This window comes from Primulina tabacum, chromosome 12, assembly GCF_025594145.1.
Source record: "Primulina tabacum isolate GXHZ01 chromosome 12, ASM2559414v2, whole genome shotgun sequence".
Lineage (NCBI taxonomy): Eukaryota > Viridiplantae > Streptophyta > Magnoliopsida > Lamiales > Gesneriaceae > Primulina > Primulina tabacum.
Window position 1 is genome coordinate 1,347,120 of NC_134561.1, and position 144,179 is coordinate 1,491,298.

The 144,179-nt window shown below is 35.3% G+C and overlaps 12 protein-coding genes, 1 long non-coding RNA gene and 1 pseudogene across 15 annotated transcripts; 7 read left to right on the forward strand and 7 right to left on the reverse strand.

Moving 5' to 3' along the window:
• Positions 1-15,822: 15,822 nt before the first annotated feature.
• On the forward strand, positions 15,823-23,669 carry LOC142521179 (putative receptor-like protein kinase At5g39000; annotated as a pseudogene).
• A 1,762-nt stretch (positions 23,670-25,431) lies between these two features.
• Positions 25,432-26,630, forward strand: LOC142521287 (putative receptor-like protein kinase At5g39000). The gene is made up of 2 exons (XM_075624512.1): positions 25,432-25,517; positions 26,081-26,630. The coding sequence occupies exons 1-2, from the start codon at positions 25,432-25,434 to the stop codon at positions 26,628-26,630; spliced, it is 636 nt and encodes a 211-aa protein (XP_075480627.1).
• Positions 26,631-29,101: 2,471 nt separating this feature from the next.
• LOC142521439 (protein disulfide-isomerase-like) lies at positions 29,102-33,652 on the reverse strand. The gene is made up of 11 exons (XM_075624644.1): positions 33,350-33,652; positions 32,561-32,591; positions 32,171-32,458; positions 31,915-32,103; positions 31,671-31,796; positions 31,270-31,407; positions 31,071-31,190; positions 30,700-30,817; positions 30,218-30,330; positions 29,760-29,953; positions 29,102-29,469 (listed from the first exon to the last, which is right to left on the reverse strand). Exons 1-10 carry the CDS (start codon positions 33,550-33,552, stop codon positions 29,765-29,767), a joined length of 1,515 nt encoding a protein of 504 aa, XP_075480759.1. The 5' UTR covers positions 33,553-33,652; the 3' UTR covers positions 29,102-29,469; positions 29,760-29,764.
• On the forward strand, positions 32,325-33,266 carry LOC142521441 (uncharacterized). Its single transcript, XR_012814191.1, has 2 exons — positions 32,325-32,455; positions 32,558-33,266. It is a non-coding gene; the product is annotated as an uncharacterized LOC142521441 (long non-coding RNA).
• Positions 33,653-34,399: 747 nt separating the features above from the next.
• Positions 34,400-40,440, reverse strand: LOC142521438 (uncharacterized). 3 transcript variants are annotated; one of them, XR_012814190.1, is made up of 5 exons: positions 38,167-40,440; positions 37,650-37,864; positions 36,894-37,117; positions 34,980-35,899; positions 34,400-34,716 (listed from the first exon to the last, which is right to left on the reverse strand). XR_012814190.1 is itself a non-coding variant. In XM_075624643.1 (4 exons), exons 1-4 carry the CDS (start codon positions 39,821-39,823, stop codon positions 35,098-35,100), a joined length of 2,898 nt encoding a protein of 965 aa, XP_075480758.1. In that variant the 5' UTR covers positions 39,824-40,440; the 3' UTR covers positions 34,400-35,097. The 3 variants fall into 3 exon arrangements, 1 of the variants encoding a protein (XP_075480758.1); XR_012814189.1 differs by having other exon boundaries at positions 34,400-34,736; XM_075624643.1 differs by having other exon boundaries at positions 34,400-35,899.
• An 11,899-nt stretch (positions 40,441-52,339) lies between these two features.
• LOC142520944 (aldehyde dehydrogenase-like) lies at positions 52,340-56,683 on the forward strand. Its single transcript, XM_075624104.1, has 11 exons — positions 52,340-52,479; positions 52,574-52,819; positions 53,487-53,555; positions 53,642-53,738; positions 53,919-54,125; positions 54,323-54,438; positions 54,534-54,644; positions 54,727-54,893; positions 54,994-55,084; positions 55,414-55,563; positions 56,277-56,683. Exons 2-11 carry the CDS (start codon positions 52,634-52,636, stop codon positions 56,505-56,507), a joined length of 1,425 nt encoding a protein of 474 aa, XP_075480219.1. The 5' UTR covers positions 52,340-52,479; positions 52,574-52,633; the 3' UTR covers positions 56,508-56,683.
• LOC142520943 (uncharacterized) lies at positions 56,397-58,417 on the reverse strand. Its single transcript, XM_075624103.1, has 3 exons — positions 58,230-58,417; positions 57,389-57,855; positions 56,397-57,280 (listed from the first exon to the last, which is right to left on the reverse strand). The coding sequence occupies exons 1-3, from the start codon at positions 58,401-58,403 to the stop codon at positions 56,836-56,838; spliced, it is 1,086 nt and encodes a 361-aa protein (XP_075480218.1). The 5' UTR covers positions 58,404-58,417; the 3' UTR covers positions 56,397-56,835.
• Positions 58,418-67,076: 8,659 nt separating this feature from the next.
• LOC142521061 (NAC domain-containing protein 2-like) lies at positions 67,077-68,447 on the reverse strand. Its single transcript, XM_075624246.1, has 3 exons — positions 68,189-68,447; positions 67,828-68,105; positions 67,077-67,702 (listed from the first exon to the last, which is right to left on the reverse strand). The coding sequence occupies exons 1-3, from the start codon at positions 68,355-68,357 to the stop codon at positions 67,268-67,270; spliced, it is 882 nt and encodes a 293-aa protein (XP_075480361.1). The 5' UTR covers positions 68,358-68,447; the 3' UTR covers positions 67,077-67,267.
• Positions 68,448-101,017: 32,570 nt separating this feature from the next.
• Positions 101,018-102,250, reverse strand: LOC142520806 (lignin-forming anionic peroxidase-like). The gene is made up of 3 exons (XM_075623947.1): positions 101,794-102,250; positions 101,542-101,707; positions 101,018-101,434 (listed from the first exon to the last, which is right to left on the reverse strand). Exons 1-3 carry the CDS (start codon positions 102,205-102,207, stop codon positions 101,046-101,048), a joined length of 969 nt encoding a protein of 322 aa, XP_075480062.1. The 5' UTR covers positions 102,208-102,250; the 3' UTR covers positions 101,018-101,045.
• Positions 102,251-111,166: 8,916 nt separating this feature from the next.
• On the forward strand, positions 111,167-112,437 carry LOC142520814 (lignin-forming anionic peroxidase-like). Its single transcript, XM_075623961.1, has 3 exons — positions 111,167-111,623; positions 111,710-111,875; positions 111,983-112,437. The coding sequence occupies exons 1-3, from the start codon at positions 111,210-111,212 to the stop codon at positions 112,369-112,371; spliced, it is 969 nt and encodes a 322-aa protein (XP_075480076.1). The 5' UTR covers positions 111,167-111,209; the 3' UTR covers positions 112,372-112,437.
• A 3,730-nt stretch (positions 112,438-116,167) lies between these two features.
• LOC142521167 (proteasome subunit beta type-3-A-like) lies at positions 116,168-119,905 on the reverse strand. Its single transcript, XM_075624392.1, has 7 exons — positions 119,714-119,905; positions 119,441-119,622; positions 118,616-118,723; positions 118,207-118,296; positions 117,552-117,636; positions 116,582-116,676; positions 116,168-116,486 (listed from the first exon to the last, which is right to left on the reverse strand). The coding sequence occupies exons 1-7, from the start codon at positions 119,717-119,719 to the stop codon at positions 116,438-116,440; spliced, it is 615 nt and encodes a 204-aa protein (XP_075480507.1). The 5' UTR covers positions 119,720-119,905; the 3' UTR covers positions 116,168-116,437.
• Positions 119,906-121,318: 1,413 nt separating this feature from the next.
• LOC142521104 (N-glycosylase/DNA lyase OGG1-like) lies at positions 121,319-123,916 on the reverse strand. The gene is made up of 3 exons (XM_075624298.1): positions 123,159-123,916; positions 121,897-122,107; positions 121,319-121,534 (listed from the first exon to the last, which is right to left on the reverse strand). The coding sequence occupies exons 1-3, from the start codon at positions 123,881-123,883 to the stop codon at positions 121,331-121,333; spliced, it is 1,140 nt and encodes a 379-aa protein (XP_075480413.1). The 5' UTR covers positions 123,884-123,916; the 3' UTR covers positions 121,319-121,330.
• A 1,420-nt stretch (positions 123,917-125,336) lies between these two features.
• Positions 125,337-131,131, forward strand: LOC142520531 (SWI/SNF complex subunit SWI3C-like). The gene is made up of 8 exons (XM_075623542.1): positions 125,337-125,569; positions 126,069-126,647; positions 127,209-127,744; positions 128,024-128,375; positions 128,465-128,538; positions 129,188-129,320; positions 129,409-129,572; positions 130,333-131,131. The coding sequence occupies exons 1-8, from the start codon at positions 125,551-125,553 to the stop codon at positions 130,780-130,782; spliced, it is 2,307 nt and encodes a 768-aa protein (XP_075479657.1). The 5' UTR covers positions 125,337-125,550; the 3' UTR covers positions 130,783-131,131.
• A 6,870-nt stretch (positions 131,132-138,001) lies between these two features.
• On the forward strand, positions 138,002-141,835 carry LOC142521327 (cyclin-A1-4-like). Its single transcript, XM_075624542.1, is given in 12 exon segments — positions 138,002-138,452; positions 139,034-139,166; positions 139,169-139,411; positions 139,546-139,682; positions 139,784-139,876; positions 139,980-140,113; positions 140,205-140,280; positions 140,360-140,436; positions 140,522-140,555; positions 140,777-140,926; positions 141,048-141,182; positions 141,441-141,835. Coding segments are annotated over 12 exon segments (1,503 nt in total). The 5' UTR covers positions 138,002-138,233; the 3' UTR covers positions 141,513-141,835.
• Positions 141,836-144,179: the final 2,344 nt, after the last annotated feature.

Sequence of the window (144,179 nt, forward strand, 5' to 3'; positions counted from 1 at the left end):
TTAGAAGTTGAAAGATTTGGTTTAAATTTTATAAGTTTCGTGTGTTATTTATTGATTAATATAATAAAAATTATAGTAATTACCAAAGTCTATTTTTACGTTTAATAATTAATTTCATGTTAAAGTTTGAAATTGTTTGATGATTTTTTAATTATTATTTTATGTGCACTATGATTAATAAATAATAATTAATTTTTGAATTTACAAACACAAATAATAGAGAAAAATTATTAATTTCTAAATTTCTTTGGGTTATTTATGTTTATATGATGTCTAAGGGTAGCTTAGTAAAATTTTAAAACTCCAAATTCGAATCTATTTTTCTCCAAACAAGAAATGGATTTGTAAATATTATTTTTAAATTTTAAAACAAACACCAAATGAAATTTCAAATACTTGAATTTTCAAATCCAATTCCAAATCCAATTCCAAATCCCATAAAATCCTCCCAAATCCTGGTTGCCAAACACACTGTTAGGGAAAATGGATTCGACGGTGACTTATTTTAAAAAAAGATCCACAAATCAATTTACATAAATGTCTCTCTGTTTAAGTGTAAATATACTATTAACTTAAACTTTTAATATTAATTTCATCCATCTCATTCAGTCGACTCCAAACTAGATTTCTCTTCCGTCGACCTCCTTCCATTTCTTTTCCGATCGTATTTCCCTTTCCGGCAATTCTCGACGCAGATCCATCCAATCTAAGCAAACTCAATCGGACAAATGGTTGACAAAAATCTGATAATATAAACATTTATTTCGATTTATTGCTTCTGTTTCTTCGACTCACTTGAAGAAGAAAAGGTCGACCAAATTTCCAAATTTTGGGTAGACCTGGGTCTTGGTCGACCCAAGCAAAATTTTGCTTAGGCAGACCAAATTTTGGTCTTTTGCTTGGGTAGACCAAAGCTTGGTCGATCCAAACAAAAGACCAAACTTTGGGTCTACCCAACATTTGGTCGACCAAAATTTTGGTCTACCCATTTTGATCGACCTAAGCAAAATTTTGCTACCCACTTTGGTCGACCAAACTTTGGTCGTTTTATCGACCAAGCAAAATGTTGGGTAGACTCTACCCAAAATTTTGATCTACCCAACATCGATCAAGTTTGGGTTGACTCAGTGCTTGTTTTTGTATTTGATTGGATATTGTATTGATCTTTAATTATTGGACATTGTATTGATCTTTTTAATTTCGATTTAAGTATTTATGGTGGAATTTTGTTGCTTGTCAGTTTTTTGGTCGACCAGGGTGATTTCTGAGTTAATTTTGGGTCGACCATAATGATTTCTGGGTCGACCATGTTGCTTCTGGGTCAACCAAGGTTGCTTTTGGGTCGACCATTTTTCTAACACATGAATACATAGATTTGACAAATATGACCGATAATTATTTAATTTTGATGGATAATTACACAATTTTGATTAATGTTGCATGTTTTTAACATATGAATCATATAATTTCACAAGTATGTTCTATAATGTTATATGATTATGTTACATGTTATGGCATATGCGTCACAATTTCACAATTATGTTATATGTTAACATATGAATCAAAATTTCACAAATATGCTTTAATATATGAATCACAATTTCACAACTATGTTACATGTTTTAACATATGAATCATAATTTCACAAATTTCACAATTATGTTATATGTTTTAACATATGAATAATAATTTCACAAATATGTTACATGTTTTAACATATGAATCACAATTTCACAACCAACTATGTTACTTTTAACATATGAATCACAATTTCACAACTATGTTACATGTTTTAATATATGAATTACAATTTCACAATTATGTTACATGTTTTTAACATACGAATCACAATTTCACAAGTATGTTATATAATATTACATGTTTTAACATATGAATCACATATTTAGCTGGGTCGACACAAAGTAGACCTTGTTGTTTTTGGGTCGACCCTTGTTGCTTTGCTTTTGGGTCGACCCAAAGGTATATCCTACAAAATTCAACAAAAATTAAGAAAATAAAATAATTAGAATAGACAAAAATTAATAACAATAATAATAATAAAATCAAACAAACAAACTTGGCATAACTATGGGTTCTTTTTTGTCAACAAAAATAATGTTGGTTGACCAAGAAGAATTTCTTCTTGGTTTGGTCGACCAAGAATTCTTCTTGGTCGACCAACAAAATGCTAATTAAGTCAGGATGTGTTACATGATTAGAGAACTTAGATTTAAATGCATGTTGGTTACGTTAGAATTTGGAAAACATTCAGATAAAATGCCTCCTAGACGCGTATCCGTTATCGAGAATCAGGCAGAGAACAGTGTTAATCGCCGAGGGAATAGTCAAAGAAATGCACCACCACCACCACCACCTCCTCCAGGGGATCCTGCTACTCGTGCATTAGAGGGTATGGCTCGCCTCTTTGAGCAACAGTTACAGCAGCAGCAGATACAGCAGCAACAGCTACAGCTGCAGTTACAGCAGATGCAGCAGCAGCAGCCACGATAGCCACCTAGGCCACAGCCTGATATTTATGAGCAGTTCCGGAGGCTAGGGCCGAATGAATTTTCTGGCACCACCGATCCATTTGCTGCAGAGAGTTGGATCCGATCACTCGAGGTACATTTTCGCTATCTGGACATGGGAGACGCCGACCGTGTGAGGTGCACTACTTATCTGCTTAGGGACGACGCTTCTTTATGGTGGGAAGGAGCCGAGCATGGTGTTGACCTTGCTACACTCACTTGGGCACAGTTCAAGACGAAATTCTATGAGAAATACTTTACTGCTGATGTCAGAAGCCGGATAAAGAGGGAATTTATGACTCTCCACCAGGGAGACATACCTGTTGCTGATTTTGTGAAGAAGTTTGATAGGGGTTGCCACTTTGTGCCCCTTATTGCTGGAGACGCGGAAGAAAAACTTAGGCATTTTAAGGATGGCCTACGACCTACCATTCGGGATAAAGTTATGATGATGCGTCCGGAGAATTATGCTATGGCAGTTACTTATGCATATCAGGCTGAGCAGTCCTTAAAGGACATTGACTTTGAGATTCAGCGCAAGAGGCAACAACATCAGAATAATAATCAGCCTGCCAAGAAGCCATATACGGGACCTCCTAGACCTCAAGGGCCTCAAAAGCCCCAAGGTCAAGGCAAGAAACCAGTGCCACCAAAGCCACAAAATTCGGGAGCACCTAAGCCTGCTGAGAGGCAACCTTGCAAACAGTGCAACCTTTTTCATCTTGGCAAATGCGAATGGGGATCTCGTAAATGTTTCTACTGCAAGGAGGAGGGACACATAGCCAATGACTGCCCAAAGAGGAAAGCAGCTACTACGGCCCGAGCTTATGTTATGAACGCCGAGGAAGCTGAAGGAGAGACAGACACTACACTCATCACGGGTAACCTAGTCGTTTAACATTTTTATATTGCTTATTTCTGCATGAAATGTTAAATTGGTTATTAGAATTGAATTGTGATTAAGTTTCAACCTAGAATAAATTAGGTTGCATGTTCTACCTAGTTGGACTTAAGCGATGATTTTAGAAACCATAGAAAAATGATTCGAATTTCTGTGCCTTATTTTATGTGTGAAGGATGTTATGATTCAGAATAAAAAGTCTAAGGGCCAAAATTAAAGAAAACCATAAAAAAGGGGTGTCGAAATTATTGGGGGCCAATATGCAATTTTCGAAAATTTAAGGGACTTGAATGCAAATATTCGAAATTAAGGGACCTTTGTGCAAATTCTGAAATCTTAAGGATCAAAATGCAAACTCTCGAAAATCAAGGATTAAATCAGAACTTCGAATAATATATGGACTTAAGTACAATAATTCGAAAATTATGGGTCAATTTCGCAAATTCCAAAAGTTGAGGAACTAAAGTGCAATTCTTCCTAGAAATGTTTAAGTTCAACACGAAATCTTCATTCAACTTTGGGAATTAATGATAGTAAATCCTTAAGTATCAGCACCAAAAGAATTAAAAGACATTTTCACCGCAGGGAGGATCATCATTCTAGGCGTAGCTACCTATGCTTTGCTAGATTCAGGAGCTACACATTCCTTCATATCAGAAACCTTCATCAAAAGACTGAATATTACTCCTCAAGATATGGGTTTGGGTTTCAAAGTTTCGATTCCTTCCGGTGATCAGATGCTCACATCTAAGATTGTTAAGAATCTGGAGCTTCGTTTATTCAGAGATGTTGTTCGGGCAGACCTTATTGTGCTTCCTATGCCCGAATTCGATATTATACTTGGGATGGATTGGCTATGAGCGAATGGAGCTTCGATTGATTTCCGTCAGCGATCAGTATCTATCAGGCCACCCTAGTGGTAAATCTTTTGTTTTCGAAGGCGGCGAGAAACAAGCAAATGCCGCACATTATCTCTTGTCTATGTGCGAGGAAGCTTATTAAGCATGGATGCCAGACGTATCTAGCATGTGTCACTACTACACATGAATCCATCAGCCAGAAGTTAGAGGATGTTGATGTTGTGAGAGATTTTCCTAGCGTCTTTCCCGAAGAAGTTTCTGGCATTCCGCCCGATCGTGAAGTGGAATTCTCTATTGATCTTATGCCGGGCACTGTTCCTATATCTAAAGCATCTTATCGTCTAGCACCTGCTGAAATGAAAGAACTAAAAGATCAAATCCAAGAATTGCTAGACAAGGGTTTTATTCGCCCTAGTTACTCTCCGTGGGGCGCACCGGTTTTGTTTGTGAAAAAGAAAGATGGTAGCATGCGTCTTTGTATTGATTATCGAGAGCTCAATAGGGTCACTATCAAAAATAAGTATCCATTGCCAAGAATTGAGGATTTATTTGACCAGTTGCAATGAGCTTCGATGTTTTCTAAAATTGATCTGCGATCTGGATACCACCAGTTGAAAGTCAAAGAGTCTGACGTTCACAAGACAGCGTTTCGCACGAGATATGGGCACTATGAGTTTATGGTCATGCCATTCGGGTTGACCAATGCGCCAGCGATCTTCATGGATCTCATGAATCGCGTATTTCAGCCGTATCTGGATCAGTTTATTATTGTCTTCATTGATGACATATTGATCTATTCAAGAGCAGAGAGGAGCATAGTCGCCATTTGAGGACAGCACTGCAAGTTTTACAAGACAGAAAGCTTTATGCAAAATTCAGCAAGTGCGAGTTTTGGCTTGATAGAGTGGCATTCTTAGGCCACATTATTTCTAGTGATGGCATATAAGTTGATCCGAGTAAAGTTGAGGCAGTAAAAGAGTGGCCAGTACCGAAGAGTGTCACCGAGATTCGCAGTTTCTTGGGATTAGCCGGCTATTATCGCAAATTCATCAAGGGGTTCTCATCTATTGCAGTGCCTTTGACATCTTTGACGAAGAAAAATGCTAAGTTTATTTGGGGATCCGAGTGTCAAGATAGTTTTGACAAGTTGAAGCAAGCCTTGATTTCCGCACCAGTGTTATCTATGCCATCGGGTCAAGGGGAGTATGTTCTTTATACTGACGCTTCTAAGCTAGGTTTAGGTGCAGTTCTGATGCAAAACGACCGAGTCATCGCATATGCGTCAAGACAGTTGAAAATTCATGAAAAGAACTACCCTACTCATGATCTTGAGCTTGCAGCAGTGGTCTTTGCACTAAAGATTTGGAGACACTACCTTTATGGGGAGAAGTGCAAAATATTCACTCATCATAAAAGCTTGAAATACTTCTTCACCCAAAAGGAGTTGGATATGAGACAGCGCAGATGACTTGAATTGGTAAAGGACTATGATTGTGACATTAGCTACCATCCGGGGAAAGCTAATGTAGTGGCAGACGCATTGAGTAGAAAAGCAGCAATTATCACTCATTTATCACTCCAAAGACCGTTGCAGTCCGAGATACAGCGGTTTGAACTTACAGTGTATGCTAGGGGCAAGGCCCCTAATCTTGCCACATTATCAGTACAGTCGACGTTGAGAGATAGAATTCGTGATGGGCAGTCTACTGATGAGCAGATGCAAAAGTGGAGAGCAAGAGATGAAGCCAAGGGCCGGAATTTATATGCAGTGGTGGATGGTTTAGTCCGTTATCGAGACCGTCTATGGGTTCCTAGTGACGATTCTTTGAGAGATCTTATTATGAAGGAAGCCCACGACACACCATATTCCATTCATCCGGGCAGTACAAAGATGTATAGAGATTTGCAGTCGTTATATTGGTGGCCAGGCATGAAGAGAGACATCTTGAGATATGTATCCGATTGTTTGACTTGTCAGCAAGTCAAAGCAGAGCATCAGAGACCAGCGGGAAAATTGAAGCCACTCCCTATTCCCGAGTGGAAATGGGAAAATATCACCATGAACTTTGTTGTGGGATTGCCTAAGACTGTTAAGGGATTGAATGCCATTTAGGTGATAGTTGATCGTCTTACGAAATCAGCGCATTTTCTACCTATTAAGACGACATTCATCATGGTTCAGTATGCAGAGTTATATATTCGGGAGATAGTTCGTCTGCATGGGATACCAGTATCTATTGTTTCTGACAGAGACCCGCGATTCACTTCATCTTTTTGGAAGAGTCTGCATGCAGCGATGGGGACCAAGTTATTGTTCAGTACAGCGTTCCACCCTCAAACCGATGGTCAGTCAGAAAGAGTTATACAGATTTTGGAAGATCTACTGCGAGCATGTGTTATTGATTTTCAAGGTAGTTGGGAACCAAAATTACCTCTAGTGGAGTTCACTTACAATAACAGCTATCAATCATCAATAGGAATGACTCCTTTTGAGGCACTCTATGGAAGAAAATGTAGATCTCCTATTCATTGGGACGAGGTTGGGGAAAGAAGAGACATTGGTCCAGATGTGATTGAAGAGACAGCTGAGCTTGTGGTCAAAATTCGTGATAGGATGAAGACTGCACAAAGCCGACAAAAGAGTTATGCGGATAAAAGACGAAGGGACTTGGAGTTTGCAGTAGGCGACCACGTGTTTGTGAAGATAGCACCCATGAAGGGTGTTATGCGTTTTGGCAAGAAGGGCAAGCTTAGTCCTAGATTTATTGGCCCATTCGAGATTTTGGAGAGGATTGGGACACTAGCTTATAGAGTGGCATTGCCACTCGCACTTTCTGGAGTTCACAATGTGTTCCACATTTCGATGCTGCGGAAGTACATGTCTAACCCATCACATGTGCTTAATTATGAACCTCTTCAACTAACTCCAAATATGTCGTATGAAGAAAGACCTGTCCAGATTCTGGCGAGACAAGAAAGACGATTGCGTAACAAAGTCATTCCAATGGTCAAGGTCAAGTGGCTGAATCACTCGGAAGAGGAAGCTACTTGGGAAACCGAGAGGGACTTGAGGAGTCGCTATCCGGATCTATTCGGTAAGTTCTAATTTCGAGGACGAAATTTTATTTAAGGGGGGGAGGAATTGTAAGGTCCAAAATTAAGACGACGTAATCCAACTGCATGCGAATCTAGGAAATTATGAAAAATTGAGTAATTAATTGATTTTAGTTGCTAATTAATTATGTGACGTACTTGTTTATATGCTAAATGAGATTTATTTGTCATCATGCATAAAAAAATATATTTTTAGGAATATTCAAGTGACGATCGAGGAACGGGGACCGAGGGCTGAAGAAAACGTAAAATATTTTTATTAAATAATTATTTTTAATTATTTAAAAGATGGTCGATGCTTTTTAGTATTTTGTGAAATTAAGGGTTTTGAGGTGATTTTATACGCCGGGGCGTAAATTTTATCGGTGTTGGTTTTTCAACTAAAATACGAGCTTTGTGGCAACCCGGCTAATAAATTCACATATTTAATTAAACAAAAAGCTTGTTGATATTTTATTTAAATCCTAACTATTTTAATGGGCTTAATTTAGAGGCTTAATAGGCCTAAAAGCCTTGAGGTTGATTAATTAATATTTAAAGGGGTAAATTTATCAAAACCCTACACTTTGCACCAAGGAAAAATCGGCCACTCACTTTCAAATTCTGAAAACTCAACCCCACCACTCTCAAACTTCATGGCACACACAACACACTTTGGAGAAGGATTTTCGAAGGGTGCAAGCAAGAACAAAGCCAAGGTTGAGTCCCGTTCTTCGTCGTCAACGATTATTCGAGCGTATAATACGCAAAGGCACGTCATACAGTCTCCTTTTCTCATCCATCATATCATAGTATTGTTTGAATTATTGTATGCATGAAGTTCATGGAATTATTTCTGAAAATTTCGGTTTATTGCTTGTACACATGAGGAAAATTGATTCTTTGAATCCAATAACTTGTTCATTGTTTAGTTAAGGGGACTGCCATGATTAGGGTAAGATCAAGTAAGGTTTATACATGTTTTAGAGTTCCACACACCACCCAACACTCGGCTGGAACAAAGGAAATAAAAGGAAAACAAGAACAAGCAACTATCGTGACCTTGCTGTCAAGGGTATAGGGGATAGGGTTCCTTGTTCCAGGGGTTGGCTTGGTCTTGGCTTGGGCCAGGGCTCGGCTAGAGTCTGTCACGGGTCAGGGGGAGAGTCCTAGCCTAAGATAGGACTCACGGTAAGGGCTGGGAAAGAGTCCTAGCCATGCTAGGACCCTACCCGAGAAGTTGCATGTGAGGCGCGCAGGGTTCAGCGTCGCGCAAGGGGCTTTGGGGCGTAGCCTGGGTTTGAGGGTTGGGTTTTAGGGAGTCCTTAGGGTCCTTAGAGGGTGTACAACAGGTGGGTTCAGCGGTTGGGTGCGTGGGGAAGAGTCCTAGAAGCAAAACAAGAGTCCTAGTCTAGGTGCAACTCTCGGCCAGATTGGGTGTCACTTGGGGCGGCTTGTTTTCGGGTTTTGGAGTGAAGTCTTGGTAAAATTAGAGTCCAGTAGGCTAAATTAACATGTTGGGCACCTTTTGGCTCGACATGGTTCGGGGGTAACTCGCAAAAATTAAGAGATGGCTCTGGGTCGAAATTTATGTGTCAAATAGGGTTTTAAAAAGAAGAAAAATTGGAAAACGGCTCACGGGGGGTCGAGTCGTGGTCCATAAGGGCTAAATTAATATAAAAAAGACTAAATTTAGAATTTAGGAATTTTATATTAAATTTTGGTATTTTTCGAGATTAAAACACCGTTAAAACAATTAAGAAAATATAATTGAAAAAGTCTAACATTTAAGCCAAATAAAATTATGGAAAAATTCACGTAAGCTTAAATAATTATTTGGGACATGTTAGAGTCATGAAATCAAGAAAAAAATTCGAAAACGGTAAAATGTTTAGTCCAGGGGTAAAACGGTCTTTTTACACCGAGAAATTAGTAAACGTCATGGCAGTACCCTAAATGCTGTTTTTATGATATTATGATTATTTTTAAATGTTTATGAAATGCTTATGATTAAATTATGATTTTTAAAAATGTCTATTTGATTTCTATGAGGTAAGGAAGACATTTAAAAGACATGTTGCATGCTTGGTTTCAAAAATAAAATGTTATGTTATGCATGATTTTTATAAAGTGGTGAGAATATAAATGTTGAAGGAAGTAAAGTGATTGTGACTAATTCTTTAATGATGGCGACGTCGTGAGGGTTATGGTCCCATTGGGAGCCCGACGATCGTGTTTTCATTATTACGAATATGAGGTTATGAAGTTTGAGGTAAGAATGGGAATATCGTGAGGGGAGAAGGCCCCAGAGGGAGCCCATTCATGGGAGAAGGCCCCAGAGGGAGCCCCGACGATCGTATTTCTATTCGATCATGTTAGGCCAGGGCCCAGTTGACCAGTGAGAGTGTTGCTGGTGTCTCCCGCCGCCCAGTACTGTGGTTTTATGTTGATGGATCCATCGTCATGTCATGTCATGTCAGGAAAGTCACAATTAACGATCTGAATTCAACAAAGGAAAAAAAAAAGAAAATGTTCATGATTATGTTTAAGGTTTTATGTCATGTCATGTTGAGGGAAAAAAAAAGGGGAAAAGTTAAGGTTTATGATTGCATGTCATGAAAAGGTATTTTATGAAAATGTTTATGTTTAAAGTTTTATGCATCATGAAAATATTTACGAAAATGTTTATGTTCAAGTTTATGCATCTTCATGAAAACGATATTTTAAGTACAAATATTTTTCACCGTTATATGTTGACTGTATTACGTATTACTCGTTATCAAGATTATGGTGTGTTGAGTCTTTAGACTCACTAGGTGTGATGGATGCAAGGTGGTATTGAGGGAGGACTTGATGAGTGATTTGACTGGGCTGAAGGCGCACACAACCCGAGGACCAGCGCTACATTTTCCGCATTATGCTTTATGATTTTATTTAAAGATTTTAAGACTATTTACTTATGCTTTTGAGAGATTTTGAGAGGTTTAGTATGGGCTTTACTTTTCAAATTTATTGCTTTTTAGGTTTGGTAATCTTGCGACGATTTTATTTTATGACCATTGCACTTGATTTTTAAAATGCTAGATGGTTGGTGTTTTATTTTAAGGGTTAAAATATTTTATAAAAATATTTTAGTGAAAGCCGAAAATTTTAGAGGAAGGAAAAAAAAAATTTCTAGTACTTTTAAAGCAATAAAAAGAGCAGGACGTTTCAAATCACGCCCGATCAAATGTCAAGCTTTTAATCGTTTTACACGTCAAAATCAATAAGTCAAAATTAGGTATCGATTCGATTCTTGTAACCATTTTAGATCTATTGTAGACGAATAATCCTAGCATCAATCGCTCAATTCCAAGAAGAATCCTATCATAGCATATAATATATGCAATATATAAAGATTATGTTTCTTAATAAACAATCTCAAAGAATGTATATTTACCAGACGTCTCATTTGATTTATATCTATAGTAAAAAATAATTCTTTTGATATAAAAAAATTATATATATTCATGAGTTCGGTCGGGTCGCAAAATCCAGGTCTATTTTCCCAATTATTCCTATATCGTTTTAAAAAGTTAGTTGTATATGCTACTCATGTGAAATCCCGATATCGCTAAAAAAATGTCAGACAAGAATAAGCAAGTTGCTAAGTCAAAATGGGAATTCATTGATTATTAGGTTGGTGGAAGTTGGATTGTCAAATTTTGCCACCTATTAATTGAAGAGAAACATGCAAAATTTTACTTCGTTCACACAGAGTCATGCACCTATAAATAGGTGCTTCATTTTGCACTTCAGATCATCTCATTCTCAAACAATTCATCATATTCTTGAGTTTTCTTGTTTATCTTATTATTTCTATAAAATTTGTGAGGTTGTTTTCTTCTGTATTATGAGAGTGTGTGTTCTCTTTAGAAATATAGTGAGCGGTTCTACACCATAAAATATTATAGTGAAATTATTTTCATCTTGCCCGTGATTTTACCCTAATAATTTTTAGGGGTTTTTCACATAAATCTCGGAGGTCGGTTTTATTATTTATTTTCATATTTATATCTCCAGATGTAGCACCTGGGGATCAACAAATGGTGTCAGGGCCTTGATATAAATTTTTTTTTTTTAAATTCTGAATATTCTCTATGAATGCAGCATTGTCTGATGTTCCACATCAGTAAATTTTTTGAGAATTTTTATTAAGACGAGATTATTTTGTCCAGTATACTAAATTGTTGTAGGCATAACGATGGGTAGGTAAAATATAACAAAATTGTTTGGCATCTATTGGAGATAAACCGGGAGAAATGACGACGATGGAAAGTGAAATGAGATGAACGATAATGTTGTTGCCAATTTAGACTTGGCCATAACTAGGGGTGCCAAAATGCGACACGACCCAACACGAAAAAAATCAGGTTCGGGTTGGGGTTTTTCGGGTTCGGGTTGGGTTGATTCGGGTTGGTGCCATGTTAGGCGGGTTTCGGTTTAGGGTCGCGGGTTGACCCGCGAATTTTTTTTTTTTGAAAATATTACCTATATTTTATATATTGTATGTTTGAACAAAATTTATTGTATATTTATATGATAAATTTTCATCATTTAATATTTATTTTGCATATTTTTATTTTTTTAACAATTTTTTATTTGATTTAGTAAATATACTTTTAATTTTCTACGATTAAACTTTCAAATTTAAATTGAAAATTTTGTTATTATGTGTTCAAATTAAAATATTATTTTTTTGAATTTTTTTCATTAATTTTTTTTAAAAAAATTAAAAAAAATAAATAAAATTCGGGTTAGGCGGGTTAGACGGGTTGAGTCGGGTTATACGGGTTCGTGTTCGGTTTGGGGATTTTCGGGTTGTTTCGGGTTCGGGTTGGGTTTGGGTTGAAAAAAAATAAAAAAAATTTCGCGGGTTGACCCGAAACCCGACCCAACCCACCCGATTGACACCCCTAGCCATAACAGACGAAGCACTGTCAATTATCTCTGAAATAAAAACAACAAAAATTGTCTGAGATACTCTGACGAAGATGTACGAAGTCAAGTCACTACACAATAAGATTTTCCAAAATAGAAAGCTATATACTCTTCGTATAACAGAATCCTCATCAATGACCGATCATATCAACACTCTAAATACTTTATTTTCCCAAATCATCTCCATGGGGCATAAAAAATAGAGGAAAAAGAACGTGTGGAGCTTCTACTTCAAAGTCTATCAGATTCATATGATCAACTTATCATCAATTTAACCAACAATATCCTCACAGACTTTTAAACTTCGACAATGTCTTAAGTGCGGTTTTCGAATAAGAAAGTCAAAGCAAGAATAAAGAAGATAAGTTAGTAATTTCGAAGCAGACAGATGTTTTACCGATGATAAGAAAAAGATTCATGGACCGTGGCTCCAGTGGGAACCAAAGACGAGGTAGATCAAAGTCAAAAAATAAGAAAAAAATATTTACTGCTTTAAATATAGCGATAAAAGACACTTCAAGATGGAAAATGTTACTGCAAATTTGTATGTACTTTTGGGAGAAACACAAAAGAGCCAGAACTAGCGGTTGCATCGATTGGCTCAGAGAGAAGAATTAACAGTGTTATGGTGTAGAAATCTCGGACATATGTCAGAACGATGGTTGAAAATTCTCTCAAAAGGGAAGTTGTTACCGGGGCTTACAAATGTGTGACTACCCTTTTGTGAGCATTGTGTTAGCAGTAAACAATACAGCTTAAAGTTTGACACTTCTACTGGCAAAAGAAAAAGCATATTGGAGCCGATTCATTCAGATGTTTGGCAAGCACTAATTGTATCCCTAGGATGAGCAAGATACTTTGTCTCGTCCATTGATGATTTCTCTAGGAGATATTGGATGTATCCATCAATCTTTGCTGTGATTGCTGTCAAAGCATCCATCTCAAGGAATCCGACTTTCTTCTCCCTTCGGTTGTCTTGCTAGCCTACATTGCTTTCTGCCATATTAGATATGATTTCAAGCGCTGCGTTTGGTGTTTTCATGTATAGGATACCGTTCGCTGTTGCATCAAGCATATATCTCACATAAGGATCCCACCCCGTAGTAGAACGTCTCAACCTGCTGATCTATCGAAAAACCATGTCTCGGGCACATTCTCAACATCTTCTTAAACCTTGCCCATGCTGAATTCAATGATTCCCCATCTCTCTATCTAAATGATGTGATTCATTCCGCAATTGTGTAATCTTAGTTGGGGGAAAATACCTGTGCATGAAGACCTCGACTAATCCATCCCATAAAGTAATAGAACCAGCTGGAAGGTCTCGAAGCCACTCCATAGCTCCTCCTTGCAGGGAGAATGAGAATAGTCTGAGACGAATGACATCAGTACTCACCCCATTGCACTTGATTGTATCACAGATCGACAGAAAATTCTCCAGATGTGTATTGGGATCTTCAGAAGGTGATCCTCCAAATTTGACTTGGAGTTGAATCATCTGGATGATGGCCGGCTTAAGTTCGAATGTATTCGCTTGAATTGTAGGGTGGACAATACTAGAACCATAACCTCCAAACACTTGTCTATGAAGCTCCATTAAAGTACGCTCATCCTCTTCTCCGGCCATGTCTTTAAATTCTGGTTTAAGGTCTATTTCAGATTCCTCTTCAGATTCATATTCAAAAGCCAAGTTGTTGTTCCTTCGAGCTCTACGGATGCGGCGGAGAGTGCTTTCAATCTCTAGATCAAGTGGCACTAGATTTTCGAAACCCTGAGCACGGCTCATATAACACGAGCTAGACTCCTGAAATCAAAATTCAAGTGCACAATTCAAGCTCCTAAAGAGTGTAAAAAGAAAATCTGAAACAAGATTAATTAAAAAAATAAAAGTTTAAAAATAAAAAAATAAGAGCTAAGAATAAACACCTAGTCTCAACTAAATAATTTATCATAATATTAAACAGATAGTCCCCGACAACGGCGCCAAAAACTTGACCGATTATTTCGGTTGGGAATAAATCTAGCAAGCGGACTAGGTCAAGTTATAGTAAATGGACGACAAGTCCAAATATCGATCCCACATAAACTATTATTTAAGTACTAAAATTTAAATTATTCGATTTAATCTAGGCAAACAATAACAAGTGATTTGATGATAATTTAAATTAGTTAAATTAAATTAAATTAATAACTAAAATCGAATTTGTAGAACAGGTTGAAACTTGGAAAATTTTCAAATTCAACAAAATGACCGGGAACACACAACGGTCCAAACTTTGATTATTGTCATGTATTGGAATTAATTAACCAAAGATTATTGATGTCACGATGAAATTCTCTAATTTAACTATAAATCTATTTCTAGAATTTATAATCCTATTTTCATTTAACAGTCCAATTAATTCTAATTGAATTTAATTAAACAAAAACGCATTATTCAACGATGGAATCACAACTATCGCCTAAAATCGCACATTGAAACCGAATACTATTTCTAGTCGGTTTAACCGTGTCTTGATTAATGTTTTTGAAGCTAAATTCAATCTATTTCCTTTCGAATCAAGATCGAACAACAAACATGCAAGTAATTGACCAAATTAAATGCAAGTAAATTACGCACACAATAATCAATAACATAAAATTAATTCATAAATCAAATAATCCAATGAATGAACAAGATCAATAGTTTGTCCCTATCGTGGTCCCGATCACAAGAAAAAGTACTCCATAAATTCAAAACTAGAAGAAAATCTAATATCTTCTTTCCAAAAATTGCGGTTTTCTCTCTTTTCTCCCAAGCCGTCGTCGTCTTCTCTGCAATTCTCTAAAATTCTCCAAAGCGTTCCAAACCCTCGTCCCAAAACTGAAAGTGTTCTCGATATCTTTTATTTTCTCTTTTATCATATCTTCTTTCCAAAAAATCTCCAAAAAATCTTCGCCAAATCTGATGTTGATATGAAGGGCACGGACCCCGTGTAGACATCCGTGTACGGGTCCGTGTATACTCTGTAAAATTCTGTCCGAGAAACACTGGACACGGACCCCGTGTAGAGGTTCGGAGGAGGGTCCGTGTAGACACTGTAATACTCACTCTCGAAGGATAATTGACACGGATCCCGGGTACAGGTCCGGAATGGGGTCCGTGTAGACACTGTAATTTTCTTCTTTGGAGGATGATGGACACGGACCCTTACACGGGGTCCGTGTAGGGATCTGTGCTAACACTTTCACTATTCTCTATTTTTCCGGGTGTTTCTGACACGGCATTGCGGAGTTTGACTTTCTTTTCCGTTTGTTGGCTTTTATCATCTTTTGGTCAAACTTGCAAATAGCAATAACAAAACGAATTAAGCGTGAAACTCGGAATAAAAGCCAGATAAGTACGAATACGACAAAATAAAGTCCCTAAAAACACGATATAATTCGTGATTTATCACTTACACACCAAGAAAGTTGAAGACTTCGAGCTGTTGCCTAAAATGGTTTACAAAGATTCAAACAAATAAAATTGTTAGTATTTTACATGCGTTGACTATCAAAGTCATCGATGATCATTCGTATCTCATTCCAATATTCTCATGATTTCCAAATCATTACCTTAACTCGAAATATGGACTGCTCTTTACCAGCTGCTTATTCAATTGCTCTGCTGCTGTTTATGCGCTTCTTCATCGCTTTAACAGATTGTATTGATGATCCCGCTGCTTACATCACTGGTGATGTTTCAATTAACTGTGGCTCAGCTGCGGTTTCTGCGGCTCATAGTGGCAGGAAATGGATTGGAGATAAGCACCCGAAGTTCAGCTCTTCGCTGCAGCTGAATGGCACTTCAACCATCTCGAGTGTCATTCGTGTTGACTCCAATTCTGATTACCATATCCCATATAAAACCGCCAGAATCTCTTGTTCAGCTTTCTCCTACACGTTTCTACTGAGCCCAGGTCAGAAATTTATCCGTCTTCACTTTAATCCCACTGCATATGAAGGGTTCAAAAGACGGAAGGATCTGTTCAATGTTGTAGCCGGACCTTATACCTTACTCGGTAACTTTAGTGCTTCGCTGACTGTTGATGCTCTTGGGTTGAGTTATTTTACTAAGGAGTACTGTTTAAACGTAGAAGAGAACCAACTTCTAAGCATTATTTTCTCCCCTGCAACTAGTCAATCAAGAGATGTTTATGCTTTCATTAATGGGATTGAGATAAACCCTGTGACATTGGGTCATTCTTGTTTTATTGATGGGGGTACTGGAGCACGAGTGATTGGACATAAGTCTCAGTTGTTCTACATTGATAATGACACTGCGATAGAAATGGTTCACCGAGAAAAAGTCAGACGGGATTCCGCCCCATCAGGTGATGATTTCATTGGCATATTTGGGAGTAGGGAAACAGTTCTAAAAGAAAAGGCGAGTGATATGACCTGGAAAATACCTGTAGATGTGGGATTCAGGTACTTGGTCAGGCTTCAATTCTCCAACCGAGGATACAAGATGGTGGAGAATGGACTACCGATTCTCAAAGTGCTCATCAATGAAGTAGTTGCTTTTACGAATATTGACATCTTCCAAGAAATGGATAGCATTGTCTTTCTCAAGCATGACCATATAGACTTTTTAGTTATAATGAGAGGACGGAAAGAAGAAGGTAAACGTCCACTCTCCCTTCGATCATGTGATGAATTCAACGATGGGCGTGTACCCTTTACGGAATTTGAAATATTCAAACTCAGCAACTTTGACAATAGTCTCGCCTTCCCTAATCCCTTGCCTTCTACACGGGACTCACCATCCTGGAATATCCAGTCTTTACTCTCAATTATCACTCGTAGAAATATTATCGCAACTGTCACGGTATTTATAGTTTCTGTGGTCAATATCCTTGTTCATAAGCTTAGAGGAATTCTGGATTCTAAGAATACAGGGGAGGAAAATAGGCCATCAGCAAGAGCAGAACGATTTTGCCGTCGCTTTTCATTAACTGATATACAATTAGGCACTGGAAATTTCAGTGATGCGCATTTAATTGGAAAAGGTGGATTTGGTAAAGTCTACAAGTGTCTAATCGATAATTGGAATGAGACTGTCGCCGTAAAGCGATTAAAATCAAATTCAAGGCAAGGGGCAGGTGAGTTTTTGGCGGAGATTGAATCGCTTTCCGATCTCCGACATATTAACCTAGTTGCATTGATTGGCTACTGCAACGAGCACAACGAAATGATTCTAGTTTATGAATATATGCCAAATGGAACTTTAGCGGACCACCTCTACAAACTTGAGAGAAATGGCGCCAGTTGTTCTCCTCTCACATGGAAGCAACGTCTTGATATCTGTATTGGAGCTGGTCGAGGACTAGATTATCTTCACACTGGGAATGCAGTCATACATCGGGATGTCAAGGTTTCAAACATCTTGCTGGATGAAAATTTCATAGCTAAGATTTCAGATTTTGGCTTGGTCAAACATGAAAGCCGAAGCAACCCACAAAGCCATGTCAGCACAAAAGTTAAGGGAACGTTTGGGTATTTTGACCCGAACTACTTCAACACTGGTAAACTGACCAGGAAAAGTGATGTATATGCCTTTGGTGTGGTGATGTTGGAAGTATTGTGTGGGAGACCGGCCTTAGATCAAAGTGTTTCGATGGATGAGCGGATCCTAACAAAGTGGGCTGGAGATAAAATTAGTAAAGGACAAGTTGATGTGATTGTAGCTTCAAGCCTGAGTGGGGAAATTTTACCTGATAGCTTGAAAACATTTGTACAGGTCATTGAAAGATGCTTGGATGATGAGCCAAAGAAGCGGCCAACAATGGCTCAAGTTGTGCTCCAACTTGAGTTTGCACTTGAGCAGCAGAAGACCGCAATATGTTCGGTAGCAAATGAGTTTACAAGTGTTTCTCCACGTGTTGATGACACTAACTTAATAGGTAGTGAGCAATTATCAATATCTCCTACATATGGCCAAACAGTTGCATCTCCTAAAGGACAATCTAAGGGTAACATGGATAATGCTTATCCTTCATCTGGAGGAAACCAGAGGAAAGCCTCAGCTATTAAGCCATCTTGGCGGCCATGGAATGCAAATTGGAACAGATTTAAGTTTGGGAAGAAAAATGAATTGACAATACCAGGTATACTTTGATGCGAGATAATAAATTCAAAATGGAAAAATGGTCATGTTTGATTTTCATGTTTTGCTAACATTCTGGTAATTGAAGAATTTTTTCCATAATCTCTAATATAAGAAAATCACTTTAAATGATCTCAAGGTTGAGCTCAGAAGTTAGTTCACTTTTGGGCAGAGCAGGTCCTGCAGCCAGGATGAGAATAAAAAGAAATCAAATCGCTGTTCTGGCTTTTGAAATAGCGAGCACCATAGACAAAGGTGCTAATTTAATGCACTCCATTTCAGAGGAGAATATCAAACATTTGAAAGAAGTGGTTCTCCAATCTGAAGGCGTGAATCAATTAATTGCAAAAGATATGGATGAGCTCCTGAGAATTGTGGCATATGACAAGAGGTATCATGTTAGAAACGGTTTTATTTGTTACAAATTCCCATTTAGCATCTGCGCAATTTGATTTGATACTTTTTTTGGTATTGTGGCTTGTTTGTGTGCATTAATGTCTCAGGGATGAATTGAAAGTCTTTTTTGATGGGGTTGCTCATTTCGGAAATCTCAGCTGGGATCCCCAGTGGCACAACTTGGACCGCCACTTTAAGATGTAATTTCAATATCATTTCCTCAGTTAGCACGTTACGTGCTTGTTCCTAATTTCCAGTATGATCCTTAGTTCGTCTATCTGATACTAGGATGGCGACAATCCCACCTCTAAAACGCTTGAAAGAAAAGGTGGAAACTAAGATTCAGCCATTGATGACTGCGGTTCAGTACACTGCTGTATGTTTTCAATTATTGCCAATTTGATTTTATTTTTCTGTTATTGTTTAAAATGTGTATTTTCTTTATAGAAGTTCTGAGTGTCAGTATTCTAATTGAACATTGTATGTGGAATAAAAGTTCTTACTTGCTACACATGGAGCATGGGACGGCTAGTTATTGAAAACTAACTGTTTGAAAGTCTTTCATGATGTCAATTAAAAATCCCTCAAGAATACCAATAAGACAGGAAGCAACTGCCTTATATTATGTTGGATTTGTACTTTTTGTTTTTGGTTTTCTGGATGCATATTTATTTCAAGTTTGGAAGCAATTTAACACTTGAATTTAAGCTCAGTTTGGTGTATTGATGAAAAGGGATAGCTTCAGTGCAACTATTTTGCTGTATTCTTTCAGTTTTGAAAGGATGCTTAATATTATTAGGTTGCAGGAATTATATCACGAACTCAATGTGCTGTGCCGATTAGAAGACCATGGGTTCAAGGATTTCTCCAATAGTGGACAGAGAGGTTATTATTGTCATATTGATTTGTCTTTTCAGTTAGTATAAGCTTAATTACATTGGAATCACCATATTTTAGCTTCAAAATGGTGGTTGAATGAGTTGAGTCAAGTGGAAATCTGAGGAGTGTGTGAGTATATTTGACACGCTTTCCTGGACCACCAATAGTTTTGGCTAGCTCACATAAGAGATCAGATTTTTCCTGTTTGCTAAAAGTTCTGAGAGTTTTAATTTGTTTATCGGGCTTATTTAGCATTCATATTGTCCAGCATGTGGAATCTAGACTTTTTCTTTACGTAGTTACTGATCTTCCGTAGCATTGTTGGATTCAGTATATATCTTTCCCCTGCATAATGGCCTATATGAGTATGATCAATTTAGATATTTGGATTTTGGGAAATGTTGTCTTGTGAATGTTTGATCCTAGCAGCTGCAAAGTTTTCAATGATATTTTCAGCGTAGAAGTCGATCCTTTCCATATTAGTCACCTACCTACTTCATGCGCTTATCTTGTTTCATTCTGTTAATAGGCTGCCAGAGAGGTATTACTCTGCTAAAATGAACCTTTCACATGCTTTATGTTTCATTGTTGAACATTTCTAATGGAGTCTGCTATAAATTGCTGTTTTATAATACATACATTTTGTGTACATTTTCGTTCATAGTCATGTCATTTTCTCATATACCATTTTTTTAGCACCTGATTTTGTTTTCTGAAGGAGAGACCCTTTCAGATTTACGACCGGAATTGAAAAGCCAATTGAAACATGTACAAGGTTTGAAAAAGAAGTCACTGTGGTGTAAAAGCTTGGAGGAGGTAGCATCTCAGTGATTTTGTTTTCATTGAATGTTTGCTGGGCTTTTCAGCCAGAAAATAACTATTAACTTGTGAGTGTAGTAAAAAAAACTCCCACACAATTTAATAACATGTATATTTTATATTAATTTTAAGGTAATGGAGAAGCTTGTTGACGTTGCTCATTTTCTCCATCTGGAGATCCATTCTGTATTTGGAAGACATGGTAATGTGCTCAGAAATTTCAACACCTTTGCAACTATTTCAATGTTTTGTCTTGTTAAATATAACTTTTGGAAGCTGATCATAATGATCTAAACTCTTATTTACCAGCACTTTTGGAAGATTCTACCTATTTTTATGTTACCGTAGAAAGGATTTTAACACTCGATCACGCATTAATTTGGTAGTAGCCTTATAAATTTGGATCATCACTTTTTGGCTGTTAAAACAATTACACCCGTTAATTTGTTTTTGTTTTCAACAAGCTCAAAACGGTCTATAGATCTGAGAGAGCTGAATAGATAAAGTTTGAGGACATGGAATGCTAATGATTCTGATGTGACCTTAGAATGGTTTGTTTGAAACAATGTACTTTTCCCTGGCGCTGAATGATGGAAAATCTCTCTTTTGATTTGAAGTGTTTTAAATCCATTAGAGAAGTAATGTCTATTTACGATATTGAATCGAAAATTCAATGTTCCATTAGTTATTTCATAGCATTTTCTAAACGCGAGTAGTTTAGTTTAGCACTGGCAGAATGGGGATGTTCCGCGGTACTTTTTGAATAGACTATCATGTTACAAGACGAGATTCTACTACTCGTGTTTTGTTGTTGGCAAAATGATTTTCTTGTCATGTGATCAATGATCTCTGTGTAATGATGCAGTTGGTGTACACTTCGGTCATATTTTTTCACTTGTGCATGTTCCTTAGAGATCCACAGTTTGTTATCTTAGTTCAAGTTAATATCTCTGTCATTTCTCAAATTATATATAACAGACCGTTTTATGATGGGATTATTAATGTAGATGGGGATGAGCCGTTAAAAGACAGCCACCAGAAGCTGGGATCCGCTGGACTTGCACTGCATTATGCTAATATCATTACACAGATAGATACTCTTGTGAGTGCTTCGCCTTTATTTTCTTTATGAAGTTCTCGCCTTGAGCCATAAAGATGTTTCTTGAACGTGTGCCATTCAATAGATTTTCTATATTTTTAAGTTGATTGCAACTGTCTACAACTAGAAGTGATGGGTGAACAAAATGGGTGAAGACCGAAATTGTGTGTAGGAAGTTCGTGTCAGTTTGCTATCACAATTATGAGTATGTGCACTGTTTTTGGTACCAAGGGTTGATTTGTTTGTGTTGCTATACTTGGCCTGAGATGTATTATACTGAACTACCATATTCTCAGTAGAAAAAGGCTCGTACCACAAACTACCGATGATTTAGCCTTTTGTTTGCTTTGAGTTCAAGGATGTAAAGGATGATAATAAAATTTCCAATTTCAATCAGGTGAGCAGACCACATTCGGTGCCACCAGGTATAAGAGATTCTCTATATCAGGGGCTCCCTCCCAATATAAAATCAGATCTGCGCTCCGGAATACAATGGTTTCATTTCGAGGAAGAGGTACTCTCATCATTCTAATGAACCTATTTTTTTCCCTATCACTTGCTTTTGTTTATTGCCTGTAAGCTGTTTAATTGATCTTTATCCATCTGCATGGTAATTACTAATTCTCCTTGATGATGTTTCTTCAGTTTACAGTACCACAGATGAAAGCAGAAATGGAGAAAACTTTGCAGTGGCTTGTCCCCATGGCCACCAACACAAAAAAGTAAACTGTTTTTCTTCTGTAAACAGTAGCTCTTTAACATATCTTCCCTTTTTCTCAGTCCCAGATTCCTTGGAGGCAACTCATTGCTATGTTAATATTCATGACACCATGCTCGAAGAGGAGCTAAATCTCTATTCATTTCTCTGAATTTAGAATACAATCATCCCTCCTTAACTAAAATCATAACAAACATACATTCTAATATTGACACTGATTTCAGAGTATATTCATGGATTTCCAACAATACCATAGCTTTGGTTGGGTTGAGAAAGACTGAAGTTAACGTTTTAAGTAAACAGCACATGAAAACTTTCAATGTTCTTGTTCCTTCTCTCCCCTTTGTGATTTCTTATATAAATGTCATTCATCACTTTTCTATTCTGGGGTTCTTAAACAGGGCACACCATCGCTTTGGTTGGATTGGAGAATGGGCGAATACTCGGTGAGTCTGATTTTCTTGTGTTTTTTACCCTCTCTTTTTGTTGCTTTTTACCAAACTATTTGGTCTCATTAGGTCTGAACTGAACCGGAATTCTACCGGTCAAACTGATCTACTTCGCATTGAAACACTTCATTACGCTGATAAGAAGAAAACCGAAGCTTACATTTTTGATCTGGTGGTATGGCTTCATCATCTAATCACCCAACCAAGGGCTGCAACTCGAGTCAGATCCTCAAACAATCAAAGATTCATCCAGTTAAGCCACAAGTTAAACTGGCCATTAAGAGCAGAAGATCAAGAACTGCTTTGCCATGTGAGTAAAACTAACAAGTCAAACTGGCCATTAACAGCAGAAGATCAAGAACTGCTTCAGAATGTGAGTAAAAGGAAACTGACGCCTGGAATTAGCAAGAGTCAGGAATTCGACATGACAACTAAGAGGTTGTACAAGCAACATAGGCTAACTAGGAGTAGAAGCCATTCACCAGCATTCGAAAATAAGGAGGATCCTTTCCCTGTTAAACGGCGGCCATCTTCCATCCCTATCCTAAACTTCGACATTGACCAATCAAAGCGTTGGATGTGATTGATAGAGTGAACAAAATGATATGATTAAGAGCATAGCATGGATCCTTCTATGGTAGTTTACAGCGCTCATTTTTCAGGTGTGATCTTCTGTTTAGTGTACGGAGTATGCCATATATTTTCTTTGTATTTGTTAAGGAAAATAAAAGTTTATGTAAGGCAAGATGTACGTGTAAATCTAGTATTTTTCTTACATATTATATCAGTTATAACTTTTAGATTGAAATATTATTTCTTTTTATCTGTAAAGATTTTAACAAATTAATTTTCATCTTTATTAACATAATTATTTTGGTTGAAGGTCATTTTTAAAAATAGAAACTATGCAAATTAAAATTTTAATTCATATTTTATATTGTTAGATAGATTATATAGATATGTGTTCATCTTTTTCATTTTTTATTATTTGTATTTAGACATGATAAAATGGATTTCTAATCTCTGATTTTAAATAATTTATTCGTGTATTTCGTTTGTGATGATTTATTATTTATTCATTGAATTTTTTTATTATTTTGAGACATAACTATCCAACACATTTGAATGAAAAACTTAAATTATCATTATTTGATTTAGAGTGATGCATCTCTAAAATGTAAGGCAACATAGACCTGTTTTGAGATTGTAATGTTTTTCATTTGTCTTGTTAAAGAAAATAATCTAAAAATAACATATTTTTTGGTTGAATACATAAATACGTTAGGACATGGAATAAATGAGAACAATGTGAGTGTAATATTGGACTGAAATTTTTTTATGATTGTAAATTATTTGTATGTGTCCAAATGAGAGAGATGAAAACTTATTTAAGTAGTATGAGTTTAGTTCATTGACATTGAAAATATATGTCTAAATATAAAAAGAATCTTAGATAACAAAACAAGAAACATCACAAGTTTCATTTCAAATTAGATCAATTAGTTATGAAGAACAATTATGTGTTGTCAATGGTGGTGAAAGATGTAGAGAAATCAAGTGAGACTTCAAAAAAACAAGAGAAAATAAAATGGAATAAGACCCGAAGTGTGAACGACTCAAATAAAAAATCAGAAGGCCCGTAAGAAAAAAAGGCAAGTAACAAAGAGTATCAATATCAAATTCGATGATGGGAAAAACATGGAAATAAGATATGATGGTGAGATTGCTGAATTTAATCGACCAAAGAAGTAGGAAAAATAGAAAGAATATGAAAAAGATATTGAATGATTCAAAAATCAAACAAAGAAAAGATTGAATAAATTAAACTATGGTTGTTTGAAATGATAGATAAGCTGTGAAATAATATATGTTATTGAATAATTTGTGAAAAATTATGTGTTCATTACTCAATGTTTAATTTAAAATTATTAGGTTTATAATAATTGTCCATGTTGCTAAAACAATCGAAGTGTGACTTGGATGGTTGGATTGTTGTATAGTTTTAGTTTTGAGTTACACCGTTTTCATGATTTTAGGTCTTGATAAAACAAGAATCACAATGGATATCAAGCCAAAATCACCTGCTTGGATCTCAATCCTAATCAATCACTAAAAAAAATTTTGAACAATTAATTCACCGTGTTCATGGCTAATCAAGAAATGACTTTTCATAAAAAAAAAAACGAGTCTTGTAACACTGTGAAGGGAATGTTGCATGTTATTCTATGTATACACATGCAATTGCTCGTAAAATTTTTAGGAATTTCGAGTTCGAAGTTAGAAAACTCTATCAGAAACGCTTAAGAAGTTTATCTGCTGACGCCGACTCAGAGGTTTCTCAAGTTGATGAAATTCATGAACAAATTGATTTGATACATGTTCATTTTTTTTTACAAGTACAAATTTCATTTGCAGCTCGGACTTTCTATTTTCGTAGGCGTATAGATTATTAGTCGTGCCGACTCTGTTTCTGATTACCAAGTTCCCTATAACATCGCCAGAATCTCTAGTTCAGTTTCTCTTACACGTTTCTACTGAATCCAGGTAAGAGATTTATCCGCACTACCCATGTAAGTAGCATGAACAAAACCCAGTTCGATGTTGTCGCAGGACCTTTCACCTTACTTGGTAACTTTAGTGCTTCGCTGACGGCTAATGCTCTTCGGTTGAGTTATTTACCAGGGAGTAATGTTTAAACGTTGAAGAAAATGAACTCATGAGCATTATTTTATCCCCTGCAACTGGTCAATCACGAGATGCTTAGGCTTTCATTAATGGGATTTAGATAGTCTCGGCGACTTTGGGTCATTCTTGCTATCATGGTGTGTGTATGGGAGCACGAGTGATTGTACTTGAGTCTTAGTTGTTCTACATTGATAATGGCACTGCATTAGTGACGGTTTACCAAGAAAAGGTCACAGATGAGATATTGCCCCTCCCATCGGTGGCGGACTAGAATTTTCTAAGTTAAGGTTGAGCTAATATTAGAAAATGGAGTTCTCGGGCTAAAATATAGGGAAAAAAACCGAGCACCTGGGCTATCGCCTGGGAGGAGCAACACATGGCTCAGCCCATGCCTCCCATCGAGTGACGATTTTAGCTGCATATTTGGGATGAGGGAAATAGTTTCGAAATAAAAGGAGACTGATGTGATCTGTAGTAGATGTGGGATTCAGGGACATATTTGTGGTCGCTTTTCATTATCTGAGGTACAACCCGAAATTTCAGTGATACACATTTAATTGGAAAAAGTGGATTTGGTGAAGTCTACAAATGTCTAATCGATAACGGGAGCGAGACATTTGCCATAAAGCGATTAAAATCAAACTCCAAGCAATGGGCATACAAGTTTTTGACAGAGATTGAAACATTTTCCGAGCTCCGACATGTTAACCTGGTTTCTTTGATTGAATACTGCAATGAGCACCAAGATATTGTTCTAGTTTATGAATGTATGCCCAATGGAACTTTCGCGGACCACCTCTACAATGGCACCAGTTGTTCTTCTTCTCTCGCATGGAAGCAACGTCTTGATACGTGCATTGGAGCTGGTCGAGGACTAGATTGTCTTCACACAGGGAATGCAATCATACACAGCCACGTCAAGGTTTCAAATATCCTGTCGGACGAAAACTTCATGGCTCGGGTTTCAGATTTTGGCTTGGTCAAACATGAAAATAGACAAAACCCACAAAGGTGGTGTTGGAAGTATGCGTGGGAGATCGGCATTAGATCAAAGTGTTTCAATGGATTAGCAGAAGCTAACAAAGTTGGCTAGAGACAAAATTAGTAAAGGAGCATTCGATCTAATTGTAGCTTCAAGCCTTAGAGATAGCTTGAAAACATTATTACAAGTCGTTGAAATATCTTAATATAGTGTACAAAGTGTTGTTCTAACGTACGACAATTTGATATAATAAATATGAACTGGACGCCGATATTTACGTGAAAAACCCCTAAAAATTATTCGGGTAAAAACCATGGGTAAGATGAAAAGGATTCCACTACAATATTTTATGGTGTATAACCACATACTGTGTTTCTAAAGAGAACACACACTTTCTTAATATAGGAGAACAATCACATCATAAATATTATAGAACTAAGCACTCAAATGCTATAAGATGATAGAGAATTCGATGAATGTATGATTTCGGAATGAGTGGAGGGAGCTCTATTTATAGAGATCATCGTCTATATGAAAACACCTATAAAAATGTTTATTACATCTGAATGTTTCCGTTGTCAAATTTGACAACTCAGAAAGCTCTCAATGATAACAACCAATCATTGCATTTAATGCATTTTCTGTGTCAATCTATTTCTTTGCCGACATTTCTTCCACTTGGAGATTCAATTGAGAATCAAACACATCTCCACACATTCTTTCAATCTTGTTATTCTCTGTTGCTTACATTTCCGCTAGACCACTTGAGGATCTACACCACTCAAACTTATCAATGTTCACTGGCTTGATCAAAAAATCAGATATCTTATCCTTCGTATGGATATTCTGCATATCCACACTTCCTTCCTCTACTACTTCTCGCACAAAGTAAAATTGGACTCCAGTATGTTTCGCCCTTGAATGAAAGGCTTGGATTCTTTGCGATGTGTAAGGCACTTTGACTGTCACAAAACAAAGAAACATTTTTTTGTTTGTGCTCGATCTCCTTCAATAACCTTTTAATTCATATTACATCCTTGCAAGCTTGAGTAGCTATCATGTATTCTGTCTCTCTTGTAAATAATGTCAGAACTGTTTTCAGTTTTGAAACACAGTTTTGAAACACAGCTTACTGCTCCCTTTGCAAGTATAAACACATATCAGTACTAGATTTTCTCTTATCAGGATCACCTGCATAATCTGAATCGACATAGCCCCTGAGTGTAAAATTTGATCACCCATAACATAATGTAGATTTTGAGGTACCCTTTATGTATCTAAAGATCCTCTTAACAGTGATTCAATGCTCTCATCCAGGATTCTCATATATAGACTAACTGTTCCCATTACTTGAGCAATGTCTGGTCTTGTACAAATCATGGCGAACATCAACTTCTCATCGCTGATGCATATGGTGCTCGAGACATCTTCATCCTCTGACACATCTCAGAGGATGACTTAAAGTTAACAGGAAGAATGGTCGATATTGGCTTACTATCTTGCATGTTGAAGCGTTGCAAGATTTTCTTCAAATAATTTTTTTGGAAAGACAATTACTTTTGTCTCCGTGAACTTGCATCCCAAAATCTTATTTACTGATCTCAGTCCTTCATATCGAATTTCCTAGCCAACTGTGCCTTCAATACTTGGACCTGATCTTTGTTGGAGCCTGCTACCAACATGTCGTCCACATAACAGCAAATGATATAATCATCACCAGACCTCTTGAAATATGTACAAGGGTCTGCACTCGGTCTATTGTATCCAAGGCTCATGATATAAGAATTAAATTTCTTGTACCAACACCTAGGCGCCTGTTTGAGACCGTACAAAAATTTGTTCAACCTGCAAACCAAGTTCTCTTTGCCTTTTTCAGCAAAACCTTCTGGCTGAACCATATAGATTTTTTTTTCAAGATTTCCATGAAGAAATGTCGTTTTCACATCTAGCTATTCTAGATGTAGGTCAAACGCTGCACATGACAATAATAATCTCACTGTTGTAAGCCGTGTAATATAATATAGCTGATGTTGCTGCAAATAATGTAATATATCTCAGAATATGTAGTTTTCACCAAAGAAGATAAACTTGAAACATTCAGAAGTACTGTAACAATAATTTATATAAGAATAAATTATATAAATGTTCTGAATAATTTATTTTCCAATCAAATATTAAATATAATATATTTGGTTGTTCACAAATAAAACTATAATTTGCGTACAAACTTGTAATTTTCTATTTCAACTATGTAATAATGTAATCATATGAATTAAATTATTTTTACTCTTCAATTAATTTGTATTTATGCAACTGAGTTATATATCCAATTTAAATTATGTTTGCTTTGAATATATTAGAAATAGAAATTGTGAGGATTGGGGGAAAACAAAAAAAAAATTCAAGATTTATGATAATATATACATATATTTCATTTGTTGGAGTACAAAGATGAGAGAAAAGTCTAACTATACTGTAAGATATGATATATTTTATAAATTATTTTGCAATTATCTAATATAATTTTATTTTTAGGTAGTATATAACAAAAAAAAATTAAATAAATAAATAACACATCGAAATGAAATCTGCAAAATGACATTATTCAACAAGAAACCATGATTTCTGAAATAAATACACTCTTGAGAGAGAGCAGTTAATAAGTTACTACATGAGCTATGCAGTCTCTAACAACAAAACAGTCCGGTATAAAAAGTTGACTTGCTAATCGAAAAGCTTACTCTAGATTGAAGATGGAAAGAACAGCAGATGCACTCGGAACACGAAAGAAGCGGAGTTCTAAGGAGCAGGATGATACTTGGACGCGATTGAAGGATTTTGTTTTACTTTGTACTTGAAAAGTTCACCAAATACCCGGAAAAATTTCAAGATCAAAGGCCACCGATCTAGTCAGAATATATGTTTTGAAGTGATAACGATGATGATCCACCTGCAAAACAGAAATGAGACTAGGGTAAATATTTAGCTTATGATATCATTGGTCATGGGTTCAAGACGCCTTGGAGGAGTATTGTAAATCCAACCAGCTCGATTCTCCATTTCTTCTTTTCTTGATAATTTCTTTCCATGGATGGTGAGTACGTCTGACGGCAGCATTGGGAATAGGGTGGGTGTCAAACTTCTTTTACAAGAGGACCAACCATTGCACTAGACGATAAATGACCACACACTAACCCGTAATGTGCAAGAAGGGGCGTAAATGCTAGGAACTTTCAATACCTTCTTTACAACTCCTCTTTTCTGCTTCCATGTTTTGCAACTGTATCTCGGTGCTTCTGAATGAAATCTATCATATCTTCTTTAGTTCTATCTCCATTGTACTGCACGACATTTCCACTAGATGATTTGAAATATAATGTTGGATAACCTTTCACGTCAAATGTCTCACGTGGAATATCATTTGCAGTAGCATCCTACAAAATATCAAATAAATACTTGTGTAAAAAAATGACATTCGAAACTTAAGGTGTCAGAAAAAGAAAAACTGAAGCAAAAACCATCAAATATTTGAAAATTAGCGCCATAGATCCTGCTATGTATGGCCCTTGCATCTCATCACACGGAACAATGCAATTTAAATGTCAAGTAAAAGGAGAGATTTGTAAAGCCATTTTCTTCCCTTGTGAAATTTTAAACCAAGAATGTGAAACCCAATGGTATAGGTGAGCAAAGCTTACGATTTTTGCAATGATAACATCTGGATCATTCTCAAATGACACAGCAACTTCACCCAAGATGGGAGCCAACTTTTTGCAGTGTCCACACCATGGTGCATAAAACTCTAACAAAGCTGCACAACGGTTTTTGCCCATATGTGAGGGTGTAATGCAGAGAATAAAACATAAATCCACTAAAAGGAAATAACTTAAATTAGAAATCTCTTTCTTGTCTATCAAATTACGTAAACTTGATCAGGGTGCATGCAACCAAACATGTGAAACCACAAAAAAAATTCAAGCAGAGGTCTATAAATGGTGCAACAAATTACAGAATCAAGTATAAGCTGGTAAAAAACAAAAACAAAAGTTTTATTAAATGGTGCAACAAGGTACAGAATCAGAAGTGAGTTCAACAAAAAAACAATTTTAAATTTCAGACCCATGCGAGTAGAAGTTTCAAGATGAAGAAAATTTAAAAAAGAACATGAATTATAACTGACCATTTTTTCCAGAACTTAAAACCATTTCCTGCAGACTGTCAGCCACCACCACCTTAACAGGTTCGTCGTTGGTATCAGGAACAGGCTCTGACTTTTTGTACGGTTGCACAATGCCGTCCTTCATGTGTTATTATAAAATGCTAGTTAGTTACTGAAAAGAAGCAGTTCGCAAACAGCACATGCTGAAGAAAAACATTTAAGATTCTTAATCAATTACAAGAATAAGATGCAAGTTTTGAGATGAACTATTCCCTAACTTGCCTATTGAGGAAATAATTGAAGTTTTCTCATCATAAAATGAAGAGACGTAGGTGAAACTTCAACAAGTGATAAATCTAAATAGAAGGTGATATAAATGAAGAAACCAGTACCTTAAAGTCCTTTACCCATGATTCAATCTGATCGGGCTCAATGTTTGGCTTGAGATATTTCTCTCCGTCAGTCTTCTGGATAATGATGAGTGGAACCTGGTCTTCCTTGATTCCAAAATACTGTTCATTTTAGGCAGTGATGGCAAGTCAGTAACGATGTTCAGTAATATGGCTCAACAACAAGGTGATGATATATTACCTGGAAGGCACCTTGGCTAGCTTCAACATCACCGATTAGAAAACTTAAACCCTGGCCCTTATACTGCAGAGCCACATTACGATATTTTGATTCAAATGCATCAAACTGCCCATTTGTGAAGTTTAGAAACAACATTGCCTGCCAACAAAAAGGCTTTTATCCAGTAACTAACCTTGGAAAAGAAATAAAAAAACTAAGACATATTCCATCCATAGATAACAAAAAGAAGGTGACGAAGTAGAAAACAACATTTGTTGTCAACCAAAAGTTTCTCATCAAGAAACTGGTCCAAGGTAATGCACTTTTAGAATCGATAAACGAATTCTTTTATTTACATTATAAATTTACAAGACTACCAGTAACTTACGCGCTTTTAGAAAGAAATAGTAAAAGCAGCTCACCTTGGCATTGGGGCTATTGAAGTATTTAATAACAAAAGGATGGTGCTTTGGATCTTTGTCGAATATAGTTAGAGTAGGAATACTTGTTTCTTCAACAAATTTCACTAAAGCATCCACATCAAATTCCTGCAAGCAGGAATATCAGTTACCAGGTTAGTTTTACAATAATTTTTTTCTGAAGAGAACAAAACAGATATAATTTTGAAAGAAGATATTGTAACATGCGACCTCATAACTTTTATACCTGGAAATTGACGACAAGTTCATCAAAAGGCTTAAACAACCTAACAAAAGGTCCTCCAGATGATATATCCCCATGTGGGAGAAGTTTGGCATCCACAGTATGACCGAATTCACAGTCATCACGCAATCTGTCAGCTAAAGTTGTAAAATTCTCAAAACTTTCTCCAGATAATTCTGGGAACACTCCAACCTATACATTTTAAAAGAGGGTGTCAAACCTAGTACACAGGTTTATGAAAAAGAAAGAGCGGACTTACAACAAGAATCTTATTGCTTTCAATTATAGAAGTAACTTCTTCAGGTGATTTAAGTTCAACCGAAGCAGGACCGCTTTGCTTTTTCAGATAACTAACTATACCATCAGCATCCCGGGGTCCTTTGTATTCTTGAACAGCACTACCACCATATCTTAGTATTTTGAGAGTGGGGAAACCTCGAATCTCGTACTCATTAGCTAGGGGTTTATTATTCTGATCATTAGCATCTACTTTTGCCAAGACAACTTGAGGATCAGTCTTACTCAAAATAGATGCAGCCTTTTCGTACTGAAAATTCATAGAAGATACTTAGAAGAGATCAAAAGAATTCTCTGGATATTTCCGGAAAGAATGTAATGCAAATTCCATTAAGAAAAACAATAACAGTACCTCCGGAGCAAGTTTCTTACAGTGGCCACACCTGTTATAACATATGAACATTAAAACAGGCTTGTACTATTGGATGAGAAAATCTTACATATTCAGCTGTTAAGGAAGTAAAAATGGAAACTTCATTGCGAATAAAATTCCATAATATGTTATAACAGTTCAGTTTTTTTCTCTGAAACGTAGTACAGTCATTGTATTTTATCACATAATAAATTGGTGTCAAAAAGAGAGAGATAATAATAATACTAACTCACACTGATAGCATGATTCAATTAAACTGATAGATAATAAATGTTCATCATTTCTGATGCATTTTCAATGAATAGATTTATATAGGAAATAGACTCTCAGATCACAATGTCAAAGACAGTTTGCTTAAAAAATATGCTCTCTTTTTCAGTTTTACGGATCTCTTCATATATGCCCTTTTTTCGTTTACAGATCTTCCATCATTTAAACTTTAAGTCTCTTAATTTCTCAGCAGAAGAAAAGATTCTCCACATTGACAAAGCAACAGAATATCCTAGTTTTTACATACAAAGATCGACACTTTGAACCAAAAAAAATCTAAATCCACAAACAAACAAAAAAGATGCAGCAGCTGGAAAAAACACACAAGCACGCATAAAAAAAAAGTACCCCAGAAAATCCAATTAACAAACCAAGAAGTGGACAACCAAATACCCACCTAAAACCTCGGTAAAAAGCATACAAAAACAAATCCCAGCAGATAAGCACGTAAATAATACTTCAAAACAGGAAAAACAATCACCAAAACCAAAGAGATACCAAGGGGCATAGAATTCAACGACGATGAACTTGTGCTTGGCGACGAAATCAGTGAAATTGGAGTGGTCCAACGTCACCACGAACTCACTAGATTCGGATTCTTCCGCGGAACTACTCTCCGTAGCTGAAATGTAATCGAAGCGGGATCCGGCTAGGATCACGAACGTTAAGCATAAGCGCATGGAAATCTTGGAGATCGCCATTTTTATCTGAGATTATCTCGTCGCGGGCCGCGGCTTATATAGGGTTTGGTTAGGGTACGAGGTTGCCGCAGCAACATTAATTTGCTATTAGCACGCTATTCACTCGACTCATTTTTGTGGTCACATCCCCTATCTTAATTTTCACCTCAAAATTCATCACATCGGATACATCAACGTCACGTCGTATAAATTAAAATATCAAAATAATACATAAAATCGTCTTACAATTTAGCCATCTTCTCGATTAATCTAACATTCATAAATATGTTCATTATATTAAATATTGACGAACAAATTAATGTCGAGACGTGATTGAAACAACTTAACGTACTTTGATGGACTTAAATTAGCAAACAAATTAAATGAAAGGGTTGAGGTTGAAATAATCGTTATTAGTCTGATTTTTCCTTATCATAAATTCATAATTGAGTTTCTAACTTATCATATACTTTATAAAATTTTATCTACATAGAAATATATCGAAATTCAAAACTCAATTATCAGAACGTTTAAACTACAACTAGTTTTCTTTTGATGGCGTTCATGTTTATATAGTTGAATTTATTATTTTTATTTTTTATCGAATTAATGATTTTTTCATGTGTTTTTTGATAAAAATTTATGTGAAACGATCTCACGGATCGTATTTTGTGATAAAGATATCTTATTTGGGTCATCCATGAAAAATATTATTTTTTATGCTAAAAATATTACTTTTTATTGTGAATAACGATAAGATTGACACGTCTCACAGATAAAAATTCGTGAGATCGTCTCACAAAAAACCTACTTTATTTTTTTATGACGAGTGATATAATCATTTAAAAAATTTAAATAAAGATAATGATTAATGAATACTTTCTTAAATTTTAAAAAAATTTGAAGTGGATACAAGTACAGATCAGACAGGTCCAAGAAAGCAAGATGGGCAGACTGGGATTCTTCATTCTTTGAACAAACCAATGATCATATTGGATACAAGTAAACCTTTAAATAAAATCATGCATTAATCCATCAACCTATCAAGAAATGAATGGAACTGTCTACAAAATGCCAACTCTTTGCTTCAATGTGGGCTTGCCGATTATTTTCGTTAGAAATCTTGCAACTCTCACCTTCTAGCATCATCTGCAGCGTCAAAATGCCGGTAGGCATCCCCTTGGGCTGTTGCAAACCAGAAAATTCTACAGAAATCTCATATGTATCATATTATCATGGTGACAAAATAGATACAAAATCTACCACTCTTTTTTTCGTTGCTACACAATTTTTGACGGCCCTTTTCGAGGAGAATCTCAGAAGATATGAACCTTCAAGTGGGGCTCGACTTCATTTCGATTGTCAAGGTCTTAGCTAACCTGAGATGCTCTGTTTGGCGGTATAATTCTTCTATCTTATGCAATGAAATGATTAGTTGATTTACATACCCTGTGGTTGCTTTGATTCCCCAGAGATCCTTTCCGGACAGATGGAATGGTCAACATCCAAGGAATGTTGCAACTAACAAAACCTATAAGTCAAGAAGAATGGTGCAGCTAACATAACCTATGAGTTAAGATCAGTACGTTGTAACCGAACATGTTCGTGTGCTTTCAGAGCTTCTGAAGTGAAGCTGTCCAACGACCTAAAAATTGGAACCAAGCCTCCTTGTAAACTACTTGAAGCAGCATCATGCAACAATTTCATGGCGCCTTTGTGCTTTATCCGTTCTTCGGCCAATTTCTGCCTCATGGATTCCAAGTCCACTTTTAGAACCTCCAACGGCAACACTCCACTATCTGATGGAACTACAGACAAACCTGTTTTATCGGAAATCACATCTGAGTTAGGGTTCAATTTTCCTTTATCCATATGCTGTGTTGTTTTAAGGTTTTCTTGATATTCCTTCATGAGTGATTCAGCTATGATCCTTTGCCGCATCTCCTCATCTTGCTTTTCCCATAGCTGGTGCAAGGTTGTGGCGAATGCATTCATAGCATTTGCCACCTTTGCCTCGGCGATGTTTTCCATTGCTTGATGCCAGTCATTACAAATTATGAAAATTGGTGGAGCTTGAAGTCTTCCTGGGGAGTAGGGCGTCGGTCCATCAGGGGTTTCTTCAGGTTCATATCGAAGACACTGGAGAAGCCACCCATTCAAGGACTCGACATAAGATTTTTGAAAGAAAATCCAATCTTTAAAATGCCTACACCAAGAATGAAGCTCCCTTTCAAGATCAGCTGTGGCCCTCGAGCTCGAATCTGTTTGGAAACCAGTGTTGGCTTTTAGTTTTCGCATTTTACTCTCCACGATGGCATGAAACTGCTTTCGGTGGCACTTGAGCATTGCTTTCCACATTCTGATCAGCCTAAATATTGTTCATAAGACCATCAATTCAATACTAAAAGCTGATTATTCCATATTTCAGAGACTTTTGAAGTGGTAGGACAAGAAGAAAGAAAGATAGCATGATTGATGGGTATAAGATCAATTATTTGTTGGGTTAATAAAATCAATTGGGTTTAGCACTATTGAGGTCCAAAATATTGATTATGCTTGCAGAAGCTCAAGCCCATTAAACTCTCTTAAAAATTTATAAATAGAGGAGTTTCCACCCAATTCAAGGTATGCTCTTCTTTTTATAAAAGTTCTCTTGTTCTCTGAGTTTTCTTTGAACTGCTGACTGACTTGAGCGTCGGAGTGTAAACTTTGTTTCACAAATAAACATCAAACATGTTTAGATACAAGCATATTCAACAACGGAGCTAAATAATAATATAGCAAATATTAATATCAAAAATAAGATTGAGCATTTGGTTCAAAGAAGAAACCCAAAAGTACAAAATTATGAGTACCTAACTCCATGTCGCTTGATTTAAACAAAATGATGCCAAGGGACACATGCCAGAAACTTGTGAACATTTGGGTTGTGAAGGGTGTAGACATCTTGAGAGACCACATATGCCAAAAGTTTGAATTCAAAATAGGTGGGTAAAACAACAGCTTTAATCCTTAATGCATGTCAATATAAGCCCGAACTAATATCCCAGAGATGCACTTTTATGTTGATCATACTGAAAACAAATTTAATAAAATTTAAACGTAATTGTGAACCAGGGATTTTTAAATTCTAATACTGTGCCTCTGATTCCAAGACTTATGCCACTTCTATCAAAACCTTTTGCTAATGGGTGGCATGCGATCAATAGAATAATATACTTTAATGTGGCATGCAAGAAAATTTCAGTATGATTTAACTAAAGCTGAATCAACTGAGATTTCAAACAAAATTCAAATACCATCTCCATGTGATCAATTACAGGGCATGCAAGAAATAGATGTGGCATCCAGTATGATCATACCCGAGAATCAATATGGCAATTTGGGGTTTCAATTCTTCATCCCTCAACTTCTGTATCCTCGTTGAAATAGCATCAATTGCTTTAATACTGACATCGAGTTTGGTCAGTAACCTTCTGATATGATCTTGAGCAGCATAGATCTTGGTAGACTCTGCCCCATTATCATCTAAGAGTTGTAGCCTCTTACGCTGCTTTTCATACATTAAACGAAGTCTTTCTTCTTCCTAATAAAAGTAACCACCTACCAAAATTGAGCAAGATTGAATGCAAGATGGTACTGACTAAGAATCTCAACGTATAGATGGCAATATTATTAAAGAAATTCATGACTCGAACACATGCACAAAAATCATTTTGCAGTCTAAGAATCAGTTCATAGAGTCATTCGAACCTTACAAACACATGCACAGTCAGAAGCCTAAAGATATAGATCCCAGGCACAATGGGCCTAAATAAAAGTTATTTGTCCCACAAATTTGTTTACAAAATAAATTATGTGGGTTTCTTCCCTCATACTTTTGAATCTAAGTTAGAGATTTACTGCTTCAAACATCAATTTACCTATAAAGATACAATGATGTATCAACCATCAACAAAATTCAGCTTGATAATTGGATAGCCAGAATCAATCAAAGAGCATCTCTTAACTTGAATTTCAAAATTCAAGGTCGGGTTTGAACATGCAATGGCGCAAAAGAACGAAGAACGCGGGAATTTGAATCAAACCTATCGCTATGTTTAAGTAAAATCAGTTACCTTCACTTCTTTGTATAACTTCTTTTCCCAGGCATAAAGCTTGTCCAAGGTGGACGAAAGGTTACAAGCCTTCACATTTACATCATTCCCAACATCTTCAAAGTACGATTTTGCCAGCTTCACTGTTCTAGAAGCTAATTTCACAGATTTCCTTGATAAAAGATCTTGAAATGACAATGATGGAGCTATCAAGTGCAGTATCCTAGAGATGATTACTGTAAAAACACATTTTAGTCCAAACAAATAAAACGGGGAAATCTAAAATATATTTATCACGGTGTTCCAGAAGATAATTAAAATTCACAAAGGGAAAATCACTTGATATCCAGTGCATTCTTTTATCAAACTAATTATAGTTCCTACTCCAGAAACACGGATTACTTAAATTCCAGACCGATAATAAAGAACTCAGCGACCCAAACAAACAACTTCAGATTCAGAACAAAAGTATGCAAACCATCTTCACTACAAACTATTAAGTATTCCAAACGTATAAAAGTGTGTGGAAAAAACAGACCTCTAAGAAGGCCAGGCTGAAAAGGCATTTTGCCAACCTCGAGTATCACAGCCACCTCTTTTCCACAACCAGAAGCATACTCAAATTCATCCCTGATTTCCCCGACAGCATCTCGTAGATCTCGAGTGGCATGAGGTGACAATGTAGTGAAGCTATTTGAAGAATCAGTCTGTTTTGATATCTCCTCCACATTGAACGTCACCCCTCTCCTCCTCCTCATTGAATCCTCATCCACACTCTTCGACACAGTAGTACTTGTGCTGCTTTTCTCATCAGTAAAATTTATTGAACCGGTCATTCCTCTACTAGGTGATCGATCAACCCACGATGCCCCTTTACTGTGGGGTGGTGATATTGATGGTTTTGCACTTCGGTCACTATACTGTGATGGCAATGATGTTTTTTCAGTTTCCTCACTATTAGAACTACTCTCGCTTTTGTGCAATGGTACCGATCCTGAACTATTCTCACTTTTATCCCAAGGCACAGACTTTGAGCTACTCTCACTATTTTTTCGACTTGGTATCATTCTAGAGGGAGGACTGCTTTCTCCAGATTTTTTTCTTGATTCAGCATTATTCATTCCCTTTGAACTAAAAGTTCTCTGGCCTGATCTCTTTTTTGCTTCAACATCTGTTTTCTTTTCCCTAAGAACCTCCTTATACACTTCACTCTCTGTTTCTTCCTCCAAATCAGGTATACCCTCCCTCTCCCTCACTTCATTTGAATCCGGGCTGCTAGAATTTGACAAATGCCCGTACGTCCCACTAGAATAATAACTTGGGTACCCATTATCAAACACATCAAATGGGTTGAAGAAATCCCATGCTGAGGCAACTGGTGGTGGTGGAGGCGGAGTCTCTTCAGGTCGACTGGCTTTGGCACTTTCATCGCTCACTCTCACAGGTGAGCTCGTAGGAAAATACCCATAATTCCTACCATAAGCCGCGGGGATGTTCCAAAATGAATCCGAATACCCACTGGACGGCTCGGCTGCTGGCTCCTGAACCACTGTTCTCATCTCTGAGACCTGTTTTTTCATGTAATTAACATTTGAGTAACTAGAATAGTTCCACGGATTTAGCCCATGGACCCCCCAATTGTACTGATCCGTGTAAGGTTCTGCATACGAACGAGGCGACTGCGGGTATGGATACTGCATCCCACCCCCGAATCCATCCCCACCAAAGTTCCAACGAGGATATTCAGAATTTATCCCTTCGTTTGAATGGCTTGATTCACCATCACCATTTTCCTTGTCCTTGTGCAGACTTCTACCCTGCTTGCGGCTTGAAGGCTCGAAATCATTATCGCCATCATCATCAGAGGAACTCGAAATTTGCAAATGTGAACCATCCTCGTCGTGCAAATGGGATTCGTCCGAATCATCGTCAATCTTTTTCTTTGAATTCGGGGGCAGAATCAAAGAAGGTGAGGAAACAGGAGAAGAGGAGGAAGAAGAACGAGTATAAGTAATAAGCTCCTCATCCACAAACTTACGGAGGGCATCGCCGACGTCTTTAAGCGACCGGAAATAGGAAACATGCGCGGCGGCGAGGGTGTAGCGGTGGTTAGCAGCGGCGCGTATAAGCTCCCGCCTCTCACGGCAACGCACCACCAGCGGCAAGTCCTCCGTCTTGGACCCACTACAACCCATGTCAAAACAGAGCCACAGAAACAGTTTTGACGATGATTTCAGTGAAATCCCATCGAAGAAGAAAACTACTGAACGTGGGTAAAAATCAAGAAATACTTCAACAAATCTTTCAAGGCAACCAAAATAAGGTAATTGGCAAACTTCCCAGGAGGATCACACACAATGGGAGGGAAAATACCCAGCTACAAGGAAGTCGTAAGTACTTCAAATCACGATGCATTTACTTCGGATGCATTTACTTCGGATCAGGTGTGAGAACAAAACCCAGTAAAAATAAATGAACAAATCTGGTAAAGAAACCATGAAAGCGATATGGGTTTGCGAAATTCGGATAAAAAAATCCAAATCCCACCATAGAAATTGCAGCCATTGGAAATGGTGCTTTGATTATTATCCTCCCTTCTTCAGACCAGCGTGGGTTTCACGGCGTTAAAAATTGTGCTTGAAAAATGGTGTGAATAATAAATAAAGGATGGAATGCGCTTCGAGATGTGTGCGAGTGCGCTGGATTTGTACGAACTAAGCAGCAGAAAGGCAAGGGACTTTTGTCAAAAACTCCATTTCTGTTGTGCTCTTTTGGGATTTGTGGGGTTCGTTTTCTTGCTTTGCATTTACTTCATATGTACATATTGTGTTTTGTAAATCACAGTCGAACGAAATTGATAATTAGTTTCTGAGTTGGTATGTTATGAGCAAGGTTCTAAAAAGCTTTAAATCCCAAAGTGCAGACGTCGAGCTCCAAGCTTTTCATCAAGCTTAAGAGAGATTAGGACCGATTTAAGCGTGAAAAACGTTTTTTATATTTAGTGTAATTGTAATTATCTCAAACCAATAAATAGATAAAATAATACATAATTATAATAAATCTAAGTGTGATGCATTAATTCTCATATTTATAAAAGCATAAAAATCTCAAAATTACAATCTTTATTTATTTTTACAACTAGAACGCATTAAAAAATGCTAAATATTTGTCAAATCATTGTCATACACACTTAATCATAATTAAAATTAAAAAATAAACATCTAAATTATAAACCTAATTTATTATTTTAAAATAAAATCATACCTTCAGAATAAAAAAAATAAAAAATAAACAGATGCGATTACTTGTATTTAAGCGCTTAATTAAAGCCTTAATTACGCTTAATTCGGTCAAACTACAGTTTGACCGCCAGTTTTTCCGCTTTTCTCCGAAGCGGGGCATTTTTATCGAGCTCCAAGCTTAAGCGCGCTTAAACGGAGCTTAAGCGGGCTTTTTAGAACATTGGTTACGAGAGACGGATCAATCGATATTCACAATAAAAAGCAATACTTTAGTGTACAAAATAATATTTTTCATGGATGACCCAAATAAGAGATTCATCTCACAAAATACGACCCGTGAAACCGTCTCACACAAGTTTTTGTTTTTGTTTCTTTGAAAATTCGGTTTTATCGCGGCTCAATTTTATTTGACATATATTTTATTTACATCAATCACGAAAAAATTTTATTTTTTATTAATTCATTTTTTATATTATAATTTTTAATTGATATTTGAATTTTTAATATTTTTTTCGAAAAAATTAGTTCGATTTTAACACATACTCCCTAGTCCAAGACTCCAAGTAAATATTTCTTGATTTTTTTTAATAAGATTAATGGGATGTTGTATACATAATTTGTCATAAAAAATAGTTTAAGGGAGAAAAATCATGTTGAAATTGAAACTTTGTGGAGTAACATCTTATATTAAAAAAATACTCAAGTTAAATTAAGTATAGAAACATTTATTTTAGATATTTATTAATAGTAGATAATTTGTGAGACGTATTGACTCGATTCACATATATATAATATTAAGTCGAAGATACGTATAACAAAATTGATATGTAAGATTTTCTCGTAAGAATTTTTGTACTATTCATAATGAAAATAATTAAAAGCTAAAATAAATTGTTAAGATCATGAAATAAATTGCCCTAATTAGATTCATAGAATACCATCCAAACAAATATATAAGCATATAATACATGTAAAAATGGTTTGTTATTTAAAAAAGTAAGATAATAACTTTAGGCAAAAACTTGTCTGAGACGGTCTCACGGGTCGTATTTTGTGAGATGTGGCTCTTATTTTGGTCATCCATGAAAAAATATTACTTTTTATGGTAAAAGTATTACCTTTTATTGTGACTATCGGTAGGGTTGACTCATCTCACAGATAAAGATTCGCGAGATCGTCTCACAAGATATCTACTCATAACTTTAATGGTCTCTCGAACTTCATCAATTTTTATTTTCTTAAAGTTGTCCTTCAAGTAACTAAAAAAACCATAATCTTTAAAAATAAAAGATTTAAAAAAAAACAATTTCAATAAATATAACTAAAAAAATTATTTGAACATATATTTATTTTATACAAATAGATGTCATCCTTTTAAAACTATATATATGAACCTCATCATCAATTTGATGCTAAATAAAATACCAACTTGGTCAAATCTTATTAATATGTTAATTTAAATGGGGTGGGGACATATTCTTTACAACAACTTGTGTGATCTATAAGTGGCTATCATTTTATATTTATCAGTGTTCTGTTTTTCTATGTTACATCGCGTGAAAATAGTCTCATAAAATATAGACTATTAAATTCTTAAAATAAACGAGGGTAGTCTCATGTTCTCATGTCGTTTGATTTGACGAAAAGTTTTTTTTTTTTTTATATTAAGAAACACCGCCGGAAGCGGAGGGTTAGACGGACCCCTACCAGTATATACAACAAAAGAGCTGTACAAAGTAAATACTGTGATTTGATACGACGTTGATTTCAAATTCAATTCAAAATTTTTCTTTTCAAGTCAGTCAAATAATTTGAAATCAATAATTTTTTTTAAATTCATCGTATCAAATCTATCAATTCAAATACAACTTTAGAGTTTCGAAAAACAATTATATGAAGCTTGTAAGGTTCCGGATTGTGCTATCTATGATTGTTTTTCTTAATTTTGTATGATTTTCTCCAATTGTTTCACCTTTTACTTTTTGGGCTTAAGTACCAATAAAGTTTCCTAGGCTGGATTATTGGGTCCAACTTCAGGCCCACTTGTTGTGGTAAAGCCCAGGTCTTTTATTGGCCCAATCATTGTTTCGCCTTGTTGTATTCGTTGACAAAGTAGAACAAAAGCAGAAGTGAAAAAGATAAACTTCCAATCCATGCCCAAAAATCATTCAAAAATAAAGTATGAAATTATAATTCACAAAAAAAATTTATGAGATTATCTCACCAGTCAATTTTATGATACGAATTTCTTATCCGAATCGACCAAACTAATGAAAAAATATTATTTTTTTATATCAAAAGTTTTAGTTTTCACTTCAAATATGTCAGGGAAACCGTCGCACAAGAAATATACTCGTTATAATTTGAGTACCATTATAACCATTTTAGAATATTTGGCCTAGAAATTTGGAATTTAGTAATAATTGTGTTGTAAGCTAAAAGTATAATTTAGTACATTAAAGTATTATTTGATGACTTGTGAGATGAGATTATGAATGATGAATAATAAATTCATATATTTACATAACATAAATATTTATAATTTTAATAACTTATAAATTTAAATCAAACGTTAAATGAAATAAATAAGTATAATTAATTAACGTTTTATCATTCGCATCCTTCGTGCTCTCATTTTAGAGTAGGTCTCTTGTGAGATGGTCTCACGAATCTTTATCTGTGAGACGAGTGAACCCTACTGGTATATTCACAATAAAAAGTAATACTCTTAGCATAAAAAATTATATTTTTTCATGGGTGACCCAAGTAAGAGATCCGTATCACAAAATACGATCTGTGAACCTGTCTCAGACAAGTTTTTGCCCTCATTTTATTATGCCACACTTGTTTGGTAATATCTGTTGAGAGAGCTGTCATGTTTGGTGTAACAATTTTAGTTAATTTAGGCAATCTAATTTAAGACGAAAATTTTAGCAATTTTAGGCAACCAAATTTAAGTGGTTAGACATTTTCATTTTTTTTCTTAAAAAAAAGAGAACAAAAAAATTAAGTGGTATAACCTCTTTAATTTAAAAAAAATGGGATCATTTAATCTCTATTAATAAAAATAAAATTTAATGAATTGATAAATTATAATTTTGTTACATTTAGTAAATTCATGGTCTCATGTGAAACGGTATCACAGATCTATATCCATGATACGAGTCGACCCGATCTCTATCTGAATCGAAAAATAATTATTTTCTGGATCTTTGACATAAAAAATAATTTTTTTTTAATAAATCAAGTAGCAGATACGTGACGTCCAAGAAATTTAAGTGAACACCTAAATCGCTTGATTTCATGTGGAATCCGTTCCCAAACCCATCAAATGTACCCAAATGCCCTTACTATAAATTATTGAACGTTTGAAATTTGTTGCGTACGTAGATTGAATTTTAGATATTATCTTTGGGCTTGATTAATGTGATCAGATGCTCAATTTTGACAGTTATGTCTTTGACAATGACAATGTAAGATTGATATATTGTTTAAGTTTGGATAGTTCGATCACAATGTTATTGACTCTTTCGTCAAAGTCTGATATAGACTTTTTAAGTTTCATCTTGATATTATCAAATTTTTGTATTGCGACAGATAATTTGTTATCTTTAGTTTGATCATTGTCTTCACATAGTAGAATCAGTAGCTCACATATTTATTTGGCATATTTGTCATCTTGATCTTGCTGAACGTGTTTTTGTCCAAAGTTTTGTACAATATGTCTTTAACCGCATTGTCTAAATTGGCTTTCTTTTTATCATCACTCGTCCAAATTGGCTTTCTTGTTATCAAAAGTAAGCTGACTGAAATGTAAATAATATAAATATATTTCTGGATGTTCGGATATTTGAATAAGTCTTACGTCGCCTCTTTTTCTTTGTGGGAAAGATATTCACTAGAAGGCTTTGAAGATTACAACTTTTGTAATAATCCGATTCAGTAGGATTTTATCATCGCCTAACTTAAACTCCTGGTTTAGCTTTCCTAAACAACACTAAACAATATACTAAGTGTCAGTTTACATGTATTTCGAAATGAAAATACTAATAACAAATCGATCCTCAGTTAGTTGATATAATACTTAAACGTGTGATAAGAAATCTTAAAAGCAGTTGGGCCCTTGAAAAATTTAACACTTTGAATTTATGCGATGATTCCAGAGAACCTAACTGATTAATAAGTTCCTCTATTTATATGCTTGGATTCAATGGTCATTAAAATCAAATATTGTATCCGTTCCAAATATGATAGCCGTTAATCCCATCTTTTTCTACACCACTCTCATTTTTAAAAATAGTACACTGTAGATAATTCTCGCGGATTTCTGAAAAATCAGAAACTATTGATACAGAAATCTCAAACCCGTCTTTAGTCCAGTTGGGTGGACCTCAATATCAGTTAAGCTCAATCAGATTTTGTCTTGTAATACTTTCAGTTTAACTCACTTTCAGTTCAGTTCAGTTTTTTAGTTTTTTTTATTAAATCACTAAAACATTATTGATCCACCATAATCCAATGATTTGGAATGATAATTCCATTTTTCCACTTTGGTTACTAGATATTGTATCTAAGCACTGATTAGTGAATTGGTCGATTCTAAAAAAAAAAAAAAAAAGTAGAATTAGTGAAATGTTTATTTTTTCTAGTCGATTATCATCAATTAAGAATGTATATTAAAATGATAATTTATGACTTGTTTGAATGTTAGATGTTTAGTGGTTTTTCTTTTTGAATTGTCAATGTATGAGATAAATCCTCAGTATCACAAGAATAAAATTATTATATGATTTTTTTCTTTGACTACTCGACTATGATTAAAAATATAAGTTTTGATATTTCATTCACTTGGAAGTCATTTCATCACTTTCAATACAATTTTCAAATTGTTGTATAATAGTTCAATCATAATGCTATTGACTTTTTTTCAATCAAAGTTTGACGTAGACTCACCAGACTTCGTCTTGATGTTATCAAATTTTTGTATTACGACAGATAATTTGTTATCTTTGGTTTGATCATTGCCTTTACAGAGTTAAATCAGTATCTCTCACATTTCTTTTGTATATTTGCACATCTTGAGCTTGCTAATTTTTTTCTCAAAGTTTTGTACAATGTCTTTAACCACATAGTATAAATTGGCTTTTTTTCAATCCTCACTTGCCCAAATTGACTTTCTTTTTAATCAAGGGTAAGTTGACTGAAATGTAAATAACACAAATATGTTTTTGAATGTTCGTATATTTGAATAAATCTTGTGTCACCATTTTTCTTTGTGGGAATGATATTAACTAAAAGACTTTGGAGATTACAACTTTTGTAACAACCCGATTTAGTAGGACTTTATCATTGGCTAACTTAAACTCCTAGTTTAGCTTACTTAAACAAAATTGAACAATATACTTACAAATATTTCGAAATGAAAATACTATTCGAAATAAAAATACTAAGTACAAATTGATCCTCAATAATATGATATAATACTTAAGCGTGTGATAAGAAATCTTGAATGCAATTACGTTCTTGAAAGCTTGAACACTTGAATTTATGCAATGATTCCAGATAGTCTAATTGATTAATAAGTTCTCTATTTACAGACTTGGATCCAAGGGTCAGTAAAATCAAATATTATATCCGTTCAAAATATGGTAATCGTTAGTCCTGTCTTTTCCCACGTCACTGTCTTTTATAAAAATTGTACACTATAGATAGTGCTCGCGGATTTCTGATAAATCAGATACTATTGGTGCGAAAGACTTTATCTAATAATTCAATTTTGTAACTCTGAGTAGTCTGACTGATTCTTTATGCTTGTTTACTTAACTATCTTTTAGTCTAATTGATCTTCAGCTATCAGTTCAGTAAACCTTAATATCTGTTAAACTCAATCAGATTTTGTCTTCGGTTTGGTTTTTTTTTTTTTAAATCACTAAAACTTAATTGATCCAACATAATCCAATGATTTGGAGTTCTAATTCCAGTTTTCCAATCTGGTTACTAGATATTGTATCTTTGCACTGATTAATGAACTGGTTGATTCTAAAAAAAAGAAGAAAGAAAGTAGAATTAGTGAAATGTTTATTTTTTCAAGCCGATTATCATCAATTAAGAATGTATTTTTAAAATGACAATATATGACTCGTTTGAATGTCGATAGATGCTTGATGGGTTTTTCTTTCTTTTTCTTTTTTGCACTTCTTGAATTTTCAAAGGTGTGAAACAAATCCTCTACGTGTCACATTATTATTATTATTATTATTATTATTATTATATATATATATATATATATATACATATATACAGTAGGTCTCTTGTGAGACGATCTCACGAATCTTTATCTGTGAGACGGGTCAATCCTACCGATATTCACAATAAAAAGTAATACTCTTAGCATAAAAAGTAATATTTTTTCATGGATGACCTAAGTAAGATATTCGTCTAACAAAATACGACCCGTGAAACCATCTCACACAAATTTTTGTCATATATATTTATTTGACTATGCAACTATGATTCAAAAATATATGTTTTGATACGACTAGCCGTCATATACATACAAAGAAAAAATGAATCTATAAAAAAAAAAAGAAGTAATGGGACAAAAATTCAAACTTTTTTTTGAGTACATGAATCTTCTTCTAATTTTCGTGGGATTCAAATATTTTGGTCGTGACGATATGAATTATAAAAATAAGATTAATATACATATGTTTTAAACTCGTACTTCATACACTAAATTAATTATAAAAAATATCATAAAAAATTAATTTAAAAATATAACTACACATTAAAGAATTGAAATATAAAAATTATACCATACAAAAAATATAATCAAATATTTAATGAATTATTAAAATAAAAATGTCCAAACAATTCAGATCGTAGTAGCTGGAATATTCTTTTCCGGGGGAGAATTCTTTTGGGTGAGTCTGTGATTAGTTCCTAATTATATTTTTGTAATATAAAAGAAAACATAAATTAGTCCAACCAAACATTATAATAATTGGACCTAATCCCAAGAAATTTTCTAGTTTCAACTTTAGAATTTTTCAAACATCATCTGGAAAACTGATTTTCTAAAGCTTAATATTGAAAAACATTAAATACAAACAATTATATTAATAAATAAAAGTGTCAAAGAAGTGTTCGAGTTTGTGGAATAGACGAGTATTTGATCAATGATCAGAAGTTTGATTCTTAATACTAACATCTTATCTGATTACTATATCGCACACGACTTGCTCAATGTTTTGCGGGCAGGCTACTATTTATTTAGCATGAAGGTTTAGCTAGTTTGTATCGAAAGTAGCTGTCGCGGATTCCGATGTAATAAACAAAATAAAATAAAACAAAAACATTAATTGTTAGGCTAGAATTTGTATTAAAATATATACTTATACGATAATGTGTAATATGTAATATAATTATTCCCAAGTCCATGCATGAATCATGCATGTATGGTATTTCATATTTTTAATTCGAAAAATTAATACCAGTAATTTTAAAATTTATGTCTTTATTTATGTTTATTGTTTAAACAATATTGTATTTAATTTTTTGATGTACAAATAAACATTGGACATGGTTATAATTTTTTTTTTAAAAAAAGGCAAGATAATTGCTTGCTTGAGAAAAACATTCAAGTTAGAATTTCTATTATTCTAATGATCGACAAAAACTTGTGTGAGATGGTCTCACGGGTCGTATTTTGTGAAACATATCTTTTATTTGAGTCATCCATGAGAAAATATTACTTTTTATTCTGAATATCGGTATGGTTGACCAGTCTCACAGATAAAGATTTGTGAGACCGTCTAACAAGAAACCTACTCTCAATGATAAGACAAAATGAAGCGAGAAAAAAAGTTAATTAGCAAAATAATCTTCATCAAACATTTTTTTTTAAAAAAATGATATTCATGTGTATTGAAAACACTCAAATACACTTAGAGACGATCGTTTTTTTTAAAAACGAAGTATGACTAAAATTATTTTCCCAAATATCCCCAAAAAAAAAAAGCTATGAGAGAGAAATTCAGACTTTTTTGGTATGTGAATCTTCTTCTATTTTTTTGTTGGATTCAAATATTTAGTTTGTGACGATTTGAATATATAGACAAGACTAATATGTATGTGTTTTAAATCCTTGGCCAGATACATTTATACTACATTGACTACAAAGAATATCATAGAAAAATATTTCAAAAATACGAATTACACACTAACGAATTGAAATATAAAGATTATACCATAGAAAAAAATATCATTAAATAGTTAATAAATTATTAAACTAAAAATATCCAAACAATTCATATCGTAGTAGCTGGATATTCTATTCCGGGGCATTCTTTGCTAGTGACTAGTTCTTAACAAAAGCAAAACTTGTGTGAGACGGTCTTACAGATCGTATTTTGTGAGACAAATCTCTTTATTTGGGTCATCAATGAAAAATTATTACTTTTTATGCTAATAGTATCACTTTTTATTGTGAATATCGGTAGGGTTGACCCGTCTCACGAAAGACCTACTTCCTAAAAATTGCACCTTATAATTTTGTAATCTTACTATATTATTACAGTACAAAAACTTCACTTTCGTATTTTTTATTTTACCAATTTTTCTTTGTTTTTCGTTACGAAAAACGAATGGTACAAACACACGATGAATATACCCAAAATACTAGTAGAACTGAAATATATGGTTGTATGGAAAACATAAACTAGTCCAAACAGACATTATAATAATTGGATAAAATCCTAAAAAAATTTCTATTTTCAACCTTAGAATTTGTCGAACATCATGTAGAAAACGGATTTTTTAAAATAATTGATATTAAAAACATTAAATCAAATAATTATACTAACTACTGCACCAACATAATGGTGCGTACGTGTATAGTTTTTTCTAATTAACTTGATTTGTGTTAAAATAAAAGTCATATTATAATTGTAGAAATTAGTGAGGTGTCGTATTGCCAATTTGATAGGATAATATTGAAAATAAGTTGGAATGACAATTTCAGAAAACATATAGGTGTCGGAGCAATTTGAAAAACAAAAAATGATGTTATTTTGAGATATTCTTTATATAATAGTATAAATAAATAAAAGCCCCGTGGAGGTATCCGAGTTTGTAGAATAGGTGAACGTTTGATCAATTGTCAGAAGTTCGATTTTTTTTACCAATACGTTTTTGGGTGACTATCGCACGCGACTTGCTCGATACGATTACCTGACTAACGTGGTTTGCAGACTATTGCGTTAGCCTAGAGTTTTATTTAGTTAGCATCGAAGAGAGCACCATGGATTTTCATGTGATAAAAAATAAACAAAAACATTAATTGTATGGCTACAATTTGTATTAAAATATATAATAATATGATTATTTGTAATGTGTAATATAATTAATTAGATATGATGATTTTCTACTAATTCGAAGAAGAATCCGATATTCGATCCAAATTGAGGAGGGTATGGAAGGGATTTTTTTACCCGTAAATAAATGGATAATAAGATATATGCTTCATTTATTGAAGATGATATATCTACTTGAAGAGCATGAGAGATATGAGTTTGTTTTAAGGAGATCGACAAAGTCAATTTTTCGTTTAATTTATCAAAACTCGGTTAACTGATCTTTCATGTTGGATACATATAGGAAAAATTACAGGATTTGTAGAAGAATATCTTATGTGAAATAGAAAGCTATCGGGGAGTAAAGATATTCGCCAAAATTTTTTTTTAACATGGCTCAAATTGGAAGATGTTTATAAGAGATTTTCCCGCATTGCCCAAATCAGAAAAAATCAGAATTCGATAAGGACTTTCAGCAAAGAACTGACCGACCACAAGCATCTTGCAGAAACATGACCAAGTAGTAAACGAACGTACAAAAAACAATTTCCTATTTGAAAGAGATTTTTATAAATACCAAGACACAAGAAAGTTGAAGTCATCGATCATCTTTTTAAATTTTCTCCTAAAAAAATATTGTAATGGTCTCTCTTAAATTTAATGTATGTTTTATTTTCGACTACTATAAGCAGCTAAACAAGGCATCTCATCCTCCAAAGGAGGTAATTATTATAATAATATTTAATATGTTTGAATAAAATCACCAGGATTTTACCCCTCTCATATATTATTTTTAAATTAAATCAATTACTATAAACATTGAGGTAGAAAACGAAACAATATTGTGTTGGGTGTTGTTGAAGAAATCTGGGTCGGGAACCATGAAGTTGTGACCGTGTGATCAGGTTGTGACCAGTAGCAGTTTGTAAAACCCGATGATATTTTGTTCAAAGAGGTATAAGATTTATTTTATATTACGGAAGTATGATGAGCCATAGAGATCTACAGTACGTAGGTTGAAAAACTTTTGTAGCCTTATATATTTGGGCGGCTCGATAAGTGTAACATCACATACTCAAATAAAAAAATTAATAAAAATAGAAAATATAGGTAAAATGGAATAAAGACCGAATAGAAACAAATGCAAAGTAAAACTAAACTAGGACATTGAAAAAAAAAAACTTAATTAAGAAGTATCTAAATATTAAGCAGCCATCTTAGATAAATGCCTGCCTAACCTGACCCTCTCGTTCGTCAAAACATTTCAGTGATTTCCAATGTTAAAAGAGGTGGATGAGTGCTTAGTCAATGATCATAAGTTTGTTTTTTCGCACCAAATGACAAGCAATATTTAGAATTTATTTAAAAGTTGGGGTCCGAATTTTAATCCGAATGAGATTTCTATAAATACCAAGACAGAAGAAAGTTGAAGTCATCGATCATCCCTTTAAATTTTCTCTTAAATAAATATTGTAATGGTTTCTTTTAAAGTTCATGTATGTTTTATTTGCGGCTATTATGAGCAGCTAAACAAGTCATCTCATTTTCTGCATGGTGTAACTATTATAATAATATTTAGTATGTTTGAATAAAATCACCAGGATTCTGCCATCTCATATAGTATTTTTAAATTAAATCAATTACTATATACATTGAGGTTGGAAACAAAACAATGTTGTGTTAAGTGTTATTGAAAAAATCTGGGTCAGGAACCATGAAGTTGTGACTTTGTGGGCAAGTTGTGAGTAGCAGTTTGTAAAACCCGGTGGATACAAGTCGATGAAATTTTTTCAAAAAGGTGTAAGATTTATTTTATATTACGGAAGCACGATGAACCATAAAGATCTACAACATGTAGGCTGGAAAACTTGTGTATCTTTATGCCTCTGGACGGCTCGATAAGTGTCACATCACATACTCAAATAAAAAAATAAATAAAAATAGAAAATATAGTTGAAATTGAACAAGGACCGAATAAGAAACAAATGTAAAGTAAAACTAAACTAGGACACTGAAAAAGAAACTAAATTAAGAATTATCTAAGTATTAAGCAGCCATCTTAGATAAAAAAAATGCCTGCCTGACCTGTCCCCCCCCCTCATTCGTGTAAATATTTCAGCTTTTTAGTGATTTCCAATGTTAAAAAGGGGACAAATTCTTTCAGATTATCCATAATCTTGTATGTCTATATATACACAAGCAAGCGGCCAGCTTTCCTTCACAAGATCTCACTTGCACTATTTTGTAACTTCAAAGGTAACTCCTAATTCAATGTTAAACCAAACGTGTACGTTTAGTATTTTATATATAATCTGCTGTAGTTAAGCGTACGTATTATATTTTCACCCAGGAGTTTTATTTTTCATTGTTTGGAAGCGGGGTCTTCAAGATTTTCTAGAAAACGGCGGTGATGGATGCGGAAGCAGCGGTGAAGGAGCTGAGAGCCACCTATTCCAGCGGTAAGACCAGGGCTTTGGAGTGGCGGGTTTCTCAGTTGAAGGCCCTTTTGAAGATTACAGAGCATCATGAAGAAGAGATTATTCAGGCTCTGCGTTCTGATCTGAATAAACCAGAATTTGAAGCCTTTGTTTATGAGGTGAAAGATGGAATGATGAATGCATAAAACTCTCATTTATGCAAAAAATGTGTCAATTCTTGATTCCTGTTTTTTTCAGGAAAAATGTCTTCTTGAATCTTGATTCTTTTTTTTTTTGGGTTTTCAGTGAATGGCCCTGTGTCTCTTTTTTAGGTGGGAAGTGCAGCAAATGGAGTCTTCAAAAAGTAGTAAAAGTTGATGAACTAAGTTTGATAAAAGGATCATACAGTGCTATCGAATTTAGTTTGTCATGAAGTTCAGCATATAAGGATTCAAATCGATGTTCACACGATTGATTATCAAAGAACATGACCAAAAACTGATAAGCTAAGAACTATAACAAAAAATAGGTGTATGTTGAGGAAAACAACAGAAAACAATTCATTATTAGGGGTTTTTGGGAAAATTAAAAACGAATAATTTAATAATATTTCTAATAACTGTGGATAACTACCTCTACCAAGTGCTATCATGATGTCTGTTGAAGTTTTTTTAGAAAATGAGTGGAAAGAATTGAGTCAAAACTTGAAATTCCTTTCACGTTTCATGTTCTTCTTGCTGGCCCTTTGTTTCTTGTATTAAATATGATACACTCCAGCATGAATTTAATATTTATCATACCTTCTCCACAAATTAATTGTTCCAACTTGTGTTATTTATGATGTAGATTTCTGCAGTATCAGGAGCATGCAAGTTAGCTTTGAAGGAATTGCACAGATGGACGAAGCCAGAAAAAGTAAATTTGAAGTTTTTTAAAATATGGAAAAAAATTTATTGGCTTCCTATATTATCTTTTGAAGGGTTGTCCGATTATAAATGCAGGTGAAAACCTCCATGACTACCTTTCCTTCGACAGCTGAGATAGTATCGGAACCTTTGGGTGTCGTGTTAGTTATGTCAGCTTGGAACTATCCATTTGGTGAGTTTGTCCTAATTCAATCTTTATTTCTCTGTGTTTATTACTTGAATGTTTAAACATTTGCTTTATGTACTGTGATTCATTATTAGAGCAAATCTTGTATTTTAGTATTTATCTGACCCCAAAAACTCTGTTTTTGTGTTGCTTTTTTTATGCATATGATTTCGGTCGACCCCAAAGTGCTAGCTCTTGATCCGCTGGTTGGAGCTATTGCAGCTGGCAATGCTGTAGTAATAAAGCCTTCGGAAGTTGCCCCTGCCACGGCATCAGTGCTTGCAAAACTTCTTGGGGAGTATATGGATACTTCAGCTGTGAAAGTTATTAAGGGTGCTGTGCCTGAAACCACTGCATTACTTGAGCAAAAATGGGACAAAATATTTTACACAGGTGATAACAAATTCAACTATATATTGATTTTATGTTGAAGTAAGCTGTCATTAATTCATCAACCCTTTAAAACAATTATCGCATTTCTTATTAATAATATTCTTATCAAATGATGGGAAAAGAACATTTAATTTTTGTGCTCCTCGTTATGCTTTCTACTCTAGGAAGCTAACATGTTTGACCAAATAACATTATAGGGAACGGTAAGGTGGGACGCATTGTGTTAGCTGCAGCGGCAAAGCATCTTACACCTGTGGTTTTGGAGCTTGGTGGGAAATGTCCAGCCGTTGTTGATACAAACATCGACTTAAAAGTAAAAATTATATTTTATTTGTAACTTTCCTAAATAATTTTTTTGTATATGGAATCCCTGTTGGAAATCAATGTTCTTTGTTCTGCATTTGATAGGTTGCTGCTAGACGTATCATTTCGGGCAAGTGGGGATCCAATAGTGGACAAACCTGTGTTTCTCCTGATTACTTAATAACTACAAAAGAGAATGCTCCAAAACTGGTAAGCAACTCTGTTTTATTGAACCACGACACAAGTCGACAAATATTTACTAATTTTGCATGTGCTATCATGGTTTCTTAGATAAATGGCTCTTACATGTGAGCTTGAGAAATTCTATGGAAAGGATCCTCTGCAATCAAAAGACTTGTCAGCCATAGTAAATTCCAACCATTTTGATCGCTTAGCAAGGTTGGTAGATGATGAGGAGGCCTCTGGTAGGATCGTTCATGGAGGTCAAATGGATAAAGCCAATCTGTGAGTTCAACAAAGCGGTTTAGCGTTCTTTTCCTTCTTCAGAGTTGATGTTATGATTGTAGAATCCTAAACATGTTATGGCTTTCCTTTCATTTTTCAGCAAGATTGCTCCCACTATAGTGTTGGATGTGCCAGCCGATTCTCTGATCATGAGCGACGAGATATTTGGCCCTTTACTTCCTATACTCACGGTAGAATACAATGAATCTTCTTGTATATTCTCTTTGCGAGATCATCAGATGGCATGTTTGTGTCACTTTTACCTCTAGATTACAGTTGTGCTAACCAAGAAATGGTGAAATTCTGAGATGATATCATCTCGACATTTATTTATGGATTTAAGAAGATAAAAGATCTCATGCGGTTGGTGAAAAGTTGAGCAAACTCATTAAAAAATGAACAAGTCAATACATGAAGCATGCATTTTATCGTTACAAAGGAAATTTGTCATATTTTCGGCTTAAGTTTGTTTCATCTATTGACGTATTTAGTGTACTTATTTTGGTTTCCATTCACGAAGGTCGACACAATTGAAGACAGTATAAGCGAGATTAATGCTAGAGCGAAGCCACTTGCTGCATATATATTTACAAATGACAAAAGGCTGAAGGAGGAGTTTGTAAAAAACGTCTCCGCAGGGGGTTTGCTCATTAATGACACTACTCTACATGTAAGTCTTCCTTCTGGAGTTATAATTGTTGCAGATACTTTTGAGTCTTGAACACATGCCAACACGGGATCAAGTAAGCAGATAAGCATTTTATCTGATATCTGGTAGCATTTATGGTGATCAGCTCTATAGCATAATATAAAAGGCGACTTTCATGTACACTAGTAGTACTTGCTGCATACGAATTGCATATGTGTAAATATTTATACAATGACACCTTACGAGTAATCGTCACGTGTTGGCATTTATAAAGCACTATTATGCTTCTTACCCAAGTAGAACATTTGGTTTACATTCTATACTTGAATGCAATAGATGTGGAGTCAAAATAGAATTGGGTAGTTGAAGCTCTTGATATTTTTTATGCATCACCCAGTAGAGACATCTAAAGCTAAGAGATATCAACATGCATGTTTTCTAAAAAATATTTCTCAATTTTCTGTGTGAAGTTTGGATATAGAAGCAGTTTTAACGGAGTTCTTTTCTAAGCCGAACTTTTAAGTATTTAGCTCTTCTCGTTTCATCTTTAAAAGAGACAGAGAATCATAGTCCCAATGCAAAATTTCTAGCCTCTAGCTTCTGGATCTTTTTAGTGTGTTTTTTCTTCTAGGAAAAAACACATCCAAGCACATTTTTGCTTACAGAAATGTTGAGAGAGTGATGGTATAACTCGATTGACCGGAGTTATTTAACGTGTTTTTTGTTAAACACAGCTTGCAGAGTCTGGTCTGCCGTTTGGAGGAGTAGGAGAAAGTGGAATGGGAGCATACCATGGGAAATACTCTTTTGATGCTTTCAGCCATAAGAAATCCGTTTTACATCGTAGTTTTGCAGGGGATTTATCTGCTAGATACCCTCCATACACTACTGAGAAGTTGAAATTGCTGAAGGCGCTGATAAAGGGAGATATAATTGGTATTTTTCGTGTTTTGATCGGTTGGTAAGACTTAAATATATTTGGCTATACCTACATACGGATGGATGAACGCCTCGGATGCGTACCTGGTTTACTTTACTGTGCTTTTACTTGTTTGTATGGGCTTTTATGTGAGGATTAAACAATAATGTGGAGGTTTGTGTGATTATTTCTTGAAGTAATAATGTCAATCAATTTGTTGAACTGTGTTTTAGCTTACCAGGTGAAAGAATTTAGTTCCAATATCCTTTACCAATGAATTACATGTGCTAAAAAGTGGATTTCTTGAAAACTCTGGTGTGATATTCCTAAATATCATTAAGAAGAATAAAAATAACAATTGAAGTGGAAAAAAGTCATCTAGTATCCTGTAAAATATCAACAATATTGGACCGTTGTTCTTCTGTCAATTCCTTAGGGAACTCAACTGAGAATGTGATTATCAAATTTCCTCTTGTTTTCGGGTCCTTTTGCCTTGGCATGCCTTGTCCTTCTATGATCTTCTCATAACCTGGATATATAACATCGTCGATTTCCATGCTTATGACTCGGCCCTCTAACAAAGGTACTGCTAGAGTACATCCGGTGAGAGCTTCTACCAATGGAATCTCTACTTCCAGTTGTATATCGTCTCCTTCTCGGCGGAAGGATGGGTGCTGTTTCTCTGCAACTACAAATATTACGTCTGCGGGGTACATCCCTTGTATCTCGTTCCCCATGCCTTCGAAGGTTATTTTTGTTCCTTTCCGCCATCCAGGCTTCACTTTTATGGTCAAAACTTTGTCTTCTTCTATTATTTGCCTAGCAGAAGCAACAAAAAAAAGAGGGTTTTTAGGGAGCGGCAAGTAAATCTTTATACACAATGGTTTTGATTGTATCTTCTACTGAAACAAAAATCTTTCTACTCACCCATTCTCCGTAACTATGTCTGTTGTGATATTGACCTTCTTGATGCATCCGAAACACATCTCCTCGAGTGTGCACTCGAGTTCCTGCTCCATAGCAGGAGGTTTTACGAGCCCACTTGAGTTAGAATACATGATGAGGGTTGAACCCTTCCTACTCAGGCTTTTGGAGAGCGTTCGTGGAAGGGGAGACACCTGTTTTTCCAGGCTGTTTCTTCGGCTCATGGTCTTCGATAGGGAGGCTCTGGCTGGTGCCATTGTTGTTTGGTTCCTGCTATTGCTTCTCGAGAGAGAAGAGTAGTTGTAGCTAGTGGCGCGTGTGAGAGGAGGGGGGCTCGATTGACCGGATTGGCTCACATGGCTATTGAAACTTTTGTGCTTGAATAAACCTCTGGTGGAACCATTGCTATTGTTCCTTGATTCCTTCATTTCATTCTTGTTTCCTTTGTCTGAATCTCTGTCTTTACGGCTCTGCAGATTTGCTATGCATGTCATCTTCGTGTTGAACACGTGCTATAAAAACATAATAATAATTCATCCGTTGTAACATAGAATCGAAAATCTCTCATCGCCGCATGGAAAAGAAACGTAAAAACATGATTGAATGTTCATTTCTAGCCATTTTTCATTGTCAGACAACAATCAATCACACGCATGATTCTGGAGCAAATAACCTGCAACAAAAATCTGGAGAAAAATCCTTCATCGCCAACTTCTTAATATGATACAACGCTACCGTCGTAAAAGAGCACAAAATCTCATATCAACGCAGAAAAATGATTAAAATTACAAATCCTGATGGTTTTTTTTCTTCATTTAGGACAAGAAATATGTGCAGAATATACCTTGCAATCTTTTTGAATGGATTTAGGCTTCGATTTCGACTCGATTTTCTTAGGGAATGATGATCTTTTCTCAGGGTAACATTTGGAGACGAGGAATCTGCATGCTTTGCAGATGCTTCCAAATCCAAGAACATGAAACAAATCATGGGAATTTGTTCTTGAATGATCTCCCATTCATCAAATATTTAAGATCAAAATTATAGAATGGAATACAAATACATACATATACATATATATATACACAGATATAGATATATATTGATAAAGGCCCTTTAATTTGGAGCAAATATAGAAGTTTGAGGAAGTTGGAAAGAAATATTTTCTTTGGGTATGTGAATATTTGACGCGTTAAAAAATATATTTGATAAATGTATTAAAAATCGGTCAAATTCAATGTGTTTAGATATACTGAAATATATATGATATTTCTTGATGTTATTACTATCAGTACATAAATAGAAAAAACAAATTATCTGATCCGAATTCTGTATTTTAAAATAATTTATTAGCCTTTGACAAAAACTTGTGTGAGACGATCTCATAGGTCGAATTTTTTGAGACATGATCTTTTATTTGGATCATGCATGAAAAAATATTGCTTTTTATGCTAAGAGTACTACTTTTTATTGTGGATATCGGTAGGTTTGACCCGTCTCACAGATAAAGATTTGTGAGACCGTCTCACAAGAGACCTACTCAATAATTTATTAGCCTTTTTGGATACAAAATGATTTTCTCTAATTTCGCGTTTTTCTTGTGATTTTGCATTTCACTATTAAGTAATTGTATTAAATTATTTGCCGACGCTAAGATCTTTAAAAATAAATTATATAATTAATTACACCAAATACATATGTAAAATCTCGAAATTACCGCATCGCCTTGGCCCATCAACAAAGAGAGCTGGCTGAGGTAAATAAACACTTTAAAATATTTTGTGATTAGAAATGCTACAATAACTCGTTTTTAAAATGTTCAAATATGATCGAATATCGGTAATACAAATAAATCTCACCAACAAGAAGAGTTCTTCTCAAGAAGGGAAGTTTTAATATATATATATATGCCCAAAGCTCCAAATCCTTTAAATTTGCTCTTCTCACTTGTGATTTAATATTCAAATTGTTGTATTTATGATATTCAATAATGATATGAACATTTAAAACTAAGAATGTGACAGTTTTGAAATGTTATGTACGATTTCTAACTTTGAAACAATTATAATCATGTTGCCGATTATTTTATGAGACCGAGCTAATTTTTCTATTGGCTGGGATGATTTAACTGGCTGATGCTTTGTCAGATCTGATCCAATTCAAGACGATATGTTCTTTTGATTTTAACTCTTGATTCGCTGATTTTTAAGGAACATAAAAATTGTAGCTCTTTCTCTTAACTTTCCATAGAATCAAGAATCACTCAATTTATATGAGAGAGATATACTCGAAATATCAGGCTGTATTCAAGATGTAACTTGTTCTTCATTCAGTACAGAATCAACAAATTCATCGCGGTTTGTAAGCTTCTTATGATTCGATTCAGACTTTGGAAGATGATTTGTAGATCATTGTCTTATATTTCTAAAGCATATTGAATTAGTCAATTTTGATGACCAAGCTGAGAGATATGAACAAAATATCAGAGCTGCTCATGTCAAGGTGATTGTTGTTTCAAATGCACTCATCTCGATCTTGCGACCAATATTTCACCAAGGTAATGTCCGAACTAGTTGAGCTGACCTGAAATATGACTTTTATATCTTTGATTCTGTTATTCAACTAATTTGGCTTCTGAACATTTCGATCATCGACCTCTTAGATATGCTCAAAATAAACAGTTGCGCCATAAAACTCAATTATGCTGGAATTCGAGTTTAAGCAAGGTTGCTCATTTAAAAATTCTTCTTTCAATTACAAACTCAATAAAATATGTTAGCCACATGATAACAAGTTGTTTATTATCAAAATTAAGATTACTTACATTTCCACAACCCAACAAAAAATGAATAATTTTTTTTTTGATTGAAAATATCATACATTGTAAATAATATAAATCTTTAAAAATTCAACATATAATCATACATAAATCATTATAAATAATATAAATATTTTTCAAATTTCATCAAATAAAATAAACTATTATAAATAATATAAATCATTTAAAACTCTGTCAACCATTTCAAAACTCATCAACCATGCATAAAATATTGAAATAATATAATTAAAAATATATATAAAAAAAACTAATGGTGGACTACCCCGCCCGTTAAAATAGTAACCCAACTTGCCTATTTTTCATCGCAGGATGGGTTGGTCCGACGGGCTTGACCCATTTTAACAGCTCTAATTAACTTTTCATTTTTTCAAATCTTGAGCACAAACATCTCCAAATTTTCAAATCTTGAGCAGATGTATCTTTTTCTGTATGTGTTTTCAGGCACCGTGTGCTCAAGTTTTGAACACACGAGCAGTTAACATATTTTTGTGTGTGTGCAGGGTTTCAGCAATCTCGAAATTTTACAAGAGTAGTACATGTGATGACAAGTGATTATAGCTTGATAAGATGTTGTTGAGAGATAAGAAAGACTAAAAGCTGAGATCGACAGAGTTTGAACGAGCTGTGAGATCAAATTGGTCGTGCAACAGGCGCTTCGGCGCCGAAGAAGAGGCGCTTGAGCTCCACTTATATATGAAAGGGCCTAAGAAGAGGCGCTCCAGCGCCTATCATCCGGCGCTAATAGTGGCTCCCCAGTGCCCAACTCATGCATTTTAAAGTCCGAAAAAATAAAATGTGGTGCCTCAGAGCCACATAACCAGCGCCAAAGAGTCCTACACAAAATTGGAGATAGAGTTTAAGGCATCGAAAACTCTATCATGAAGGGTTTTCAATCAAGAGATTATTAGATTGAGAAGGGAGGACTCGTTCATCTTTCACCTTATAACACCCAACAAGACAACACACCGCACAACTACGTATTCAAGAAGGCTTGGGACACGAATTTGAGACTGTGAGAATGAAAGACAAGGGATAGTTCAATCACAAGACGAAGGAAATTCGTCTGGGACGGAGAATCAACTTTACTGTGGGATTCTTTTTTTTCCCTTGATTTATGATGAGATATATGAATATGTCAATGCGTTTAATTATTTTATCATAAATTTATTGGTTGTTTCTAGAGATTGACTAGCTTGATTTAACTTCCATATTTTGAATATTATTTTGCCTATCGTTATTTGTTCTTACGATTTATTTGTGTTTTTCTTGAATTTTTTGCGTCCAATTAACTGATCACTAATTTAATCGTTATGTTTATTTGAAATCTGACACTTGGGTGAGGGGATTTTGAATATGATAATAAAAAAACACAGTTAGGATGTTTGCAGAGTTCTAGAGACTGAAAACTTCCTTTGAAATAATTGACAGAGAATCATAGAACATTATTAAATTAGTTTAATGTTTGATGACTGATAAGGATATCGATATTGACTTTAAAATAATTAAATTTACTCAGCGCTCGGGAGAGGGTAGTAAATAACACTAATGTGTTCTTGGCATATAAATTGGAATATATAATATTGTCAATTTAATATGGTGTACATGAATCAAAATTGAGTAAAATCTTGTACCTATAACCCCCGTTCAGATTGTGTACCCAGAATCATCCATACATAAACTATTATAATAATATAATTAAAAATATAAAAAAAAAAACTGGGCAGACCATCCCACGCTCGCGACCCAAACGGGTAACTAAAATAGTAACCCAACCCGTCTATTTTTCATGGCAAAGCGGTTGGCCCGACGGGATCGAGCAAGTTTGACGGCTCTAATTAACTTTTCATTTGTTCTAATCTTTAGCACAAACATCTCTATGTTTTCAAATCATGGGCACATCCATCATTTCTGTATGTGTTTCCAGGGATCGTTTGCTCAAGATTTAAACACATGAGGAGTAAATAGATCATTTTTTTTCTTGTAGAGTTTTCAGCAATCTCGAAATTTAACAAGGATAGTTTATGCAAGTTTGGAGTAAAACTATGTTTTGTTTTGTTTAGTATTTTGCTTGCAAAATTACAAGTGACTATTGATTGATAAGATATTGTTGGGAGATAAAGAAAGACTAAAAGATAAGATCAATAGAGTTTGAACAAGCTGGAAGGTCAAATTGGTTGTGAAAGAGGTGTCTCGGCACCGAAGAAAAGGCATCTCAGACCACTAAAGCGGCTCCCCAGCGCCCAACTCACGCATTTTGAAGTCCGGAAAAATAAAATGTGGCGCCTCAGAGCCACATAATCAACGTCTCAGAGCTACATAACCAGCGCCTCAGCGGCGAATAGTCCTTCAAAAAAAGGAGATAGAATTCAAAGCTGCGAAAACTCTATCGTGAAGGCAGTGGCGGAGCCAGGAATATGATTCTGTCCGGGCTAGAATTTTAAACTCTAGAATCTTTTAATATTTTAAATTGATCTACCCAGCCTAATATCATGTAAATCCAAAATTATACAAAATTTACATATAGTTTTTTTAAAAAAATTAGGCTACCCGGGCATGTGGCTCCGCCACTCCGTGAAGGGTTTTTATTCAAGAGATTATCAGATTGGGAAGGGATGACTCACTCGTCTTTCATATTAGAACACCCAACACCACCACACAACTACGTATTTTCTTTTAGTTTATATAAATATTAAATTGATTTTCTAAATAAAATTGAGATTATGTTACTTACAGTCCTTAATGTACATTTAAATTATCAATCATCATAGGAACGATACTCGATTAATCAAATACTTAAACTTGACAATAGTGCGCTTGCGAGCAAAAAATACGCGGCAGATTAACTCAAAATTATATTGACCCAACTTGTTTAAGTATAAGCGACCCAACAATTTCTTCTTTAAAATTGTGTTTACTCTGTGTGATTAATATGAGATAACGTATAAGATCATTAATCCTGGTTCATTCAGTGTTTAATTACAAAAATAAAAAAATGTCTTAAACTCAAAGACTAGTTAACAATTGGATTTTGACATGATTTTTAATCCTTAATTTAAGTAAGGATAAATAAATCAATGGTTTATATAAATGGAAATATAACTAGAAAATTTATAATAAAACATTCATATATTTTCTCGAAATATAACTAGGAAATTTATAATAAAACATTCATATATTTTCTCTTCTATCATAGTTAAATGAAAAAAAACAAAAACTTATGTGAGACGGTCTTACGGGGTCGTATTTTGTGAGACGGATCTCTTATTTGGGTCATCGATGAAAAAATATTACTTTTTTTGCTAAAAATATTAATTTTTATTGTAAATATCGGTAGGATGTAAAGATTCGTGAGATCATCTCACAAAAGACCATGTAAGCTGTTAGATGCTAAAAATAATAAAATTTAATTTATATAATAAATTTCTATTAACAAAATGAATTTTACCAAAACAAATTCAAACTTAAAGATAATTTATAATTTTAATATGATAATTTGTTTTCTAACATGATATTATTATCCTCAAGTTTATATGGCAATGGATATGTTAATTTACCCATATATATTATATATATATATATATATATATAAACCTAATCAAAACGTGTTTTCAGATAAGTTTCTTCATCAAACACGATTTAAACATGTTTTTATGTGTTTGAATATAGGTCCGAATAATTTGTGAATCATTTAGTTAAATCTACCTTTCAATCGATTTTTTAGCCAGCTAGACAGAATGGACCATGAACATATCCAAGTCACGTTTCGAGTGTTTGTCGAGTTACTCTTACTCATGCAAAATCCATGCGTATACATGTCAGTAGTCGACGATAACAATTAATTTTGTTCGAAATATGATGTTTAAATTGTTGTATTGATTAAAAAATCAAAGTCGGACCAATCATATATATCAACTATCTCTATTAGCAAATGGATTGGAAGACAATAACTGATACGTTCGTATGAAAATATTTAAAATGCAATGTTAACGAAAGATTTAATTCAATTATTTTGGGTCAAAAACTTATATGAGACGGTCTCATGTGTCGTATTTTGTGAGACAGTTCTCTTATTTGGGTCATCCATGAAAAAATATTACTTTTTATGCTAAGATTATTACTTATTACTGTGAATATCGATAGGGTTGACATGTCTCACAGATAAAGGTTCGTGAGACCATCTCACAAGAGATCTACTCTAAAATGAGAGCACGAAGGGCCCTACTCTAATTTGTGAGTCATTGAATATAATTAAATGTTGTGAATATAATTAAATGTTGGTACAGACATCACATGATTTAAACCATGTCAAAAACTTGTGTGAGACGGTCTCACGGGTCGTATTTTGTGAGACGAATATCTTATTTGGGTCATTCATGAAAAAATATTATTTTTTTATACTAAGAGTATTACTTTTTATTGTAAATATCGATAGGATTGACCCGTATCACAGATAAAGATTCGTACGATCGTTTTACAAAAACCTACTCTTATTTTAGTATTGGTGTGAGAGACCAATTACATCATGGACCAACCTAGGACCATGGTTTAGTTTAGGACAAAAGGTGTGCATTTGTTGCAAGACAAAAAGTTTCAATGTTACAAATGAACGTGGCCACATATTCACAAGACGAAATTCAAGGCAACACATCACCGTGTTCTTTGGCAAAATATCATCCATCAACGTGTAAATCAAGATTCAGGATTTATCTATAGTTTTTGTGAAGTGAAAATTCTGACTTTATTTTTAGAGTAGTTTATTGTGACATGGTCTCACGAATCTTTATCTGTGAGACGGGTCAACCCTATCGATATTCACAATAAAAATAATACTCTTAGCATAAAAAATAATATTTTTTCATGGATAACCCAAATAAGATATTCGTCTCATAAAATACGACTTGTGATACTGTCTCACACAAGGATTTTTTTTATATAGATAATATTTTGGTCATATACAAGGATGATAATTTTCCGATGGATCCGAGATTCGTGGGAAAACCGCAAAACAGGGACGGAGATATTCAAATTTTTTGAGTTCGGAAATTTTTTAAAATCTCTAAAATAGTTCGGGATGGATATGAGTATGCTATCATCATCTTCGAACACGTCTCGAAAATAATATTAATAAGATATTATTATTATTGATATTAATATTAATATTATAAATAATAACAATAGATAACAATAAGTTTGGTTCGGAGAATCACTGAACTCGCCTCCGTCCTGTCCCATTAATATTTTTGAAACAGTGATACAGACGGAGATAGAGATTTGATCCATGTGTTTTCAAAAGGGGGGATCGGGCAGAGATGAAATTCGAGGACGGGAGTGACAAACCCGCTTCGTCTTGTCCCATTAATATTTTTGAAACATTGATGGGAGCAGGTATGAATATTTGACCCTCACGGTTACAAAAGTAAGGACTTGATGGGATGGAATTCGGGGACGGAGATGAGGATGACTAACCCGTCCCGCCCCGTTGTCAGTCATCCCGAGTGATAAATGGAATTTCAAAAAAATTCATGTGAGATTGTCTTATGACATAGTTTTGTGAGACAGATTTCCAATCCGATGAAAAATTATTACTTTTTATGTTAAAAGTATTACTTCTATTTGAAAACATGGACCCAATCAATCCTTCTATTTGAAAATATGGATCGGGTTAATTAAAAAATTCAAACGACATTATATGCATAATAATAAGATCCAAGCTTAGATGTACAGTTACATTAACAGACACTTGTGTTGACATTTTTCTCTTTTCAAAGATAATAATGCTATAAAAAATATCTAATTAGATTAAATGACAATTTTTTTAATTTATTATATAAAAAATATCTAATTAGATTAAATGATGTAAATTTTTCTAATAAAATTAATTTTATTTCCTCTTCATTTTATAGCAACCTAAAGATTCAAAGTTAGGCACATATAACTCTGGAACAAACATAAGTCAATGCCATTAACTGTTACAAATAGACATTTAACAATTACATAATAAGCTGACTAAAATAGTAGAGGAAGAAATTAAAAACCTATATCCATAATTTGATTGTAGTTATAATAGGTATATTAGAATAAGTTTTAAAAATCTTCCACCTTGTATACCAATGACTCATCTTATTAGACAAAAATATTAAAACTACGACAAGATTTCGACTCAATTATAATATCTTTTGAGACAAATCTCAAATTTAAGACAAGATTTCGATTTGTTCCGTGCAAATGTTTGCACTAGTTAAGATCTTTCTGTGAGTCAAAAATTGACATATGTCAAGATCTGGACCCGTACACACACGGATAATGTCAGAAACCAAGATTTCGCCTCAATTATAACAATTACAATTTGTTCTTTGATGGGCAATTGCTTGCTCGAGTGCAGATCGTTTTGTGAGTCAAAAATTGATCTATACCAAGATATACACTCGTGCGTGTACGAATAACGTCGACCAAACCGAAATTTCAACTCAATTATAAAAAAATCGATTTCGACTATTAAAAAGAAAACGCATAGGGTCGTATTCAATGACATAAAGAGGTGTTTGAGACAACAACTTTTGCAATAATTATCTAATTATGATTAAATTTTTAAGGAATAAAATGTATTGCTGTATTATAATAAAGAGAGAGTTTGTTATGAGACGATATTTACAATAAAAATAATATTTTTTCATATTTTTTATAAATATCCAAATAAGATATCCGTCTCACTAAAATATGACTCATGAGATCATCTCACTCAAATTTTTATCTATAATAAAAGTGTCGTAAAAATATCACTTTTTAATAAAGTTAAGGTCGTAAAATTATATTATTTTGTTGGATAGTAATTTCAATTAAATAACAAATAACTTCCATTTTCTAAAATTTCATTTTATATTAATAATAATAATAACATAAAATAAATATTCTAAACAACACAAATTTTACTATTAACACTTGCCCTACTACAAGGCTACCGTTTTACTATTTCTTCGCACGTGCACAGTCATAGACCACGGGTCTCCTGTGCCACCTGCGACGACTCCGCCCTCAGCTCCCCACTAAAACGGCTTCCTCAGGTAAGGGAACATCTCCGCCGGCGGCTCCGATTGGTAGAAGCCGTGGAACTGCGTGCCGAGAAGGTCCATCGGCGCCGTCGCGTCGAGGTAATTGAATTGGAAGTCGAGGGTCGACCTCTCCCACTCGCTCAGCTTTGGCGCGCTCTCCACCTCCGCCGCGCTGGCGAACTCAGGCGAGAGCACGTGGCCGGAGCCGCTCGAGTCTGGGTTCAGACGAGGGATGGAGTCGGATACGTCCAGGGACATGAAGTCGTCGTACACCGCCGGGGAGCATTCGGCGAGCGACGTCACGATGACGGGCTTGATATCCTCCTCTGGCGTCATTGCGTGCGTCATCTCCCTGGCGATGACGTGAGGCGCGTGCTTCTCGATCGTGCCCTTCTTGTTGTATATGCGGCACAGCACCCAGTCATCCAGCTGGAAAAGAAACAAACCACCAGCCGTCAGATTCATTCTTTAATCAATCCAAACCGTTGAAAAACCAACGGCAATCAGTATACAACGAGGAAATTCATACAGTACAAAAGGTGCACTGAACCCACCCTCAAGCTGTTGTTCTTCTTGCGAGCGGATCGGTCCACGTCGGCGAGACGGTACTCGTGCATGATCCAATTGGTCTTCTCGCCTCTGGGAGCCTTCCCGGAGTAGAACACCAACGCCTTCTTGATCCCCATCGGCTTCGGGTTTCCGATGGGCTTATCAGCTCCGGTAGCCTTCCAGTATCCACTCCCCGCCGCACGATTAGGCCTCGAGCCATTCGGATACTTCCGGTCCCGCGGAGAGAAGAAGTACCACTCTTTCTCACCGTACAGAGCCAATCCTGCTCGCAACAACAAATTAACAAACTCAGATTCTAAACCAATTGAATGGAGTTGAATTGAAAGAACTCGAGATGAAATTTACCTGGAAGCTCCCACGGGTTGTACTTGTACAGGTCGATCTCGGCGATAATCGGCACAGAAATCTTCTGTGAAGCGCATTTCCGGCACAAATAATGCACCACCAGCTCATCGTCGGTGGGGTGGAACCTGAATCCTGGGGGCAGCTGCATCTGCAAATCGGCGGCCGCCATCTCTGATATAAAAAAATAACAGTCAATTGAGACCTATAAATTCGAAGTTGGGAGAGAGGAAGGGGGTTTCGTGAAACTTAGTTCGCAAGGGGGAGAGGGTATATATAAGGGGGATGGGAAGGACACGTGGCGGGGGTGGCGGCGGTTCTAGAAGACACGTGGGCGATAAGGTTGCCAGGGACACGTGGCAGGTTATGGAGAGGGTTGGGGTGATGTCACTGCTTGCGTCATCCGTTTTGGAGGGACTCGCTACGTGTTCGTTTTGGTTGGGTGTGAGTGAGGGAACGTTCGGTCTGGGTGTTATGCAAGAACCGGGGGATTTAAGGTCTCTGTTGTTAAATCGGTTCATTAATGAATTGAAATCGTGCAAATATGTTTTGGTTCGATTGTTGATAAAATTAAAAAAAAAAGATCTATTTTTTATTGAATAAAAAAACACAACAAAACCATTTTAAATTAATTAGTTACTCAATCACGGTTTTCGGTTCGGTTCGGTTCGGTTCTAAAATATCGTCTTTAGATTATGATTTCCTTTCGAATTATTTGAATATAATTAAATGTTGTGAATATAATGAAATGTTGGTACATACATCACATGATTTAAGTATAGTAAAAACTTATGTGAGACGGTCTCACGGGTCGTATTTTGTGAGACAAATATCTTATTTGGGTCACACATGAAAAAAATATTACTTTTTATGCTAAAAGTTACTTTTTATTGTGAATATCGGTAGGGTTGACCCGTCTCACAGATAAAATATTCTTGAGACCGTCTCACAAGAGACCTACTCTTAATCATGGCAAAAACTTGTGTGAGACGGTCTCACGGGTCGTATTTTGTGAGACGGATATCTTATTTTGGTCATCTATAAAAAATGTTACTTTTTATGCTAAAAGTATTACTTTTTATTGTGAATATCGTTAGGATTAACCCGTCTCACAGATAAATATTATTGAGATCGTCTTACAAGAGACCTACTCTTTAACCATACATAGTCTTAACATTACAAAATTAACATTAATATATTTTAAATGTGTTCAATAAGCGTTTCTTGTGGATATTTCTCTATATTTGTAAAAATCATATGATTATATAATAATCAGTTGGATTTTGTATGATTTTGATTTATTTAATCTAAATTTTGAATTAAATGGATTTTTTTTTATCTGTTTTATTTTTTTTTAAAAAAAAAATCATAAGATCCCATCCATATTCGAATAAATTTCACATAAATATTTATGACATTGTTTGGTTTCTGAATAAAAATTCAATACAAATATACTAAGATAGCGATCGAAACATGGTAATTTGAATGTTGCACGTTTTAAAAAAATTGACTTATATCACTACTGTCATATATAATTTTTGATAAAACGACAAACAATTCATTTAATTTTTTAGATATATAGTGTAATAATTAGGTGTTGGTGAGAGTCGACATATAAGACAAAAGAGAGGCAAGAGGGTGGGGTTGGGGGTGTCTAGGTGAAATGAACCATGTGAGTTGCAGCAGCCCTTTTTTCAATAGTCCACTTTGGACTAAATTTAATAAAGGTCCCAAACTCTTCACTACAGAAATAAAAGTGTAGGCGGCACACTTTGTATCTATCTCGGATAAATTTACTTTAAAAAATTTCTGAACTCAAGTATGTCAGAACAACTAAATATGTTTGCCCGCTATGAACTCACATTATTTTCTCAATAAAAATGAGTATAAATATTAAAAATATAGTACTGATGTACAATATTTTAGTACCAAATGTTTCAGATCTGATACTAATGTATGATTTTTTTAGTATCCAAATATGTACAATGGATATTGATACGAATGACACACTTGTTTTTTTGGATGAAAATGAGTATGAAATATTGAAAATATGATACTGACATATGATATTTGAGTACCAAACACATATTTGTTTTTTGTAATAATATTTTTTTTCTCACACAAGGCATTGTGATTTCGAAAAATATTTTCTTATAATAATAAGTTCTCGAGCAAGAATGTTGCACACGACTTATCCGATGCGATTTATTTAATTAGCATAATTTGCAGGCTCCCGCGTTAGCTATATGTGTGTGCATCGAAGGGTAACGGCTAAGATTTTTAAAAATTGATATCTATATTTGTTCGAAGTATATAATTGACTCATGAGTTGGGACGATAAATTGAGATATAAAGCGTGAGATTTTTGTGAGAAGTGTGTTTGATCAAATTTCATATAAAGAAACTCATTTGCTCGTAATATTCCTGAATTAAGATTTCAGAAAGATGCTTGCAAAAAGGCAATTTTGGATTTTAATGATTGGGAAAAAAATAAAAATAAAAAAATAAATATTTTGAAATAATGCAAAATTACATCTTTATTATTATAAATAAATTTAAACTATTTATTTTTCCCGAATATTCGATAGATTTGTTCACCAACTAACTCAACATTCAATTGAAAGTGGCGGCCAAATTGACTCTATATATTTCCATACTTTAAATTAATTTTAGATTTATTCTGAGAAATATATTAATTAAATATAAAGAAAATAAAAAAAATGTGCTTCTTAAAATATAAAATATATATTTTCATTAAGACACTATTAAATAATTATGTAAGGTCTAAAATACGATAACGTAGTCCAACTACATGTAAATTTGAGAAAAATAAAAAAAAATGACTAATTAAATTGTTTTGATTGCATGAAATAAATGTGGTAGACATGTTTAAAATATAATTTTCTATTAAAATGCACAAAACTATGTTTTAAAAACTATTCGAGACACGATCGAGAAATAGAGACATGACCGTAAAGGAAAAATATTTTTATTAAATGTTTATTTTTAATTATTTAATATATGCTATATTTTACTGTATATTTTCGAAAATGACAACTTTTGAGATGTTTTTACGCGTCGAGTCGTATGTTAAACCGGTATCGATTTTTGACGAAAATAAGGACTTTTTGGAGGCTCGTCTAATATTTTCAAAAACTTTCCTAAACAAAATATTTTACATACTATCTGATGGGTCTAATGGACCTATTATACCTAGGTTATTGGGTCTAAACTCCTACACAATTATTTATACCAAAATCAAGGCTTCTAAAACCCTAATCTTAAATTAAAGCTCACGCCTCCTAAACTAAGAGACCTACCTCCTATACTAAGAGACCTAGGGTTTCTCCATCTGTAAGGACCGTGTATCGTATTATCGTAAATCTTATATGATTATCGATAATTCAGGAATTTGATATGTGATTATACATTTGATGTATATTATGACAATGAAATTGAGAAAATGAATATTGAATATGAATTGACGTTGTAAGAGCTCGAGTGGAGAGGCCGGACGCCAATTTAGTACAAACATAAATATTTTGTACAGAATGTGTGGCGCCCGGGCGGTAGAAAATGACCGCCCGAGCGCCAAGGTAGAAATTTTGAGTATTCGGGCAGAACACTTCGCGCCCGAGCGGTATTGTGGGGACCCGGGCTCTAACTCAATTCTTTTCGGGATTAATTGGATCTTTATTCAAAATGTGGGTCAAATTTTCGTTTTTTAACATTAATTCAAATGTAAATACTAAGCATAATATCTTTCTTTATTTAATTACAACACATATAATATACATGTCATGTTTTACTACCAACACATCACTAATGTTTAATACAAACCATAAACTATGAGTAGTACAAATCTAGTACAATATCACTAGTGATCTTCTGCGTCCGTAGTCACCACGCTATCTTGATCTCATCTCTGACGTGACCCAGATCCTGCCCCACCTGTTGTTATGCACACATACAGACATAACAACAGCCGGAAACTCCGGTGAGAACAAATCCCAGTATAAAACATGTATACATGCTGATACGAAATCATAAATCATGCATGAAAGTAATAACAATGGCTCCATAGTCTATGAAACCGATCTGTCTAAACATGCAATTCAAATCAAATCATGTCTCGACTCGAATCGACTCTACTCTAGGGATCCCGGTGTGAATAAGACGTCAATGGCTGTCACCTACCCTCCCAATCGGGGTGACTGTACGTCTTATTCCTAGACTTCGGTCATATCTGTATCGAATGTCTACAATCGGATTGAATCTGGTCCGAAGCGTCGATACCACCGAACATCTAGTAGTTTGGCAAATCTGCCAATGACTCTCCTATCTCAAATGCATGAATATAAATCTATAAATGCATAATCATATCAAAAGATTTGAATATAATCTATAAACAAATCATAATCATATCAAAAGACAAGCAACTAATCTAGTATGTGATTTTGTTGGGAAACTCAAATTGAATCTTATTTGAGTTGTGTCTTCCCCAAACAAAACATGCATTATACCTTTCGTCGCACAATCTGTGTCGTAGTCAAAGTCTCGAATGCGAATCTGTCAATACCAAATCTGAAATGGAAATGTTGATACATATTCTATCAATCTCTAATCTCAATCAACACATATCCAATTCAATACTTGACCTCAGTACCATTTGACGGCATAACAACGTAATTTCTCGATACCGGTCAATCCATCTCTCAACATATATCACCAATTCATAATTCTCAACTCATAATCATCATCATAAGCACATGATAGTACTCAAAATCTGCATATTTAATTCTAAACATGCTGGAAAATAATAACTATAGCATACAACGTCCGTTCTTCGATCCGGTTGCGTTTCTACGATATCAATAATCTCAAGAACATATTATAGAACTCAATTCATCCTTCTCCTAACACATATATATCAAAATGTGCTGGAATTGAATGAAACTTACATATTCTTGTAGCTAGTGATGAGAGGAACTCAAAACCAAAATCGGATTAAAGTTTGGATGTAAAAATCTTGTACAAGCTAGTTTCAAAAGTGAAAGAACTTTCCTTTTCCTTGATCCCTTCTCCCTCTCGATTCTCAACTGTCCAGGAGAGGAAATGAAGACACATAATATATATATCTTGCATGTTGAGGGGCAAGTGTCATATTTTTCAAGTAACACGCATGACCGCGGGTGCGGTAGTTCATGAACCGCGGCTGCGCTCAAGCTTCGGCGGTCCATCCACATTTGCATAAACGTCGACCGCGGGTGCGGTCAGTTCTGCACCGCGGGTGCGGTGTCATTTCTGTAAATAATCTCCAACTCTCTGTCCATCAACCGCGGGTGCACTCTTTCTTGGACCGCGGGTGCGGTGACCCTAGTGTAAAATGGCCAATTTTCTGCCTATCCACCGCGGGTGCGGTGCTTCTCTAGGCGCAGGTGCGGTCTCTTTCTTCAAGCAACACTTCATCTTTTCATTTTATCCACATACAATCTAGGGCATTACAGGTATGTTGCAACCGCCCGAGCGCGATGCAAGTGATAATCGAACAGGACATGCCGCGCCCGAGCGCGTAGGCGGTGAGGATAAAGATTAGATTTTTGTTCTTTCTTCCTTCATTTCACCTACCGAGAGTTCGAGAGAATACGAGGGAATTTAAATTTCTTTCGTCCAAATCGACTTCGAAACGCTGTCTAAACGCGAAACAAATTATATATTTGTGATCTTCGCGTCGAGGGCTTCTGACTGAGGTAATTTTCTTCTAGTTCCAGCATCTCTAAATATTAAAGTGCTGGAATATCATGTATTTGAAGTTGAATTTCTGATATGTAGTAGAATAACCGACAAGAAACTTGTATTCGAAGTCGAAATTGAATTATGATATGAATTTGGTTTGATATGAATTTTTGAAGTTTCAAATGATATTTGAAACTCATATTAATGATTTTGGAGTATGTTATTGATTGGAATGAGTATGTTATTGATGTAGATAACGTATAATATCAATATCTTCAGGCTACATCAACTGGAAACGAAGAATTGAGGTATGTTGCGACCGGGTAACACACGACAGGTATCTGTATTATATGATATATGTCGGATTGATTTGATTGATTGGAATGAGATTATGTGTCTATATGCCTTATTTGTTGATTGATGTGGCATACATGATATTGAGATTGAGATATCGATGTATAAAATAAATGTTTTGTTAACACACATCATTTTATGCATACATCGATACATGACATGCACGTTGAGCTATGATCCTTGGATACCTTGATATGATTGGATTGGATTCCGGGGTTTGTGAACACAATCGCTATGCCGGTATTATATGACCCGTAAAGCATAGACAATTGTGGCCCCATATGATTGGATATGAGATTTGGGATTTGATGGCGCTTTGCCGACGCTATCATACGAGTATCCCATATTGGCCGGTGTGCCAGCTCGAGCATTGATTTGATAGCGATTCGATTGATTCTGACATGTGCTCAGTGGATGGGCATTTGACCTGATACCTCCACGACATACTTGCATTGCATACCATATATCATTGTTTAGATATTTGTGGTATATATGATTAGTTGTTCCATACGGAGCTTTGCTCACCCCCAAGGGGGGCTGTTGTTGTCTTTGTGTGTGGACAATGGCAGGTACTCCAGGATATCAGGAGACCGGAGAGGGTACTTCTGGAGGGAGTCACAGTTTGAGTTGAGGTTTATGTTTTGTTCCCAGTATATATGTATATGTATCTATATACCGGGGCATGTCCCGAGGATATGAGTTGTTTGTATATGATTGGTGTTGATTACGTGGGGGCATGTTTATGACGTGAGATGAAATACTATTTTTAGTATTCAAATAAAATGATTTGGGCTCATTGTAAAGAAAATTTAAACTCGTTTTCCTGCTGTAATTAGTTAACCCTAATCAGATTGCATTGTAATAACGATTAGGAGCTAAGGGCCCCACACTAGATGGTATCAGAGCATAGCTGGGAATGCTCGATTGAGTCTTGTGTACACTTGAATAGGCACAAATGAATTGTGCGTATGTGTTTGAATTATTTGTATTACTTGCTCCTACTTGATTTGATTCGAGTAAGTATTTGATGAGATTGATGATATGAGATGATGAGATTATGAGATTGATATTGATTTGTGATATTCATCATTTGATTTGTAGATGGATCCCACAAATGAAACTGCGAGTAGTAGTACTGAGAGGATTGTTGGACAATTTGAAGGATTGTCCATGGATGTAGTGATGGCTCGATTCCAGGATCTAAAACCACCGAGGTTCTTTGGCACCGAGAGTGCTGAAAGAGCTGAAGCCTGGTTGAAGGATATTGAACATTTGTTTAATATTGTTGAATATTCCAAGGCTCGGAGATTGAAACTTGCTCTTTATCAGTTAAAATACCGAGCTAAATCTTGGTGGGAAGCCGCTGAGATTGGATTGAAAGAAGCCGGGATTGAAGTCACCTGGGATGTCTTCAAGGCCCAGTTTTTGGAGCAGTATTCTCCTCCTTCTTATTATACTGCACAGGAGAATGAATTTAATAATCTGCAGCATGGAACGATGTCTGTTGCAAAGTATGCTTCGAAATTTTCTACTCTGTTGAAGTATGCATCTCACAAAGCTGGGAATGCGAGGGCAAAATATAACAGGTTTGTAAATGGATTACATCCTGCTTTATATACTTATGTTGTTTTTGGATTGCCTACCAGCTACGCAGAGGCAGTGGAACGATCCAAGGTAGCCGAGGCTGGACTTAGGAGAGGAGGTCCACAGTATACTCCTCCACCTCCGGTGTCAGCTCAGCAGCCTACTTTGCGGCCGAGAGGTAAGAAGTTCAAGAAGACTGGTTCTGTTTCTTCGTCTTCTTCGAGTTCGAGTGGATCACAGCGAGGGAGTCCTGTGATTGCTCCCTACTGTAGTCATTGTGGAGGTAAACATACTATCGAGCAGTGTCGAGGTATGTTTGGTACTTGTTATCAATGTGAGCAGGAAGGCCATTTCTCTCGAGTATGTCCGAACAGGGGTACAACTTCTGCTCAACCCCAGCCAGGATTTAGAGGTGGCCCTAGTACTATGATGAGACCTGCTTGTTCCTGTTCCATCTTTTCAGCAGTCGAGTGTCCCATGATATCGAGGACCGGGTGGTCAGAGTGCCCAAGTTTCTCCTCAAGTGAGAGTGTATGCCATGACTGAGGATCAGGCGAGAGAAGCTCCTGGAGGCGTGATTGCAGGTATTTGCACGCTTTGCGATTATCCTGCATGTGTTTTATTTGATACAGGAGCATCTCATTCATTCATATCTCATGCATTTGTTGCATCACACGATATTGAGTGTACCCCGTTGTATGATACTTTGTCGATAGCCACGCCAGCAGGGAAGATTATTTTGTCTGAAAGAGTTGTGCATAATTGTGTATTGATATATGAGGATAATGTGGTATTTCTGAATTTGATTGTCCTCCCAATGTACGACTTTGATTGTATTGTTGGCATGGATATCTTGATAACAAATCGAGCTACTGTTGATTGTTGTTATGGAATGGTTCGATTTCGACCGATTGATGGACCCAAGTGGAATTTTTATGGCAAGGGTTCCCAAGCCAAAATTTCATTGGTATCTTCCTTGGAAATGTCCCGATTGTTGACTAGTGGAGATGATGGTTATCTTATCTACGCTATTGATATTTCGAAGAAGGAGTCTTCTTTATCTGAGATTCCTGTTGCGAAAGAATTCCCGGATGTATTTCCCGATGAGATTCCTGATTTTCCTCCTCATCGAGAAGTTGAGTTTAGTATTGATCTTGTGCCGGGGACTGCGCCTATTTCTAAAGCTCCCTATCGCATGGCACCATTGGAATTGAAAGAATTGAAAGAACAATTGCAGGATCTTCTCGATAAGGGGTATATTCGACCGAGTGTATCACCTTGGGGAGCTCCAGTTTTATTTGTTCGAAAGAAAGATGGTACTATGCGAATGTGTATCGATTATAGGCAACTGAATCGGGCTACTGTGAAAAACAAGTACCCACTTCCTCGTATTGATGATTTGTTTGATCAGCTTCAGGGTACTTCTGTTTACTCGAAGATTGATCTTCGTTCTGGGTATCATCAAGTACGAGTTCGAGACGAAGATGTGCCCAAAACTGCTTTTCGTACGAGGTATGGCCACTATGAATTCTTGGTTATGCCTTTTGGTCTTACGAACGCTCCTGCTGTTTTTATGGATTTAATGAATCAGTGTCTTCCGAGATTATCTTGACCGATTCGTTATTGTGTTTATTGATGATATTATGGTATATTTGAAATCGAAAAAGGAGCATGCTGAACATCTGAGACAGGTACTTCAAACTCTTTGTACTAGTCATTTATATGCCAAATTGTCCAAATGTGAATTCTGGATGGACAAAGTGGTATTTCTAGGCCACGTCATTTCGAGACATGGCATATCTGTTGATCCTGCGAAGGTCGAAGCTGTATTGAATTGGCCAAGACCTACGAATGTTCCTGTGATCCGTAGCTTCATGGGTTTGGCTGGATATTATCGTCGTTTTATTGAAGGATTTTCGAAAATAGCTAAACCTATTACTCAACTGACACAGAAGAATCAGCGATTCATTTGGTCAGATGAATGTGAAGCTAGTTTTCTTGAATTGAAGACGATATTGACCACAACACCTGTGCTTACTATTCCCTCAGGTACCAGAGGATTTGTGGTGTGTACAGATGCATCTGGTAAAAGTTTGGGCTGTGTTCTGATGCAACATGGCAAAGTGGTTGCTTATGCATCTCGTCAATTGAAATCTCATGAAACACGTTATCCTGTTCATGATCTCGAATTGGCTGCCATTGTGTTTGCTTTGAAGATTTGGCGCCATTACTTGTACGGAGAAAAGTTTGTTATCTATTCGGACCATAAGAGTCTGAAATATCTCTTTTCTCAATCTGATTTGAATATGAGGCAACGCAGGTGGATGGATCTCCTGAAGGATTTTGATTGTGAGATTCAATATCACCCTGGATCGGTGAATGTTACTGCGGATGCCCTGAGCCGTAAAGTTCATGATTCTGTGTTAGCTTCTGTCAATGTCACCAAAGTACACGAGGATATTTGTACTTCTGGTTGGACTTTTCACTCGAATTGGAATTCTGTCACTGTCTCAGCATTTTAAATTGAGCCGAACTTGATATCGAAAATACGAAAGGCCCAACGAAGCGATGCTCAGATCCAAAAGTCGAAAGAACTTGTATCTGCAGGACATCAGTCTGGATTTCAGATTTCGTCTGATGGTTCTTTACGACTTAATGGTCGGCTGGTAGTTCCCGACGACTCTGAGTTGAAATATGCCCTTCTTCGAGAAGCACATTGTAGCAAATATAGTATTCACCCTGGAGGTCGGAAGATGTATTTGACATTGAGACCTCAATTCTGGTGGAAACGTATGAAGAAGGACATTGCTGAGTTTATTTCGAAATGTCTTGTCTGCCAGCAAGTAAAAGCCGAGAGAATGAAACCGGGAGGATTGCTCCATAGTCTTGAAATCCCGAAATGGAATTGGGAACATATCGCTATGGATTTTGTGACTCATTTACCTCGCTCGCCCAAAGGCTGTGATGCTATTTGGGTGATTATTGATCGGCTTTCCAAATCTGCGCATTTTATTCCGTTTGAACGAACTTATCCTTATAAGAGAATGACCCGTTTATACATTGAGAATGTTGTAAGACTGCATGGTGTGCCAGTCTCAATTGTATCTGATCGTGATCCCAGATTTGCTTCTAAATTCTGGGGTAGTTTTCAGGAGGCGATGGGTACGCGTTTGGCTATGAGTACTGCTTATCATCCTCAAAGTGATGGCCAGACCGAGCGTACGATTCAAATGTTAGAGGATATGTTGCGTGCTGTTGTGATGGACTTCAGAATGGGATGGCAAGATGCCTTACCATTGGTCGAATTTTCTTATAATAATAGCTTTCAAACGAGTATCGGTATGGCACCGTTTGAAGCTCTATATGGGAGACGATGTAGATCACCGTTATTCTTGGATGAGATTGGTGAGAGACAATTGACTGGACCTGAAATGATACATGAAATGAACGATAAGGTTCAGTTGATTCGGCAGCGGATGAAAGCTGCTCAGGATCGTCAAACGAGTTATGCGAATAAACGAAGACGACCCTTGGAATTCCAAAAAGGTGACAGAATGTTTTTGAAAATATCTCCCTTTAGAGGCACTGTTCGATTTGGCATGCGATGGAAACTATCTCCTCGTTATGTTGGTCCATACGAAATTCTGGATCGAGTTGGTGATCTTGCGTATCGATTGGCATTGCCACCAGCTCTATCTGCTATTCACGATGTGTTTCATGTTTCTATGCTGAGAAAATATGAACCGGATCCATCACATGTGCTTGCACCTGATGAGGTTGAACTGGATCCTTCTCTTTCCTACGTTGAACAACATGTTCGCATTATGGACCGAAAGGAAAAGATACTGAGAAATAAATCGATTCCTCTAGTTCGAGTGCAATGGACACGGCATGGTGTTGAAGAGTCGACGTGGGAATTGGAAAGCAAGATGCGAGATTCGTATCCGCATTTGTTTGATTCTATGACATCTGTTCCATTGTATTCGATGTATTCTAATCCTTTTTCTGATTTTAGTTTTGATATGTACTATAACTGGTGACATATGTATGTTTGCCAATGTTATATATATAGAGATGTTTGAGATTTCGAGGACGAAATCTTTAAGAGGGGGAGAAATGTAAGGTCCGTGTATCGTATTATCGTAAATCCTATATGATTATCGATAAGTCATGAATTTGATATGTGAATATGTATTTGATGTATATCGTGACAATGGAATTGAGGGCAATGAATATTGAATATGAATTGACGTTGTAAGAGCTCGAGTGGAGAGGCCGGACGCCAATTTAGTACAAACATAAATATTTTGTACAGAATGTGTGGCGCCCGGGCGGTAGAAAATGACCGCCCGAGCGCCAAGGTAGAAATTTTGAGTATTCGGGCAAAACACTTCGCGCCCGAGCGCTATGTTGCAACCGCCCGAGCGCGATGCAAGTGATAATCGAACAGGACATGCCGCGCCCGAGCGGTAGTTTTTGACCGCCCGATCGCGGTGCATTTGAAAGCCGGGGGCAGAATGTCTCGCGCTCGGGCGCGAGAATTCTACCGCCCGAGCGCGTAGGCGGTGAGGATAAAGATTAGATTTTTTTTCTTTCTTCCTTCATTTCACCTACCGAGAGTTCGAGAGAATACGAGGGAATTTAAATTTCTTTCGTCCAAATCGACTTCGAAACGCTGTCTAAACGCGAAACAAATTATATATTTGTGATCTTCGCGTCGAGGGCTTCTGACTGAGGTAATTTTCTTCTAGTTCCAGCATTTCTAAATATCAAAGTGCTGGAATATCATGTATTTGAAGTTGAATTTCTGATATGTAGTAGAATAACCGACAAGAAACTTGTATTCGAAGTCGAAATTGAATTATGATATGAATTTGATTTGATATGAATTTTTGAAGTTTCAAATGATATTTGAAACTCATATTAATGATTTTGGAGTATGTTATTGATTGGAATGAGTATGTTATTGATGTAGATAAAGTATAATATCAATATCTTCAGGCTACATCAACTGAAAACGAAGAATTGAGGTATGTTGCGACCGGGTAACATACGACATGTATCTGTATTATATGATATATGTCGGATTGATTTGATTGATTGGAATGTGATTATGTGTCTATATGCCTTATTTGTTGATTGATGTGGCATACATGATATTGAGATTGAGATATCGATGTATAAAATAAATGTTTTGTTAACACACATCATTTTATGCATACATCGATACATGACATGCACATTGAGCTGTGATCCTTGGATACCTTGATATGATTGGATTGGATTCCGGGGTTTGTGAACACAATGCTATGCCGATATATATGACCCGTAAAGCATAGACAATTGTGGCCCCATATGATTGGTTATGAGATTTGGGATTTGATGGCGCTTTGCCGACGCTATCATACGAGTATCCCATATTGGCCGGTGTGCCAGCTCGAGCATTGATTTGATAGCGATTCGATTGATTCTGACATGTGCTCAGTGGATGGGCATTTGACCTGATACCTCCACGACATACTTGCATTGCATACCATATATCATTGTTTAGATATTTGTGGTATATATGATTAGTTGTACCATACGGAGCTTTGCTCACCCCCAAGGGGGGCTGTTGTTGTCTTTGTGTGTGGACAATGGCAGGTACTCCAGGATATCAGGAGACCGGAGAGGGTACTTCTGGAGGGAGTCACAGTTTGAGTTGAGGTTTATGTTTTGTTCCCAGTATATATGTATATGTATCTATATACCGGGGCATGTCCCGAGGATATGAGTTGTTTGTATATGATTGGTGTTGATTACGTGGGGGCATGTTTATGACGTGAGATGAAATACTATTTTTAGTATTCAAATAAAATGATTTGGGCTCATTGTAAAGAAAATTTAAACTCGTTTTCCTGCTGTAATTAGTTAACCCTAATCAGATTGCATTGTAATAACGATTAGGAGCTAAGGGCCCCACACCATCAGCACACAAACACACACATCACACATTTTGAGAGCAAATCACGTGAACTTTGAGGGATATTTCAGCAAGGTTTTCTTTCCGCCAACGTTCCTCACATCGCAAGTTGTTTTCGTTCGTGAAATATGCAAAAGCACGTCTTAATCTTCATTCAGTCATCGTTCATACCATATTATATGTGTTAATACATGTGTGCATGAAAACAAGATTCACTTTCTTTTATTTTCGTTTTTATGACAAAACTTGAGTTTTTATGTTTCTAAATTCATGATTATGATTGCACAAAGGGGCTGCCATGATAGGGCTATGGGAAAGAATGTTTTTCAACATGTTTAAGGGTCCATAGATGCATGTTTAAGGGTTGGACAGTAGGGATGCAAGAACTGAACGAAAACTTGTTTCGAATTTGGGTTCTAGAAGGGCACGACTGTAGGCTGCTATTGGGGCGTGTTCAGGGGTCCTATTACGGTCTAGTCATGGTCCTAGGCTAATTGAGGGAAGGCTGGTTCGAAGGGAAAGGGCTGTAACGTGTTCCTTGGGCGTGCGCACCATGTAGGGCTCGTGTTTGGGGGCTGTGGGTTCTAGGCTCCTTAAGTTCGGTCCAGAAGAGTCTCTATATATATATATATGTATATATATATATGTATATATATATATGTATATATATATATATGTGTGTGTGTGTGTGTGTGTGTGGTCAATCATGATCCTAAGAGGGTTGGTCAGGGTCTGGAAATGGTGGTTAGGGGCTATGATCGAAGGGCTTTAACTTGGCTAGGGCTAAGGTTTGGTTCGATTTAGTGTAGAATTTCTGGCAAGGTTCTAGGCTTGTTCAATGGTTTTAATTGGCTTGATTTTTGTTGCATAGGGTATTGTTAGGTGTTAATAAGATATGGTTCAAGTTTGGTTAAGTTTCGAGTCGATTTAGATCAAAATCGAGACGTACATTTAAGTTTTAAAACGAATCGGAAAATTAGACGAGGAACTTAAGTTTACATCTAAGAAATATTTATGAGTGTGTTCTAAGTTTGGATGGATTCGGGTCGTCGTTTTAAGGTCGAAGTGTAAATTGGGAAAGTTAGGGTTTCAGGACAAAACACTCATTTTACACTTGAAAAATGTTAGATGTTCTGGCAGTGCCCTAAATGCTGTAATGTATGTTAAGTAGTTATTTTGAATGTTTATGGAATTTTATGACGAAACGATAATGTTAAAAGACGTGTTGCATGCTTGGTTTAAAAGGAAGATGATATATATATACATGAATTTTTATAAGTGATGATTATAATGAAAAGTTGAAGGAGATGACTTGATTATGATTAAAATAAAAGGATATGATGATATGTAAGGCCAAGACGCAATTGCAGGTGAGAGTGTCGCTGATGTCCCTGGTATCATGGTTATACGTAGATGGATCCATCGACCCAAAACTGAAACGAAAGTCACAATTAATTATCTGAATTCAATAAAAGAGAAACATATACGTATATGATGAAAGGAAAAATTGTATGATAAAAGGAAAGGATTTAAAGTTATGCATGTTTATGAAAAGCTATTTTGTTAAAAGCAAATTTCACTATTGCTTGTGAATGTATAAGTATTATTTGTTATCATGGTTAAGGTTTACTGAATCAGTAAACTCACTAGGGGTGATTGATGCATGTGAGCATGATTTTGTTGAGGATGGAGGACTTGATGGTTGAACTAGCTGGGCTGATGGTGCACGTAACCCAATGATTTTTGCTAGTTTTTCCGCACTTGTATTTAAGATTAGTTTAAAGATTGTGATGACATTTATGACTTTTATGCTTTTGAGAGAATTAAAGAGTTTATGATTTATTTTGAAAATTTTAGTTTTAGGTTTTGGTCAACGATTTTTCGTTTTGCAATGCGTTTTGGATTTTGAGTAAAATATTTGGTAAGTTATTTTAAATTGCAAAATTATATATTTATATATATTGATATACTTCGGTCGAAAGCTTAAAAGAAGCAAAAAAAATTTCCTACATCGCTTAAAATTGTCACAAAGTAAATTACTTTTTACGAAGATATTATTACATATGCGCTTGTAGTTGATGATAATCATGAAAATGATATAATTGAAATATTTAATTTGTATAATGATTCAGGTATCACCATTTAATCGTTATCCTATCACAGACAATATTGTACTCAATACACATTTTATTTAATACTAACATATAGACGTACGCGTTATGTAGTTATACAATATTTTTTTAATAACTCATTTAATTTATATTTAAAAAATTATCAAAATATAATTATAAAAAAATAGCGAAGACTAGATTGAAAGACCTAAATAAGAATTCAACATGCAACTTCATGTTTAGAGAATAAAAATTCTATCCACTGAGCTACGGTTAAAATTTTAACACTTTATATTTATATAATTATTAAAATAAACTATGTTATCAAAAGTTGATTATTCTAAATGTTTTAAACTTAACAATATAATATAAACAAGATCACGAGTTATGACACGATAGATATGGCTGATTGGTACAAGATAATAGCATGTTTCTTGTTTTAAAATTCATTTAATACACGAAAATCACTAATATAATATTAGTGTTATGTGGCACGCGATATGTATCATATTATTATTTTTTTGTTTGATAATTTTTGCATAAAAAATATTTATTATTTTATCAAAATATGATGCTAATAAATCAGTGATTAGATAAAATTTAATGATACAATTTAAATTTTTAGATAAATTAGAGATAAAGTTGTGAAAAATTCGAAAAAGATAGAGAAATGTACAAAAGTTATTAATAAAATCATACCATAAAATTATCTAATAAATATTACGAAAGATAAAACTGTAAAAAAAAAAATCTCTGATATCACATCGATATACTTAAATTAGTTAGTATAAGATGTTCAAGTTAATAATATAATATTGGTATATACAAAAAAAAATATTTTATTTGATATAGACGACAATGATGACAATTAAACGAGATTGAAATGTGACTATCGACTGTTGTATTGTTTAAAATATTTGTCTACTATAATTTTGACAAAAACTTGTGTGAGACGGTCTCACGGGTCATATTTTGTGAGACAGATTTCTTATTTGGGATATCCATGAAAAAATATTACTTTTTATGCTAATAATATTATTTTTTATTGTGAATATCGGTAGGATTGACCCGTCTCACAGATAAAGATTCGTGAAACTGTTTCATAAGAGACTTACTCTATAATTTTTAATACATCCACAAATTTTCCTAATAAAAAATTGAGATCGAGTTTACATAGTCGAATTTCTGCATCCGTTGAATGATAATTCGGAGCACACGATTATTATTATATATTTTATTATTTTTTAAAGTGAATCATGGGCTATTTTAATTTAATAAATCATTAAAGTCTACGATCATTAATTTTGTATGACAAATCACAATCATGTCGACATATTCATAAATGTGATTATCCTATTTAGTTTGTCTTTTGACTCATCAATCACCACAAGTTAACTAATTAATATTCTCAAATTTATTTAAAATCCAACTTGAATATAACATTGAAATTTGACAAAAACTTGTGTGAGACGATCTCACAGATCATATTTTGTGAGACAGATTTCTTATTTATGTAATCAATGAAAAAATATTAATTCTTATGCTAAAAGTATTATTTTTTATTGTGAATATCGATAGGGTTGACCCGTCTCACAGATAAAGATTCGTGATACCATCTCACAAGAGATCTACTCTTGAAATATAATATGAAATATTAATAATATTAGTGTTTTCCAACCGTTTTTATACAGTAGAAATATTTAACTAAAATGATAATTTTTGTTATTTTCAAATTAATAATTTTTACATATTTTTTTAATTAGAAATAATAAGATTATCTAAACATTTTAAATTGTTGATAAAAAATGATTGAATTTTAAAATATAGATAAAAATAAGATTGAAAATTTTAAAAACAAAGATAATATGTATTAATGTAATTTTAATATGGGCTTCACAAAATTGTTCTCGAGTAATTCTCCACTTTTATTTATCCCTAAAGTAAACTGTCCCTACCATTGAGGTTCTTCTTGAAGAAGAAATAGGATTAGCAAGGCCAGTAACGATTTGAATCAAGTCGAATCGAACCGAACAAAGTCGTAAATTCACAAAAATGCGAAACTATACCAATCTTATCAAAATTTAACTGCGATAAGTCTTCTTCGATCATTCCGGACTCTCACATTTTATGAGGGTTCCAATTCCTCAATATGTGATATGATCTCTAAGTAAAAGACTAAATTTTGTGGTATACTTATTATTATAAATGAACACAAAAAAAATTATTTATGCCATTGACTATTGGCATCAAAATCCCCCTCTCTGTATCTTATCCCTATAAAACTAGAAAGAGATAGAGATGCCAACAAATTACTTTTTCACATATCCACAACCCAATCATCTATATATCATTTCCTTTGATGCATCATATACTACGTGGGACAGTATCATATGTTAATTTTATAAGATAGATATCCGATACGGTCAATATTACTTTTTACTTCAAAAATATTACTATTGATAATAGTTATGGATTAAGTCAACATGTATCATAATTATTGACTCGTGAGACCGTCTCTCGAAAATTTACTCGTATCAAATTCCATTTAATGCTAGTACATTGAACCATATTCTAAAATACACACATATATATTAAGGTTTGGAAAACATTAAAAAAAACATGTCAATTATATTCTTAAAATACTATTTATATCTTATCCTCTTATGTCGGCATAAATTGATGAGATTGCTACATAATATCACATCAAAAAGCTGTCAATACAATGTAGAAATAGTGTAATGCCCGAGATTTGATATCGTGTTAAATTACGATTATTGATTTTAATCGAGATAATTATGAAAGGGATAACCGGGACACGATTTGAGTCGGCGTGAAATGAATTATGTGCGAGGACAGTACCATCGGCGCACATGCGCGACATGAGACGCGCACATGCGCGAATTGGACAGAAGGTCTCGCGCATGCGCGAGCTGTGTGAAGGTTCGATCACAACTCCAGAGAGTCTCGTGCATATGCGCGGAAGGTGTCGCGCATTTGCGCGAGCTGCCGAGAAGAAATGTGCAAAGACCAGAAGGTCTCGCGCATATGCGCGAGACGTGTTGCACGTAGAGTGAGCCATTTGCCTTGATGCATGTTTTGAAATCGTGGAGTCGCGATTGTGTACAATCCGTCCGTATGATTTTGAATCTGACTACCGTACTGTGTTACTATCAATGCAGGCTACAACTGGACGTAAGTTTTACTATGTTTTGACATGTTTTGAAATTATGATGTTGTTGGAATTGAATACACGTCATATATGATGTTCCGGATATGTTAGACATCATAGAATCGAAGTCAGATTAAGAAACAGACTGATTATGGAATTGTTATGTTTTTTCTGAAGTTAATTGACTGAGATATGATATCAGATTGTATTGGTATCGATTATTAGTTGAGGGAATTATTATCTGGTGATGTTATGTTGACCGGGATATCGGGATTGCGCGGTTATACCGTTGATTTGAATTATTGATCAGATGGGTATCGATTTAAACGGTATATTGATATGATATCATTGATATTGCCATTGCCAGATTGAAGAATTGACAGAGTTTGAATTCCTGACCGAAACTACGAACGAAAGGTATAAGTCAATGTGGTATTGGGAGATCGACTTAAGTCTGTTTAGACTTGAGTTTCCCTAAATCACATACTTTACTTTATTGCATTAATATTTGCATTGATTTGATTGATGTACTTGTTCTCTTGATTTATAGATAGCAGGTATTAGACGAGTAATCTTGTGACAGAAGTACCTGATAGTGGCGGGATCGCCACGGGCACATTGCACGATGTCACAAGATAGTGTATGGGCGATAGTGCCAAAGTCTGTCACCGGATGATTGGCTATCGATGTGGATAGAAATGTGGCTTCTTCTATTACTGGTGATCGGTACTGTATCGATATGGATAGAGTCGTAACTCTTCTATTACTGATGATCGATATCATATCGATGTGGATAGAATCGAAGTTTCTTCTATTACTGGTGATCGATACTATACCGATGTGGATAGAATCTGAGCTTCTTCTATTACTGGTGATCGACACCCTATCGACGTGGATAGAACTGGAGTCTTTTCTATTACTGTTGGTCGATATGGGAATGCCAACTTCTGGAAACCGGGATCCCTAGACTAGGATTGAGTCTAGTCTGAATTGTAGAGTTACGAGTATTGTCGACAGTCTAATATTGATTATGTTTCAGATTTTGATACATATTGCTGTTATCTGTTACATGCTTTATATTTGTTTATATGATTGCATGTTTCGTTAATTTATACTGGGATTATATTCTCACCGGAATTATCCGGCTGTTGTCTTGTTTGTATGTGTACATGACAACAGGTGGGACAAGATCAGGGTCCAGGAGATGAGGAGAGATCGTGATAGAGTGGAGACTTCGGACTTTGATGTATATAGGGTTTTGGCACTTGATAATTAGATGTTGAACCTTAGTTTTACTGATTTGTAGACGGTACAGGACTTGTACTTTATTTTATACTGAGTTGTATATTAGTTTGATTTTACTACATTCCGCATTAAAAAGAAAAAAATTTTATGACCCTAATTACTTGATTAGTAAATTGATCCTGATGACGATTAATAATTGATTAGCGTCCGGGTCCCCACAAATAGTGTTACTCCATTAGAACAATATGGCATGTTAAAAGTTTTGGAGGATTGGGTGTGTCAAAACAAAAATGTTTGGATAATTTTTAACTATTAAAAAATAAGGCAAAATTTGTGTGAGATGGTCTCACAGGTCATATTTTGTGAGACAGATATCTTATTTGGGTCATCCATGAAAAAATATTACTTTTTATGCTAAGAGTATTAATTTTTATTGTGAATATCGGTAGAGTTGACCCGTCTCACAGATAAAGATTCGTGAGACCGTCTCACAAGAGACCTATTCTAAAAAATATAAAATTGTAATTTATCATTTTATCCCAAATTTATCAATCAAATCAAACATATTATTATTATTTATCCAAAACTATTTCATAAATATTTTAAAAATCACAGTATTATTTACACAAAAACTTATGTGAGATCTTATAACAGTTCAATTTGTGATATAGATCTCCTACCCAATCGAGACATGAACAATTATTATTTTTTTCTCAAAAAAATTATTTTTCATTCTAAATATGGACGGAGTCGACGCGTAGAACGAAAATAAATACATGAGACCGTTTCACCAGAATTATGAATTTGCTTTATCTATCCAATCCCATCAACCAAGTAAACGGACCTGAAAATGCTTATATAGATCCTTCTGATTAGTAGTTGAGGTTCATTCAACCATTTAATGATTTTATCACTATAAATTTTTTTGAGGTAATTTTATCTCTCTAATCATATGTTGTGATTCAATAAATTTTTTAGAATCCTTTCCATATCAATAAGAATAGTAGATATATACGCTCTTGAAGAGGTATTCGAGTTGGTAAAATATCTGAGCGTTTGATAAATGATAATGATTTGTAGGTTGCAAGCTACTACGTTTCTCTGACATCACAGAAAATAAAGTATCATAGGTGTACTACATGTAAATTCACCTAAGTTAAATTTGTATGCAATTATTTGGATTCGACGGAAAGATTTGATATATGCTTTTCAAATTACTCAAATTCGTGAGAAAGTGTGAATCTAAACATGAGCTAACCTTAGTATTTGATTGATGAGTAGATTTCTTGTGAGACAGGTCAACCCAACCGATTTTCACAATAAAAAGTAATACTTTTAGCATAAAAAGTAATACTTTTTCATGGATTACTCAAAAAAGAGATCCGTCTCACAAAATATATTCCGTGAGACCGTCCCACACAAATTTTTGTCTTGATTGAGATATTTCGGAAAATCGTCCTGTCAATTTTATTTTTTTTAAATAACTTTTTCAGAAAAAATTATTTTTTAAAAATAATTGTTGAGGGATGATAGATAACAAAATATTCCTATTTGATGTGATTCCATCGTTTGATTTGAATTTGACCCGAAGCCGATTGGTTTTGATCCATTGATCCTACTTTTAGATATAATATTAATTAGTGATTCTAAGTTAGTATTCGAATACAAAACTCGAATAATTGGAACTACGATCAACTTCTGACAATTTTTTTTTAAATTCGGGACTAATATATTATATTTTAGATTGCAATTTACCAAATATATGAAATTGTTATATGTTCGATTTTGGCTTGAAATATTCGAGCATGTCTGCGAAGATTTATTCGAGCTATTCTTTGAAAATAAATATTTGAAATGCATTTATTTACTATACAAAGATAATTTATTAATAAATTATTAAAGCTCACGAGCGTTTCAAAAAATATCAAACATGTTCGAGTTGACTTGAATTCGATAATGTTGAATATGAATCAAATATTTTTTGAACTGGATCAGAAAGCTAGTGAGCCAGCTCGATTCGTTTGCAAATCTAGAGTTCACATATGTAATACCACGTCAATGCTTTAGTGAAAAAAATTAACTAGAATTACAAAAAAAAAAAAAAAAAAAATTGAAAGATACATACACACACATATATATATATGAACACCTCTTATTGGTCGTCACAAGATGTTCACATGAATATTTTGTGAAATGTTATATTATTCATCCACTCACGTGCTTTTTCGAATCTTAATATATTTTGTGAATTTGAGATTTTTATTTTTTACAGTTAATTTTTACTTTTAATATATATATATATATATATATAATCCACATGTTCCATGACCACTAAAAACGGCTCCGACAATTTCCTATTAAACCAAATTTTACGCCATTATTGTTGTTAACTAAATGCAATTAACGAAATAATTCAATCATTAATTATCATAATTAAGTGTTGTGATGAGAAAAAGTCTATGATACACCGAGAGAGTTACATTTTACTTATTTTTATATAAGACGATCATGTGATTATATAATACAGATAATCAATCGATCATGTGATATAAAAATGCACAAAGATATCTCGTATAAAAATATACCAAGAGTTCTCCCAATATAGCATAAAACAAGCCAAATATGATTTGCAAGCAATTAAAACATCACATCATCCTAATAAATTCTAAGTAATTAGCACTTTGAAAATGTGGGTAGGCTTGACTTAATCGCTAATTACTTTTACGAGGTTGTCTTATGTCCAGGTGAGTTGAATCTCGAATTTAAAATTGCAATAATATTTAAATAAATATTTTTAAGAATTTAAGGGAGTGGTCCCCATCTCAAAACAAAATTTCATTAATTTCTTCAATTCCATCTTTGTATTCACGATAGATACTTTTAAATTAACAATTTTTTTTACATATAAATAAACTTTCCATGGTAAAAAGCTAAGTTCAACATTTTAGAAAATGACTTAAATTGAGAGAGATTTAAAAACAACAAATAATGAATAAGAGTTAATTAAAATGGGAACAATTTCATTTACAAATTTATGGAACAAGCATCCTTTCTCTTTGCTACTTCTGTAAATCTTGTTGATAGTGAAAGAATTTTGGGTAAAACTCGGAACATTTTTATATGACTAAGTCTGTAAGGCCCGAGAATTTGATTACCGTAATCGGAAATGATTTGGGTATATTTACCGTAATCTGAGATTAATCTGGGATGATTTCTTGATTAATTGAAGTGATTATAGACGGAATGGAGTGGACCGGGAAAGGTGAGAAAAGACGTGAAGATATGTGCAAGGTGTGTACTCGTGCACATGCGCGGCTGGAATGCGCGAGCATGGCAGAGCAGTTGGCGCATATGCGCCGGATGGAGGCGCGCATATGCGCGAGTTGTGCGGAAAGAGTGGTGCGTGACCAGAAGGTCTCGCGCATATGCGCGACTTGTGTGCGCGCATATGCGCGAGTAGTCCTGTAGCCAAAGTTTTGAGACAGAACCTTTGGCGCATATGCGCGGAGTTGAGGCGCGCATATGCGCCAGCAGTTGTGAAGCAGCGCATCGAGACCAGTAGGTCTCGCGCATATGCGCCGGTTGGGGTCGCGCATATGCACGAGACATGCATATTAAAAATCAGCCACGTTTCATTGGCATGCGATTTGATATATATATATATACATACAAACGTTAATAAGGATAAATCGAGAATTGAGGGGAAGTTCTACTTCTTGATTTTAGAATTCGATTTACGAGAAATCCGTTCGTCTGATTTTGAATCCAAGGACACTAACGAGTTCCTATCAACGTAGGCTACAACTGGACGTAAGTTTTATTACGTTTTGATATGTCTTGAAATTATGATATTGCCAGAATTGAATGGAATTCATATATGATGTTCTTGACATGTTAGACATCATAGAATCGAAGTCAGATTAAGAAACGGACTGATTATGAAACTGTTATGAATTTTGGAGTCGATTTGATTGAGAATCGATATCAGATTTATATTATCGTTGAAATTATGAGTTATATCGATAGTGATTATGAGTTCTTGTATTATATCTGTGATGTTGGGACTGATGTTTTTACTGGATATTAAGCTACATGTTACCTGAATATCTGAGTTGATTTGGTAATATGTATTAGTTGAAACTGGATCTGAACCAATTTTTGATCAGAGGTAAGCTGATCAGGATTGGGATTGAGACGGAATTGTCTCCTGTTACTACAAACATCTGTGATTATCAGATATTCCTCCTAGAAGAGTTCCAGAACGAGGTAGTACTTCGACTGATCTGATAGATGTGTCAGAAACTCAGATGGAAATAAAGTTGAAGGAGTTTCAGTTATTTCAGCCGCCGATTCTGAGTGGTATCGAAACGTCTGAAGATTGTGAGAACTGGTTTGATGACATAGAAATACTGTTTGATTTACTCGATTGTACAGAGGAACAGAGAGTTAAAATGGTGCCTAACCAGTTACGAGAAGCCGCCAGGAGTTGGTGGATTACAAGTAAAAGAATGTTAGAACATAGAGGTACAGTGGTTTCGTGGAAATATTCAGAACTGAATTTTATCGAAGATTTTTCCCAGTTTCGTACCGAGAGGACAAGAAAGCAGAATTTGAGAATTCGAGGCAAGGTCAACTGAATATTGAAGAGTATGTTGCTAAATTCTCTACTCTACTGCGTTTTGCTCCTCATGTAGCTGGGAATAATGAAGCTGTAGCGGATCAGTTCATCAGAGGATTGAACTCGGAGATAGTTGCATTGATGAATATGCAGCGACCTTACCATTTTGCTGATGCCTTGAGTAGAGCGAAGAGAGTGGAGGCGAGTCTGATTAGACAATTAGGAAGGGTGTGTGCGATGCAACCCCAGACACAGCAATCCCCTCTCCGATTTGATCGCGGCAGCACGAGTGGAAAGCAAGATTTGCTGAAAGCTCGAAAAAAACAGTTTAAGAAGTTAGGAAGCGGACCGAGTGGTTCATCTAGCTCCAGTGGTTCTAGCCCGAGTTATACTGGAGTTTATTGCAGGACTTGCGGAGGGAGACATTCCGCGGAGCAATGCCAGGGAGTGACTGGTAGGTGCAATATATGTAAACAGCAGGGACACTTTGCTAGAGTCTGTCCACAGAAAGGTTCCCGCAGATTTCAGGGAGCAGAATCATCTGGTGGTAGTGATCGAGGAACAGACCCAGGACACACGTGATGATATAGTGGCAGGTAATAATTTTTTATGATTATGTTGCATATGTATTGATATATACTAATGCATTCCCTGCGATTATCTTTGACTGAGTTGTATTGATATATGTTGTACCTGCTGGGTCTGTATTACTGTAGTATTGATCTTTGTACCTTTTGGGGAAAGGAATTGATATCAGTTAATTCTGGGATATATTGTGTACTGCAATAAAAAGAGAATGAGATTGAATTAGATTGTATTGTACTTGTGTTATCTGATTTTGATTACATTATTGATATTAATATACTAACAAGTACAGAACTATTATAGATTCTTGCCAGGAGATGGTAAGATTCGGACCTGAAATGGCCGATGAACGAATGATATACGGTAAGGATTCTCGATTTTGAATTCCTTGATATCCGTATTATGTATGATTCGATGATTAGCGAAAAGAATGGAGTAATTCCTTATGTATTCAGTTGATTACTGAAGTTGAGCCTATCTGAGAATGATTTGTCAATAGCAGGAGAGTTGCTATAGTCGTTCCAGATGAAATTCCGGATTTGTCTTATATCAGGGAGAGCGACTTCAGCCTTGATTTGATGTCAGGTATGGATTTCATTGTAGACTTCTGTACAGAATGATATTGATTGAATTGAAAGGATTGAAATGTCAGTTAGAAGATTTACTGCCTGAGAATTAGAGTTACATCTGATTATGTGTTTCTCTGGGAAATACTTCAGTTCTGTGTATGGGTTGATAAATCCTGTGTTCTGAAGTGTCCTGATGATTTTATGCTCGTTTTATCTCTGATATTGTGATATATTCGCAGCGTAGGATTGATTGAATCGAACAGTTGAAATTTGTATTGAATATTCTGGGAACTGAGATTGTTGTATACAGAATTGTTCGGCTATGAATTCAGATTGCAACAGATTATATTCAGAGTCTGTGATATCTGAAGATAGTATACTGATTGATTGTAGCACAGTTGAGACAGTGATCAGATTGTTCAGAACTTGATTTCGATAGTCAGAAAAGTGTGTTAATCAGAATACCAGGTAGGTAATGCTTTATTTTATATAATTAGCTGATTTGTTTGTGCCAGATATTTCAAATTTGAAATGACAGGTATTGTCAGAGGCACACAAGTAGTAGATTCCGTATTATTCTAGTAAAAAGAAATGTGTGATAATACGAACGGACAGTTTTAATGTAAATAAACGAAATCAGTTTTGTCAGAATTTGTATTGAAATGTCTAAATCGCTGACAGATGAAGACATGAAGATAGAAACCAGAAGATTGGTTATACAGATTTTCGATTCCTGAATAGAAATAGGAGTATAACTCTATGGATCTGGTGATAGATTTACCGAAATTGTGCCAAGAATGTACCAGGATGTGATTACTATTGAACGATTGTTCAAATCTGCGGATGTTATATTGTACAGGATGACGTACAGATATGACAAGACGACTGAGAGGTATGTCAGAAAAGGGGTCAGATGGTATTGAATGCAAGAGTTAATTATATCATACCGTGATTTTTGGTTGATTTTAAACTTTTGGCAGAATGTATAGCATGATGTTTTATCTATGGATTATAGATTGACGGATAGTTGGAGTGAACTATCTAGATACTGGAGGATATCCAGAAACTGTAGTGCTGGATTCTAGCACTAGTGACCTGATATCTTGTCACTTTATGAATTATTGTACAATAATAGCTATTAGATGAGTATCGAGATAGCTCTAGTCGAGGTATTGTACAGTGAGTACTGCGGATTTCCTCTGAATGGGAATGATATTACGGTGATATCTGAGATTGAATTTGATAAAAGAAGAAATCTTAATAAAGAAAATGAAGCTGATTCAGAAAAGGATGAACACCAGCTTCGAATGAACCGACTTAATATGCCGACGTCGGATGGTGACGATTGGTATTTGAAGCCGAAGACTGAATAAATCCTTGACTGGGATAAACACATTTGATAACAGCTGATGATATTGATTTGGTATGAGCTGTTGATTGGTATATACGGATGTAGTATAGCCAGTATTTGCAAGTAATTTTATCAGAATGGTTTGATAGAATGAATTTGCTGAAGTAACCTCTATTATACATTCTTCCTTATCTGAATTGATTGCCTGTGATTCGAGGACGAAATCATATCTTAGAGGGGGAGAAATGTAAGGCCCGAGAATTTGATTACCGTAAGTGGAAATGATTTGGGTATATTTACCGTAATCTGAGATTAATCTGGGATGATTTCTTGATTAATTGAAGTGATTATAGACGGAATGGAGTGGACCGGGAAAGCTGAGAAAAGACGTGAATATATGTGCAAGGTGTGTACTCGTGCACATGCGCGGCTGGAATGCGCGTGCATGCGCGAGCATGGCAGAGCAGTTGGCGCATATGCGCCGGATGGAGGCGCGCATATGCGCGAGTTGTGCGGAAAGAGTGGTGCGTGACCAGAAGGTCTCGCGCATATGCGCGACTTGTGTGCGCGCATATGCGCGAGTAGTCCTGTAGCCAAAGTTTTGAGACAGAACCTTTGGCGCATATGCGCGGAGTTGAGGCGCGCATATGCGCCAGCAGTTGTGAAGCAGCGCATCGAGACCAGTAGGTCTCGCGCATATGCGCCGGTTGGGGTCGCGCATATGCGCGAGACATGCAGATTAAAAATCAGCCACGTTTCATTGGCATGCGATTTGATATATATATATATATATATACATACAAACGTTAATAAGGATAAATCGAGAATTGAGGGGAAGTTCTACTTCTTGATTTTAGAATTCGATTTACGAGAAATCCGTTCGTCTGATTTTGAATCCAAGGACACTAACGAGTTCCTATCAACGTAGGCTACAACTGGACGTAAGTTTTATTACGTTTTGATATGTCTTGAAATTATGATATTGCCAGAATTGAATGGAATTCATATATGATGTTCTTGACATGTTAGACATCATAGAATCGAAGTCAGATTAAGAAACGGACTGATTATGAAATTGTTATGAATTTTGGAGTCGATTTGATTGAGAATCGATATCAGATTTATATTATCGTTGAAATTATGAGTTATATCGATAGTGATTATGAGTTCTTGTATTATATCTGTGATGTTGGGACTGACGGGGTTATCGAGACTGTATTGGTATGCCGTCGAAACATCAGTTGATTGATATTGATCAGACTCGGTATTGGTTGAGATGGTATTGTGGTATCATATGTCGATTGGCATTGATTAGATTATGTTTTGATTTGAGTATTAATCAGAACAGATTTTGAACTGAGTTATATACTGATATTGTATCTATTCGATTGTTATTAGCAGATTGGGTATTGACAGAGTTGACTTCAATACTTCGTCTTCGTCGGACCGAGAAGATAAAGGTATAAATTAATGTTGAGTTGGGATTGCACAACTCGAGTGAGGTTTGGCTCGAGTTTCCCTAAATCACATACTTTACCTTATTGTATTGATTTGATTGATATACTTGTTCTCTTGATTGATAGATAGCAGGTATTAGACGAGTATCTTGGGAAAGAAGTGCCTGATAGTGGTGGGATCGCCACGGGCACATTGCACGATGTCACAAGATAGTGTATTGGCGATAGTGCCAAAGTCTGTCACCGGATGTTTGGCTATCGATGTGGATAGAATTATAACTTCTTCTATTACTGATGATCGATATTATATCGATGTGAATAGAATCGGAGCTTCTTCTATTACTGGTGATCGGTACCGTATCGATGTGGATAGAATTATAACTTCTTCTATTACTGATGGTCGATATCATATCGATGTGGATAGAATCGGAGTTCTTTCTATTACTGGTGATCGATACTATACCGATGTGGATAGAATACGAGCTTCTTCTATTACTGGTTATCGATACCATATCGATGTGGATAGAATTGGTATTTCTTCTATTACTGGTGATCGATGCCCTATCGACGTGGATAGAACTGGAGTCTTTTCTATTACTGTTGGTCGATATGGGAATGCTAACTTCTGGAAACCGGGATCCCTAGACTAGGATTGAGTCTAGTCTTAAATGTGACGTCATGAGTCTAATTGACAGTTTATATCGAGTTATGTTGTTTATGTTCCTGAATATGGTACATGGTGAATTATGTTCCTGATGATGATACATGTTTAGAATAGGATTTATTCTTGATGTGGATTTATATTCTGATCTGAATACATGTTAGACATATCTGTTATATGCTTTTATATTGTTTTTATGATTGCATGTATACATGATTTATACTGAGAATGTAATTCTCACCGGAGTTATCCGGCTGTTGTCTTGTTTGTATGTGTGCATTGCAACAGGTGGGATAGAACCAGGGTCAAGAAGAGAAAGAGGCTGGACTAGATAGCGTGGAGATCCGGGCTTCAAAGCAACTTAGGATTCAGCACTGAGATATAGTTGAACCTAGTTGAATTCTTGTAGATAATACAAGATTTGTATAGTTATGTTTAATATGTAATTTGAATTGAATTACATTACGTTTCCGCTTGGTATTTTAAAAAAAAAAAATTTAGACCCTGTTTATTATAATTGTTTGAATTATTCCTGAAGACGATTAAGGAATGAATTAGCGTTCGGGTCCCCACAAAGTCTATGGGGAATAGGATTTTTATTAAACACAAGTTAATACTTTAAAGATGTTCTAAATTTTGTTGCAGGACACTAAACCTACTCACACGAAGCTCGTTTCGATTCCTACGGTGCACGTACGTCTTGGTGTAAGGGACAATGACACACAAATTCGAACCTGAAAATTGAATTTCGGGGTGTTTTGCGAGTATCGCATGCATGTAATCTGCCAAAACCATGTGTTATTTTTTAAAAAATGAAGTTTAACCGAGTTTATTCCTCGTGTTTTTCACTAGAACCTTAAAATCGACTGAAATTCAAAGTAAAAATATAATTGAAAAAACACAATTATTCTGTGTTTTCTAGCACATCACCACCAATGAAATGATCAATATTTCCAACTGGATGAGCAAAGAAATATGAGCATCCAAGTGAATCATTTTCAATTGGATCATCATTGTCCACAAAATATGTCTCTATTTTTCCTTTTTCTTTGACTGGGTTTTGATATGTTTGAGCAGATGCCCTACATGCTAACTGTTGGTTAGGGGTTTTATTGCCTATGAGTCATATAAAGTCTTAATTTTAATATAATTTATGTTTCATATTTATTTTGTCATTTACTTTATTTTATTTACTCATGCAAACTATATAGATAAATATCTTGAATATACTATAGTCCGTGGTTATAGTTGTAAACTATTATTCCTTATTACCTAGGACGACACTGAGGTTCCGCATGCTAGGGACTCGTTTACCGAATCCATGAGGGTCATCAAGTGACGAGATTAAGTACATTTGCAACACATTTAGTATCTACTGCATCGTAGTCGAGGATTCACCGCTCTCCTACGGACGTTGATATCCTATGTGATATGATGAGATAATAGTGCATGAAATCTCTTGTTAGAGCATAAGATGTGCATGAGGATAATTGGATTCTCTAGTTGCGCATGTGATGCCACTATGTATACTCGAATATACATCACATTGTTATTTAATTCATATTCAACCCTCAAATTGTTACTATACACTAACGATAAATGATTGGTTCTTGTAGGCTCTATCATTATTTATACCAAGAGAATCATTGGGCAATGCTACTAGGCACTCTTACTATGATTTAACATGTGCAATAAGAAATGAATTCTAGCATTCTTGCAATCAATGATTTGATACATAGAATGAGTCTGATTAGAGTGACCCCACATAACGGATAAATTTTATCCCAAATCACAATGAGTTATGAACTCACGACTAGTTGTATCTCTGAACCATTAAGTGTCACATAAACCCTGGTTTTCATGTTCCCGTTGAGAGAGTCGAATTCAAAGAGTTGAATATGTTGACTGCAGTTTTATGCGATAAACAATTTAACTTATAATAAAAGAGTTTATGAGCGTATTCTATTTTTGGAAGTTTGAGAAAGAGTACGACTGCTGAAATAACATGAGGAGTGCATCAACCAAATTTGTCTGAAAGTGTTCCAAAATTGGGAGTTGCCTTGATTAGAATCGGTGGTCTAAAAAATTGATTTTGGATAATAATGAGCTATTTAAACTCTTCATATCGATGAAGCCAGATTATTGATCGGATTATAATGACACTATTGTGATGAACTCAAGACATATGGGTTTGGATAGTCCAAGACCATCTACCTTCTAGATGGAGATCTAGATGAGTTTGGGCCCATTTACCTAATTATAAAATATTAATGTAAGACCTAGTTTTTTAACCTAGTTCATTAGCCACCATTAATGACTTGAAATACAAGTTTCTCTCCCCCTCTCTCCAGAGGCCACTATCATCGCCTCAGCCTCTCTCTACATCTCAATTTTCAAACATATTCTTGTTTTTCTAATGCAAACTAGAAAAGAACAAGGAATTCATTCGTGGACCGGATAGACGATTGGAAAGAATATTCAAGGAGTTCCATTCATATTCTACCTTGAAGAGCTAATACTGCTTAACATCCGAGTTAATTGAAGTAATTCCCAAAAGTTTATTATTTGGAGGCAAACGATTTAAAACGCCCTATGCATATTTATTTAGGTAGATCCATACACATGCCCAATCATTTGTATGACAAAAACTTAACTTTCGTCGCATCTTGGGCATGAGAACATGATACATCAACATGATAGAGATCCACAAGATTTTTTGACATACGATTTGTACGAGACCAATGTCCGTCCATTCTATATGACATTTGTCTTCATGCTCATTTGAACTTTTCTCCTTTGCTTCTCTATTATTGGAATGCCACTGCTCGTGACTTGTTTTATGTGTTTGTGCATTATTTTGCAGATAGTAGTTTTTCTAGCAGAATTTTCTCAATTTCTTTTTACTCTTTCACAATGAGATATTCGGCTTTCAATCCATCATTGTAGTGATGACAAAGAAAATGAGTTTGTTTGCATGCTGTTGTGTAGATGTTTTGTTTCCTTCTTTGACTGTATCTCCTAAATTAATAGAAACAAGGTTGATCGCGACGTCCAATATCCATGACAAAAAATTTTTTACGGACAAGGTTGATTTACTTCTACGCGTAGATTTATTTACCACTTTAAATGTAAGGTTGTCTAGCTTGTCACTTTTCTTTCAAATTTTCAAAAATTCTTTACAATTTCGGTTCAGAAAAAAAATCGGCAAGTTCAGTTTTACTAATTTCGGTTCGGTGTTATCACCGATTGCTCACCTCTAGTGAAGTTAAATAGTATTTTTTTAAACAGAAAAAAAGAAAGAAAGAAAAAATAATGACCGAATAAATAAAATAACAAAAACTTATAAATGAGTTTATTCAGGAATTATTAAAAATCTCAACAAATTGGCATTACAACTTAAAACATACCCAAAAAAAAATAAATAAATAAACAAATGATTTAACAAAGCAGAAATCACTTCAGTTTACAGCACCACAAACCCTTCGTACGATCCCATTTTGTCCCAAAAGCAGTTCAATCTCGCTCATTTTAATCATGGCACTCCCAAAATCAGAGTAAAAAGTTTGTTGATTCCTACTGTACTCGGACACAATACTGTCGGAGGAACCTCCATTGAAAAGAACTTGATCCGAGTGAAGAAGACCCTTTCTCTGCATCAGGTTCTTGTAGTAGTTATTGTCAAATGAATTCGGGGTCACGAGATCTAGCGCCGCCAAGTTCGCATCACCACCATTTTGCGGGCATTGGCGCCTGCGAGTGCTAGCGAAGCCGGCATCGATGTCTGTTCCATTGCTGTATATGCGAGTGCGAAAGTTTTGGCATTGGGACTGACCTAGTGTGTGAGCTCCTGCATTATAAATCAAGAAATTAATACCAGTTTATAAATCAAGAAATATATACCAAGTGGTTGAGATTGAATAAATTTTTAGCAGAAATTTGCATATATATTTTTACCTGATAGGGCAACCATGTCTCTTTCACTAAGCCCTTTATTTGCGAAGAGATCAGTAATGACATTGAGTTCATGAAAAGGGGCGGGAAGATCACTGTTAGCTCGGGAAATACTGGCCGTGGTCGAGTCCCTTCTGCCGAGTCTCACATTCCACGACGGGCCGCCAACCTAATTTTATGATAAAAGATTTACATTTTGGTGAGAAACGTGCAAAAAAGTGACATATAAATTAAATATTATCTATATATACTTACTGCGACGGAGGCATCGCGAGCTGCCAAAGTAAGTATGTCAGCACAGGAAACGACTCCAGGACATATACGTTCCACCGCACTTTTTGCAGCGTCTATGACTTGGTAGCCTCTCGCTGATCCAGCATTGGGGAATGCATTCTTCTCACTTTGAATGGTATCAGTGTCGTCTAGCAAGATCGACGCGTCGCATCCCTGGACGAAGCAATCGTGGAAATGGAGGCGAATGAGCGAGGCTGCCATGCGACGCTCACGAGATACGGCCTGCCTGATGGAGGTTCGGATGGTAGCGACTGCATTCGGGCAGGTTGCGTCGTAAAATGTAGAGGATAGTTGAGCATTGCAGGGGAAATTGGATAACAAAAATAAGAATGAAACAATTGTAAAAAGATTATGAAATGAAATTAAAGAACCCATGAATGGAAATTAAAAGATTAATAATGAAATCTAGATTTGCAGATGAATTCAGGAGAATGATTTTTGGTGAAGAATTTATAGGAAAAAGGAAGAGATGTGAATGGAATAGAGCAAATAGTCGCTCTCGGCAGCTAACGCGTTCGCATGTCCATGCATATATAATTTTTTTTAAGGCTTTTACTTTTGAAAATTCAACTATTTTCACATATTGGATTTGGTCTTTTGACTTGAACTTTTTTATCGATATCAAATATTGGATATAGTCTTTGTTTGTGGGCATTTCTTGTTATAATATATGCTAACATGCATAAAGTTAGCTATACCAATGTTTAATAAAAGAATCATGAAAATTAAATAAAAAAAACCTTAAATTATCAACTACCCAGAGAAACAAGAATAAAAAAGTTAGAAGCCTCAAAATTATTATTTTATAAATTCTTAAAATTAGATTTTTTTTGGCTCGCACGTTTTTCATTTCTCGTCTTATCCTCGGACAATTGATGATTTTAATACATTAATTTGGATTTTTTTTTTAAAAAATTAGTCTTTTCTCACCAAAGTGCTGATGTGACATTGAACACGGCAAAAATGTCCTTGCTACATATCATCGATCTCCGACACTACAGGGGAACACAATGGAAGAAAAAACATTGCAAATTAGTAGTTGGTCCGGATAAAGCCCCTGGCCCAGATGGTCTCCCAGCTCTTTTCTTTCAGAAGTTCTGGGAAGTAGTTGGTCCGGATGTTACCGTAGCCGTGTTACGAGTCTTAAATGACGGTGCCTCTCTACAAGAATGGAACAACACTCTTGTTACTCTTATTCCCAAAATTAAAGATCCACTACTTTTGAAGGATTTCAGACCGATCAGTCTCTGTAATGTGTGCTCTAAAATAGTTTTCAGAGCCATCACGAATCGATTTAGACCAATCCTTTCACAAATTGTTGGAACCTCTCAGAGTGCTTTTATTCTGGGTCCCTGATATCTAATAACATTATTGTGGGCTTTGAAATTCTACACTGGATGCGAAGCAGGAGTACTGGTCGTAGTGGTTATGCTGCCCTTAAATTAGACATGAGCAAGGCTTATGATCGGGTTGAATGGAATTTCCTGGAACAGATGATGACACGATTGGGATTTAATAACTACTGGATCGCTAATGTAATGTATTGTGTAACTTCTGTTTCTTACTTCTTCAGAGTGAATCAAGAAATAGCTGGACCCGTCAAACCTAGTCGAGGTCTTCGACAGGGGGACCCACTATCTCCCTACCTCTTTGTCTTGTGTGCGTACAGATTATCTAAACTCTTTGATGCTTATGAAGCCAGGGGTCTATTCCGAGGGGTTAAGATTGCGACTGCAAGCCCATCTGTATCTCACTTGTTTTTTGCTGATGATAGTCTGATGTTCTTTAGGACTACCATGGAAGAAGGGGCAAGGGTCAAAGATTGCATGTCTACTTATGAGAAGGCGTCTGGGCAACTTATAAATTATGATAAATCATCTCTCTCATTTAGTCCCAACACCAATCCTTTGCTTATGGATACGATTAAGAACATCTTGACTATCCCTGTAGTTCACCAGCACGATCTTTATTTGGGACTACCTACAGTGTCGCTGAGGAGTAAAAGGCTTCAGTTTAAATATCTTGTAGAAAGGGTGGTGAGATGGATCCAGGGCTGGAGCAACAAGTGTTTTTCGAAGGGAGGGAAGCAGGTGCTAATCAAGTCAGTTTTACAAGCCATCCCCTCATATGCGATGTCTTGTTTCAGATTGCCTCATATGGTGTGCATGGATATTGAAAGAGAACTTGCAAACTTCTGGTGGGGAATAGATAATGGCCAGAGGAAATTACATTGAAGGGTTGGGATTTTCTATGCAACCCAAAGATCAGGGGCGGCCTTGGCTTCAGGAAATTAGTAGAGTTTAACCGAGCTTTACTTGCTAAACAGGTATGGCGCCTTCTTAGACACCCTGACTCACTAGCTGCCCGGGTGCTTAAAGGGAGATATTATCGTCATCAATCGGTGCTGAATGCAGGGGTAGGTAATAATACCTCCTATATCTGGAGGTCGCTCCATTGGAGTAAGGATCTCTTGGTGAGTGGCTTACTATGGAGAGTTGGGGATGGAAAATCAATACATATCTTTGATGATTCTTGGATCCCAACTATGCAGTCAAAAATCAGTCTATCATCAGTTCCGTGGGAGATTGCACCTACTGTGAATACCTTAATAAAGAATGGAGTGTGGGATGCAGAGCTGATTCAAGCTAAATTTAATCCATATGTTGCAGGAGAAATACTTAAGATACCTTTACCATCAGCAGGAAAGAATGACTCTCTATACTGGCGGTATGAAATGAAGGGTCAATACATGGTACGAGATGGCTGTCGTCTACAAAGGGGGTTGTTCTCTACCCCGGAACATCAAGTGGGACATTCCCTGGACTCATGGTGGGCTTTTTTATGGAGTCTATCTATCCCACCGAAAATACAGTTGTTTTGGTGGAGCATATATCATGATTGTATACCTACCAACCAGAACTTAATGCGGCACCATGTACCAGTTAATGAGTCTTGCAGTCTGTGTAATTACCCACTGGATTCAACATTCCATAGTTTAATTTTCTGTCCAGCCACTAAGCATCTTTGGAAGAACACCCCTTTGAGCATGTTTTAAGAAGGGCGACACATACCAACACATTGGAAATCTGCTTTTGGTTGAAAGAAAATTTATCTAAGCACGACTTTGAGGGACTGGCGACTCATGTCTGGGCAATTTGGAAAGAAAACAGAACTTCTTGCATGGGGATAAGAGGAAAGAGCTTGCCACCTGTATTACTTGGGCTTCTGCTATGCTAGCTGAATTTCGACTGGCTCGATTGAAAGAGTTGATTACATGTACAAGCGAGAAGAGTAACACCGAAAGAATCTGGAATCCAAGCTTGGGTTCCCTAATGCTTAATGTTGATGCAGCTGTGAATGAAGAGAGACATATGTACAGTGTTGGGGGCGTAGTTCGTGACTCTCAAGGCCGGTTGTTACTGGCATTTGGAAAACAAATTAATCAACCGCTTACAGTAGTTCACGGTGAACTCCTGGCCATCCGAGAAGGTATCAAGCTTTTATATGAAAAAGGTTTTCAAAATGTCCATATCGCATCAAACTCTCAGTTGGCAGTGCAAGCAGTCACTACCAATCAGGAGGACCTTGGTTACACTGGTTTTTGCACGGCAGATATTATAGAACTTTTGACAACACCAGTGGTTTCTAGTATGTCTCATGTTCATAGATCGGCTAATAAAGTAGCACATAACATGGCCCATTTTGCTTTTTTCTTCTCCGTCACCTGTTATTTGGGTGAATGGTGAATTTCTTTTTTGGTTGGTTCAGCTTGTAAAGGATGATTTTATGCAATAAATTTACCAGCTCTTCCCCTCAAAAAAAAAAAAAAAACATGACTGCATATATTAGTTTCTTTTTTCGCCGCTACTATTTTACATAGTTGTATTTGTTCAATTTATAAAAGAGACAATATTCTTATATATTAATTCATGATCAAATGAGAACCCTTCCACATTTTGATTGATCAAATGAATTGGTATAAAATACAATAAACCACTACATTTTAATTTATTTATTTTTGCTTTGAAAAATTATAAATATTATGAGCACTACATCGTAACAATGAATATGTCACGCCAAACATAGAAGACTTGTACTAATATATATGCGGGGCGAATTAAATTAAATCACTTTAAGCCGAAGCATATGTTTGAAAAGTATAATCTTGTTGATTCGCATAGAATAGTTAGGAAAAGTTTGAAAATAAATAAACAACTCAAGATGATTTTATTCAATTGTCCATTATTATGGAAACCCCACCCATTCTTTTTACTTTGTATTTTCAATGCTTATTTTCATTTTCCTTGGTAACTTATAGATTGTTTTTAACTCACTCTACCATATATGTTTACAATTTATATTTGCTGGAATTTTTTGGGTTTAATGAATTGAAATTAAGCGAAGAAAAAGAAAGAAAACTCGAACAAAACTAAAACGAGCTAGGTGCGCATGCACACTGGAGGTACCTAGTTGCCCGAAAAGTGGTTTTGTTACCAGTCAGTAAAGGTTGATAAACTGCTCACGTTGTTGTCGATAATGTTTCTAATGCATTCTCCTTTTATAAAAGTTGATCCAACATTCATAAATATGGATGGTACTCATAGTCGCACTGGATGCCCGACAATCTTGTAGAAAATGTCACGAGTCCTTGTTTTCTTCCCTAATATGGTACCGGGAAATTTCAATTTCCTTGGACACTAGCTGAATAAGGCTAGCAACAGATGCTTTATTTTATTGTCAGCACTTGGAGATAACATAAGATTAAACTTAAAATCTCTCTGACTGTTGCAATCAAATAATGTCTTCAGCTCAGTTGATGATCAACACGGAGTGATCGGGTCAATTTAGATTAGTATTTATCCTAAAATCTATATATCGATATAGATTTTAGGATAAATACTAATCTAAATTGACCCGATCACTCCGTGTTGATCATCAACTGAGCTGAAGACATTATTTGATTGCAACAGTCAGAGAGATTTTAAGTTTAATCTTATGTTATCTCCAAGTGCTGACAATAAAATAAAGCATCTGTTGCTAGCCTTATTCAGCTAGTGTCCAAGGAAATTGAAATTTCCCGGTACCATATTAGGGAAGAAAACAAGGACTCGTGACATTTTCTACAAGATTGTCGGGCATCCAGTGCGACTATGAGTACCATCCATATTTATGAATGTTGGATCAACGTTTATAAAAGGAGAATGCATTAGAAACATTATCGACAACAACGTGAGCAGTTTATCAACCTTTACTGACTGGTAACAAAACCACTTTTCGGGCAACTAGGTACCTCCAGTGTGCATGCGCACCTAGCTCGTTTTAGTTTTGTTCGAGTTTTCTTTCTTTTTCTTCGCTTAATTTCAATTCATTAAACCCAAAAAATTCCAGCAAATATAAATTGTAAACATATATGGTAGAGTGAGTTAAAAACAATCTATAAGTTACCAAGGAAAATGAAAATAAGCATTGAAAATACAAAGTAAAAAGAATGGGTGGGGTTTCCATAATAATGGACAATTGAATAAAATCATCTTGAGTTGTTTATTTATTTTCAAACTTTTCCTAACTATTCTATGCGAATCAACAAGATTATACTTTTCAAACATATGCTTCGGCTTAAAGTGATTTAATTTAATTCGCCCCGCATATATATTAGTACAAGTCTTCTATGTTTGGCGTGACATATTCATTGTTACGATGTAGTGCTCATAATATTTATAATTTTTCAAAGCAAAAATAAATAAATTAAAATGTAGTGGTTTATTGTATTTTATACCAATTCATTTGATCAATCAAAATGTGGAAGGGTTCTCATTTGATCATGAATTAATATATAAGAATATTGTCTCTTTTATAAATTGAACAAATACAACTATGTAAAATAGTAGCGGCGAAAAAAGAAACTAATATATGCAGTCATGTTTTTTTTTTTTTTTTGAGGGGAAGAGCTGGTAAATTTATTGCATAAAATCATCCTTTACAAGCTGAACCAACCAAAAAAGAAATTCACCATTCACCCAAATAACAGGTGACGGAGAAGAAAAAAGCAAAATGGGCCATGTTATGTGCTACTTTATTAGCCGATCTATGAACATGAGACATACTAGAAACCACTGGTGTTGTCAAAAGTTCTATAATATCTGCCGTGCAAAAACCAGTGTAACCAAGGTCCTCCTGATTGGTAGTGACTGCTTGCACTGCCAACTGAGAGTTTGATGCGATATGGACATTTTGAAAACCTTTTTCATATAAAAGCTTGATACCTTCTCGGATGGCCAGGAGTTCACCGTGAACTACTGTAAGCGGTTGATTAATTTGTTTTCCAAATGCCAGTAACAACCGGCCTTGAGAGTCACGAACTACGCCCCCAACACTGTACATATGTCTCTCTTCATTCACAGCTGCATCAACATTAAGCATTAGGGAACCCAAGCTTGGATTCCAGATTCTTTCGGTGTTACTCTTCTCGCTTGTACATGTAATCAACTCTTTCAATCGAGCCAGTCGAAATTCAGCTAGCATAGCAGAAGCCCAAGTAATACAGGTGGCAAGCTCTTTCCTCTTATCCCCATGCAAGAAGTTCTGTTTTCTTTCCAAATTGCCCAGACATGAGTCGCCAGTCCCTCAAAGTCGTGCTTAGATAAATTTTCTTTCAACCAAAAGCAGATTTCCAATGTGTTGGTATGTGTCGCCCTTCTTAAAACATGCTCAAAGGGGTGTTCTTCCAAAGATGCTTAGTGGCTGGACAGAAAATTAAACTATGGAATGTTGAATCCAGTGGGTAATTACACAGACTGCAAGACTCATTAACTGGTACATGGTGCCGCATTAAGTTCTGGTTGGTAGGTATACAATCATGATATATGCTCCACCAAAACAACTGTATTTTCGGTGGGATAGATAGACTCCATAAAAAAGCCCACCATGAGTCCAGGGAATGTCCCACTTGATGTTCCGGGGTAGAGAACAACCCCCTTTGTAGACGACAGCCATCTCGTACCATGTATTGACCCTTCATTTCATACCGCCAGTATAGAGAGTCATTCTTTCCTGCTGATGGTAAAGGTATCTTAAGTATTTCTCCTGCAACATATGGATTAAATTTAGCTTGAATCAGCTCTGCATCCCACACTCCATTCTTTATTAAGGTATTCACAGTAGGTGCAATCTCCCACGGAACTGATGATAGACTGATTTTTGACTGCATAGTTGGGATCCAAGAATCATCAAAGATATGTATTGATTTTCCATCCCCAACTCTCCATAGTAAGCCACTCACCAAGAGATCCTTACTCCAATGGAGCGACCTCCAGATATAGGAGGTATTATTACCTACCCCTGCATTCAGCACCGATTGATGACGATAATATCTCCCTTTAAGCACCCGGGCAGCTAGTGAGTCAGGGTGTCTAAGAAGGCGCCATACCTGTTTAGCAAGTAAAGCTCGGTTAAACTCTACTAATTTCCTGAAGCCAAGGCCGCCCCTGATCTTTGGGTTGCATAGAAAATCCCAACCCTTCAATGTAATTTCCTCTGGCCATTATCTATTCCCCACCAGAAGTTTGCAAGTTCTCTTTCAATATCCATGCACACCATATGAGGCAATCTGAAACAAGACATCGCATATGAGGGGATGGCTTGTAAAACTGACTTGATTAGCACCTGCTTCCCTCCCTTCGAAAAACACTTGTTGCTCCAGCCCTGGATCCATCTCACCACCCTTTCTACAAGATATTTAAACTGAAGCCTTTTACTCCTCAGCGACACTGTAGGTAGTCCCAAATAAAGATCGTGCTGGTGAACTACAGGGATAGTCAAGATGTTCTTAATCGTATCCATAAGCAAAGGATTGGTGTTGGGACTAAATGAGAGAGATGATTTATCATAATTTATAAGTTGCCCAGACGCCTTCTCATAAGTAGACATGCAATCTTTGACCCTTGCCCCTTCTTCCATGGTAGTCCTAAAGAACATCAGACTATCATCAGCAAAAAACAAGTGAGATACAGATGGGCTTGCAGTCGTAATCTTAACCCCTCGGAATAGACCCCTGGCTTCATAAGCATCAAAGAGTTTAGATAATCTGTACGCACACAAGACAAAGAGGTAGGGAGATAGTGGGTCCCCCTGTCGAAGACCTCGACTAGGTTTGACGGGTCCAGCTATTTCTTGATTCACTCTGAAGAAGTAAGAAACAGAAGTTACACAATACATTACATTAGCGATCCAGTAGTTATTAAATCCCAATCGTGTCATCATCTGTTCCAGGAAATTCCATTCAACCCGATCATAAGCCTTGCTCATGTCTAATTTAAGGGCAGCATAACCACTACGACCAGTACTCCTGCTTCGCATCCAGTGTAGAATTTCAAAGCCCACAATAATGTTATTAGATATCAGGGACCCAGAATAAAAGCACTCTGAGAGGTTCCAACAATTTGTGAAAGGATTGGTCTAAATCGATTCGTGATGGCTCTGAAAACTATTTTAGAACACACATTACAGAGACTGATCGGTCTGAAATCCTTCAAAAGTAGTGGATCTTTAATTTTGGGAATAAGAGTAACAAGAGTGTTGTTCCATTCTTGTAGAGAGGCACCGTCATTTAAGACTCGTAACACGGCTACGGTAACATCCGGACCAACTACTTCCCAGAACTTCTGAAAGAAAAGAGCTGGGAGACCATCTGGGCCAGGGGCTTTATCCGGACCAACTACTAATTTGCAATGTTTTTTCTTCCATTGTGTTCCCCTGTAGTGTCGGAGATCGATGATATGTAGCAGGACATTTTTGCCGTGTTCAATGTCACATCAGCACTTTGGTGAGAAAAGACTAATTTTTTTTTAAAAAAAATCCAAATTAATGTATTAAAATCATCAATTGTCCGAGGATAAGACGAGAAATGAAAAACGTGCAAGCCAAAAAAAATCTAATTTTAAGAATTTATAAAATAATAATTTCGAGGCTTCTAACTTTTTTATTCTTGTTTCTCTAGGTAGTTGATAATTTAAGGTTTTTTTTATTTAATTTTCATGATTCTTTTATTAAACATTGGTATAGCTAACTTTATGCATGTTAGCATATATTATAACAAGAAATGCCCACAAACAAAGACTATATCCAATATTTGATATCGATAAAAAAGTTCAAGTCAAAAGACCAAATCCAATATGTGAAAATAGTTGAATTTTCAAAAGTAAAAGCCTTAAAAAAAATTATATATGCATGGACATGCGAACGCGTTAGCTGCCGAGAGCGACTATTTGCTCTATTCCATTCACATCTCTTCCTTTTTCCTATAAATTCTTCACCAAAAATCATTCTCCTGAATTCATCTGCAAATCTAGATTTCATTATTAATCTTTTAATTTCCATTCATGGGTTCTTTAATTTCATTTCATAATCTTTTTACAATTGTTTCATTCTTATTTTTGTTATCCAATTTCCCCTGCAATGCTCAACTATCCTCTACATTTTACGACGCAACCTGCCCGAATGCAGTCGCTACCATCCGAACCTCCATCAGGCAGGCCGTATCTCGTGAGCGTCGCATGGCAGCCTCGCTCATTCGCCTCCATTTCCACGATTGCTTCGTCCAGGGATGCGACGCGTCGATCTTGCTAGACGACACTGATACCATTCAAAGTGAGAAGAATGCATTCCCCAATGCTGGATCAGCGAGAGGCTACCAAGTCATAGACGCTGCAAAAAGTGCGGTGGAACGTATATGTCCTGGAGTCGTTTCCTGTGCTGACATACTTACTTTGGCAGCTCGCGATGCCTCCGTCGCAGTAAGTATATATAGATAATATTTAATTTATATGTCACTTTTTTGCACGTTTCTCACCAAAATGTAAATCTTTTATCATAAAATTAGGTTGGCGGCCCGTCGTGGAATGTGAGACTCGGCAGAAGGGACTCGACCACGGCCAGTATTTCCCGAGCTAACAGTGATCTTCCCGCCCCTTTTCATGAACTCAATGTCATTACTGATCTCTTCGCAAATAAAGGGCTTAGTGAAAGAGACATGGTTGCCCTATCAGGTAAAAATATATATGCAAATTTCTGCTAAAAATTTATTCAATCTCAACCACTTGGTATATATTTCTTGATTTATAAACTGGTATTAATTTCTTGATTTATAATGCAGGAGCTCACACACTAGGTCAGTCCCAATGCCAAAACTTTCGCACTCGCATATACAGCAATGGAACAGACATCGATGCCGGCTTCGCTAGCACTCGCAGGCGCCAATGCCCGCAAAATGGTGGTGATGCGAACTTGGCGGCGCTAGATCTCGTGACCCCGAATTCATTTGACAATAACTACTACAAGAACCTGATGCAGAGAAAGGGTCTTCTTCACTCGGATCAAGTTCTTTTCAATGGAGGTTCCTCCGACAGTATTGTGTCCGAGTACAGTAGGAATCAACAAACTTTTTACTCTGATTTTGGGAGTGCCATGATTAAAATGAGCGAGATTGAACTGCTTTTGGGACAAAATGGGATCGTACGAAGGGTTTGTGGTGCTGTAAACTGAAGTGATTTCTGCTTTGTTAAATCATTTGTTTATTTATTTTTTTTTTTTGGGTATGTTTTAAGTTGTAATGCCAATTTGTTGAGATTTTTAATAATTCCTGAATAAACTCATTTATAAGTTTTTGTTATTTTATTTATTCGTTCATTATTTTTTCTTTCTTTTTTTTTTCTGTTTAAAAAAATACTATTTAACTTCACTAGAGGTGAGCAATCGGTGATAACACCGAACCGAAATTAGTAAAACTGAACTTGCCGATTTTTTTTCTGAACCGAAATTGTAAAGAATTTTTGAAAATTTGAAAGAAAAGTGACAAGCTAGACAACCTTACATTTAAAGTGGTAAATAAATCTACGCGTAGAAGTAAATCAAAATTGATGTTAGAAATAAATTTGTCGAGAATAAAATATGTAACGTTTTAATTAGATTGCTTTGTTCTGAATATGTGTTAAGATCAGAATGATTGTAAACTTGAGCTGACTATTTGCTTGAGTTTAAAAGTTTGAACATTGGATTTTCAGCTCATTCTGAATTCCCCCTAAGATTGTGCAATATCTAACTTAAATCAATAATAACAATAATATTTCTAAAATAAGAAAACTTAGTCTCAGGTAAGGTTTTGTGAAGATATCAGGCACTTGCTGATCTGTTGACACATGCTTCAGTCTGATCTCTAATAAAATATTGTTTGATGTCGATGTGCTTTGTCATATAATGCAATACTAGATTATAAGTTATATTGTCATAATACTTGTATTGTCACACAAAATCGGAGATTCAGCAGCTTGAACATCATAGTCTTTTGATTGATGTTAGATCCATATAAGTTGAACACGACAACTTTCAATGGCTAAGTGTTATGCTTCAAATATTGATGTTGCTATAGATGTCTGCTTCTTGCTGAACTACGAGACCGGTCTGTCTCCTAAGAACTAACAAGTTATTTTTTGCTCATTATTTTATCTTTCTTTCTTTTTCTGTTAAAAAAATACTATTTAACTTCACTAGAGGTGAGTAACAAGTGATACAAACAAGCCGAAATTAGTAAAACTGAACTAACCGATTTTTTTTTCAGAACCAAAAATGTAAATAATTTTTGAAAAGTTGAAAAGAACGTGACAAGACAACCTTACATTTAATGTGGTAAATAAATATGCATGTAAAAGTAAATCGAAATTAATTTTAGAAATAATTTGTCGAGAATAAAATATTGATCTTTCAAATTAGATTGCTTTGTTCTATGTTTCATCATATATTGATGTCTTCTTGCTGAACCAATATATCATTCTGTCTCTTAAGAACTGACAAGTTACAATTGTGCTCTTCCTCTCTATTTTACTGTCTGCATAGTCATGAGCATCTGAAAATCCAATTAAATTGAGACATAAATCTTTTGAATTCCATAGTCCAACATTTTTGAGTACACACAAGATATTTCAGTATTCTCTTTGCAATAATATTATTTGATTGTTTAGTATTTGTTTGAAATCTTACACATATAAAGACGAAAATATGATGTCTGATATGCTAACAGTTAAGTGTAGCAGTGATCCAATCACACCTCTAAATAAAGATACCTCAACTTAAGGTCCACTTTCATCTTTATCCAGTCTGATTGAAGAACTCAAATACAAAACAATTCTTCATACCACAATTTTTGATAAGTTCATTCGTATAATTATCTTGATTGATAAAGATTTCATTATCATGCTGCTTGACTTATAACCCAAGGAAAAATGTTATCTCACCCTTCATAATCAGTTTAAACTTATCCTTCATCAGTTTAGAAACTTTTCACACAGTTTGGGTTAGTTGATATCTTCGGATCATTCTTATGAAACACATAATCATGTAATGCATGATTTACAATACCAGAAGGTTGTTTTATATACAATTATTCCTGTAATAATCCATTCAATAATGCATTCTTAACATTCATTTGACAAAATTAGAAATCCTTTTAAGGCAACATAAACAAGAAAGATCCTAAAAGCTTTTTATCTAGCTACAAGATAAAAAGTTTCATCGAAACCTATTCTTTTTTCTTGTCTGAATCTTTGTACAACTAATCTTGTTTTATTTCTAATCACAGTATCATTCTCATCTAGTTCTTTTTTCTATAAACCCTCTTGTACCTATGACATATTGAGATGAAGGTCTAGGAACTAAATGTCAAAAATTATTTCTTTCAAATTGATTTAATTCTTCTTGCATAGCTTCTAACCAATTAGGATCAGCTAGGACTTCATCAACTTTCTTAGGTTCAAATTGAGAGACAGATGTAGCATGCAAAAATTCATAAATCATTTGCTTTCTAGTCCTTAATGAACTACGTTTCCAGCTGTTGTTCTCCTCCCAAGGGCAGGTTCTTAGTTGTTACTCATTCGTCCGTCATTGGAAACACCACTTCTCGTCCGACTTGCATGTGTTAAGCATGCTGTCAGCGTTCATCCTGAGCCAGGATCGAACTCTCCATGAGATTCATAGTTTCATTACTTATAGCTTCCTTATTCGTAGACAAAGCGGATACGGAATATCTTTCGTTCCAAGGCATAACTTGTATCTATGCGCTTCATATTCACCCGGAATTCGCTCCCAAAAATATAGCCATCCCTGCCTCCTCACGTCAATCTCACGAGCCTCTTATCCATTCTCATTGATTCACAAGAAAAACTCACATTGGGTTTAGGGATAATCAGGCTCGAACTGATGACTTCCACCATGTCAAGGTGACACTCTACCGCTGAGTTATATCCCTTCTTTGCCTCCATCGGGAAATAGAATTGACTAATCCTAAGTCAAAGGATCGAGAGCTGAAGGTTACCTATGACCAGCTGAGGTGGATGACTCTTATTCAACCTATAGCATGGTTCAAGTAGATTTGATAAACCGTTTTTGTAAACCGCTTCTATTACTCTAACTTTTAGGAGTAGTTCATATAACCATTCCCTATTGAATCATTTTAGCAATGATTATAAAAAAAAAATGTAGTGAATAGCTTCTATTTATCTAAATTTGTTTGGAGACAGTTTATATAAACAGATGCTATAAACTTCTTAGATTTCTCTAATGTTTTAGTAGTAGTTTCAAAACCACACTTATCGAGTACTTTTAGTAACAAAAAAATATTTAAATTGTTGCTCCGAACCATTTATAATTCTCAAGTTTGGTAACCAATCATATTGAATATTATCATCAATGACTTTGTGTAAACTGCTACTAAATGGATAATTGAGTAACTAGGAATGATACATGCTTCTAATCTCAGACTAGTTTGAGTAAGTTAAAAATCTAAAGATTGGTTAATCGTATCGACTTGTTGTACCCGAAGAGATTTCGGTAGTGTAACGGACGTTCAACCCATTTTCAAAAATATGTTAAACTATTAAGTTTTCAAAGAGTGTTTTTTGTACAATAACATGTAACTTTCGGTTATTTTGATCCAACTACTGACATGATAATAGACAAGTCAACAATTTTTGAAATCATATCAGAATTTTTCTACATCATTGTCAACATTTTCTAGTATCACATCAACAATTAAACCAAAACAGTCGAAAATTAAGAACTATTGTGCCAAAAATCAAACTTTTAAAAATTTAATGAACCAAAATTCAAAATCAAGCAAGTTAGTGGAACCTATTCTATATATCAATCTATATTATTTAAAAATAATAGATAATTATTTTATTTATGTATATCTGAATTACATATTAAGTGAGAGACTCGTTTACTAATGCCCAATTTGGTCGATCATAAAACGTATTCAAGAAACCAGAGAAAGGGAAGGCATTGTCAATTATAAAAATCGCCAACTGATCTACTGCTGGGCTTTAAATATTTCTCAAACAGTAACCAAAGTTCAACATTACAAGAACTAGTCCATCTGTTTTTAAGAATATCGAAGACAACAGATACGATAAATGTGTCATTCTATTCTTGATGTTCAGAGAATACATCTCGTTTTTCCTTCTATATTCAAACGAAACAAAGTTTCCACGACTCGAGGACACGTGATAGATCGAGAACAAAGAGTGCAGGCAGCAATAGGCATACCATACTGTGAGACCTAATCCATCCTTCCCTTGAGGATTCTCTCTGTAACTTCGGTTGGTGTGCTGTAACAACATAAAATTTGTGAGAGAAAATTGATAAATGTTTAACAACTGTGATTGCCGCCAAGAGAATGATATGTGATCAAAAGAACACTTACACAAGATAAACATGGCCTCCCCAGCCACTCAAACAGTCTCGGTCTACAGACGATAGGAGAGCTTGTGAGATGGTCTCAAACAATTCTTCTGCCTCCTGGATATGCGTAACGAAGTAAGTTACTTGGCTGAAACCATTGGATTGGAACTAACTTTAAACAAAATGACCAATGTGAAAACTTTGGCCTGCACAATAGCTAGGCTTATCAGTTGGCCTCACTCTTCACTGACAAAATAAATTCAGTGGCTCGTTGACATGGTTTGATTCAAAGGACTATAATTTTTCCCATGAAATAAAACTAGAGAATTCTTATCCAAACGTTACACGGAAAATAAATTAGTATCACTTTTATAATAAATAAAACCTTGATTGGCATTTGAAGTTGCAAACTGGACAACCAAAGGGGGACAATAGTAGTATTGCTAAACACAGGGATACACTACAAGGTGCTCATCGTGATGCTGTAGTTGGTTCTGTACCAAATTTCAGTTGAAGGTATTTTAGCTTTCGGTTATGATCTCAAGGTATGAGAAATGACAATTAAGAGGAGCGGGAGCGGCCATGCCAATTAAGCAAATGAATATGAAGGAAGTGGAAGAGAGATGATATTGAATTAAGGGAAAGCATAAGTTATGGTTTTGCCTAAACATCATATAGGAGTTTAGGACACAAGGCTTTCTAGTGAATGTCATCGACTCAACTTAACTTCTCTCTTTTACACTCTCACAGAAGTGTGGGCTAAAATGATTGAACGGAAAGCTATAGAGGGAGCTGGTTAATATTCCACTTAAACAAGACTAGACCTAAAGACATCAAAATGTACTATTTCCTTTGGTTTTCAATTATTGCATTCCTTTACTACAAAAAAGAAGAATACTATGACAAAAAATGAGTGAATAAAGCATGAAGCTTACTAAATACACGAGAGAGAATAGTGATAACAAAAAATATGAGCAAGAAAAGTGACAAACCATATCTGGCTTGAACATTGATTCACAGGCACCATATAACGATTCTGAGGCAGTGCCAGCAACAACAAAGTCTTTGGCAAGTTCCCTGAATTTAATGAAACAGAACTTCAAACACCAGAGATTTTGGAAACATTCGTTTAAGCAAAAAACATGTAGTATCTAACAAGATTAATCAGAAATCAGCATTACATTAAATTGCTAGATTGGGTTTTAGCTTTTTTAACGCGATATCAACACGTGAATGGGTAACAAATCAGTTGCACCGGGTGTCATCAAGCTCAAAAATGAGGAACAACAGTACAACACTACAACTCATAAGGAATTGAAGAATTGCTCATGAAAATATTCTAATTTCTGATACTTCTAGCCTAATTGTTGCTCTCCTTCCAATCGCCTACCTAAACAACAGAAAAAAGAATGGAAAACACAAAGGTGAAATGAATGCCTAATTTCTAAAGTCGTGGGAAATTTGCCAAGGAAAACTCATGTTTTCTACATAAATAGCTTATGAACACAAGATATATTAACATTATGTCACAATTTTGAATTAATACTAAATATTTAAACTTGCACATATCGTACTGCTTCTTTTGCTCAAAAAGCATAAAACACTGATCATTTTCATAAAATGAACAAGAAACGAGTCTTGACATACTTGGCCCCAATAGAATCCATAGTGCAAATGAAGGGCTTGTCTTCATCCCCTAATCCAGCAATAACAGGCTGGCAGAAGAATGGACCAAACCTAACAGGGAAAAGAAGATTAGACAGGAAATTAAGGAATTATATAATCTTCTCAGATTTACTTGCTTGCAGTTTACAATAATGCACCGTATTTATTCGTCAATCTAGTGACAGAAAGTAATCCACAACAAAGAACAAAGGCGTAATGACACAAAGCCAGGGAAAAACTAGAGTAGCGACTTAAAAGTACATTTGCGATATACATTACTATCTTCTGAGTTGTACTCTACAACTGTGAATTATGATAGTTTCAATCACCATATAATCCATAATTGACACTTGCAAACAGAAGATATGCACCGTCAAACAATCTTACCGACCTTTTCTCATAGAGAGCAGCAGATACGAGGCTGGCAAAAGTTTCAGGCTTCATGTCCCTTTCTTCTCGTAGCTGATATAACTTGTGTCGAAACACGAGTTTTTGATACCTTCAGATGAAATCAATCATACCCACAATTACAAGTCAATATTCAAAAAATCCAAAGCAGACCAAGTACATGCACATCGCCAGAGAGGAGAGGCTTAGAAGGGCTTGAAATGTATCTAGATTACATCAATGATTTGATTATAAGAATTATTATTACAGTTTATAATCTAGAACCTTCAACAAATATAACAATTATTATTATTAAATACTCCAGAAACGATAACTGAACATCTCCAAAGAAAAATAGAATCTCAGTTAGTAACTATCAGTCTTTTTTAAACTTTTAAAATCTGTGGTCCAAACAACCAATTTTAGCCTCACAAAATGACATGAACATCCCATGGCTGATAAAATGTAACCCCCTAACGTCAAACTCCAAATTACAAAAGAAAGTACAGCTACAGCCATAACATTATAAATAAATGAAACAGGTCTATAAACATTCTTCCACAAACTTGACCATCTTACTCTAGTTCCAGAGCATATATCTTGCACTTCCATCTCCACATCAACTCAAATTTCTTAGAATCCCAAGCTTAACGTGTACATCAAGATTCAGATGTCGTACCTAGCCCTAAGCAGATATATACGGTACAACAGGTATTTTACATCAAACTTCGGATTTTGAACCTTCCTCTCTATGCACTACTTAAAACATTTAACCCAAAACAAATTAATAATACACGAACGCTTTAGATTACTCACGAGACAGACTTACAGTGTTTGAGCATCGGTGGCAAGGCCCGCTAAACCTATGAAAAGCTTATCGTGGATTTTGTAGATCTTTTGAAAATCCGTGGCGATAGTTTGCAGCTGCACCCCCAGCCGCCGGTCACTGGCGATCGCGAAGCAATTCTTCCCCACCATAGCCACCAACGCACTTCCATTATACTCAAAGATCTGAAATTTGAACCCCCCCAACTGATCAATCCAAAGAAAATCCGATAATTGACAAAACACGCAGAAACGGTGATAATTACATGATACTTACCGACATTTTAGCCTGGGAGATTGGATTCACACGCAGAAATGGTTAATTGAGTTTCAGGGGAGAGTGAGTCCTGAGGGTTTTGGAAGGGGAAAACAATGGCTTCTTTCTACTGCGTATTTGGCATGGATAACTTGGGAAAGGGAACTGTGCCGGGTCGGGTTATTGATGTAGATGGCTCGGCCTATTGCGAAATCAAACCCAATAACCATTGGGTTATGTTTGGTTTTATTTTTTATTTTTAATTTTTGGAAATATAATCGGAGTTTATATTGAAAAAGACAAAAACGTGTGTGAGAAGATCTCACGGGTCGTATTTTGTGAGAGTGATCTCTTATTTGAGTCATCCATGGAAAAGTATTACTTTTTATGCTAAGAGTATTACTTTTTATTGTGAATATCGGTAGGATTGATCCATCTCACAGATAAAGATTCGTGAGACCGTCTAATAAGATACCTACTCATTGAAAATATAATATAATAGCCGATTAAGTATATCTTATTTGGCAGTAAGATAATACATTTAAGATAATGTCTCGAGTTTGACATCCAATTGTGATATAAACTCTTCCTCATTCCAAAAAAAATGTAATATAATAAAAGTACTTTGCTTCAAAAGATAAGAATCAATATCTTGCGTAATTTTTTATTTGACTTGGGCAGTGTTTGTACATAAATTATATGGAAGTGTGCAAACACGTGATCATATTAAATTTGTGATCAATCAAACGATGTGGATCTCGATTCGATTATTGATTATAACTTTTTTGGTAATCCACAAAAAACTAAGAATTTAAATGAGGAAGCTGATGAAATTTGCAACAACAAAAAAAAAAAACCATGAACAACATCTGATTTAACTGTGTTGTTATGAATTGAAAAAACATTTTACAACTAGAATCAGAAAGATTGAAAGAATATGATAAGATAATTATGATAAACTAAAGATGAACTGAAATTAAAAATTTGCATAAACTTTTTTTCCAGAGCTTTTGTTGTAGAATTTGTCGAAAGAATCTATATGATGATTTCCTCGAGTTTTTGTTCAGTTCTCCCGAGCACTGCCCATCTTCCACGTTTATCGATCATGGGTCAACTTCCACCGTCGTGCGACCTTCTTCTCAAAACAACCGAATCCTTAATGGTATCTAGCAACTGATGAGCTTTTATACAAATTTGGATGAAACCTCTAAAAGTTGCAAAAACCATCATAAGTTTCACAATAATTTGAGTTAAAAAATAATTATGTTATCACCACCCTTCACCGTACTATCCCACGAACAAAATACGAAAAATTTATGGCACTAAAACACAAATATTTTCCTGAAAACTCAAATCCGTGAGAAGATAGTAATATATTCCCAGTTTCTCTCATCTGTAACATAAGAATTACAAAGAAATAACACGGGCAAGAAGCTGCTGCCAATCTTCACCCTGGAAATATCGAAAACTAAAGCTTTTACAAGATGGCGTTCTCCGTCTTCAGACACCAAATTCTATGAATATCAATAATTCACTCAAGAAATGGTAGTTGTAATCTACTAGATTCTTTTCCTTCTTGTTATTGTTCTCGGGGGAAAAAGTTCACATTCATGCATGGCCATTGCCTTTTCTTGAAATTTAGCTGAGCTCTGTTCCCCCTATTTCCCAGAAGCTTGACGGCAACATTGCTTTCTGAGAAGGAAGTTCAGCAATGAAGAGTAGAGTTTGAGCCCAACCGGCATATTTCCCATATTTGCTCACGAAAGCATCAGAGACACGACGACAGATTTTTGGTGTCAAATGGGTGCCAGCCAGTTCAGGAACGAGATACCTGGTAGCAATCTTCTCATCGAGAAGATAATATTTTTGAGATTAGCAACCCTGATTGAAATAAACACAATCTGGTTTGCTAAACAGGACAGGTCTTTATACCAAGCAAAGTGAAGATTGAAAAATCATCTAAAAGAGCATCCAACAATGCTTATGACAGTTCTGAAATCATATATGATTTCCCCTTTCTTGACACTTTAAAAAGTATAATTAAAGAAAGTGGTTGTAGGATCCATAGAGCAACTACGTTTATGCTACAACGTCATAATGGTTTCTAATCTGCAATAGAGGCAAAAAATAATGTGACTGAGCTTGGTCGAATGGGCTCAAACTAGCCTCTTGAATATAAAGAAAAGGCTTCTTAAATTGCTCACCTGCCACACATGAGTATCCACGGGAATGGCATGATGTTGATCTAAAGAAAAGAGAGCAATGCATGCTGCGACCTTTGGACCAACCCCAGGTAAGCTAGAGAGCCCGTCAATTGAGTCTTGAAGATCCAATTTACGAAGCGAATCAAGCCATTCCACTCCACCACCAGGTTTTGATTGCAAAGCTGCCACAGTGCCGACAATATATTTTGCCCTGCTCATTTTCAAGAAAGAATATAGAAAATTCATTAAATCAGATGTATCCCATTATCTATCAATGCAACGTTAGTTGTACAAGTTACAGAAATATCAAAACTCATCTGTATCGGTGATAAAATTTTGATCCAATAAAAAGAAGGATGGTCATGTCCAAATGCATCCATTTACTATTTATTCTTCTCACTACGCAGCGGGATATGTTCAAAAACACAAATGATGCAAATTAGTTTGAAGCTCAGTCTCAAGCTCAAGGTAATGGTGTGGGAGAGGAATTAAAATGTCTAGTACATAGACAATTTATGATCCTGGATATCAAAGTTCCTCACAAAATGTCTCCATACAACGGTGCATAACTAAAATAAAATTATAAACGAAGTCTTTTCTTACATCCACGTAATCAAACTTCTGTACTTCAACCGCAGGAGTGAAGTAGATTATTCTAATGAAGCCACTAAGCCAGAGACTTGATGTGTTTTAGAATGAAAAATAAATTCTGCATGAAGACATCAGCTTAATCAAGTAAATCACTAACAAAATTTCAAAGAAAATATAGAAGCAGATGTATTCTGAACATATTTCAAAAGAATTCATCCAAACAGCCTTATACATGAGAAATCTTTAGAGTCACAACACTGAATTTTCAAGGGTCAAGTCAAAGGATTTTCGTCCCCTCGGAGTCTCTTTTTCACGTTACTAAATTCAAGAAGGCGACTACTGTGAACTTTCTCCATGACACCATGAAAAATCATGACCAAGCAAATTTAAACAATATCCAGTCCCATTGTAAACATTCACGCACGTTCCTTTCAGTTTCGAGAGGCAAACACACGGAAGTTAACAACACCATTAAGTACCAGAAACCGGAAAATATCAAGCAGACCTCTAGGCATGGCCAATGATATTTCAATTAGGAAAAACCAAAAAGCAGTAAGTTTTACATCCAACTGGACATCAATGCTTGTAATCGTATCATACCTAAAAGCAAACACAACAAAACCAATCAACGAAATGCTAGTCCATACTCAAATGCATAGAATTAACTCGACCTGTATCCAAAACCAGCCTCTCTGAACTCAGTTTCAGACACCAACACCAAGCTGTCCAGCTTCGGAAACTCGAAAAAATCAAACCCTTCAACACATCCCAGAAACTTCCCCTTCCTTGAGACAAAATCAACCATTTTAGTTATCCTCTGAATATTATTATTTGAAGAGCAAATAAATTGGATCAAACACTCCAAAGGGTCCTGCCTCAGAACCCTAGCACCCTCCAAAAACCCCGCAAGCTTCGCAAACCTCTCATCACAACCCTTAAATCCCTCCCACAACTCACTCAACGAAATACCCATATTCAGAAAATCAAAAAGATCCCTTCTTGCCGCATTTTCATCCTCCGTAAAATGGAAAAAATACCCCACATCATTATCTTTGAGTTGTTTGAGGGATATGAGGTGTGGCCCGATGGCCCCAGTGTACTGTACCGGTCCTGTTTGTTTCCACCGGAATGTTTGTCCCGTGGGAAACGTAAGGGGCAAATAGAGCTCCGACTTGTTTATGTTGAGAGGCGTCCACGCTACAGGCTCGGTGGAGGTGGGTATTACTTGAGAGCTTCGGAGGATGTTTCGGGCTTTTTTGGAAATGGGTCTGAGCTGTTTGGTAAGGGATAGAGGTTGCCGCGGCGTCGGAGGCGTCGACGGCGGCGGATTGGTGAGCGGAGGAGACGGGGCCTTTGGCCTTTTCATGGCGTAATATGTCGTTCTCCACGGCTGCATACAGTGAAAGGCCCCCTCAGCCCGGAGAGGCTAATGGCCATGATAATTTTTATTTTAAAATATTTATTATTACAATTTTTTTTATCTTAAAATATATATTTTTCATTTTTCTTATATTATATTTTAAATTATAATGTTATATTATATTACTATATCAGTAAAAAAAAATTACGAAACAATAATTTCAAAAAAAAAAGTACAAACTTGTGTGAGACGGTCTCACGGGTCGTATTTTGTGAGACGAATCTCTTATATGGATTATCCATGAAAAAATATTACTTTTTATGCTAAGAATATTAACTTTTACTGTGAATATCATAGGGTTGACTCGTCTCACATATAAAAATTCGTGAGACCGTGACCTAGCAATTAAAATTTTCAATTATAATCTACACTACATTACCGAATTTTATTTATTTTTGAATAAAAAACTAATTATTTTTTTGAATTGTTATCAAAATTATAATTTTAGAATGTATTTTCAATAAAAATATTTAAACTCTCCCTCCTTCCAAATTCCTAAAATCTTTTTTGAGGGCTTAAGGGATTTATGTATATAAAAATGATTTCTTTAATCTAAAAACCTATGACATTTAAATAATTATTTTAGTCACTATAAGTTTGTTTAACTAAACATCTAAAATTCTTAATTTCAATATAATTTCTAATTTTTTCATCAATCAAAAATCACATAAAATATAAAAAAATTTGTACTTTATAAATGCATAAATTTTACATAAGATTATTAATTAACCTTTTATGAAAACCATGTACATTGCTATCAAGCACATAAGGTTTGGTACCTAACTTTAATTTCAAATCCAATAATAAATGGTTGGAATTGCATAAAAATATATTTCCTTTTGTCAATTCAAAATACCCTTTTAAGTAAAAATGGAAAGAGTAATAAGGTGCATTGATTATTATGTTTATATTTCTAAATAAATATACCTGCATAAAAATATAATGGTGTATTAAAAAATATGATATGTACAACAATTTCTTATATGTATTTGATTTTCTTTCTTCTTAATCAAGAAATATGACGTAAAATATTGATATCAGATAGACTATAAACAGACTATAAATGACATGCATTATATTTGGAGTAGTTCTCTTGTGAGACGATATCACGAATCTTTCTATGTGAGACGGGTCAACCCTACCGATATTCACAATAAAAAATAATACTTTTATTATAAAAAGTAATATTTTTTATGGATGACCCAAATAAGAAATCTATCTTACAAAATACGACCCGTAAGACCGTCTCACACAAGTTTTTGTCATATATTTGAAATTAAAAAACAATTGTATATATAGTTTTTATAGGATTGTAAATCTTATCTTATAAATGAGAGGGGCAGAAATATAAATTTGCAAGAATTGAGGGGCCGAGATGTAAGATTAGTCCAAGAAACTGGGATTAATTGCAAACCAGCTGTGAAATTTCCCTAAGAAGTTGCCAGTCCCCAGAAGGACAAAGGAGAATCCCCCCTCGTCCTCCTCTCTCTTTCACGCACACCCACACACACTCCACTCTCCAAAATCTCAATTCTCCACTCTCCACCTCACCAATCACACAGACCCCACCAAGAATTTTTCCCATCCCTTAAACCCTCGCGCCTTCCAAATTCCTAAAATCCATTTTTGATTCTCCCTCAGCAATGCCAACTTCCACCTCAGGTGACTTCAAATTTTTTTCCTTTTATACTTGTACAGTTGTACGTTTGTGTCCTTTTTGTCGAATTAATCTCGGGATTAACGGATCTTTGTTGTTTTGCTGTAATTTGTATGTGGGTTTTGTGGAACTGAGCTAGACCTGTGCGTACGGGGGTTTGGTTTGATGTGTGAGAGTTTTTTAGTGTTTGTTTGGCCCGCTTGTGTGTGGAATTTTATGGTTTTTCTTTGGTTTTTGTCTGTGTAGAAACTCGGAGGGTGAGAGACCTTTTGTGAATTTGAAGCTAGGGTGTTTGGTTGTGTTGTTCGAGTGTGATTATTTGTAAAATTTGAGATTTGCCTTTTTTTATGTGAAAATTTCTGTTAAAGTTCTGTTAGCTTAGATGAAGAAATGTGAATTTGAAGTGAAGGGATTTAATTTATACGGATATGTTTTTTAAGGGTTGTGTATGACATTTTAATTGTAAAAGACTAACATTTGGTTTGATTCTTTGTGGTTTTTAAGAGGGAAGATCGAGGTGGAGGAAAAGAAAAAGAGAGCACCCAGCCGCCCGAAAATCTAAGCTAAAAGAGCCCGAGAAAGATGATGCATTTGAGGACAATGAGGATGATGAAGACCCCGATCTGGACCCACCCCAAAATCACCTTGAAACTGATGATGATCCTCACAATCAGAACTCGGATAGGATTTCCCAAATATCGCGAGAAAGAGAGAGTGAAAATTTTATGGACGGTGGATTGAAAATTTGTCATTTCCCAGTTGCGATCAAAAGAGTGGTTAACAGACCACATTCATCAGTTTTCGGAATTGTGGAAGCGGAGAGGGCTGCAAGGAATGGCGAGAGCAGAGATCAGGGGCATGGTGGTGTTGCTATGTTGGAGAATGTATCATATGGGCAGCTGCTGGCGCTGTCTACCGTACCCCGGGATAGTTCAGCTTTATCAGGGGCTTCATTGGAGGATACTGCAAGCGGGAGTGGGGTTGGGTCTTATGTGGTCAAGCCTCCTAAGGTAATTCCTGGCCATGGGGTTACTAAAAGGCTTGGGAGTGCATGTCGTGTGCATGTTGTGCCTGCACATGCAGGTAACTCATTTCTCTTCTCTGATGCTCTTGTATCTCGTTTTTTGGATCGAAGTGAATGTACACTAGTTCATGGGTTTGGATAATTGAATAAAGATATTTGCCCAAACAACTTTTTAAAAACAGGAAATTAGGGTTATTTTAGTCCATTCTGAAGTACATGGTGGATATATTTCGAGAAAATAACTGAATTAGTGGTGGTATTATATTTGAAATATCATAATTTTACCCTATTAATATCCAATTTTAGATTGACTGATTGGTTCTTCATCCTTTAAGTTACTTTAATTTTTAATGCCTAAATTTAGTTGCAAATTGCAAGCTTTATAATATCTCCAAAACTTGATTAAGAGCTTATGGATAAAACTATACCTACACGATTACGCGTCTTTTGCTTTCACTTTTATTGTTTTGATGGATTTTCGCTTTAGATCATCTGCTTGCCTTTCATTTCTTCATGTGGATTATTGAGGCGCATTTGGTTGCAATTTGTCACAACTGACTTTCCTGAAATGGGACTGCTGATGTAATAAGATATTTTGTTTTGATTCTTCTTACAAGCAGATTGGTTTTCCCCAAATTCAGTACATCGATTGGAGCGACAAGTGGTGCCACTTTTTTTCTCTGGTAGGTCAGCAGAACATACTCCAGAGAGGTACATGGAGGGTCGCAACTGCATAGTAGCCAAGTATATGGAGAATCCGGAAAAGCATCTATCTATTGCTGATTGTCAGGGACTAGCAACTGGATTTGATACTGATGATACAAATCGAGTTTTCCGGTTTCTTGTTCATTGGGGGATAATCAACTATTGTGCAACACCTCTTAAGCATGAGGCTCCGAAGGATGGGACATACTTATGCGAGGAATCAAATGGTGAACTTCGCGTGCCTTCAGATGCTTTGAAATCTATGTATAGTTTGATCCAATTTGACAAGCCCAGGTGTAGGCTGAAGGCAACTGATGTCTATCCAGAACTTGCGCATCAGTGTGATGAGGACGCTGACTTTGAAAGTTCCATCCGAGAGCAATTATCCGATCATCAATGCAATTACTGTTCTTGTTCTATATCTACCGCGTACTATCAGTCACAGAAAGTGGTAATTGACATATTTGCAACTTTACCCTCTTTCCTCAAGCATTTTGTTTGTCTTTTATTGTTTTTGTAATACGTTGCATAAGTACATGTCGTATTGAACAAGTTTTTTCAGATTGGAACTTTCTTTTGTTATTTTATGTTGTAGCTTCTTGCCAATCCATGAATTATAATACTTGCCGCCACCTGTTGCATCTATTAAACATTCTATAGGCATGTCTAAAAGATTGATGGTTTATATTAATGCTATTTGGTCTTTGTAGTTAACCATTATTCTCGACAGGCTGATGTGCTGTTGTGTGTGGATTGCTATCATGAGGGAAGATTTGTCGCTGGTCACTCCAGCCTGGATTTTATAAAGGTCAGTTTCATGAAATATTTTAGGGATGTGGATGGGGATAGCTGGAGTGACCAGGAAACGTTACTGCTGCTCGAGGGAATGCAGCTGTATGAAGAAAACTGGAGTAAAATTGCGGATCATGTTGGTACGAAATCAAAAGATCAGTGCCTCCTTCATTTCGTGCGACTTCCTCTAGATTCCGCTCCCCTTGACAGTATCGATGTCCCAACTACTTCTGGTTCATCAAATATGTGCAATGGTGATGATTTTGGAAAATCAATACCGAATTCAAATGGTAGGTATTGCTGTTCAAATGGTTTTATTTTATGAATATTGAGGAGGTTCAATAAACCACGGTTATCATTCATTTCATTCATGGTATAGGATTCAACTCGCAAATGTATGATTCTGAAAGCAAAGTCCCGATTACAAATTCTGGGAATCCAGTGATGAACTTGGTAGGTGGTTTTCAAGAACTTATGCTTATGTAATTTCTGTGTAGCTATTCCCTTTGTGTCTTCTGCCCCTCCTCGTTTCTTCTATTTTATCTATATATTATTATTTTTCAATCCTTCCATGAAAATGCATTTCTCGTCTTTCTAGGCTGTTTGCCAACTTTATTTATAATCCTGCTACAATATCGACATGGAATTATGGGTTAGGATGAAAATTAAATAAATCAAATAATTATGGAAAAAATTAAAATAAAAATGAAATCTAAAGAAAATGATGTATTATATTGTTTACATAAATTCGAAATGTTTATCATGCATCTTTCATTTAAAATAGAATCAAAGTTAAAGAGAATGGAGGTTATTTTGGGAAAAGCCAAAAATGTTGAGCAAAGAGACCACTCCACAGAGTCCTGCTTTATAAATAGATATGGACTGTGTCCCTACCACTCATTTCATTTTGTTTCTAAATTTTAATTTATTTTTCTGTTTTTTCCGTGAATGCCTCGAACTTGTCAATTCTTTCTGCCCTTGTTTCTTCTCATTTTAAACTCCATTTCTATTTTTGGATCATCAACTTTCTTGCACACATGTTCTTGTGGTATTTTCATTTCCCACATGTTCCAATAACGAGTGTTTCAATTGATGGTCTTAGGTTGCCTTCCTAGCCTCTGCAATGGGACCAAGAGTAGCTGCTGCATGTGCCCACGCAGCCTTGCTTGAATTATCTAAGGATGGAACCAAGGATGGGACCCCTCATGAAGAAATCACGAATAGTAGCAAGAAAGGTATGTTTGTTGCTTTTGTTTGGCATTATTCTCGTTTCCTTGTATGATTTTTTTGAGTGAATGTATTTCTGATCGACATTCACTAAAGGTCCATGGAGCAAACATGATACTGAAGCTGTTCCATTATCTGCTGAAAGAGTGAGAACTGCTGCAAAATACGGTCTTGCTGCTGCCGCTTTAAAGGCCAAACTTTTCGCTGATAATGAAGAGCGTGAAATCCAAAGGTTATCTGCTAATATTATAAACCATCAGGTACTAGCCTGGTTTACTTTTGGATGGACTGAGCTGTAGATTGTATTTCCTCCCTTGAACTTGTGGTATTGATGATTTATGGATTATAGTACTTCTGAAAACCAACCTGAACGATTCATGTTATATATGGGAACTGAAGATGCTTTTATTGTTTTATGACAATTGACAATGTTATTCTATTCTATAGATAGAAGCTGCTATTTTTGTATTGAAAATATTGCAGAAAAATTTAATCCATTTTGATTCTAGCTGAAATATTTTCCAGTTTTATCTCATCTCCTGTCTTTTAGTACTACTGAAGTCCTTGACAATATTCACTAGCAACTAAATAGCTTAATTGGTTTTATTGATTTCTTTAGCTCACCGTAAAATTGAGGAAAATAAACAGGTTAGGATCCCAAAAATTTGTGTGCTATTCTGTCCCCAGTCCAAAGTTGCTCCGAACTTGGGAAGTTCCCTATTGAATTTTATTTGTATTGTGTCCCATTCTTCACAGTTCTCTCTCTTCTCTCTTTGTTTTGGTTTTTTTAAAAATTAATCATGAATTTGGGTGGTTTGAGATACATCACTATCATACTGGCTTTATGTCCCATAAGTTCTTCGTAGCATTGAAATATAGAACTAAGTGGATGAATTGGTGGATAGAGAAGTACGATACACTGAAAGCCAGGGTCTCATATACTTGTGTTTTCCTGTCCATAGTTTTAAACGTTAGCACTTTGATATTGCAATTGAAAATCTAACAAATGTGTGCTCTCAGTTGAAGAGATTAGAGCTTAAGCTGAAGCAGTTTGCAGAGGTGGAGACCATGCTTATGAGGGAATGTGAACAAATGGAACGGGCAAGGCAGAGGATATCAGCAGAACGGGGCCTCATGATGTCGGCTCAGTTCGGATCTGGTGTACCATCTCGACCAACTGCTGTACCTGGCGTAGGTGCTACCAATTTGAACGACAACGCTGCAGGAAATAACAGGCAACCAGGATCTCAGCAACCTTTCATTTCCGGGTACAGCAATAATCAACCTATCCACCCTCGTATGCCCCTCGGTCAACAGGGGGCATATGGGCTGGGACCGAGGCTGCCCCTCTCAGCTTTACACCCATCTTCTTCGAACTCTAACGCATTCAACCCTTCATCGGGTTCTCCGTCTTCTCTGGGCCACCCAATGCTCAGACCTGTCTCCGGGACTAAATCTGGTTTAGGTTAATATGGGAGTGATTCTGGCAGTTGCAGTTCCTCAGATCAGGCATGAAAAGAGACCGACGTGGAAGAAATCGTAGGGTTATGTTCTACTCTTTCGTTTCACTCACACGAATATTGGAGATGACGTATTTGATCAGACTTGCCGGCCTGGTGCACGGGGTGGATACGAAAGCATGGTTTCGTCTCAAGACATTGGATCGATTGCTCGGTCTGACTGAGGCAAGTGTTATTTGATATCGTTGAGCTAATTTTATCCCATTTCTAAATCAGACAGGGAAAAAAAAGGATGGTTTTTGAAATGTTGTACTTGTTTTAACTCTGTATAGTGATGAAAGAGCAGGGAAACCAGTATCTGTGAAATGGCATTTGATGGATTTTTACCAAAGATTTTTTAGGTTTCATTTATCCCTATTTAGTGCGAGAGGAATTCTCAATTTCAGAAGACAATATTTTTTCTATATGAAATTAAGTCTCTTGATCTTACCAGAAAAAATGCATGTGTATCATCCATTAATCAGCATTAATATGATAAACTTAAAAATATTATATCGTGTTCGGCTCAAGTTTTAGTTTAAATCTTAATTAGAGTGAAACAATAATTATATTATATTTATGTTTTAATTTATCATCTCGTTCTTTATTATTACATTCCGAGTCTTCAGATCAATAATGAAATCTATTTTCTTTTGAGATAGAAAGCTTGAAATTTCATCGAAAATATCTGAAACTTTCGACATTTTTTCTTGTGTCGCATCAACTGCATAGACCATAAATTTTTCATTTCTTGTTGACAACAAGAGTCTAAACATTTACAGTGCTGACACTAGTGGAATTCGTGATTGTGAATCACTTCCGTAAATATTCCATTTATTGTCATAATACAGTCCGAATCTGACTAGGAACATAGCTTTCAATCGTGGACCTAATTGTTGAAGATCTAAGAACGATAAATCCAGTTGATTGTTCGTAGAGATACACAAAATAAGATGTTTCCGCTCAGAATATGAAATAGTTGGAACTAAGTTTTAAACACTAAAAATAGCATTCAATAAACGTCCTATGAATGCATTTAGAACCATATAACGTCCAAGCAGTTTTCGAATGTCTGAAAATTTAAATTTTAAACATTCACTTCATCTTATATGAGCTGAAAAATACACCAACATATATGATACACTTTGTTATAATACAAATTGAATATGTTGTTATATAATGCTAAAATTCTTAATCAAACATTAGTCATTAAAGTTAAATGTCTTGAAAGGAGAAAAACAACTTTTGTATGCTGTTCAACTGTTTTCATAATTCAGAAAATATCATTTCATTGTATGGACTCAAAGGCTATGCCAAATGTTATGTTTCAATTTCTCTTTAAACATATATGATTATTGTTTTTTAATAATTTCTATCTCAATAATTGTAGTTCTTGTTATTCATGAGAATCAAACGCGAGACTTTAACTCCGATACCAACAATACGATTGAACATTTATAATATCAATTTTGTCTTTTTATCAAAATTTATAGTTGATCGTAATTAATTGGTCAATACAAAATAATCATTATCTACTAAAATTAAAAAACTGACAATGGCAAACTTGTTGGTATGGTATACTTTTATTTCTCTTGGGAAATCACGAGATAAAATGGGTGAACCAAATGACTATGAGAAAATAGTCGATGCAAGAAGTCTGACTCTTTTTTCTTAAAACGATATTGTCCCCGCTCCGGTGCTAATGGTTGTTGACAATTCGTTTCCCAAGATATAACGACTACGACTTCAATATAGTAGTAATACAAATTTTAAAGTCACACGAACTTGAAATATTTATAACGCTATCAAGATGATATTCAAACTTTCTACTTTGCTTAAAAATTTGAACTTTAACCGTTGTTTGCTGCAATGTACAAGTTCATATTTCCAATGTCGTAAAGACAACAATGCGCACAAATCTCAAGATAAGAAAGAATTGTCATATGCAAGACTTTCCTCATGTCATGTGCTGCTTCTTCGATAGTCCCACACTTCGTGTCATTTAGTATTTCTTGAAAATTCAAGTTTCATATGTGTTTTCTGGTTTTGGTTGTTATAAAGTTCATAGGCTGTTTATAGGGTGATCATGGTGTAGCTTTTACCGTTTGTTTTTAAATTCAAATCGAATTGTCATATGCAATCGATTGATCTTTTTAAAAAATTCACGTTTCTATATGTAAAATTAGTTTTACGGTAAGCGTACTGAGGTTGGTTTGTGATTTTTTTTTTTTGTGAAAAAATTAGAACATATATTCAAATTGATTTAAAAACAATATCAATATAATATATTTCAAATATAAAATATAGCTTAAATAATATAAGAATAAAACTAAATAAAATAATAATCAAGATTCAAAACTAAGTTAATAATTGAGCATAACAAGAAACTTTGTCAATTTTTACTTTCAAGCTTCAAACAAAATATTTGTAGTAAAAGAAAATATATGGCTGATTTGAAGAATATTTAAAAAGAAGATTGAATTTTTTTTTCGGAGGAGGAAAAATTTTGAACAAGATTTGAGATAAAGTGAATGACTATTTCTTTGAATGAATATGTTGTTTATGATCATATGCCAAAAACTATGACAACTGGTTTAGGCGAAATGGTTTAGTGCGGTTCTCGGAAAAAAAGAAAGTGCACCATGTATACGGCAGAGTTTAATCGTGGTTTATAGAAAAAATACGAAAATGATTTGCAATTCGGTTCAGTCAGTTAATATAAAAATTGTCCACCCTTAATTAAATTGAATTATTGTTCTTTAATGTTTTAATTTTATGTTAAATGATCGAATATTTGTATAGAAAACCACAATAATTAGATAAATGTATAACCGAACATTTGTCACTTTATCAAAAATTATAGTTGGCGATAGCAACGCAACTTAAATATTTTAAATCTTACACCAGCTCAAGTGTCACATTTCGATCACTCTACCTAATAATGACAATTATTTATGCCGATCAATTTGAAAAAACTTTCTTGCTTTTGATTCACATTGAAATTTTGAAATATAATAACAAATCAAAAAACTATTGTTTGGGAAAATTAACAAATGTCTGAACCCGGGTGGTATCAGACCCCGGTATCTCATCTCATACAGGGGATATATGAAAGCCCCGATGTTCTTATACATTCTTAATTATGTTCATTACAAAGTACAAGTTTGATTGATCGGGACAGCGAGTAAGACTCTAGCCCGACTATTTTAGGGATGGGTGGTGATACCCCCATAAAGACCCGGGTCATCATTAACCCGGTTTGTTACTTGGATAGCCCAAATCAGAGCCATTATACCGAGCACTTTCCTCAAGACCCAGGAACTTCTTCTTTTCCCGGGTGATCACCAGATAGCCCGAGCCCTCAGGCATATGCATGGGTACCTTACCACCCGGGCCACCTCGAGAATTGCACCACACTCAAGTGTGATTGGTACAGGATGTCTAATCTGTCAGAGCAACTTGGACTTGAAGTATTTTAAAAGTCATCAGAAGCTACAAGTATGGGCAGCCGACTTGCCATACTTAGTAGGTGGCGCGATAATCGAGGTACTGACCCCATTTTCTACTATAAATAGCAGGTATATTTCCCATTTAATGATTCTGAAATCTTTGAACTCTCAAGCACTTACATATTTCCTCTCAAATATTGTTTGTGTTCATCTGAAAACCTGCTGACTTTAGCATCGGAGTGGCTATGCCGGACACCCCTCCGGGGCCCATTCACGGGTTCCTTTCTTAATTGCAGGTGTTGTTGCAGCCATTATCTTCACTCAAATTCCCAAACATTAAAAATTATTGATTCGATCCGTTGGAGCTCCTTACCCGGCTCATCCATTTCAGCGAGATTGCATCAGTGGACCTAATTGTTGAAGATTTAAGAACGATAAATCCAGTTGATTGTTCGTAGAGATACACAAGATAAGATGTTTCCGCTTAAAATATGGAATAGTTGGAACTAAGTTTTAAACACTAAAAATAGCATTCAATAAACGTCCTATGAATGCATTTAGAACCATATAACGTCCAAGCAGTTTTCGAATGTCGAAAATTTAAATTTTATACATTCACTTCATCTTATATGAGAGGAAAAATACACCAACATATATGATATACTTTGTTATATTACAAATTGAATATGTTGTTATATAATGCTAAAATTCTTAATCAAACATTAGTCATTAAAGATAAATGTCTTGAAAGGAGAAAAACAACTTTTGTATGCGGTGCAACTATTTTCATAATTCAGAAAATATCATTTCATTGTATGGACTCAAAGGCTATGCCAAATGTCACGTTTCAATTTCTCTTTAAACATATGTGATTATTGCTTCTTAACAATTTCTCTCTCAATAATTGCAGTTCTTGTTATTCATGAGAATCAAACACGAGACTTTAACTCTGATACCAATAATACGATTGAACATTTATAATATCAATTTTGTCTTTTTATCAAAAGTTATAGTTGATCATAATTAATTGATCAATACAAAAAAACCATTATCTACTAAAATTAAAAAACGACAATGGCAAACTTGTTGGTATGGTATACTTTTATTTCTCTTGGGAAATCACGAGATAAAATGGGTGAACCAAATGGCTATGAGAAAATAGTCGATGCAAGAGTCTGACTCTTTTTCCTTAAAACGATATTGCCCCGCTCCGGTGCTCATGGTTGTTTACAATTCGTTTCCCAAGATATAACGATTACGACTTCAATATAGTAGCAAAACAAATTTTAAAGTCACACGAACTTGAAATGTTTAGAACGCTATCAAGATGATATGCAAACTTTCTACTTTGGAATTCTAAGCATTAAACTTAAAAATCCAATTCCAAGAGTTTAAATTTTGCAAAACTTGGATTTAAGTGCAAATGCTTAAAAAAAACTCAAAACTAGAAAACAACTCTCGAATTTAATTCCAAAATTCGAATTGAAGCGTATAAGCTTAGAAAATCCAAACTCGAGATTTTATATCTTGAAAATTTGAACTTTAAGCACTAATGCTTAAAAATTCGTTTATAAAACTAAATTAGAGAGAAAGGAGAAGAAGAGAATTTTGTGCCATAAATGAAATGTGGGAGATCCTATTTATAGAAAGTGAAAGACTTGAAGAAGTGATGCACCCTTTCATCGAAAAAGAAGCACCCTTTAATTAAAAAGAAAAAAGAAAAAGAAAAGAATGTAGTTGGCAGAAAGGTATTTTATTAAGAATGTCCTTAACTTTGTGTCTCCTTCATCAACAGTAGGCGAATATTCTTTGAAGAATTTCGCCAAAGCTAAGGTGGTCAAGTAGAAAAACATTGTTTGTTGCCACAGCTTGAAATCAGTACCATGGAACTTTTCAGGTTTTTCTCCATGATGGACAGTTGGAGTCGTTGTACTTGTTGAGGCCATTTTGGTTCGAATATCATTTTAAGCATGTTGTTATGGTATAATTTTATTTCTCTTGGGAAATATTAGGATAGAAATGGGTGAACCAAATGACTATGGGAAAATAGTCGATGCAAGAGTTTGACTCTGTTTTCTTAAAACAATATTGCCCCGCTCATGTGCTCACGGTTGTTGACAATTCGTTTCCCAAGATACAACGACTACGACTTCAAAATAGTAGCACTACAAATTTTAAAGCCACACAAACTTTAAATGTTTAGAACAATATCTAGATGATATGAAAACTTTCTAATTTCAAATTCTAAGCATTAAACTTTAAAATCAAATTCCAAGAGTTTAAATTTTGCAAAACTTGGATTTTAAGCGCAAATGCTTAAAAAACTTAAAACTAGAAAACAACTCTCAAATTTAATTCCAATGTTTGAATTTAACCGTTATAAGCTTAGAAAATCCAAACTCAAGATTTTATATCTTGAAATTTGAATTTTAAGCGCTAATGCTTAAAAATTCGCATATAGAACTAAATTAGAGAGAAAAGAGAAGAAGAGAATTTTGTGGCATGAATGAAATGTGAGAGGTTCTATTTATAGAAGGTGAAAAGACTTGAATGAAGTGATGCACCTTTTCATAAAAAAAGACACCCTTTAATTAAAAAAATAAAAAAAAGAAAAAAAAGAAGAAAAGACTTGGCCGAAATAGAGGCGCCATAAAATGAGAAATTGGTCGTGTGATTTCTAATTTTTTTTATATAATATATTATTATATATATACATACATTTTTTTAATTCAATTTTTTCACTCGATGAAATTCGAATTCAATTACTTTCTCATTCAATATAATTATTAATCGAAAAATAATTCTTTTCCCTACGTAACGCGTTCGAATTATTTTGTCGGTTCTAAATGAGTACAAAACTCATTTTTTCTAACAAAACTATAAATCAAGATATCGATTAAAATTTTATACCGAGAAAAGATTATTGATTTATTCAATGAATAATTTATATAAAAATAATATTCAAATCATACATGCAAACATAGCAATACAAAATCCACAAATTTTGAAACGCAATTTGGTTGTCGATCCCTCAACTGAAAAAGCTAGATATTCGCTTGATGTATATGTTCATTTCAACGTTTAACACTCTTCTCTCTTTAAATACAACGATTTATTTGATTAATATGGTCCGTTACTGTATCGAAAAGTAACTATTGCAAGTCTATTCGTCTTAAAACTATAGATGATAACTTCACAAGATAGAAAATAAACATTTTTTTCTATAACCTGAAAAGAAAATACGTAGAAGAACTATAACGTGATCGATTACTCTCTCGAAACGACTGAGTCATCACGATCAATTCACTAATTTGAAATAAATATCATAAAATATTCACTCATTTTAAACTATTTATTTATTATTTGGATCAAAATCGTTCTATTTAAAAATTTTTAATTTAATATTATAAAATTATTTCTTACATGTAATTTTGTCCTAACTCCATATGCATTGGATAGATCAATTTGGACAACGTACTAATTAAAGCGACTACTGCTTTTCCAAGGCAGAGCAGATTCGGGTTCAAAATTCGAATTCAAATTGTGTCTCCCCCGCCGGTCACCTCACCAGCCAATAACATCCCGTCCTTCGCTCACCCGCACGTGAGTTTAACTTCACAGCGATTCAAACACACGGCTCCCGTGGGCCCCACACTGTCCGCTCCCTAACGAATACTTTGAGCCCGGGATGAACGGTCCGGATCTATCTGTGGTTCTTTGAGCCCTCGAATCAACGGTCGAGATGGATCCTTGATTCAAAATCAGGCCCCCTTCTTCCGCGCTTCAAAACCATAATTATACCCCAATATATTCTGTAATCCAGAGTTCCAAACCCTTGATTGATTCCATAATTCGAATTCAATTACTTACCCTGATAATAAATTGGAATTCGAATTCGTTTCTGTCTCGGAATCGTGGGGTTTCAGTTGAATTTTCGTTTCCTCGCCGTTGTTGTATTCGGGTTCTGGTAATCATGGCGAGTGCTGCCGGAGGAAGGAGGTCGGTGACGTCGGCTACGACGTCGTCTCTGGCGAAGCGTCATGCTTCGTCGTCGGCGGGGGATAATCTTGGGAAGGTTGCGTCTGGGGCGGCGGGGAAGAAGCGCCCGGCGCTTGCTAATATCACTAACCAGAGGCATGGCTCCGGGTCCATCAACCCTACTCGAGGTTGCCCACCAGAATCATCCAAAATTGTACGTGTTTCTGATATAATCAGCCTTTTCGTTGTAAATAGTTGATATGCATGTGAAGTGTGATTGTTTTACATGATTCCATCATCTTTCCTCGTTATTTCAAAATCATACGTCCGATGGGTGATTTTGAATTTTCGATCTTGAATTTCTGTAGCTACGATGTATGAATTATTGGGATTTTCCTTTAAGGTTTTCTTTAAAGAAAAATTAAAAAAAACACGTGTAAAGGGCTTGAATCTGTATGCTTGCATGTTAAGCTTCTCTTGGGTTTTTGGAATATCGCCTTTTGATTTCAATTACTTGTCCAAAATTTTGAGGATTCTCGTTTGGAGGAAAAGCCGGATGATTGTGATTTCTTGAAGAAAATTATATTTTCTTATTAAATGTGTGATTCATCTGAATTCAATCAGGTTTTTTATCAATTTCTTACGCAGGGAAAATGATTGGTTGCCTGATATTTCTGAATATTATTACTGGGTCTTTTTTGTTCCTTACTGTGAGAGTTCTTAGCCCAACATATATAGGATAAACATGATGAATTTTTCTGGGCTACAGATTGATAAACATGGGGAATTCTTCAGGTACCATGTACTGCAAAACTTTCAAGCATCAAGAAAAAGGGCTCTTTGTCTTCGACAAACGTCAACATCTCCGGGGATGCTCCAGCTCCATCCTCCTTAGGAAAACAGAATGAAGATCCTCTGACAAAAGCTATTTTTTTTCCAAGAGTGATGTGCTGCTCTCCAAGACGAAGGTGGTGTTCGTTCCACTAACCATGAACATTTGCCCAGACCAATCTGACGGATTCTCTGTTTCCATGGATGAATCAATGTCAAGCTGCGATTCTTTGAACAGTCCAGATATTGAATACATGGATAGTAATGTAATAGCAGCTGTTGATTCAATCGAGCGTAAGGCCTCGAACATGCTTTGCATTTCAGAGCATGTCGAAATAGCAGGTTTTGTACTTTGCTTATTTTTTTTTTGTTTTTTTTCCTTGTTTAATTCCTATGAATTTTAATATTCTACTTTACAAACCTAAAAATTCCTATTGATTTGTATGTAAGCTATTTTGTCTTTTGGATGCTCACAGGGAATGCATGCAAACGAGACATACTTGCAGCTATAGAATCAAACGATAAGATTGTCGATGTCGATGGGAATCTAGATGATCCTCGATTATGTGCAACCATTGCATGTGATATTTACAAGCACTTGAGAGCATCTGAGGTACACAAATTATAATGATGCATATAAAGTTTGAGCAGCTGAGAAGCTATGAGTTTGTTGACCTTTACCCACACAATGCTTTGCTTATATTTGTATGTTAGGCAAAGAAAAGGCCAGCTACCAACTTCATGGAAAGGATACAAAAGGACATCAATAGCAGCATGAGAGCGATTCTTGTTGATTGGCTTGTCGAGGTCTCATTAACCTTTGTATTGTAGAAGTAGTTTAACATTCTTTTAGATATGCTAATCTGTGTTGTTTTTATGAATATTCTGTCTAACGACGAATTTGTTACAGGTTGCGGAGGAATACAGGCTTGTTCCTGACACATTATATCTAACTGTTAACTATATAGATCGTTATCTTTCGGGAAATGTCATGGATAGGCAACGGTTGCAGTTGCTTGGCGTGGCTTGCATGATGATTGCTTCGTAAGCTACAGCATTTCCAATCTTTCCTGTCTCTATTCTTCTTCGCATTATTGTCTTTACGACATTGGAAGTATGAACTTGTACATTGCAGCAAATATGAAGAGATTTGTGCGCCTCAGGTTGAAGAGTTCTGTTACATAACTGATAACACATACTTTAAGGAAGAGGTACGTTTTTTCCTTTCCATTTCTTCCTTTGAGAACCTTTCTATGAGTAATTGCATAATTTAAGTCATTTTAAAATCAGGTTTTGCAAATGGAATCCGCTGTATTGAATTACCTGAAATTTGAGATGACAGCACCTACAGCTAAATGTTTCTTGAGGTGATCCTTTGATTTATAAACTGAGAGAATTCTATTAGATTAATATGTTTGGTGCTGATTCTTTTCATGCTGTAATTTATTCTAGGAGATTTGTTCGTGTTGCACAAGGCATTGACGAGGTATCAATCCTCTGGATACTACTTGTTTTAAATATGAAACTGCATCTTACTCTAGAATTTTGAGAAATATATCCCACAGCATTTGTGTTCTTTTTGAATGCGTGATGCCATTGCCAACTATCTTTCTGTCAGATCCAATCATTTGTATGAATACATATGCATCGATACTATGATTACAAGAGCAATAGATTAATATGATTCTTAAAAATGCTGCATCACAGGCCCCATTACTGCATTTGGAGTGCTTGGCCAACTACATTGCAGAATTATCTCTTATGGAGTACAATATGCTCTGTTTTGCCCCTTCATTGATAGCAGCTTCATCAATTTTCTTGGCAAAGTTTATTCTTGTCCCCTCCAAGAAGCCTTGGGTATGTTGTTGAATAGAATTACTAATTTGCCATAATTTGCACTTGGGATATTTACTTTCACCATATTCTACCAAATATTTTAATCCACAGCACAACCTGACCTCTTTTTATGTTAATGCAGAATCCAACCCTTCAACATTATACTCTTTACCAGGTCTCTGAATTACATGAGTGTGTTTGGGCATTACATGGCCTTTGCTGCAACAACCAAATTTCTAATCTACCGGCCATTAGAGAGAAATATAGCCAGCATAAGGTATGCTAAGTTTCTAACACTATATAACTAGTGCATCTCTTGTCAAATTTTAGTAATGACTGCAAATAATACATATGTTTTAGATTGTGGTGCATCCATCCATGATTGCTATCACAGACCAAGAGTTCAAACTACTTTACATCATGTATCAATTCATAATTAGACCTGCAACAATTGATTGGTCTTGTTTTGTTTCAAGATTCTAGATGCACTATAAGGTTTGCCGATCCTAACGCTATGTTTTCTTTCTTGAATCAGTACAAATTTGTAGCAAAGAAGTTCTGCCCTTCATCCATACCAGCAGAATTCTTCAGCGACTTAAGCAGCTAACCTTACGATCATGCCTACTCTCCAATGCTCTAATCGGATGGAACTCGCACTAACTTCATCTGCTGCTGCTTGTTGCTCGACGAAAACGGAGTAACATCTCCTCTCGATTCGATTTTTCTATATGCTTTATAGCAGGCAAAAAAACTAGGCAGGGCATGTATTAGGGAAGAGGAATGCAGATGGATAGGACTTTGTATGCTTCAATTGACATTGACAAGCTTACATTTCAACCTTTGTAACATTCTGTTCACTCAATTTTAGATCTTACTCTAGTTTTATGTACAGATTCGCATCGTTGTTCTAATAATTCATTCCCAAGAAAATCGAGTTCTATAATGTCATGTTCACTTTTGGGATCAAGATTTTTTTCCTAAAGAAACTGACATTGAGAAGTTACAGAAACATGAAAATATAAAAATAACAGTCATTGTATTCAAACTTATGTGTCTATCTCAATAGTAGGTAAATATGGCAAAAATGCGTAGGGCAGTGCTAGTTGGCTACCTGTGGAAATCTGTTGCTACTTGCAAGACTTTCCTCGTGTCATATGCTGCATTTAAGAAGAATGGTTCGATAGTCCCACACTTCGTGTCATTTAGTATTTCTTGAAAATTCAAGTTTCATATGTGTTTTTTGGTTTTGGTTGTCATAAAGTTCATCGGCTGTTTATAGCGTGATCACGGTGTAGTTTTTACCGTTTGTTTTTAAATTCAAATCGAATTGTCATATGCAATTGGTCGATCTTTTTAAAAAAATCACGGTTTTATATGTAAAATTAGTTTTACGGTGAGCGTATAAGGTTGGCTTGCGATTTTTTTTGGTGAATATTAAATTCAATGCAAAAAAAATTAGAACATATATTTCAAATTGATTTAAAAACAATATCAGTTAATATATTTAAAATATAAAATATAGCTTAAATAATACAATAATAAAACTAGATAAAATAATAATCAACATTCAAAACTAGGTTAATAATTGAGCACTATAAGAAACTTTGTCAATTTATTACTTTCAAGCTTCAAACAAAATATTAGTAAAAGAAATAAATAAATGACTAATTTAAAGAATATTTAAAAAGAAGATTATTCTTTTTCAGAGGAGGAAAATTTTTGAACAAGATTTGAGATAAAGTGTGATGATTTCTTTGATTGAATATGTTGTTTATATATTATTATGATCACATGCCAAAAACTATGACAAGTGGTTTAGGCGAGATGGTTTGGTGCGGTTCTCGGAAAAAAAGAAAGTGCACCATGTATACGGCGGAGTTTGATTATTATTTTTAATCGTGGTTTATAGAAAAAATATGAAAATGATTTGCAATTCGGTTCAGTCGTTAATATAAAAATTATCCACCCTTAATTAAATTGAATTATTGTTCTTTAATGTTTTAATTTTATGTTAAATGATCGAATATTTGCATAGAAAACCACAATAATTAGATAAATGTAGAACCGAACATTTGTCACTCTATCAAAATGTATAGTTGTCGATAACAATGCAACTCAAATATTTTAAACTTTACACCATCTCAAGTGTCACATTTCGATCACTCTACCTAATATGGACAATTATTTACGCCGATCAATTTGAAAAACTTTCGTGCTTTTGATTCACAAAAGCATTGAAATTTTGAAACATAATAACAAATAAAAAAACATTGTTCGGGAAAATTAACAAATGTCACAAAGGAATAATCCAACTCAAGATAAGAAAGAATTTGCCATTTTTTGCATTAAAAAAAGAATATATACTTACTTCTATTGTTTTTCTTACTTTAATCAATTTCATAATATAATGACACCTAAAGTTCGTGTGACATTAATGTCTTACTTATCAATTTGATGAATGTTCATCTTAATCAATGTCTTTTTCCCCCGATTATTGACGGCAAAAACTTGTATGTGACGGTCTCACGAGTCGTATTTTGTGAGACGGATCTCTTATTTGGGTCAACCATGAAAAAATATTACTTTTTATGATAAGAATATTACTTTTTATTGTGAATATCGGTATGGTTGACCCGTCTCACAGATAAAGATTTGTGAAACCGTTTCACAAGAGACCTACTCATTATTGACAAATACAACAGTTCTATTTACAATTGGAATTTTTTCCTTCAATCAATGTTTTCTTCGTGGAATTATATGATAATTAACCGAATATATCAAGCACTATATTTAGAAAAATGAACATTTTTTTTGGGAGTAAACAAATATGAGGATATAAAATATATGGGCTTGAAATCTAAAATACAAATCATTGTACAATTTTTTTTTTAAGTTTGTTTTTTACTTTTATAATTTTTTTGTGTTCAATTTTTATTATAAAATAAGTGATAACGTTATGGTTGTGAAATTTTACTTTTGTGAGATATATAATCGTAATTTAACTTGATATAATTTGATTATATCAATAAGAGGTTGTAGTTTAATATAATATAATGTAACGATGAACAAAACTGAATTTGTTCGATTTATGATAAAAATTCGAACTAAATCAATGTCATCGGTTTTCCGAAACAGCAAACCCAAAAAAACTATTAATAACTAAAAACCCAACCAAACCAAACTTAAGTTTCAGATTAGTTTGGTTTGAAATAGCAAATTTAATTTTTTTTTTGTTTAAATAATTTTTTTGATTATTTTTAGACATGATTTAAAT

Bases quoted from the DNA above. Each gene is read 5' to 3' on its own strand.
- LOC142521104 (XM_075624298.1), bottom strand. From the start codon at position 123,883: ATGCAGCCGTGGAGAACGACATATTACGCCATGAAAAGGCCAAAGGCC. The intron at 122,108-123,158 runs GTCGAGTTAATT...GAAAATGAGCAG, and splicing joins GAGGCTGGTTTTGGATACAG to GGCAAAATATATTGTCGGCA. The intron at 121,535-121,896 runs GTGAGCAATTTA...CTCGATGAGAAG, and splicing joins TGGATACTCATGTGTGGCAG to ATTGCTACCAGGTATCTCGT.
- LOC142521167 (XM_075624392.1), bottom strand. The intron at 117,637-118,206 runs GTATGTCAAGAC...CATTAAATTCAG, and splicing joins ATGGATTCTATTGGGGCCAA to GGAACTTGCCAAAGACTTTG. The intron at 116,487-116,581 runs GTAAGTGTTCTT...ATGTTGTTACAG, and splicing joins GGAGGCCATGTTTATCTTGT to CACACCAACCGAAGTTACAG.
- LOC142520944 (XM_075624104.1), top strand. From the start codon at position 52,634: ATGGATGCGGAAGCAGCGGTGAAGGAGCTGAGAGCCACCTATTCCAGC. The intron at 54,894-54,993 runs GTGAGTTCAACA...TTCATTTTTCAG, and splicing joins CAAATGGATAAAGCCAATCT to CAAGATTGCTCCCACTATAG. The intron at 55,564-56,276 runs GTAAGTCTTCCT...TGTTAAACACAG, and splicing joins TTAATGACACTACTCTACAT to CTTGCAGAGTCTGGTCTGCC.
- LOC142520806 (XM_075623947.1), bottom strand. From the start codon at position 102,207: ATGGGTTCTTTAATTTCATTTCATAATCTTTTTACAATTGTTTCATTC. The intron at 101,708-101,793 runs GTAAGTATATAT...TCATAAAATTAG, and splicing joins CTCGCGATGCCTCCGTCGCA to GTTGGCGGCCCGTCGTGGAA. The intron at 101,435-101,541 runs GTAAAAATATAT...TTTATAATGCAG, and splicing joins AGACATGGTTGCCCTATCAG to GAGCTCACACACTAGGTCAG.
- LOC142521439 (XM_075624644.1), bottom strand. From the start codon at position 33,552: ATGGCGATCTCCAAGATTTCCATGCGCTTATGCTTAACGTTCGTGATC. The intron at 31,408-31,670 runs GTGAGCTGCTTT...TTTTGTTGGCAG, and splicing joins TCAATAGCCCCAATGCCAAG to GCAATGTTGTTTCTAAACTT. The intron at 31,191-31,269 runs GTAATATATCAT...TAAAATGAACAG, and splicing joins CTAGCCAAGGTGCCTTCCAG to TATTTTGGAATCAAGGAAGA.
- LOC142520943 (XM_075624103.1), bottom strand. From the start codon at position 58,403: ATGGGAGATCATTCAAGAACAAATTCCCATGATTTGTTTCATGTTCTT. The intron at 57,856-58,229 runs GTATATTCTGCA...GCAAATCTGCAG, and splicing joins CCATTCAAAAAGATTGCAAG to AGCCGTAAAGACAGAGATTC. The intron at 57,281-57,388 runs GTGAGTAGAAAG...TGCTTCTGCTAG, and splicing joins GACATAGTTACGGAGAATGG to GCAAATAATAGAAGAAGACA.
- LOC142521438 (XM_075624643.1), bottom strand. From the start codon at position 39,823: ATGGGTTGTAGTGGGTCCAAGACGGAGGACTTGCCGCTGGTGGTGCGT. The intron at 37,865-38,166 runs GTCTGTTTTTTC...GTGTTTTTACAG, and splicing joins TCAGCCTGGCCTTCTTAGAG to TAATCATCTCTAGGATACTG. The intron at 37,118-37,649 runs GTAACTGATTTT...TACTTTTATTAG, and splicing joins AGTTATACAAAGAAGTGAAG to GAAGAAGAAAGACTTCGTTT.
- LOC142520531 (XM_075623542.1), top strand. The intron at 126,648-127,208 runs GTAACTCATTTC...TCTTACAAGCAG, and splicing joins TGTTGTGCCTGCACATGCAG to ATTGGTTTTCCCCAAATTCA. The intron at 129,573-130,332 runs GTACTAGCCTGG...GTGTGCTCTCAG, and splicing joins CTAATATTATAAACCATCAG to TTGAAGAGATTAGAGCTTAA.
- LOC142520814 (XM_075623961.1), top strand. From the start codon at position 111,210: ATGGGTTCTTTAATTTCATTTCATAATCTTTTTACAATTGTTTCATTC. The intron at 111,624-111,709 runs GTAAGTATATAT...TCATAAAATTAG, and splicing joins CTCGCGATGCCTCCGTCGCA to GTTGGCGGCCCGTCGTGGAA. The intron at 111,876-111,982 runs GTAAAAATATAT...TTTATAATGCAG, and splicing joins AGACATGGTTGCCCTATCAG to GAGCTCACACACTAGGTCAG.
- LOC142521061 (XM_075624246.1), bottom strand. From the start codon at position 68,357: ATGGCGGCCGCCGATTTGCAGATGCAGCTGCCCCCAGGATTCAGGTTC. The intron at 68,106-68,188 runs GTAAATTTCATC...TGTTGCGAGCAG, and splicing joins CAACCCGTGGGAGCTTCCAG to GATTGGCTCTGTACGGTGAG. The intron at 67,703-67,827 runs GTGGGTTCAGTG...TTTCTTTTCCAG, and splicing joins AGAAGAACAACAGCTTGAGG to CTGGATGACTGGGTGCTGTG.
- LOC142521287 (XM_075624512.1), top strand. From the start codon at position 25,432: ATGAACAAAACCCAGTTCGATGTTGTCGCAGGACCTTTCACCTTACTT. The intron at 25,518-26,080 runs GTTGAGTTATTT...CCGAAATTTCAG, and splicing joins CTGACGGCTAATGCTCTTCG to TGATACACATTTAATTGGAA.